The 139,191-nt window shown below is 48.6% G+C and overlaps 9 protein-coding genes and 1 long non-coding RNA gene across 28 annotated transcripts; 6 read left to right on the top strand and 4 right to left on the bottom strand.

Annotated features, from left to right (window-relative positions):
- Positions 1-4,342: 4,342 nt before the first annotated feature.
- LOC117580002 (titin) lies at positions 4,343-8,309 on the top strand. 4 transcript variants are annotated; one of them, XM_034266200.1, is made up of 4 exons: positions 4,343-4,935; positions 5,020-5,598; positions 6,301-6,501; positions 7,006-8,309. In XM_034266200.1, exons 1-4 carry the CDS (start codon positions 4,933-4,935, stop codon positions 8,131-8,133), a joined length of 1,911 nt encoding a protein of 636 aa, XP_034122091.1. In that variant the 5' UTR covers positions 4,343-4,932; the 3' UTR covers positions 8,134-8,309. The 4 variants fall into 4 exon arrangements, with proteins under 4 accessions (XP_034122091.1, XP_034122090.1, XP_034122094.1 ...); XM_034266199.1 differs by having other exon boundaries at positions 4,344-4,935; positions 6,301-7,005; positions 7,345-8,309; XM_034266203.1 differs by having other exon boundaries at positions 4,345-4,935; positions 5,020-6,138; positions 6,334-8,309.
- A 9,046-nt stretch (positions 8,310-17,355) lies between these two features.
- On the top strand, positions 17,356-19,336 carry LOC117579961. Of its 2 annotated transcripts, none has more exons than XM_034266136.1 (2): positions 17,356-17,800; positions 18,940-19,336. In XM_034266136.1, the coding sequence occupies exons 1-2, from the start codon at positions 17,726-17,728 to the stop codon at positions 19,279-19,281; spliced, it is 417 nt and encodes a 138-aa protein (XP_034122027.1). In that variant the 5' UTR covers positions 17,356-17,725; the 3' UTR covers positions 19,282-19,336. The 2 variants fall into 2 exon arrangements, with proteins under 2 accessions (XP_034122027.1, XP_034122025.1); XM_034266134.1 differs by having other exon boundaries at positions 17,364-17,848.
- Positions 19,337-21,962: 2,626 nt separating this feature from the next.
- On the top strand, positions 21,963-27,588 carry LOC117579811. Of its 3 annotated transcripts, none has more exons than XM_034265900.1 (4): positions 21,963-22,365; positions 22,434-22,594; positions 22,672-23,101; positions 23,156-27,588. In XM_034265900.1, exon 4 carries the CDS (start codon positions 23,459-23,461, stop codon positions 27,413-27,415), a length of 3,957 nt encoding a protein of 1,318 aa, XP_034121791.1. In that variant the 5' UTR covers positions 21,963-22,365; positions 22,434-22,594; positions 22,672-23,101; positions 23,156-23,458; the 3' UTR covers positions 27,416-27,588. The 3 variants fall into 3 exon arrangements, with proteins under 3 accessions (XP_034121791.1, XP_034121790.1, XP_034121792.1); XM_034265901.1 differs by having other exon boundaries at positions 21,964-22,594; positions 23,156-24,281; positions 24,333-27,588; XM_034265899.1 differs by having other exon boundaries at positions 21,963-22,594; positions 22,667-23,101.
- LOC117579812 (probable leucine--tRNA ligase, mitochondrial) lies at positions 27,556-30,592 on the bottom strand. Its single transcript, XM_034265902.1, has 4 exons — positions 30,428-30,592; positions 28,570-30,367; positions 28,267-28,505; positions 27,556-28,195 (listed from the first exon to the last, which is right to left on the bottom strand). The coding sequence occupies exons 1-4, from the start codon at positions 30,515-30,517 to the stop codon at positions 27,707-27,709; spliced, it is 2,616 nt and encodes an 871-aa protein (XP_034121793.1). The 5' UTR covers positions 30,518-30,592; the 3' UTR covers positions 27,556-27,706.
- Positions 28,627-48,860, top strand: LOC117579810 (dynein heavy chain, cytoplasmic). Of its 9 annotated transcripts, none has more exons than XM_034265890.1 (15): positions 30,815-31,155; positions 31,880-32,454; positions 32,513-33,347; positions 33,409-34,012; positions 34,068-34,173; positions 34,544-34,582; positions 34,801-34,956; positions 35,018-39,073; positions 39,165-39,191; positions 39,258-40,410; positions 40,980-43,088; positions 43,299-43,494; positions 44,767-44,884; positions 44,941-48,545; positions 48,605-48,854. In XM_034265890.1, exons 1-15 carry the CDS (start codon positions 30,912-30,914, stop codon positions 48,768-48,770), a joined length of 13,989 nt encoding a protein of 4,662 aa, XP_034121781.1. In that variant the 5' UTR covers positions 30,815-30,911; the 3' UTR covers positions 48,771-48,854. The 9 variants fall into 9 exon arrangements, with proteins under 9 accessions (XP_034121789.1, XP_034121781.1, XP_034121780.1 ...); XM_034265889.1 differs by lacking the exon at positions 43,299-43,494 and adding an exon at positions 44,077-44,275 and having other exon boundaries at positions 30,816-31,155; XM_034265892.1 differs by lacking the exon at positions 39,165-39,191 and having other exon boundaries at positions 30,816-31,155.
- Positions 48,861-48,889: 29 nt separating this feature from the next.
- LOC117579813 (uncharacterized oxidoreductase YjmC) lies at positions 48,890-50,404 on the top strand. Of its 2 annotated transcripts, XM_034265903.1 has the most exons (2): positions 48,890-50,086; positions 50,125-50,404. In XM_034265903.1, exons 1-2 carry the CDS (start codon positions 48,922-48,924, stop codon positions 50,349-50,351), a joined length of 1,392 nt encoding a protein of 463 aa, XP_034121794.1. In that variant the 5' UTR covers positions 48,890-48,921; the 3' UTR covers positions 50,352-50,404. The 2 variants fall into 2 exon arrangements, with proteins under 2 accessions (XP_034121794.1, XP_034121795.1); XM_034265904.1 differs by having other exon boundaries at positions 48,890-50,238.
- A 1,406-nt stretch (positions 50,405-51,810) lies between these two features.
- LOC117579820 lies at positions 51,811-52,604 on the bottom strand. The gene is made up of 3 exons (XR_004573520.1): positions 52,463-52,604; positions 52,101-52,377; positions 51,811-52,024 (listed from the first exon to the last, which is right to left on the bottom strand). It is a non-coding gene; the product is annotated as an uncharacterized LOC117579820 (long non-coding RNA).
- On the top strand, positions 52,444-54,736 carry LOC117579818 (platelet glycoprotein V). Of its 2 annotated transcripts, XM_034265911.1 has the most exons (7): positions 52,444-53,053; positions 53,112-53,255; positions 53,306-53,616; positions 53,677-53,825; positions 53,884-54,143; positions 54,216-54,498; positions 54,562-54,736. In XM_034265911.1, the coding sequence occupies exons 1-7, from the start codon at positions 52,464-52,466 to the stop codon at positions 54,643-54,645; spliced, it is 1,821 nt and encodes a 606-aa protein (XP_034121802.1). In that variant the 5' UTR covers positions 52,444-52,463; the 3' UTR covers positions 54,646-54,736. The 2 variants fall into 2 exon arrangements, with proteins under 2 accessions (XP_034121802.1, XP_034121801.1); XM_034265910.1 differs by having other exon boundaries at positions 54,216-54,736.
- Positions 54,737-61,146: 6,410 nt separating this feature from the next.
- LOC117579054 (mucin-5AC) lies at positions 61,147-104,781 on the bottom strand. 3 transcript variants are annotated; one of them, XM_034264753.1, is made up of 8 exons: positions 104,764-104,781; positions 104,247-104,490; positions 92,840-92,982; positions 90,253-92,773; positions 64,771-67,886; positions 64,294-64,689; positions 62,933-63,160; positions 61,147-61,567 (listed from the first exon to the last, which is right to left on the bottom strand). In XM_034264753.1, exons 4-8 carry the CDS (start codon positions 92,768-92,770, stop codon positions 61,436-61,438), a joined length of 6,390 nt encoding a protein of 2,129 aa, XP_034120644.1. In that variant the 5' UTR covers positions 92,771-92,773; positions 92,840-92,982; positions 104,247-104,490; positions 104,764-104,781; the 3' UTR covers positions 61,147-61,435. The 3 variants fall into 3 exon arrangements, with proteins under 3 accessions (XP_034120644.1, XP_034120646.1, XP_034120645.1); XM_034264755.1 differs by lacking the exons at positions 90,253-92,773; positions 92,840-92,982; positions 104,247-104,490; positions 104,764-104,781 and adding an exon at positions 82,595-82,619 and having other exon boundaries at positions 64,771-67,650; XM_034264754.1 differs by lacking the exons at positions 90,253-92,773; positions 92,840-92,982; positions 104,247-104,490; positions 104,764-104,781 and adding an exon at positions 76,702-76,718 and having other exon boundaries at positions 64,771-67,862.
- LOC117579065 (uncharacterized N-acetyltransferase DDB_G0290199) lies at positions 99,426-100,063 on the bottom strand. The gene has a single exon (XM_034264771.1). It carries the CDS (start codon positions 100,001-100,003, stop codon positions 99,578-99,580), a length of 426 nt encoding a protein of 141 aa, XP_034120662.1. The 5' UTR covers positions 100,004-100,063; the 3' UTR covers positions 99,426-99,577.
- Positions 104,782-139,191: the final 34,410 nt, after the last annotated feature.

Below are 139,191 nucleotides of genomic sequence, written 5' to 3' on the forward strand. Positions count from 1 at the left end.
TTGCTGTTCCAGCTATTGTTAAGGATTTGTTCAATGCCTTTGGATTTTTTACTTATTGTCTTCGGCTGCCACTAGCTACCAGCTACCAGCTACCAGATACAAAGCCCAACCGAAAGCAGCGAGAGACCAAAGTGGATGGGCCAAAAGCCTGGGATATAGACAGGATGGATGGACAGGACAGCAGGCAAACAATTGCTGTTTGTATCCTGGTTAGCTTTGCCCCGAGATGCTCACTCTCTCCACCGATCCTCCCGCTCTACTCCCACTCAACTCTACTGTACTGTACTGTCGTTTGTGGCTGCTTTGGCTGCTGTACAAATTAGTTTCTAATACCTTCAAGTCAAACAGTGGGGCACCCGGGGCAGTCGGGAGACCTTTGCCGTCAGGGCAAACAGACAGCCAAATAAACAGAGAGAGATTCTCTCTCTCGCTCTGCCTCAGCCTTTGGTCTTGAGGCTTGGGTTAGGAGGCTTGCTGGGTGCCTTTGGGTTAGCATTTGTGCTTGAGGGGCCAGGGTTACAGGCCAGGCCAATCAGGCATAAGTTTGCCAAATCACTTGAGCGTGTTTATGAAATAACGTTGACTCTCTGTCTATATATACAGCGACTACACAGGGTGTTTTGTGTACTCCACCATGTGGCTTTGCCCCACTGTTCTCTGGCTCCCTTGTTTTGTTGGGGGATTCGCCTAATTGCAAAACCCATCCGTTGTCGATTGATTTGCTGGCAGTAAATTGTATTTTAAATAGTTTTCGCTTAGTTTCATTGACTTCAAAGCAGATAGCAGATAGCAGATGCTTGCTGGCCAGCCACAGATTACATAATGATGCCAACGAGTAGTTCTGGACTGCTGAAACTTGCCCCAGACACCAACCGCAAGACCATGTGGCGGAGTTTAATGAGCTAACTGGATCTGGATTCTAGGGTTGCTCCTTGCTCCTTGCTCCTCCTCTCCCCTCCTGCGTTTATCTTTGGCCAAAAAGTTTTAAAATTAATTTTTAATTGTTTATGAAGCCAAAAGTTCAGCAAAAGAAAAATCAGGAAAACTGCTGAAAAGAGCAGAAAAGTGCAGGAAAAATAAAAACAATTCCTGAAGTGCTAAAAGATAATAAAGATACTTTCGCCTCGTCTCGTCTCGTCTCGTTTCGTTTCGTTCCTTTGTTTGTTCAGAGAGTTGTTGTTCTTGTGCTGTTGCTGATGAGATGCTGAAAATTCAACGATTTTCATAAGGTTAATGAGAGGAAATCAGCTGCATAAATGATACATGAGCTATTCAGCAGGATATGCTCCTGTTTGTTGGTTCTCGATTTAGAGTTTATTTAAGTGAAGATTTCGGGGTAAATCTGTGAATATTTGTGACATTTCTAGAACCTCTTCCTCTGTAGAACTTTCTGCACAGCTTTTACCCGATCTCTGCGCATATTTACCTCATCAAATACCAACATTTAGCGACAGCTGCTGCTGCCCGTGCGATCTCAGAGACCTTCGCGCTTCGAACTCTGCATCTGTCGATGGGCAGCAGCTGTGAATGCAAATTTCGAGATGTATTCAGAGATTCGCACAACAAACAACAATAATCGGGCCACAAAGTGTAGCATTGATAACGATCGAGCATAACCGTAAACTGGGCAGAAACTCGTGAATATTACGACGGTACAGCGGCAGTGGCAGGGAGGGGGAAGTTGGGAACATTTGCATAACACTGGGCCAAAAGAGTTGACGGACGCGGCGCGATGTCAGCATTAAAAGCGAGTGGAGGGGGCCACAGAGAGGGGAGCACGGAGAGCAGTGGCAATGCTTTATGAAAGAAAATTATGCAAATTGCTAATAAATTATAGTGAGCAAGCGAACGACATGTAAAATAATAACCAGCGGACAGAGGCAGAGTGACGGAGCCGTAGCTGGAGATGGTGGAGTTGGTCGCGAATTGAATTACAAATGTAAACACAATGCCACGGGACAGCGGCACAGACCCCATAGTGCTGACAGGATGGGCACTCGCACTCGCACTCGCACTCGCACTCTCTCTCTCTCTCTCTCTCTCACTCCTTGCAGAATCATTAAAATAATAAAGCGCTGTGTGCTTTCAAGACAACGCCAACGACGATGTGGACGAGGACGATGACAACGACAAGGACATTAACTGGCAAGCGGATAATGGCGAAACTTTTTGACATTTATTGTGTTTGTGTCGAATGTTTATTTATGATAGCACGCGGACAGGGACAGGGAGGAGAATTACAGGACAGAGTGTGCCGTTTCCATATTTACATTACAATGATCAAGAGCATAACTAACGGACGGAGGGCAGGACGCATCATGCCACAGATCCCACAATTCAGTAAACCATATAACACATACACAGAGAGAACACCCACTCCCCTCGCCGCTCCTCTCTCGCATCAAATGTGCTTGTTTGCGTATGCGAATGCGTATTAAATTAATGATACTTTCTAGTTCATAAAATTCGTTATGCGAGGAGGAGCACTGATTCCGTCCGCACTGTTCCATACAAGTTTTGGGGTTTATGCCTGTGCTGTTCGTATGAATGTCAACATCAGAACACAAATCAAATAATCACATAAATGAGAGCACAACACACAACAGAACAGAACATAACAGAAAGGAGAACATACGAGCGAGCCGGAGCATACCGAGTGTGTCTATTGAATTGTAACAAATTGATTGTCATGAAACATCGTTTATATATATTATAATGTGTCATAGGATGTTCATGCTTCGGTTACTTTATTCCCCCCCCCCCTCCCCATTCCTGCATCCTCCAAAAATATTCGCATACTCATCTCTCTCTCTCTCGATGGTGGCCTGCCTGCCATGATTTCACAAGTGGCGATGTGAATGATTGCGATAAAGATGGAGCTGGTTCTCAGCTGGTTCTTCGGAATGAGCCTGTTTATGGTTGGGGGACACCTCTCCTTATGATGGCACGATAGTTCGGTCGGTGCTGGTTCCCCTGCCAGCGCTCGCTTTCCTTCTCGCAATATTTATGGTTGTTTACAGCAGATTGCACACTCCATTTGTTTTGTTTTGCACTTACTGCCACTTGACACACATTCGTGGGGCACGCAAAACCTTAAGATGAGTTCTTGACTCTTGAAGCAGACAGACAAAACTTACCCAATTTTGTCCTTTAATTAGTCGTTGCGCCAAAAGTGAAAGTGCTGCTGGATCCTCTCCCAAGAACATCATATGCATGATTTGTTGAAAGTTTTAACTGCGACTTGCTCTCCATGCTCCTCCTCCTCCTGCTGCTTGCTCCACTCTTTTTTGCTTGAAGAAACAAGCTGCTTGTTTTGCCAAGTTTATGAATTTCATAGCCAAAGTTTTCCGGCAGCGCATTACATGCGCACAACTTGTAAGCTGTTGTTGTTTTCTGCTCTCCCCATGCCGCTGCGGCGGCGGCTGCTGCTGCTGCTGCTGCTGCTCCTTGTGCAGCATATTTTCGCAGAAATCTTTGATATCTTTGCTGCTTGGCAGGGTTAACAGGATACACTTTATTACCCAACCCAAGCAGCAAGCTCCGCTCTGCTCTGGATCTTGTTTTATTTGGCAATTAGCTGAATTAGTTAAGAAAAGGACGCCGCTTCACCGCTTAGAGATGATTCGATGAGGTAGTGATGTGAGATCAGCTATCGAGTGCATGCAGATTTGGCGATGGAGCAACATCGTTACATATGTCAACGATGTTTTTTGTTCAATCAAAATTGCCTTGAATTGAATAATTTGGTGAACCAACCAAGAAACCACACAAATTTATCAACATTCTTTATTTTATTTCCATTTCTAATATATGTTTTAAAATAAATCCCAGTGCAAACATCGCTTATTGCCTGCTCTAATTTCTAGGATATCGATATCTGTAGCAATGAGCCTATGTGCACCTGCCATACGATATTTCGATGCCATCTCTCGAGTCGTGCTTTCCTCGCGATCGATGCCTTTGTTATCGATGTGTGCTATTGTAATTTGCCATTTCACCATTTTGTGTAAATCAAGTTTCCTTATTTTCAATCAGAATTGATATTAGCAATTAAATATCAGTGCAGTTAGGAGCACGTGCTAGCCGCAAACGAGCGAATGACGCGTCGCGACCTTTTCCCAGCCAACCGTTTTGAAGGCAGTTCGTTGAACTGTTTGTTCTCTGCGGCAGTACGCAAATTACCGATAGCCATGTGCGCGCAGCTATTAATAACAAATACTACGTACATGTGTATGTATATGCGGCTTATGCGAGTGTGTATGTGTATGGAACGACGCCAAATACTTGCCGCTGTCATTTAAATGTTCGAATCTTATTATTATTATTATTATTTTTGCATTAGATCTTGTTAAGAGTGTGACCGATGCTCGCACTTGACCGTGAAACATTCGACGAAGCAACGAACGACAAAAGGCAACAAAAACCAAAACAATGTGAACGAAAATGAAAGCGAAACGTGGAGTCGAATTGATTGTGGAGTTCCATTTAGTTCCGCACTGGGCAATCATCGTATCATATCGTGTGCCCAAGCAGCTGAACCGGCTTCCAGCTGATGCTGAGGTGGAGTCCAAGACGAGACGCAGAGGCTGTAACGGCGGAGGGAGGCACTTGAGGGCTGGGGCTTGAGTGGCGCATGTTAAAGCTTGGGCTTGCAAATCCCAAGCTCTCCTCTGGCGGGGAGCTCTGTGGCTTTTGTTACCGTTTTGCTGGTATCGGTGCTGTCATTTGGATTCGGATTCCGATTGGGTTTCCGTTTGCTGTTTGCTGGCAAACAAAGTGCCGGTCATTGTTTGGATTTGTGCTGGCGCCGCGACGCTCTGCGCCGCACGGCAAACATTAGAGCGTATAAATATGCCGACAAATTGCGACTATTAATCATTCGACCCATAGATTCCACCGACAAAACAATTAGCTTGGAGATCTATACCCAAAATGGTGAATATCGCAGCCACAGGACCACCTGCCATCCATCAGGATTACATCCAACCATTTCCCTTTCCATTTCCCCACTCATTGCAGAAACTTTTCATAGCGTGCATCTTCATTGCCGCAGCGACGGCTGCAGTGATTCCTGTCGAACAAGCCAGGCACCGTCGCGACGTCTCCGAGATCGTGAACGAGTACGTCCCGCCAGCAGAGGAAGTTGCCCTCGATGCCCCCCTCGGGGACATCGCCCACGACTCAGCTCTCGTGGGAGAAGATGGATACCGCTACAAGACCGTCCGACGACTAAAACTGCGTCATCGTCGTGATGTGTCCGAGATTGCCAACGATTACCTGCCCCCATCTGAAGAAGTTGTCACCGAGGCCCCTCTGGAGGAAGCTCCCGTCGAGGAAGCAAGCCAGGATTCTGCTGTTCTTGCCGCCGATGGATACCAATACAAGACTGTCCGTCGCCTTAAGTACCGTCAACGTCGTGATGTCTCTGAGATCGCCAACGAATACCTTCCCCCTTCTGAGGAGGTTGCCACCGAGGCCGCCATTGAGGAAGCTCCCGTCGAAGAGGCCAGCCAGGATTCTGCTGTTCTTGCCGCCGATGGATACCAATACAAGACTGTCCGTCGCCTTAAGTACCGCCAGCGTCGTGATGTGTCCGAGATCGCCAACGATTACCTGCCCCCTTCCGAGGAGGTTGTTGCTGATGAGGCTCCCGTTGAGGAAGTTCCCGTAGAAGAGGCCAGCCAGGACTCTGCTGTTCTCGCCGATGATGGATACCAATACAAGACTGTGCGCCGCCTCAAGTACCGTCAGCGTCGTGATGTGTCCGAGATCGCCAACGAATACCTTCCCCCTTCTGAGGAGGTTGTCACAGAGGCCGCCATTGAGGAAGCTCCCGTCGAGGAAGCCAGCCAGGATTCTGCTGTTCTCGCTGCCGATGGATACCAATACAAGACTGTGCGTCGCCTGAAGTACCGCCAGCGTCGTGATGTGTCCGAGATCGCCAACGATTACCTGCCCCCTTCCGAGGAGGTTGCTGCTGAGGCACCCGTTGAGGAAGTTCCCGTAGAAGAGGCCAGCCAGGACTCTGCTGTTCTCGCCGATGATGGATACCAGTACAAGACTGTGCGCCGCCTCAAGTACCGTCAGCGTCGTGATGTGTCCGAGATCGCCAACGATTACCTGCCCCCTCCGGAGGGCGTCGTGGCGGGGGAGACCGTAGATGACGGTGGCCGCGGAGACGCCAGCAAGGAAGCTGCTGATCTCGCCGCCGATGGAGACCACTAGAAGACTGTGGAGCGCCGCAAGTACCGCCAGCGTCGTGATGAGCCNAAGTACCGCCAGCGTCGTGATGTCTCCGAGATCGCCAACGATTACCTGCCCCCTTCCGAGGAGGTTGCCACCGAGGCCGCCATTGAGGAAGCTCCCGTCGAAGAGGCCAGCCAGGATTCTGCTGTTCTTGCCGCCGATGGATACCAATACAAGACTGTCCGTCGCCTTAAGTACCGCCAGCGTCGTGATGTGTCCGAGATCGCCAACGATTACCTGCCCCCTTCCGAGGAGGTTGCCACCGAGGCCGCCATTGAGGAAGCTCCCGTCGAAGAGGCCAGCCAGGATTCTGCTGTTCTTGCCGCCGATGGATACCAATACAAGACTGTCCGTCGCCTTAAGTACCGCCAGCGTCGTGATGTGTCCGAGATCGCCAACGATTACCTGCCCCCTTCCGAGGAGGTTGCTGCTGAGGCACCCGTTGAGGAAGTTCCCGTAGAAGAGGCCAGCCAGGACTCTGCTGTTCTCGCCGATGATGGATACCAATACAAGACTGTGCGCCGCCTCAAGTACCGTCAGCGTCGTGATGTGTCCGAGATCGCCAACGAATACCTTCCCCCTTCTGAGGAGGTTGTCACAGAGGCCGCCATTGAGGAAGCTCCCGTCGAGGAAGCCAGCCAGGATTCTGCTGTTCTCGCTGCCGATGGATACCAATACAAGACTGTGCGTCGCCTGAAGTACCGCCAGCGTCGTGATGTGTCCGAGATCGCCAACGATTACCTGCCCCCTTCCGAGGAGGTTGTTGCTGATGAGGCTCCCGTTGAGGAAGTTCCCGTAGAAGAGGCCAGCCAGGACTCTGCTGTTCTCGCCGATGATGGATACCAGTACAAGACTGTGCGCCGCCTCAAGTACCGTCAGCGTCGTGATGTCTCTGAGATCGCCAACGATTACCTGCCCCCTTCCGAGGAGGTTGCCACCGAGGCCGCCATTGAGGAAGCTCCCGTCGAAGAGGCCAGCCAGGATTCTGCTGTTCTTGCCGCCGATGGATACCAATACAAGACTGTCCGCCGCCTGAAGTACCGTCAACGTCGTGATGTGTCCGAGATCGCCAACGATTACCTGCCCCCATCCGAGGAGGTTGTCACCGAGGCCGCCATTGAGGAAGCTCCCGTCGAAGAGGCCAGCCAGGATTCTGCTGTTCTTGCCGCCGATGGATACCAATACAAGACTGTCCGTCGCCTTAAGTACCGCCAGCGTCGTGATGTGTCCGAGATCGCCAACGATTACCTGCCCCCTTCCGAGGAGGTTGCTGCTGAGGCACCCGTTGAGGAAGTTCCCGTAGAAGAGGCCAGCCAGGATTCTGCTGTTCTTGCCGCCGATGGATACCAATACAAGACTGTCCGTCGCCTTAAGTACCGCCAGCGTCGTGATGTGTCCGAGATCGCCAACGATTACCTGCCCCCTTCCGAGGAGGTTGCTGCTGAGGCACCCGTTGAGGAAGTTCCCGTAGAAGAGGCCAGCCAGGACTCTGCTGTTCTCGCCGATGATGGATACCAGTACAAGACTGTGCGCCGCCTCAAGTACCGTCAGCGTCGTGATGTCTCTGAGATCGCCAACGATTACCTGCCCCCTTCTGAGGAGGTTGTCACCGAGGCCCCCGTTGAGGCTGTTCCTGTTGAGGAATCCAGCCAGGATTCCGCTGTTCTCGCTGCCGATGGATACCAATACAAGACTGTGCGTCGCCTGAAGTACCGCCAGCGTCGTGATGTCTCTGAGATTTCGAACGACTACCTGCCCGCAGCTGAGGAGGTTGTCGATGAGGCTCCCGTTGAGGAGGTTGCCCAGGACTCTGCTGTTCTCGGCGATGCTGGCTACCAGTACAAGACTGTGCGACGCCTGAAGCTGCGCCACCGTCGTGCCCTGTAAGCTCCTTTAAGAAATGTACCTGCGGCTCGTTCACGACTCGAATCATTCACCCATTGTCCCCCTCCGCCCCACCAAGAACCACCCACTATTAGGCTTTAAGTCAGAAGGACTTCTGTTTGCTATTGTTTAACGATTGAAATCAACGAAATAAATCCAACGAAAATTGTTATAATATAGAGAAATGTACATACATGTGTGTGTGTCAGTTGTGGCCCTTTCCACCTGTCGCGGAGCTGCGGTGGCAGCCACGAGTGGGTGGCCGGCAGTGCTGGGGACTCGATTCCATAAATTGTATACCTTTTCGCTTAGTTATGACAGCAACAGTTAAGCCCATGGCTCAGCGCACAAGAACGCAATTATCCAAAAACGACGCCAGCAACAGCGAGCAGCGAGCGCACAGTGTCCGGAATGAAAGAAGGGTGAAGGGTCAGCAAGCACACAGGTCCTGGTCCTGGTCCTGTTTCTGCCACCTTGTTCGTTCGGTCGCAACTTCAACGTGCTCTAACAAATACTTTAAGCTATGCTTTTGAAGATGTTAATCTCATGTCAAGTCCACTTTACACACAACGTTGAGGGCTTGCCTTTGCCGCGTCCTGGCCCTAGCACTGGCCGTGGGTGGCGAGTCCCTGGACAAAGTCACCCTTTGATTTGTGTGTGTGTGTGCGGAGTGTTGGCAGGAGGGCCAGCAAAAAAAGTTGTTAAGTTAAAAGGCATTTGAACCGCAACGCCGAGGAGGATTTCGGTCAGCGCTCCTTTTTGGGGATCTAACAACTTCCTTTGCACGCGCCTCCAAACGATACCAAAACGATAGAGGTGGGTCGGGCAAGAGAAGGAACTCTCGGGCAGCCCCAACTAATAATAATTTATCGATCCCCTAGCCAAAGTAGTCACATACGTGGGTTGCCCTATGATTTATGGCAGCCAGCAGGGCAGGGACTTCCCTCTCTGTGTGTGTGTGGGCCGTGCCCATGCTGGGGTTCTGGCTTAGGCCTGGCCTGGCCTGGCCTGGCCAGAGGAGGAAACTACGCTATCCAAGGTGCCAGACAGGCGGCCAGCGCAGTGCCAAATTGGTTTAATGTGTGGTTAGACAACTTATTTAACGTTTTCAAGTGGTTAGCCCCGCAGATGTGGCTGCGGATATGTGTGGATTGGTGGATTGTTGGGACTGTTGTTTATGTGGAGCAGGGACAACGGCCGTACCCAAGCCATCTCAGTTAGCGATTTGGGCACTCAGGTGGGCACAGCACTCATCGCCCGAAGGGGGAATCCGACAACAAGGCAACATTCGTTTTGTTGCGCTTTGTTTGGCCACATAAATCATGCAACGCCGTTATTTACTCGTTTACTCAAGAGCCGAGTCGAGTCGAGTCGAGGCGAACTGGTTATGTACGTACCTACGTATGGTATGGCCTCCTACACTATCTCTATCTCTCTACAAGTAGGGCCCCAGGCCCCTGAAGCAACCGTCCCCATACGCTGATGCATCATCCACTTTTGGGCACGAATCATGGAGAGTTTATAAGGGTAAAAGTAGGAGCAGGAGAAGGTGCGTACACTTGGGGGAAAAAGTGATTGAAATGTAACAAAGAAATAGATAAAAGTTAACATTTAGATGGGCATAAAATTTAAATATTACTTAGACTTTGGTTGGGAACAACTTCCAGTTCAATTTTCAATGTTTCAATGCGCCTTTTGGTCTATTGTTTGCCTTTGAAATTCCCGCTTTGGGCAGCTGAGAATTCAACAAAAAATTGAGAGTCTTGGTCCAAAGTCTTCTGGTTTTCTGTGTGTTGAATTAATATTTAGAACCCAACCAAATTTCATATTTTTAATGCAATTTATCATACAAATACTTTATATTTTCAACAGATTTACAACCCGAAATAATCAGAGGGCGAAGGAGGGAGACATTCATAAATCAGTTGAAACCATTTCGGGTAAGTACGTCATCAAATGTGCAAAATGATGACACCATTAAAACAATTATCTACGCCAAGTTATACGATCCGATAGCTTGAGACAAGGACTTCTTCACCCTTGTGAAAAACTAAACTACTTCTCGAGGGGGGGAAAATCGCATAAAAATTTTATGAATTATTTGAAATATTTTCAATTACCGAGAAGGGAACTAGAGACCAACCAACCAGACAATAAATAGATTTATGGTCTGGCCAGGGCATCAGCAGGACATTCCCGAGTCGAAGTAATGAAAGTGAAATTATGGCCAATGCCATGACCCACAAGAGCCAGTGGCAGTGCCTCAAATTCAAGGCTTGATTAAAATTAAAAAGGTTCCTTTCCCCCCAGTCGCATGCTTGGCCATAATTTATCATTTAATGTTGGGTCATTATCGGCGGCGGTTTGGAGTGTGCGACTGAACATTCTGTTGATCCAATTGTGGCGCCAAATCAATTCCTGTCGCTGATTAGCTCTGTCCCCATTCTCGTACCCTGCTGCACATGCAAATAAAATGAGTCCGGAACCAGGACAAGATTTGGAGATACCCATGCATAGTCCCATTATGACATAAGCCAGGGACATGTCGTTCTGTCTGTCTGTCTGCTGTGTATGGGGTAAACATGGTGCTGCAACTTTATGACCACAATATAATTTATTCAATGCCATTTGGCCACGAAGGCGGAGATGGAGATGGAGGCGTGTGGCACAAGACAAGCAATTGACATTTTTGTGACTTTTGAAAACTATAAAATGTGCAGCTCCGAACATGGCAAATGGCGAAAGGCACAAGCACAAGCACAAGCACTAGCAAAAGACTCGCCCATAGACGGGGCCAGGCCAAGGCGAAAGCATAATGATGACGGACATAAAGACCACACAACAGACAGCTATGCGAGTATATGTATAAAGATATACTCGTAGAGAGACTCGGGGCACTGAGCTGGGCATAAAAATGTCTCGCACATATAGTTGTTGTTGGCTGAACAAAATAATAAAGTTGCTCTTGATTATGTGTGTCGCTCTGTTGGGTGTCCGTTGCCCCGTCACTCCGTGCCCCCCGTTCTCCTACCCAAAAGAAGTCCGGGTAAATACTCGTAGTCCAACAACTAAACTAAAATTGTCAGCGCGTCATGTGTGGCAGGACTTACAGCACATTACACGTCCTGTCCACCCACGAGAATATGATGGTCGCCAGTGCTGGACAGGACAGGACAGGACCTTTGCCATTTGTCCAGCTCGTCAGAGCAGACACACAGAGCCACACACAGTTGAAGCAACAAGAGAGAGAGAGCGAGCGAACTCTAGGGCCGTATGCCGGATATCCTTTTTGACATGTCATTAAATTTTATATACACAATAATTTTTCACAATTTGCTTTATGACCATTTTAAGAGCCTTCCTCCCGCCACAAGTTGAATATTCTAGTACCGAGAGAAACGAGTAACGCCAAAGGCTAAGACAAACAAAAGGCAACACAGAGACAGACAGACAGACAGACACATCACAAATAAGGTTCGAGTGTGGAAAATACCTCAAGTTTCGAGTTAAAATAATGATGGATGGACGATGGACAGAGGGCAGCGGCAGCGGCAGCAACATTCTTGTTGAGTTGACATATTCAATCATTTTCAGGGGTTTACTTTTGCAGCTAAACTGTGGGGCGTACCCATAAATGAAGTTTTATTGCAGGGGAAGGATTAAGACTTCATTTAGCATTCCGTCAGGAACGAGACTTTATATAGAAAAGCAATCAAGATTATTACCATCAACTCTACTGCCGAGTGCCTGACCGGATTGGTAGTAACTTGAAGATATGTACCGGCAGTCATTTTGGGAATTAAATATCACTCGACAACTGACTCCTGGTTTTGTGTGTGTTTGTTTTAAGCAAAAGGACACCCAAAATACCATCAATTTGCCCACCTGTCATTCGTCGTGCCACACTCCACACCACACCACAACTGTCCTGTTCTGTCCTGTCCGCTGTATCGTATGATTATTTGCAATCATCTTTTGAGGCAAGTCCAAACACATCAAACCGCAAAATGATTATGGCACCCAAAACCTGCCGATGCTCTTGGGTTTCTGGAGCAAAAGGGAGGCAAACCGATGGAGCACTTGACTTTTACTATATCATTTTACGGTCATTAAGTATTATTTTGTAAATCGAACGAAACATTCGCCCCGTTTCCGCTTGTATCTGTATCTGAGACTCCACCTAAGCCTTTGTTTGCCTGCCTGCCTGCCTGCGTGCGTGTGTGTCCGGCCTTGCTAAATTGCTGAAAATTATACGTTTTATTATGATACTCCTTGGACACACGGGTCAAGTGGCTTTAGTTGGACTTATGGCCAAAACCAAAACGAATCGAAACAAATTGAAGCAAAACGAAGGCTCCGGTTACAAGTGCCAGGCAATCAGAATGCAAAACGAACTTGAAAAGGATTCTCCGGGGTAGGATGCCAGAAGTCAGTCAATGATTTTGGGGCAGGGTAGGAGCTCCCCTAGCTGCAGTTGCTGCTTCAGCCATATGTGTGTCTGTAGTAGTTGTGTCAACCAAGTCACAGTCACAGTCTCTCGCTCTCTGTGTGTAAGGGAACTCTTCTTACAAAACATTCGCTCAAGTTTATTCAAACAAACTTAGATAACACATGGAGCAGAGGTGCAGAGTGGTGAGGAGCAGAGTGTGGAGTGTGGAGTGCGGAGTGTGGAGACCCACTCGAAGACATCCTGATCTAGGTGGGGAGCAGCGCAGAGACAAAGGAGCTGCCAATCAGTCAGGCGGAATAAGCATCGCCGCACGAGTGTCCCAAAAAGCTGAGCGCACAACCAGAACTCCCCACAGCCGGCAGCCTCCGTCTCTCGCCCTCTCTCTTCCAATTACAATGTCTTTTGTTCTAATATATTTGCGGGGGGCATGCAGAGAAGGAAGACCGAAGCTAGACCCTAGCTAAACGCTTACTTTCTCTCTCATTTTTGTTGGTCGTCTTTGTCGTTTTTTTGGCCATTTTGTGTGTCTGTCTGTCTGCTGCTACGTTGGCTCGGATTAAATGTATGAACGAGGAGGAGCAGTTCAAAACCATGATTACACTTCAATCTATTTTCTCCTGTCTTACAGTCTCCATTTTGTTTTATGTCTCTTTGTGTGTGCTAGTGTGTGTGGGGATTCGGCTGAGAAAAATGCGTTTCAAAGGCGTATAAAATGTTGAGACAGGAAAGGGAAAGGAAAGAGGTCGAGTATTGGATATAAACCATTGAATTTAATCAAAAAGGATTTAGGTCTTTTGTGCGTTTGTGTGTGTGTGTGTGTGTGTCTCCTTGTGTGGGTTACTTCGGCTTGACCTTGCGCCTTGAAAAATCGCGCACTCTGCCACGTGCCACCTAAGCAGCAAACCACCGAAACACCCAACGAAAGCTGCCACATGAAACGTACGAAAGTGGTCATAAAGCGTGGAAGTATCTAGTGGTACGAGTAGTAGTAGTAAAAGTAAGTTTTAGATGTGCTAAAATGTGGGGAAACGTTCCAGCGCTATTATTATTATTTAAATAAGAGAAAAAAGGTAGAAATACATCACATCCAAGGGAATTTCGAACGGAAAGCCCAAGAGGTTGAATTGCCAGCGGAAATGGACTTGTATTTTGTGGCTAATTTCCTTCCTGGCGCTCGCTTTTATCCTCCCCAGGCGGCTGCTGCCTTTCACCTTCACTTTCACTCGAAGTCCCCCAGACAGACAGGACACGCATTCTCAGTCGCCTGCGGTGCCCAGTCGCCATCTTAAGTGCAGCTCAAAAAGGCAGACATTTCCAGCAAATGTACAGGCAAAATGCATAATTAAGTTATTAGCACGAAACGAGCAACGAAAACATTGAAAGCTAACAGAATTATCTAAGCAGGGGGAGAGAGAGAGCTGTGGGTTGGACACTGCCACACTCCAGTGCAGAGTCAACCAACCAGCGGCAAGTGCTGAACCATCTGCAGGTCTGGCCAACCACCAGAAGGCAAAGGAACAGGCAGCAGCCACAGGCAGATTCAGATTCAGATCCAGATCCAGATCCAGAGCTTCAGAGTTGAGTTCTGTGGACTGAGGGCAGTGCGTGCAGCAGCAACAACAAATTCGTTAGTCGTTTGTCCACACCTTTCCTGCTTGGCGACCCCCGGGCCGACTCTCGTCGTCATCGTTGGCAAAAGTTGTGGAATTATATTTCCTATGGGCGGCAACCAAAGTCCGCCCCTTCGAGCACACACACACACATACACAGAGGGGAAGGGGAAGATTGCTCAGACGCTGTAATTTGTAATCATGCTGAGTGCAGCGGCGTCCCAGCCAAAAAGGGGGTTGCATGGTCAGGAGACTCCAGCACAGAGGCCTGATGCTGATGCTACGAACGGATACGGGATCCAGCAAGTGGTTGTTGACTGCCGGATGCTTAGGACCGAGGTCTTAGCTGTTATTACGCTCATGTGTCACTTTTACAGGGCCGCAAACCAAATGCGTGTGTGTGTGTCTGCAGGTTGGCTGTCTCTCTATCTCTACGACTCAAACATATATTATTCAGCATCTGGTGGTGCACGTCCTGCTGCTGCTCAATCCTGGTTTTCCTGTGAAACTGTTGCCTTTGCTTTGGCTTTTTTGTGACGTCTGCAGACATTTTGCCAAGTTAATCTCCGGTTTGTTTTCCTGATAATGGCCATGTCAACGGTACATTCTGATGCTCTCTCTTTCTCTTTCCCTTGTGTCTGTCTCTGTCTGTCTGCCTGTCTGTCTGTCTGTATTCATATTTGCATGCATGTACAGTATGTATTTATGTATGTATTTATGTATTTGCAGTTGTAGTTGTCTGTGGGCTTCCCCTTTTTTCAACTGTCTGTGTTTTTGATGGACTCTCTGTGTTGGCTGTGTGGCTGGCTCTCGCTTTTCATATTTACCCTCAGTCAGTGGACTGCACAGAGACAAGTGAGAGCGAGAGTTTAAGTGGGTAATCTCCGCCAGAATGAGTTACGACTACCAAAATACCCTTTGGCAAAGATTTGACTGCTAGTAAATGGATTAGTGTAATCAAGAGCAAGACATTTTGGGTACCTTTTGGAGATTTAGTTGATAGAAATGTGGAATAGCATCTGGGGTAGCGGCGACCCATATTTCAGTTGAATCCTCTCCGAGCTCTCCCCTTTTCGGCATGTCCAACATACCCCTAAATCACGTTACGTGTACTGCACAGGCCTCAAAATGGTGTTGTGTCCCAGACACGCCCACAAGTTTTAACACAGTCACGCCCCCAAATTAATCAAGCGTCTGCTGCAATTTTGGACCAACTGTCACCGGAATGGCACTGGGATGAGGTCTCCGGTCCCCGGTGGCTGGTGGCTGGTACGCCGGTCTCTACGCTCTCTCTGGCGTATGCGTGGGCGAATCCTTGCTGCGGTTCAATCTGCTACTGCAGCAATTGCATCAGAATCCGGCCGCCACCTGATGATGAGGTTGACGGGTCCAGAACTGCCACTTGTTCCACTGCCAAGGCTGCTGCTGTGTGTGTGTGCTCCCCTTTATGGGTGTCACGAGCGTACCTGGTGGCTCGGTGACTGCCTGATTTTGACAAGCTCAATTAGGGCAGCCAGCACTCTAAACGGATTGGAATCGGGATTGGGTAATGGCGATGGATGTGTTCTGTGTGTGTGTGTGTGCGTGTGCTGCATCCACGTTGTTATTCGAATGGTTTTGGCAATAATGGAGAAAAGAAAGCGTTTAAATTAATTGCAATTTTAAGCAGATTGAAAGTTGTTAAACAGCGAACCAACTTACAACTTACAGCAAAGTGAACGTTAATACCCAACGCAACCCAATGGAGATGCATGCCACATGCATTCACCCATTGCCACATCCCCACTTTGGCTTCTGTTGCACGCACACACACTGCACTTAAGATGATAATCATGTTTACGTGGCGCAAGTTAAATTGCTAACGTAATGGACTAACAGCAGGTGAGGCGGAGTCCTGCCTCGAGCAGGAGCCTGCTGCCTGCTGCCTGGAAACTGAAGCTGCTGCTGCTGCTGGAGCATCTCCTCATGCGTGCCTGGCTGTCAGCGGCACATTTCGGCTGCTTCCAAGTTGGCCAACGAGAATGGCAGAAGGAAAAAAAGCGAACCATTTGTTTGGACGTGAGATGAGGAGGGAATGAATGAATGGAGAAGGAGCAAGACCAGGGAGAGAGTGGGTTGAATTGGATTGAGTTTGGAGTACGGTGAGGGAGAGGCTACTGTGTGGTGTGCGCTTCATTGGACAACTGAATATGCAAATTGAATTGAGCGTATTATCGACGGGGGGGCGGTGGACAGGCGGAGGAACAAGTGCTCCCGAGTCCGGACAGGGGCGGACAATGCAGGTAAGCAGCCTCCAGTTTGCCCATCAACATAATCGCTCAAGCCAAGGGCTTTGCACGGGGATTGCCATGACGATGGCAATGGCGATGCTCTCTATCTGATGATGCTGCTGCTGTTGCTGATGCTTCTGCTTCTGCTTCTGCTTCTACTGATGGTGCCCAGTGGGCCAAGATGGCGTCAAATGGTGCACAAAATTAAAATTTTAATGGCCAGCAGCTGATGCTTGTTTTGGCTTGCCAGCAGCGGTAGCAGCGATTGCAGATTGGTGGATCTGAACAAAGGCGAAAAGCAAAGCTGTTTAAGCCAAGACCTTTCGATTCCGGTCCTCAAAGGCCAGAAGTCGCTGTAAATTGTTGTGATCTTCCTTGATGGTGGTTCGTTCTACAAGAAATTGAAAGAAAATAATTAGATTAATAGTTTTAAACTTGCAAACAGTGACAATTACCGCGAATCCAGAGCTGCTTAGAGTTCCAGGAAGTATTCCAGGAAGCCGAGTACATCGCCTAAATTCTTTTGAAATCTTGGAGTATAGTCTCCAATACTCCCAGGAAGTGTATCTCAAAGAGCTAACAATGGAATTATCTCTCTGCTTGTTAAAGCTTCCACCAGTGGAGCTTTCAGCGGGTTCTAAACGATCAAAAATCATGTCATACTTTCAGTCTGTCCGCATAAAACAGAACCGATAAAAAGCTTTTCCACAAACTCGTCAAGGGTTTCTCAGTCTTTGTTCTCCATTCAGCGCTGTGCTCTCGCGATTGTGTTTGACTAAATAAAAGAGAGAAAAGAAAGAAAGAGGGAGAGAGGGAAAGAGAGCGAGAGAGAGTATAAGTATATGACTGATTGACGCACGTAAACAAATTGTCTGTCCGTCAAGTGGGAGAGGCGGCGGCACCACACATTGAGAGGGCCGCCGCGCATTCAACGCCGAGCCCTGGGCCAGAGAGGCCGCGGAAAAGCCCCCAAAAGACCCCAAAACAACAGCACTCGAAAAATATAACAAAAGGCGCGACGAACAAACACACCAACAAAAAGAAAGGAAAATAAAACCAAAATTGTGGAACAAAAAAAAGAGTTTGAACAAATTAGCGCTATGTAAAAGCTCTCGGTAAACGAACCAAAAATTTGACAAGTGTCGCCAGTGGTCGGTTGGTTCGCCACCGTCGCTTCACTATTAAATATTTAACGGGATCACAACGGCAGCTGCTGCCCCGCCGGCCGCTGGCCACCAGCCAACGACGCCGCTGCCCACAACGAGATGACGTCGCCAATTAGTACGGCGGTGCAGCGTCGCCGGCAGCTGCTGCACAGCGTTGAAAGTTTGCGCGGTCGTGTACGTCAAGTGCTAAAATGTGTTATTAATTTGCATATTGAGTTTTTGGTAATTGAACACACCCTCTGTTCCCTGTTCCTTTCCCTAACCCTTGCCTGCTGCTTTGTGTCCCCTCTCGGATCATTCCTTGACCCCACACACACACACAGCCGAACAAGTGTTGTAATCCACTCGACCACAGAGTGACACTTGTTTGCATTTACATTTGCTGCTGCCGAAAGTTAGCGGGACAAGCCAGCTGTAAATGTTACCCCTACCTCGCGCTCTCGCTCTCTTTGACTGCATTCCGTTCCACTTTCGTTATCTCTCTCTCTCACACCTCTCTGGCTTTATGATTTCCATCTGTTTAACACTTGAGTGCATAATAATAGGTGCAGAAGTGCACGGCGGAAGCAATAATTCAGTGCGGTGCATCAAGTGACATTATCAAATCGACAGAATAAAATTATGAAATTTAATTTGAGCTAGTCATGAGCAGGTGTAGCTATTGTTTTTACCGGAACTGTTTTATTTCTCACACCCGCTGTTAGCTAGCGTAACATTCCAGATAGCCGTCCGCTGTTAACAGTTGCGACACAGTTTTGGCATCTGTTAATGCAATTATAGCCCCACTATTGGGAACGAAATGTTAGAGTGTCTGGTTGTTCGAATGAGGAAGGGGATTGTGTAGGCGGTGGGGGGTAGAAGGGGTCACTGTGATTACTTGGACCGCTAATTAGAGAAAGCCGGTAGGGCCATTGGGCTAACATGCGGATGGAGGGGCTCGAGAGTGCGCCTCCCTAACATGCATCGAACATGAGCTTAGTTTCCCGGGTTCAGAGACTTTGCTAATTGGGTTCTAATAGACCCGACATTCACGAGGCGAGGCGAGGCCCCTGAAAAGATTTTGTAGCTGAAATCCGAGCCGCAGAAACAGACTGATTGAGGGGGGGACACTGCCCAGGTATTGCTATCAATGCCCGTAACGCCGTCGTAGTTACTGCCAGTTTCATCGGACACCACTGCACCACGAGTGTTAGCTTCCACCCCATCCCTACCCCAGCCCTTCACGTTCACACATTTGCTCAGGCAAATCGAGCAAAATAAGCGTTTTTGCAGGTAATCTAATTTCTAGTCACACTCTCGAATCTCGAATCCAGGTGCTCGAATCCGATGTGGCCGCTTTGCTGGACGAGGTGAGGGCCCTCAACGATGACCACGAGGAGATGCAACGCTTGGATAGGCTAATCGAGACGCTGCGCGACTACAGCGGTCCCACGATATGCCACGAATGGCCATATCCTTTGATATTCAAAGGCACAATCGACGAGGCACACGTAGCACAAATACTCAATGGAGGAGGCAGCGAGCTGGAAGTGCCAACCAGCTACCCAAAGGAGTACAACATTCAGCTGGAGTCCAACACAGAGCACAGCAAACGTTCGAGGTTTCTGCGATTTCCGAGAAGAACAAGCAGCAGAAGACTGCAGTCAGCTGATTGAAACTGTAATCAAAGTGAACAAAATATGATTAAATACGACACTTTAAGCCACATACCTATATAGTTTCTGTACAAAATCGTTTGCATTAGTGTGTCACTGGTATGTTGGGTGACTGTTTCCGAATGTTTCAATTACTGCGGTCGTCTGGGTTGACAGCATTTCGATATTAGCATCACCGCAGCAACATAGTGCACAGTGCATTGATGATATTTGCTTTTGCGGTGGCGGCATGCATTCAATTGATTACGATTACTCTGACACATTCAAAGGAGTAGGAGTTTTTGGGTGGGGGGAAGTCTCCAACGAAACTAATGTGTGTGTGCCCAGTGCCTGTGTGCTTGATTTTCTCACACTTCCTTTTGTGTTGGTTTATTCTTGAGCAACTTTGGTTCTTTGTTCCATCTGCCACACTTTAATGTTTTATCAAAGTTTTTCCTTTGCCCTGCCACCGTGTTGCACTTGCAGCATTGTTGTCCGCTTGTCCTGCTGCAATGGATGTAAACTTAACCCAGGAGCCTGGTTAGCGCTATTTACCGTTGCAGCTCTCCCTCTCGCTCACTCTTTGTGGTTGTTGCCGCTGCTGTTGACATCCTTGTTGGCCATTAATTTTGCAGGCTTTTGCGTGAGGCGAATGTCCATGTGCCCGACGCTGCTCTAGATAACGAGTGCAGAGAGCGGATGGACGAGACGTGGCAGCCGACTGGGGAAGAGAACCACGATAGCGTTTTCAACCTTTGCTCTTTGTCTTTCCTTTGTCTGCGCTCTCTCCTTCAACCTTTAGCAACATTTTCACTTTCGCTTTCCGACTCTTGCTCTCTCGCCCCTCCCCCGGGTGTTGTTCGTGGGCTCATTATCTCGATTGTTGTTGTTGCTATAGTATATATGGCACATATATACTTTTTAATAATTACAGTGCGCTGCTGCAATTGTCCCTGACCACACACTGAATGGGCTGGATCAGAGCAGGGGACGAGTCACTGGACAGAGTTGATAAATTGCCCGCACAGTGGAAGAGTGCAGAAGAATGTCGCCGTCAGCTCAAGGTAAGTGCAACAAAAGGTGGAGGGCAGATCGCAAGTTACATTTTACGTGGAGTTAAAGTCTTTAAAGGGAGCTGTAATCTTCTCCTTTTTGCTGTCCCTACCTTGCAGTTGACGCACCACAAACAGAGTTCACACCTACACTTAATATCTGTGCATGTGTGAGTGCCATCATTAGCTTTTGGCGCACTCTGTCGAAGTGCTCTTTGCCCCCCGTTTTGTTCCATTGTTGTTGTTGCCTTGGTTTGGTTGGCCCACCCGACGTGCGATGGGCAATTTAATCAGTCTGGCAGCGCGCAGAAAAGCTGATAATACCGTTATGAATAATTTACACACGCACACGCACACACACCCATTCACCCACACAATCATACATTAAGACTGAAACGCGCTTTATTATTGTTAATTTGTTTCTGCTGTTGTTGTCTTTTCTGCTGGGTTTATTTATAATTAATAAAGTAGAAAGAGCAGCAGCAGCAGCAAAGAGCAAAAGAACAACAGCAAATAAGTGAATTAATCATTTTGACCCTAGTGGTAGCTACCAGTAGCTAGGGAATTTACACGTAACAAAATGGGTGGGTGAAGAAGCAGAAGGCTGCCTAAAATAAAGTATAAATTTGTCAAATCTCCAAAGATATTCAAACACTTGTTGCACAACACGTAGGAAAGTTCATTGAACGCAGAGACAGGACTAATGGCAGCAATCAGGCGCAGTCTCGCACCAGCACCAGCAACAGCAACAGCAACTGCTCTTGCACCTGCCCTGCCTGCCAATCAACGGCTTAGTTATTGTCCTGTCTGGCAGGCAGAAGCGGCCCCAAAGGAGCCTCGACAGCTTTCTTTCCTCCTCATAAATGCCAACGCACGCACACTCCCGGGGCTTCGATTTGTTGTTGTTGCTGTCGCAGTGGCAGTGGCACCGGCACTGGCAGTGGCATCAATTAAATTCGAATTGTTGTGCAGTGTCTTCGATGGATCTATCAGGCAATGTTCGTGCCTCCACCTTTGCCTTTGCTCCCAGGCTGTGGACTTGGCTAATTGTTTAGGTGTGTGGCGGAGCAGAGCACAGCACAGAGCACAGCACAGAGCAGCGCAATCCTCCTGCAATCGCTGCAGGGCCATCGTCGCGTCTGTACGTCTCCTCAATGTGCCTGTGGTTGTCGCTTAACTTTTGCATATTTCGCACGGGTGGTGAGACGGGCGGGGGGCAGAGAGAGAGCAACCAAAAACCACTCACTTGGCTGGCACGTGAAGCCATTACGATGGCAGGCAATTATGTGCGTGTTCCCTCTGCTGCTTTCTGGATAGTCGGGCGGCGGCAGCGGTGAGCTGGCGGTGCGCTGGCGGGACTTACGCAAATCACAAGCAACAAAAACAACAACAACAATGAAAAGCCACGAAATGGGTTTTTAATGCAAACGACTTTTCCCTTCAAAAGTTGCACACGGGGCACGGCCAAGGTGAATGCACAGAACACTACAAAAAAGCACCACCGATCAGCAGTGTGGTGAGAAAGTGTGTGCACATCATCACCATTTCGCTTGTTCTTTGATGTAAAATGAAGATTGTAATAAAAAAAACCTAACAGATGACATGTGTAGCTGATAATAACTGATTTTCGGCAACAAAATCATTGATGTAATCATTATTCGATGTGCTAATAAAGTTTCACGTGGAATTAACCAAACTGGCTGATCGTGTGCACGCACTGGCCATCAACTGATGCTATCATCTCCGAAAAAGAAGCGAAAATACAGCACAAATTGAAGCGAATGCCTGCATTTGATGCCACTGCATTGCGATGGCCGTTCATTTGAAGGATATGCAATGGACTCTAGTAATTGCGGTGTACCGCCTGCAGCCCAGTAAATCCAATGTTTTGGTATGTTTAGAAGCAGCAGCAACAAGCCAAGCCCAAACCCAAGCCCCATATTCACATACTGTGTATGCGGATTTGGATGTCTGTCTGTCTGTCTGTCTGTCTAGCTGTCAGTCGTCCTGGTGATGTGGTAGTAGGACGCCTTTGCCGTGGGGCCCCAACCAGGTACTGGGTACTGCATATTGCCTCCAAAAGAGCTTTAAATAAACAAACTAATAACAGAAATCACGAAGCAATAGGCAATAGGCAATAACTGAATGTGAAATGCGGAGCAGAGGAGGAACTGTGTGTGTGTATGTGTGTGTGTGTGTGTTTGTGTGTGCGTGTGTGTGGAATAAGGACAACGAGGCGACGCGACGCGACGCTAAGCGACTGTCTCCTGACTGCACCATAGGTAGGTCTATGGCAACCGCGCCAATATGTATATGTATAACCCGAATAAACAAACTAATAAAACATGAACCAGAGCAGACCCAGGACGAGGGCTTAGGCTTTAGCACCACACAGACCAAAAGCAGACCAAAGCCAGACCAGAACCGTTGCCAGTGCCCGTGCCAGTGGCAGTGCCAGCGCCCGAGACCGAAAAACATTCGATGAGGAAAAGACTGAACTGACTACAAAAATCATCCAAAATTGAACCAAACAAATTTTTGGGCGGAAGAGAGAAAAACCACGAGCCGAGTGGATAGTAGAGGCAGCCACTGCAACGGAACCAGAGCGCGCGACTCAAGTGGAAAGTGGAGCGAACAAAAGCGGAAGAGGAGCAGCGGCAATAACTGTAACTGTAGCTGTAACTGTAACTGTAACTGTAGCTGTAACTGTATCTGTGTAATCCATAATCCAACGTCCAGCCAGCAAATTAGATAACCGAAACCAGGTGCATCTCCCTCCTCCTTTTTGGGTGAGTAAATTGGAAACATGGGTCCATGGCATCCACTGAATGATTTCTCTGCAGTCCACGCCCCATACTCCCGTATTATGCAACGCTAGGAAGCGCAGGCTCTGGATAGGCAGGAGGAGAAAATTGGGAAAGAATTTCGAAACCATGTCGGAAGCACTTGCGGAATCGCTCGCTCGGATAGAACTATTATGAAACTCGAAGGTGGAAGTCGCACGCACGGCAACGGCCCAGGGTCTGGTGCAGGGGCAGGGGCAGGGACAGGCGCTGGTGCAGGTGCAAGGGCAAGGGCAAGGGCAGCCAAGGACAACAACGGCGACGGCGGCGGCAACACATGCCAGGCGTCGCACGCTGATCTCCATGGCCAAATGCCACAGCAGGCAGTACTCAACACTCAATGAAGAGTCGCCCGAGTCGCCGTCACCATCGCCAGTGCCAGTGCCAGCACCCGTCCCAGTTGCAGCTCCCGTCCCGTCGCCACAACAACAACAACAACAACAGAACTACTTACCTCAAACATCTTTGCTGAAAATCGAACCGTTCGTTCCTAGTTTTAATCAACGACTTCGCCGGCGTCCTATTGGTCGCTCCCATAGCACCCTAAGCCACAATGTCATCGCACAGAAGCGTCATCCAGTGCCCTCCACAGCGGCCGCAGCAGCAGCCCAATACCAACAGCAGCAGCAACAGCAGCAAGCGGAGCTTCAGGTGGGGCAAGCCCAGCAGCAGCGGCTGAAGCGCAACTATGGCACCGCCTCTCAGCTACGTAATCAGCAGCGGAATCTGCATCGTGGCATGCCCATCACACGTCAACGCTCCAAGTCCACCTCCTCCTCGGCAGCCTCGAACAACTGTCGCCCCCAAACGGCTGCTGTGACGCCCAACACGCTGGTCGGGAGCACGGGCGGCACGCTGGTGAGCGGAGCCATTGTCACGCCACAGCCGAATGGCATTTGTCGCATCCAGCGGCTGGCCAAGGAGCGCGAGGAGCTGCCCGATCGCATCAACTACGATCGGCGTGGCCTCACTGCCATTCCCATCTTCGAGCAGGAGCCCAATCTGCGGCTGCTCTCGCTGCAGCATAATCTGATCAACACTTTTCACATACCCAAGGAGCTGCCACCACCACCGCCAGTGCCTGCTGCGGCTCCTCCTCCAGCAGCAATGACCACGCCAAGGGATGGTATGTATCCTTCTACGAAGGAGAATCTCTTTCAAGCTCTTATACCCTCAGAGTACAACTGCAATGGGAACGCAAAGGAGAGCTCCGATCTGGGCGGACACATGCGACGCTCTGGCCTGCGGGGTGGACATCAGCAGCAGCAGCAGCAGCAGCAGCAGCCGCGCTTGACGCGTGCCATGACCAATGCCGGAGCAAATCATCTGTCGCCCAAGGCCGGCGGTAGTCCGGGCAGTCCGCTGACCACCCAGGCGCTGGCAATCAACGGTGGAGGAGCGGCCGGTCGCTCGAAGCTGCCCAAGCGTGGCTACAACTATGGGCAGGCGCAGCTGGAGCCGCCGCCTGCGCTGCGAATGCGCTATGGCATGGAGAAGTCCAAGAGCTTCATGTCCAGCAGTCTGCAGGCGATGAAGCACCAGCAGCAGCTGATGCAGCGGAGGGCCAAGCTGAAGGCCACAGGCGGAGCTTTGGCTGGGAGCATACTGCAGAGCTGCGACGAGAGCAGCGCCCTGAACGGCAGCACTCTGTCGCTGTGCGGCGGACTGGGCGAGGAGGAGGAGCCCAGTGTGGTATCCAGCTGCCCGCTCGAGCAGCTGAGCATCAAGAACAAGCAACTGAGTCTGAGTGCCAGCTATGGGAGCATCTTCCAGCAGCTGGTCTTCCTCGATCTGTACGACAATCAGATCGAACGGATAGCCAATCTGGATGGCCTGCCAGTGCTCTCGGTGCTGCTGCTGGGCAAGAACCGCATCACGGACATCGGTGGACTGGCCTCGCTGAAGGACTCGCTCCGCGTGCTCGATCTGCACGGCAACAAGCTGACGACGCTGGGCAGCCGCATCAACTGTTTGCAGCAGCTCAAGTCCCTCAATCTCGCGGGGAATCAGATACGGCAGATCAACCAGCAGGACTTTCTGGGCCTGCGCTGCCTGCGGGAGCTCAACCTCAAGCGGAACAAGCTGCGGCGCATCAATGGCTTTCAGCATTTGGTGGCACTGGAGCGCCTGTGGCTGTGCCACAACGAACTGCACAAAGTGGACGACATGGCGAGCATTGCACGCGCCTCGCGACTGCTCGAGGTGACCATCGAGAACAATCCCGTGTCGCTGGCTGGAGATTGTGTGTCTTTCCTGGTGTCGTATCTGCCTCTGCTGCAGTCCCTCAGCCAGATGCCCATCACGGAGCAGGTGAGACGCGCGGCGCTCGCCTGGCGACAGCACAAGGAGCAGGCGCAGTCCACGCACGGCAGCTCGGAGGCGTACCACAGCATTCGCCGGGAGGAGGTGATCTCGAATGCGCGCACCAACTGGGAGCTGCTGCGTTCCCAGCAGACAATGGGCCGACCCAAGAGCCGCCTCACCAGCGAGCTGGCCAAGATCAACGAGTCCAACGAGGGCACTGCCAACGAGGAGCCCGAAACAGAGTCCGAACAGCCCAAGGAGCAGCTGCTGGATGAGCTGCAGGCGCTGACCAAGCTGCCGCCCATCTCCAAGAAACTGCCAGAGGAGGAGGGCGTCTCATCGGAGGCCTCCAGCCTGGGGCCGAATGTGGATTCGTGCTCCAGCTGCTACAGCAGCGACAACGAGGAGGGAGGAGGAGCCAGCAGCAGCAGCAGAAATAAACCCCCAACAACGCCGCAAATGAATATCGATGAGAATTGCAACAGGGTGCTGGAAGGAGCAGTCGATTCACCTGTGCCACCGCCACAAGACGCAGCAAAGACAGCGACGCCATCGCCTTCGCCGCCAGCTCTTACTCTAACGCCACCCGCCGCTCCTGGCACGCCTGTGCCTTGCTCGACGCCCACTCCGTCGCTGCCGTCAGCAGCGACCACAGCCACGCTGCCAGTGCCCACGGGCAGCACAGGGAACGCCAGCGGCAGTCGTCCGGCCAGCAGTAGGCAGCGTCCGAGGCATGCGCCCATCACGCAGCTGGGACTGCAAATCAATCGCGGGGGAGGATCCTCTAAGCGGTACATGGCTGGGAGCTTGGTGAGAGCTCAGACCGTGAGCAGCAGCACCAGCAACAGCAGCAGCTCCAACAGCACGGGACGCGGGAGGGCCACGCCCAATGCGCTGTCTGTAGTCCCCTCGCAGAGCAAGGCAGCGACGGCGGGGACAAGCGGCAGTGCTGGGCAATCCTCAGTCGCAGCAACAACAAGCGGAGCAACGGCAGCAGCGGGAGGAGCAGGAGGAGGAACGGCAGCCACACCTGCAGCAGCCATCACCGTATCGAAGCCGAGTGCAGCGGAGCGAGAGCGGGAGCAGGGCGGCGATTACCTAATCGAGATTTGCGGCCGCTACCTGAACATCTATGGCCAGGGAGCGCTGCGTTTCATCGACAAGCAGTGGAATCCGGCCAAGGCCAACGATGTGCACACGCTCAACTTTAGCTACATCAACTTCAACAGCATTGTGTCCATTCTGGGCAGGATCAAGCTTCGTTTCCCCCACGCCGAGCACTTTGTCTTCCGCGAAACGAACATCTGCTGCCTCGGCCAGCTGAATGGACTGGCGGAGCTGCAGGGCCTGGGCAGTCTGCTCCTCGATGCGGAGGGCAATGGCATCACGGCGAAGGTGTCCTGGAGAGCGTACGCCATCTACAGGCTCTCCCACTGGGGTCTGAAGCAGCTGAACGGGCAGGAGGTGACCGAGGCAGAGGTAGAAGCCGCGAATGCCATGTATGCCGGACTCTCGGATCTCGTGCTCTGGTCCATGCCCGAGGTGATGCTGCAGCCGCTGCTGGCACGCCTCCGCCTGGATGAAACGTGCACGGCCAGCAAGCTGTCGCCCAAGGAGTGGCTCCTGCGGCCAGACAATAAATCCCTGCGTCTCGTTGTGGGCAAGGAAGCGTTGCAGTGGAAAAAGAATGCTGCAACTGCCCCTGCCGCCAGTGCCCCGCCAACAGCCGCAACAGCGACTGAGAGTGGAGCCAATGCTCTGACGTGCAGTGCCAGGGATCGGGGCAGGCAGCACTTTGCCCTTCTGCTGGAGAACACCTGCAATGCGGTGGAGAAGCTGCACAAGCTGGAGACGCTCTGGCCGAGCATGCTCATCGATATTGTGCGCAATACGCTGCTGGACTACGCGCAGTTGGACGTTTATCTGCGTAATCTCATGTGTGAGCTGATGAAGTGAGGCAAGACAGGTCGGGGCTTGAGTGGAGTTTTGTAGACTTGCAGGCTTTTAGTTTAGACTTCCTATGATTCCTAGGCGGCATTTACATTCGACCAATCCCATTCGTGTAAGGCATACAGGCAGGCAGGAGGCAATATCTACATACAACTAGTCCAATTTTTTATAAATATTTAACATAAACATAAACATTAAGCATGATTAAAGGAGTAACCCAATCTAGAGGAAATGCAGCCAGTTCCAGCTTCCACGTAAACTTTACCACTTAACCATCTAATAATGAACCAATCTAGTCTAGGGATCCGCCAGAACCTTATCGGCAGCGCTGCTGCTTGCTGGCTTCTCCTTCTTTTGCACCTTGTCCACATAAATGTTGAGTATGGCCTCGATGCCTGGATACAGCACAAAGTTGGTGGTGCGAATCTTCTTGTCGATGAGGTACGACGTCACCGAGTCCGTGTTGAATGCTATGTCCAGGGCATCGCTGTGCGTCACCTTGTCCAGGAGTGTGCGCTGCACCTTGATCACACAATTCTCAAAGCCATTGACCTTGATGCTGAGGTCCAGGTTGTAGGCGGCATCAATGTCCGGCCAGCGCTGTGACAGCACATCCTCTGACCACTGCAGCTCCGGGCTGGCATCGTTTAGGCGTCCCTTCACGGCCACAAACTTTGACCACAGTTCGGAGGCAAAGTGCGGCGCCATGGGGGCCAGCATAATGATTTGGGCAGCCAGAGCGCGCTCAAACTGTCTGCCATGGCGCTGAATGTGCTTTGGTGTGCGCTGGGAGAGTGCGAGAACAACGTGGGAAGAGATTAGCTGGAGGACAGACTGGAGAGTGGCCTACCGCTCACCCTTATCGAATTGGTTAATCCTTGCATCTTGGAGATGGCAACGCTCAACTGATGCGCATGTCGGTAGTTGAATGTGGCGCCCTTTACATAAAAGTTGCGTGCATCAAAGAGCTTGGCATCCTCCGCAAGAAACTGCTCACTATTCACTTCCACATCGCTGGGTGCTTCCTCGCGTGCTGCCTGGAACTCCTGCAGCGTCAGCCAGAGTCGCTTCTGCCAGTTGAGTATGCCAGGAAAGGCTACAAGGAAAGGAAACACAATTAAAGTTGGCCAAAACATCTTCCAGCAATCCCTGAGACCTACTTGCACTCGACCAATTGCGATGCGAGGTGGGTGCCACATCTGCGAGGATGATCAGGCGTGTGGTGTCCGTGCCGTACTCGTCAAACATGTCGCTGGGCTCCACGCCATTCTGCTTGGACTTGGACATCTTCTCCCAGGTAATAACAACTGGCTCCTGGGTCTGCTTGAGCAGCGCCTGGTTCTTCTTGGCATTCACAACCTCCACCTCGTCCTCGCGCACGTAACGACCGCTGCCCTTGACGCGAAACGAGCGGCCCATGACCATGCCTTGGACCAGCAGGCGGGAGAAGGGTTCGCTGGTGGGCGAGAGGCCGCACTTGTTCAGGAAATGATTCATGAAACGCGCATAATAGAGATGCAGCACGGCATGCTCCTTGCCGCCGATGTACAGGTCCACGGGCATGAACTGACTAGCGAGGCTGGGATCGAAGATGCGCTCTGAGTTGTTGGCGTCCAGATAGCGCAGATAGTACCAGGAACTGTCCACGAATGTGTCCATGGTGTCGGTCTCGCGTTTCGCTTGCGAATCCCCGCACTTGGGGCACTCGCAGAGCAGTGAATCCGGCGATTCCCGCTTGGGCAGCGTCACTGGCAGCTGTTCCTCGGGCACGGGCACAGCGCCGCACTTTGGGCAGTGCACAATTGGAATGGGTGTGCCCCAGTAGCGCTGTCGTGAGATGAGCCAATCCTGCAGCTTGGAGGACACCCGATAGCCGCCTGCATTCAGTCGTGTGGCTGCCTGGAGCACCTCCTTCCGCAACAGCTCCCAGCTGCCGGGATTGAGGCGAGTCTCCTCCGTGCCAGATGCACAAATGGCCAGTCCAAAGGTGTCCCACAGCTCCCTGTCCTCGCTGCGAAAGCTGGGAGCAGCCAGATAAACATCACAGTCTGGTGGAAACGCAGCCTCGTCGCTGAAGACCACGGGAATGGTGGTGCCAGCAAAGGGATTCTCCACACTGAGGCCGCCGCCGCCTGCCGCCGTCGACAGCTTGGAGAGATAATGCTTGCTGCGGAGCACGAGAAAGGCATTCGGATCCTTGAGATGCTCCGGATTGGCGGTCCACACCCTCAGCAGGTTGGAGGCGGAGGTGAGGAGCGTGAAGGCGTAGCCATTGCACTCTCCTATCCAGTGGCGTTGCAGATTGATGATGTCCCGCCAGTCGCGCAACGTGGGATCGTCGAGGCCGTCCAGCAGCTGCTTGGCATACGCTGTGGTGCGAATGAACCATTGCTTCAGCAGTTTCTTCTCCACCTTGGCACCCGATCGCCAGGAGCAGCCATTGGCATCCACCTGCTCGTCGGCCAGCACCGTTTGGTCCACGGGATCCCAGTTGACCAGCGCCTCGTTCTGGTAGGCCAGTCCGTGCTTGTGCAGCATCAGGAAGAGCTGCTGCGTCCACCTGTAGTACTGTGGACTGCACGTGGACAGCTCGTGGGTCCAGTCAAAAGAGCAGCCCAGCCGCAGCAGCTGCTGCTTCATTTGTGCAATGTTTTGCTCTGTCCACGCGGCTGGCTCCACTCCCCGCTGGTTGGCCGCATTCTCGGCAGGCAGGCCAAAGGAGTCCCAGCCAATGGGCTGGAACACATTCTTGCCGCACATTCGCTGGAAACGGGCCACCGCATCGGCGATTGTGTAGACCCGCACGTGGCCCATGTGCAGATTGCCCGAGGGATAGGGGAACATGGAGAGAACGTAGAACTTGTCTGCCGGCTGCTTGGCATCAAAGTGTCCACCACTGATCTGTCCCCGCCAGTGGCTCTCTATGCGATGCTTCACATCGCTGCTCAGCTCCAAATACTGCAATGAAAAGATAAGTTTTAGGTTGTTGCTTTCCTCGGTTTACTTGATGTCTTTTACCTCGTTGCCGGTGCAGCTGTGTGTTAAAAAACGCTTCCAACAGCTCCAGTGGAGGCCGCGAAAGGGTCGCGATTGTCGTAGTGCCTGCATTATGTATGTTTTAATTGATTAAATTACTCATTTGTGCGGCTGCTGCACGTATTGAATAACAAAATCAAAAACCCGATCTTGAGCACAACAGCTGTTTTAAGACCTGACCTTGCCACTTCGCTCAACGAAACAACATAATGGTAGTAACATTTTTGGCGGTACTAACTCTAGCGATACGGCATCACTGCGCCCAGCGTTGTGTTCGTAATTTGTGTGAAAACATGGTAGCCCTTTGCTTTTAGCACATTATTTCAACAGTCTGGCAGCGCTACGACGCCATTTCTTTAGAAAAAAGTGCACAGCACACGTAATTTTCACTGGGCGAGGCAGACGTGAAAAAATCTTATTGTGCACATTAAATCGTGAATTTTTGTTTTAAAAACCATTGGTGAACATGGGTGATTCCCTGGAGAACCCCGATACATCGGTGGACCCCGGCGTGAATGTATCAATAGCCAACTACGATGCATTTGCAAATTATCTGCGGAAGGCAGTGACCATCTTGCTGCCCGATGACGAAGTGGTGCCGCAATCTCTGAATAAAGCCCTGGACGATCCAATCAACCAGGAGACTATCAGAAAGTTCCTCTCGGATCCCCAAGTGCAGGCCCTGTATGTGCAGCGGAACTGCATTAAAGGTGAGAACACATTTTCTTGCAACGTTTGCAAAAGGGGGGAGTGCCAATGCAAAAGAATTGCACAAAATGGCGTTCCCTCTGCCAGGAGAAAGTCTATAAATTACATGTAAAGTAGTCCGATCAGAAGCCCACGCCTAAGATTATATTCCCTAAAACCATAATGAGTCACTCTTTTTGTTAAACAAAGTCTGCAAAGATTTTGTTATAAATCAATGCAAGTTTTTGTTGTTGTTTAGCTTTTTTCCAAAACTTGTTCATGCGCATGACGTCAGCGCACATCGTGACTCACGACTAAAACATCGATAGCAAATGTGCTAAAAAATCCAGCTGACAGCGCTGCCACTTGTGGCATGTGTATTGCCGGCCGGCTTTCGTTTGTTTACAAACAAATGAGCAACAAGTTTGTTTGCGGAAGCAACGAACGCGAAGCGGAGTCGAGCGACCTTGGGGCTCATTCCATTGACTTGCGGCATTGAGCGTTGTCATTGACATTGGCATCGGGGCCAACAAATGTGGGAGCAAGGTCCAGCCTTGGCTGTACGAATTTTGAAGGTTTTTCCCTTGGCCGCTGAACGTTTTGAAGGAGACGCCTTGGTAATGAAATGATGTCAGTGCCACGCCATTGAGCCTCACGGCCAGATAGGCGACGAGGCCGTGAAATGTGGGTGAATGAAACATTGCGATAGCAGCCACACGAATGATTGTTTTTCTTTGATTCTTGCAGAGGACGACAGCGAACAGCCCGCGGAGGGGGAGGAGGAGAAGGAGCAGGTGGCGTACCAAATCAGCAATGACGTACACTTCACCAACAGCCGCATGGCCTCGCTGGCATGCATCAAGCGCGGCGTTGTGGTGGAGGCGGACAAGTCGATTCACTCCCAGCTGCGGCTAATCAACTTCTCCGATGGCTCCCCGTACGAGACGCTGCACGCGTTCATCAGCAAGTCCCTGGCCCCCTACTTCAAGTCGTATGTCAAGGAGTCGGGCCGTGCTGACCGCGATGGCGACAAGATGGCCCCGTCGGTGGAAAAGAAGCTGGCGGAGCTGGAGATGGGACTGCTGCACTTGCAGCAGAACATTGACATCCCAGAGATTACCCTGACGGCACATCCGACCGTCAACTCAGTAATCCGCAAGTGCGCGGATGATGGGCGCAAGGCCAAGGTGGTGGACTTTGGCGACAAGGTGGAGGACTCTTCGTTTCTCAATCAGCTGCAGAACGGCGTCAATCGCTGGATCACCGAAATCAAGAAGGTCACCAAGCTGAATCGTGATCCCGGCTCGGGCACTGCGCTGCAGGTGAGCAATATGAATTATGGAAAGCGAATTTAAGATGTCTAACCATGAATCTTTCTAGGAAATCTCTTTCTGGCTGAATTTGGAGCGTGCCCTCTATCGCATCCAAGAGAAGGGCGAGTCCCCGGAGGTGGCTCTGACTTTGGACATCCTGAAGCATGGCAAGCGCTTCCATGCCACTGTTTCGTTCGATACGGACACGGAGCTGAAGCAGGCGCTGGCCACTGTGGCCGACTACAATCCGCTGATGAAGGATTTCCCCATCAACGATCTGCTGTCTGCCACAGAGCTGGAGAAGATACGGCCGGCTGTGCAGCAGATCTTCTCGCATCTGCGAAAGGTGCGCAACACCAAGTATCCCATTCAGCGTTGCCTCAAGCTGATCGAGGCCATTTCGCGGGATCTGTCGCAGCAGCTGCTCAAGGTGCTGGGCACCCGGCGGCTCATGCACATTCCCTTCGACGAGTTCGAGCGCGTGATGAACCAGTGCTTCGAGATCTTTAGCTGCTGGGACGACGAGTACGACAAGTTGCAGGGTCTGCTCCGCGACATTGTCAAGAAGAAGCGGGATGAGCACCTCAAGATGGTGTGGCGCGTTTCGCCAGCCCATAAGAAGCTGCAGACCCGCATGGAGCACATGCGCAAGTTCCGGCGCCAGCACGAACAGCTGCGCACCGTCATACTGCGCGTCCTGCGACCCACCAAGCAGGCTGTTGGCGATGATGGCAGCACCGTGGAGACCAAGCAGCCCTACAGCCTGGATGCCGCCGATGCCAATGCCATCGAGGAGGTGAATCTGGCCTACGAAAATGTCAAGGAAGTGGACTGCTTGGACATAACCAAGGAGGGCTCAGAGGCTTGGGAGGCAGCAGTGAAGCGCTACGAGGAGAAAATTGGTAATTAGAATTTTGATTTCTTTGCTCGAAAATGACTGAATTGAATTCCTTTTGCTCACAGACCGTGTGGAGACTCGCATCACGGCTCATTTGCGCGATCAACTGGGAACGGCTAAGAATGCCAACGAGATGTTCCGCATCTTCTCGCGCTTCAATGCGCTTTTTGTGCGCCCGCACATTCGTGGCGCCATCAGGGAGTACCAGACGCAGCTGATACAGCGTGTCAAGGATGACATCGAGGCACTGCACGAGAAGTTCAAGGTGCAATATCCGCAGAGCAAGAGCTGTCGTTTGTCCTCTGTGCGAGATCTGCCCCCGGTGGCGGGCTCCATAATTTGGGCACGTCAGATCGACAATCAGCTGACGATGTACTTGAAGCGCGTGGAAGATGTACTGGGCAAGGGCTGGGAGACGCACATTGAGGGTCAGCGACTGAAGGAGGATGGCGTTAGCTTCCGCGCCAAGCTCTCCACCGTTGAAGTGTTCAACGAGTGGGCTCGCAAGGTGCAGGAGCGCAACTTTGGCAGCACTGGTCGCATTTTCACAATTGAATCGACGCGCTCTCGCACTGGGCGTGGCAATGTTCTACGGCTAAGGGTTAACTTTTTGCCAGAGATAATCACGCTGGCCAAGGAGGTGCGGAATATTAAGAATCTGGGATTCAGGTAATCAAATTTGCGCTTGATTTGTCTCGTATTTTAATGCCATTCCCTTCCACAGAGTACCGCTGACCATTGTTAATAAGGCGCATCAGGCAAACCAGATTTATCCGTATGCTATATCGCTGATTGAGAGTGTTCGCACCTACGAACGCACCCTGGAGAAGGTAAGCTGCCGTTGACTGTCTACTAATTCCCTGCGAAGGGCTGTAATCAAACGAATCACAGGTGCAGCATCAGTAGAATAATTTGATAACAGCCAGCCCTGTCTCTCAATACACCCTTCAAACTGCCACAATCACAACCACACACACGATGTCAACGTGTTGGAGTCACCCACCCACTGGCTCCACATTGTTCTCTTTGCATTGCTTTGTGCAGCTTGAATTTTGCTACCCAACCATCACTAGACACCAAACACTAGACACTAGTACACATAGACCCACCACCACGAGAGTCCATCACTCACTTTGTCTCTCTCTCTCTCTATATTTTGAACTCTGTACCGAACCTACAACAACCATTTCTTTCATGCAGCTTAATAATAGGAGTCTAGCACAAAATTCCGTATTCAAGGTAGTGTTGTTGCGTTGTTGTAACCCCCCCAACCTCCACCCTCACCCACACCCAGCCTTAAAAACGTTTGTTAATTCCCCAGAAAATATTCCCTGTACCTGCAACCAACATTTAATTTGTCCAGTTTAAATTTTATTCAATTCCCGCATGAAATTTAAGAATCTTTTTGTATGCCTCACATTAGAATGCCTAATCTAATTTAAGCCGCTTCCATATAGATCGAAGATCGTGCTAGCATTGTGCCGCTGGTGGCTGGACTGCGCAAGGATGTCTTGAACTTGGTCTCCGAGGGCATTGGACTCGTTTGGGAATCGTACAAGCTGGATCCTTACGTTCTGCGTCTCTCGGAATGCGTTACGCAATTCCAGGAGAAGGTAAACGCAAAAGCGAAATATAAATGTGAATTTGTACTCAAGATTTTCTCCCATTTGATAGGTCGATGACTTGTTGGTTGTTGAGGAGCAACTGGATGTGGATGTACGCTCGCTGGAGACATGTCCCTATAGTGCGGCTACCTTTGTGGAGATTCTATCAAAGATTCAGCACGCTGTCGATGACCTTTCGCTGCGTCAGTATTCCAATTTGAGCGTTTGGGTAACGCGTCTGGATGAGGAGGTGGAGAAGAAGTTGGCACTGCGACTGCAGGCGGGCATTCAGGCTTGGACCGAGGCCCTGACTGGCAACAAGAAGGAGGTGGACACCTCCATGGACACTGATGCCCCCACCCAGCCCACACACAAGCTCGGCGGAGAGCCGCAGATCCAGAATGCTGTGCACGAGATTCGCATCACCAATCAGCAGATGTATCTGTATCCCTCGATTGAAGAGGCACGCTTCCAGATCATGCAGCAGTTCTTCGCCTGGCAGGCCATTGTCACCTCGCAGATGCGCCTCCAGAGCACCCGCTACCAGGTGGGTCTGGAGAAACCCGTCTCGCAGACGTATCGCAATCTTCTGACAAAGCTGCCCGAGGGCAAGATCCTGGACAGTGCTTATGGAGCCATCAACAGCAAGGTGGGCGAAGTGCGCAACTATGTGGACGAGTGGCTGCGCTATCAGAGCCTATGGGATCTGCAGGCAGACATGCTGTACGGCCGCCTGGGCGAGGATGTTAACTTGTGGATAAAGTGCCTCAACGACATCAAGCAGTCGCGCACAACCTTCGACACTTCAGACACTCGTCGCGCCTATGGCCCGATCATCATTGATTACGCCAAAGTGCAGGCAAAGGTCACGCTGAAGTATGATTCGTGGCACAAGGAGGCTTTGGGCAAGTTTGGCACGCTGCTCGGCACCGAGATGACCAGCTTCCACGGCAAGGTGTCCAAGTCGCGCACTGACCTCGAGATGCAGAGCATTGAGGCGGCCAGCACCTCGGATGCTGTCAGCTTCATCACTTACGTGCAGTCGCTGAAGAAGGACATGATATCGTGGGACAAGCAGGTGGAGGTGTTCAGGGAGGCGCAGCGCATACTCGAGCGCCAGCGTTTCCAGTTCCCCAACAACTGGCTGCACGTGGACAACATCGAGGGCGAGTGGTCGGCCTTCAATGAGATCATCAAGCGCAAGGACACGGCCATCCAGACGCAGGTGGCGAGCCTGCAGGCCAAGATTGTGGCCGAGGACAAGGCCGTGGAGACGCGTACCGTCGATTTCCTTAACGATTGGGAGAAGACAAAGCCCACGGGCGGCAAGATCCGACCGGACGATGCTCTGCAGCAGCTGCAAATCTTCGAAAGCAAATACTCGCGCCTCAAGGAGGAGCGCGACAATGTGGCCAAGGCCAAGGAGGCGCTGGAGCTGCAGGAGTCGGCGGTGCCCAACAACAGTGCCGAGCGCATGAACGTGGCCCTAGAGGAGCTGCAGGATCTGCGCGGCGTATGGGGAGAGCTGTCGAAGGTGTGGACGCAGATTGACGAAACGCGCGAGAAGCCCTGGCTGTCGGTGCAGCCACGCAAGCTGCGCCAGCAGCTCGAGGCCATGATGGCACAGCTGAAGGAGCTGCCTGCCCGCCTGCGCATGTACGAGTCGTACGAGTATGTGAAGAAGCTCATCCAAAGCTACATCAAGGTAAACATGTTGATTGTGGAGCTAAAGTCGGACGCCCTCAAGGAGCGCCACTGGAAGCAACTGACCAAGCAGCTGCGCGTCAACTGGGTCATCTCTGACCTTACACTGGGACAGGTGTGGGATGTCAATCTGCAGAAGAACGAGGGCATTGTTAAGGACATTATACTGGTGGCCCAGGGCGAGATGGCGCTGGAGGAGTTCCTGAAGCAGGTGCGCGAGTCGTGGCAGAACTACGAGCTGGATCTGATCAACTACCAGAACAAGTGCCGCATCATCCGCGGCTGGGATGATCTCTTCAACAAGGTCAAGGAGCACATCAACTCGGTGGCCGCCATGAAGCTGTCGCCCTACTACAAGGTCTTCGAGGAGGAGGCCCTCACCTGGGAGGAGAAGCTGAACCGCATCAACGCCCTTTTCGACGTGTGGATCGATGTCCAGCGTCGTTGGGTGTACCTCGAGGGCATCTTCTCGGGCAGTGCTGACATCAAGACGCTGCTCCCCGTGGAGACTTCGCGTTTCCAGAGCATCAGCTCCGAGTTCCTCGGTCTGATGAAGAAGGTCACAAAGTCACCGAAAGTCATGGATGTGCTGAACATTCCTGCCGTGCAACGTTCGCTGGAGCGTCTGGCCGATCTGCTGGGAAAGATTCAAAAGGCGCTCGGCGAGTATTTGGAGCGGGAGCGTACATCCTTCCCTCGATTCTACTTTGTGGGCGACGAGGATCTGCTGGAGATTATCGGCAACAGCAAGAACATTGCCCGCCTCCAGAAGCACTTCAAGAAGATGTTCGCCGGCGTTGCTGCCATTCTCCTGAACGAGGAGAGCAACGTCATTCTGGGCATATCGTCGCGAGAGGGCGAGGAGGTGCACTTCATTAATCCCGTGTCCACCGTGGAGCATCCCAAGATCAACGAGTGGCTGTCGCTGGTGGAGAAGCAGATGCGCTTCACTCTCGCCTCCCTCTTGGCCCAGGCCGTACAGGACATTAAGCAGTTCCGCGATGGCAAAATCGATCCCCAGGCCTATATGGAATGGTGCGACAAATACCAGGCCCAGATTGTGGTTCTCGCTGCTCAGATCTTGTGGTCCGAGGATGTTGAGGCGGCTCTGCAGCAGGCCTCAGAGACGAACAATGCCAAGCCCATGCAGCGAGTCCTCGGCAACGTGGAGAACACCCTGAATGTCCTGGCCGACTCTGTGCTGCAGGAGCAGCCGCCACTGCGCCGACGCAAGCTGGAGCATCTCATCAATGAGTTCGTGCACAAGCGCACGGTCACCAGGCGCCTCATCACCAACGGCGTGACGTCGCCCAAGTCCTTCCAGTGGCTGTGCGAGATGCGCTTCTACTTCGATCCCCGCCAGACGGAGGTGCTGCAGCAGCTGACCATCCACATGGCCAATGCGCGCTTCTTCTATGGCTTTGAGTATCTGGGAGTGCAGGATCGCCTGGTGCAGACACCGCTCACGGATCGCTGCTATCTGACAATGACACAAGCCTTGGAGTCGCGCCTCGGAGGCTCTCCCTTCGGACCCGCTGGCACGGGCAAAACGGAATCGGTTAAGGCGCTGGGCAACCAGCTCGGCCGCTTCGTGCTGGTCTTCAACTGCGACGAGACGTTCGACTTCCAGGCAATGGGCCGCATCTTCGTGGGCCTGTGCCAGGTGGGCGCCTGGGGCTGCTTCGACGAGTTCAATCGCTTGGAGGAGCGGATGCTGTCTGCCTGCTCGCAGCAGATTCAGACCATTCAGGAGGCGCTCAAGTACGACATGGACAGCAACAAGGAGAGCATCACCGTGGAGCTGGTGGGCAAACAGGTGCGCGTGTCCGCCGACATGGCCATCTTCATCACAATGAATCCGGGCTATGCCGGCCGCTCCAATCTGCCGGACAATCTGAAGAAGCTCTTCCGATCGCTGGCCATGACCACACCCGATCGCCAGCTCATCGCCGAGGTGATGCTCTTCTCGCAGGGCTTCCGCACTGCCGAAAAGCTCGCTTGCAAGATCGTTCCGTTCTTCAAGCTCTGCGACGAGCAGCTCTCCAACCAGAGCCACTACGACTTCGGTCTGCGTGCCCTCAAGTCGGTGCTGATCTCCGCGGGCAACGTGAAGCGCGATCGCATCATGAAGATCAAGGAGCAGATGCGCCAGCGCGGCGACGAGAACATCGACGAGGCCTCTGTGGCCGAGAATCTACCCGAGCAGGAGATTCTCATTCAGTCGGTGTGCGAGACGATGGTGCCCAAGCTGGTGGCCGAGGATATTCCGCTGCTCTTCTCGCTGCTCAGCGACGTCTTCCCCAATGTGGGCTACACACGGGCAGAGATGAAGGGCCTTAAGGAGGAGATACGCAAGGTGTGCCAGGAGGACTATCTGGTCTGTGGCGAGGGAGACGAACAGGGCGCTGCCTGGATGGAAAAGGTGAGCAACAGTTGGGGGATTGGGCAAAGAGGGTTTCTATAGAATAATTATTCGATTCACACACAAACAAACATGCTTACTAAATCTTCAGGGACTCGGCTCCACGTGGGTGGACAAAGTAACTAAGATAACCCCAAACTCTTCTCAATCTGCTCCTGTGCTAATATTCATCATCTTTTCTCAGGTTCTGCAACTCTACCAAATCTCCAATCTCAACCACGGCCTGATGATGGTGGGACCTTCGGGCTCCGGTAAGTCAACTGCCTGGAGAACTCTCCTCAAGGCCCTGGAACGCTTCGAGGGCGTTGAGGGAGTGGCCCACGTGATTGATCCCAAGGCCATCTCCAAGGAGGCGCTCTACGGCGTTCTCGATCCCAACACTCGCGAGTGGACCGACGGACTCTTCACTCACATTCTCCGCAAGATCATTGACAATGTGCGCGGCGAGATCAACAAGCGTCAGTGGATCATCTTTGACGGCGACGTCGATCCCGAATGGGTGGAGAATCTCAACTCCGTGCTGGACGACAACAAGCTGCTGACCCTGCCCAATGGTGAGCGTCTCTCACTGCCTCCCAATGTGCGTGTGATGTTCGAGGTGCAGGATTTGAAGTTTGCCACGCTGGCCACTGTTTCGCGTTGCGGCATGGTTTGGTTCTCGGAGGATGTGCTCTCCACGGAGATGATATTCGAGAACTATTTGTCGCGGCTGCGCAGCATTCCCCTGGAGGATGGCGACGAGGACTTTGTGGGCGTAATGAAGCCAGCCAAGGACAAGGAGGAGGAGGTCTCCCCCTCGCTGCAGGTGCAACGCGACATTGCACTGCTGCTGCAGCCATTCTTCTCTGCCGATGGCATTGTAGTGCGCACCCTGGAGTACGCCATGGACCAGGAGCACATTATGGATTTCACCCGTCTGCGTGCCCTCAGCTCGCTCTTCTCCATGCTCAACCAGGCGGCCCGCAACGTGCTCAACTTCAATGCCCAGCATCCGGACTTCCCCTGCTCCCCTGACCAGCTGGAGCAGTACATACCCAAGGCCTTGGTGTACTGTGTCCTCTGGTCCTTTGCCGGTGATGCCAAGCTCAAGGTGCGCATCGATTTGGGCGACTTTGTGCGCAGCGTGACCACCGTTCCGCTGCCAGGTGCCGCTGGTGCGCCCATCATTGACTTTGAAGTGAGCATGAGTGGCGAATGGGTGCCGTGGAGCAACAAGGTGCCCGTAATCGAGGTGGAGACACACAAGGTAGCCTCTCCGGACATTGTGGTGCCAACTCTGGACACCGTACGTCACGAGTCGCTGCTGTACACGTGGCTGGCGGAGCATAAACCATTGGGTAAGTGGAATTCTTCAATAACTTAAACGATGAACTGCAGATTAGGAAATATTTTAACGTAAAGTCGAACTGACTTGTGTTCCTCTTGATAAGCCCCATAACAGATGCTACGGTCGATTTTTAGCAACTACTCGTAATACCTAACGAAAACAATACTATAAAAGTACTCAAAAATAACGAAAAAGAGGGTCAAATAGGCTCAACTAAGACAACTATTTTCATAAATTTTGATAAATGTGAATATGATTAGATAATTAAGATGGTTGTATGCTGCTTCGAACATTCTTTTCATTGACATTTAATTTTGTGGTCTCAGTGGACTTTGTCAGATAAATGACACACAAAATGAGTTCCAATTTGGTCCAATTTGACCCAAGGAAAGGATAGAGGTTAAGGATAAAGGTTTTCTACACTCACATCCGAACAGAGTAAAAAACTATAATTACGGATGGTTTAATATGTTCTTATTTCACTTAAGGCATCAGTTTTTAGCTAAGTGATCGTGATCGCGTATGGAATCTTGTTCTTTAAACAATGTTTTCTCATGTTTAACCTCCTCCCTTTTGCAGTGCTCTGCGGTCCACCTGGATCTGGCAAGACAATGACTCTATTCTCGGCACTGCGTGCCCTGCCCGACATGGAGGTGGTGGGCCTCAATTTCTCATCGGCCACCACACCGGAGCTGCTGCTGAAGACATTCGATCATTACTGCGAGTACCGCAAGACACCCAATGGCGTGGTGCTGTCTCCTGTGCAGATTGGCAAGTGGCTGGTACTCTTCTGTGACGAGATCAATCTGCCGGACATGGACAGCTATGGCACACAGCGAGTCATCTCGTTCCTGCGCCAACTGGTGGAGCACAGGGGCTTCTATAGGGCCAGTGACCAGGCCTGGGTGTCGCTGGAGCGCATCCAATTTGTGGGCGCCTGTAATCCGCCCACGGATCCGGGCCGTAAGCCGCTCTCCCATCGCTTCCTGCGGCACGTGCCCATCATCTATGTGGACTACCCGGGAGAGACGTCGCTCAAGCAGATTTACGGCACCTTCTCACGTGCCATGCTGCGGTTGATGCCCGCCCTGCGCGGATACGCTGAGCCGCTTACCAATGCCATGGTTGAGTTCTATCTGGCCTCCCAGGATCGCTTCACTCAGGACATGCAGCCCCATTACGTCTACTCGCCCCGTGAGATGACACGTTGGGTGCGAGGCATCTGTGAGGCCATTCGCCCGCTGGACTCGCTGCCAGTGGAGGGTCTGGTGCGGCTGTGGGCCCACGAGGCACTGCGTCTCTTCCAGGATCGTCTGGTGGATGACCCAGAGCGTCGCTGGACCAACGAGAACATTGACATTGTCGGCCACAAGCACTTCCCCGGCATTAACCAGGAGGAGGCGCTGCAGCGCCCGATTCTGTACAGCAATTGGCTGTCCAAGGACTACATGCCGGTGAACCGCGAGGAGCTGCGCGACTATGTGCGCGCCCGCCTCAAGGTTTTCTACGAGGAGGAGCTGGATGTGCCGCTGGTGCTGTTCGACGAAGTGCTGGACCATGTGCTCCGCATCGATCGAATCTTCCGCCAGCCGCAGGGCCATCTGCTGCTCATTGGCGTCTCTGGCGCCGGCAAGACGACACTCTCCCGCTTCGTTGCCTGGATGAACGGCCTGTCTATATTCCAGATTAAGGTCCACAATAAGTACACGAGCGAGGACTTTGACGAGGATCTTCGCTGTGTGCTGCGCCGCTCGGGCTGCAAGGACGAGAAGATTGCCTTCATTCTGGACGAGTCGAACGTGCTGGACTCTGGATTCCTGGAGCGCATGAACACGCTGCTGGCCAACGGCGAGGTTCCCGGTCTCTTCGAGGGCGACGAATACACCACGTTGATGACGCAGTGCAAGGAGGGCGCCCAGCGCGAGGGCCTCATGCTGGACTCTAGCGACGAGCTGTACAAGTGGTTCACACAGCAGGTGATGCGCAATCTGCACGTTGTCTTCACCATGAACCCATCGACTGATGGCCTCAAGGATCGTGCTGCCACCTCGCCAGCACTGTTCAATCGTTGTGTCCTGAATTGGTTCGGTGACTGGTCGGACTCGGCCCTGTTCCAAGTGGGCAAGGAGTTCACTACGCGAGTGGATTTGGAGCGTCCCAACTGGCATGCGCCCGACTTCTTCCCCTCCGTGTGCCCGCTCGTGCCGGCCAATCCCACTCATCGAGATGCGGTAATCAATTCGTGTGTCTATGTCCATCAAACGCTGCATCAGGCCAACGCTCGTCTGGCCAAGCGTGGAGGCCGGACCATGGCGGTCACTCCGCGCCACTATCTCGACTTTATCCATCACTTTGTTAAGCTGTACAATGAGAAGCGCAGCGACCTCGAGGAGCAGCAGCTCCATCTGAATGTGGGTCTCAACAAGATCGCCGAGACTGTGGAGCAGGTGGAGGAGATGCAAAAGTCTCTCGCAGTCAAGAAGCAGGAGCTGCAGGCCAAGAACGAGGCAGCCAATGCCAAGCTTAAGCAGATGTTCCAGGATCAGCAGGAGGCCGAAAAGAAGAAGATTCAGTCGCAGGAGATCCAAATACGCCTCGCCGATCAAACGATCAAGATTGAGGAGAAGCGCAAATACGTGATGGCCGATCTGGCACAGGTGGAACCCGCTGTGATTGATGCTCAAGCAGGTATGTTTTTCGGGCCACACAAAATCTCTGTTCGCGTATTTGTGGGCGGGACGAACCCTAAGTTAGATCTAAGATTATGTCTCTACCCTTGTGGATATTTATTATGATTTAATTCTTGTCGTGTATTCAATTCTGACCCTCACCAAACTGCAATCTGCACACAATCTGATCCGATATTCCACCAACCCACCATCCATTATGTTCCCACAGCCGTTAGCTCTATTAAAAAGAAACATCTGGCCGAGGTCCGGTCGATGGCCAATCCGCCGGCTGTGGTGAAGCTGGCCCTGGAATCGGTCTGCGAGCTGCTCAATGAGAGTGCCACCGATTGGAAGGCCATACGCGGCATCCTCGTGAAAGATAGTTTCATCTCCTCGATCGTTAACTTGGAGACTGACAAGATCACGTACGCAACTCTCTTTCTCTCTCTCTTTACCACACCTCACACCGCACACCAAAACACATCAGACCTTGCCATCTCTCATCTCATTCATTGTCTCAACCCTGTGGCGTCTGTTTACTAATTGGCCAGCAAAACCAATAATAGTCAAACAATCATATAATTTTCACATTCATAACTACAAAATATACCTCAACCACAAACACACACTTACACACACACACCAAAGCATACGCAATGCACAGGCCAAAGCCTTTACTCAACTTAAACCCTAAACCCCATAACCACCATCCTCCTTCTGGAAGTGCTCTGTCTCTCTGAAACATCTCCCCAATGTGTATAGCTGCTGTGTATAATCCAAGTTCTGTCCTCTCTCATTTGTGTTTGTGTGTGTTTAAAACTCCCCAGAAATGGGAAATAATTAGGATAGACTCTTGTGGCTTCTGTTAACCGAATCCTACATGAAAAGGGGGTTTGTTCGGTTCGGTTTTTATTAGTAATTAACTATAGACTGTAGCCTAATCTTACGAATAGTATAACCCTTTTGGATAAGTGTTAATTAATCCATCGAATCAATCAATCAATCAGCTGTCAAATCGATACGCAAGCAACAGCTCGTTGAGGTGCGAACCATGGCCAATCCACCGTCGGTGGTTAAATTGGCACTCGAATCGATCTGCCTGCTGCTGGGCGAGAATGCGACCGATTGGAAGTCAATCCGTGCCGTGATAATGCGTGAAAATTTCATTAATTCAATTGTATCTAACTTCGGTACCGAGAACATAACGTAAGCATGAACAAAAATTCAATTATTTACCCAAACAAACAACCAACAACAAACAACAACAACAACAACACACATTTTGTTCTCGAGATACTCGAGTGTATTTATTTATTTAGTTCTTTTTTGTCTTTGTTCAAGTTTTGTGCTTTAGTTCCTCCTTTGAGCGTAGAAAAATTGAATTGGATTTTCATTTGAGTTTTGATTTTTGATTTATCCTTTTCCAATTGTGCGAGCTGTAATGTATATAAATATTTATCCCACTTTAACTTTCACTTTTAACCTCCAACCCCCAAACCTTGACTTGAATTTACTTATCTATCGGTTTATTGGCTTTAGTTATTATTTTTTTTCCGTTGGTTTTGGTCAAATTTATCGTTGATTCCCATAGAAAACTTACTGCTTTGCTTGCTTCAAATCATTCAAATAACTCCCCCAAATGCCTCTTTGCCTGCTGGAAATACTAATCCATAATCTTTATAATCAACCCAATCAAGCGATGATGTGCGTGAGAAGATGAAGTCCAAGTATCTAAGCAATCCCGACTACAACTTTGAGAAGGTGAATCGTGCCAGTATGGCCTGCGGTCCCATGGTTAAATGGGCAATTGCTCAGGTAAGATCTATATAAGAGTTATACCTCATCTCGTTAATCACATCTGTATTATACAGATCGAATACGCTGACATGTTGAAGCGTGTGGAGCCTTTGCGCGAGGAGCTGCGCTCCCTGGAGGAGCAGGCCGATGTGAATCTGGCCAGTGCCAAGGAGACCAAGGATCTGGTGGAGCAACTCGAGCGCAGCATTGCTGCCTACAAGGAGGAGTATGCACAGCTGATCTCACAAGCGCAGGCCATCAAAACGGATCTGGAGAATGTGCAGGCCAAGGTGGATCGTTCGATTGCGCTGCTCAAGAGTCTCAACATTGAGCGTGAGCGCTGGGAGTCGACCAGCGAGACATTCAAGAGCCAAATGTCCACCATTGTGGGCGACGTGCTTCTATCTGCGGCCTTCATTGCCTACGGCGGCTACTTCGACCAGCATTATCGGTTGAATCTGTTCACCACCTGGTCGCAGCACCTGCAGTCGGCCAGCATTCAGTATCGCGCGGACATGGCGCGCACCGAGTATCTGTCGAATCCGGACGAGCGGCTGCGCTGGCAGGCGAATGCTCTGCCCACTGACGACCTCTGCACGGAGAATGCCATCATGCTGAAGCGCTTCAACCGCTACCCACTGATCATCGATCCCTCGGGGCAGGCCACCACCTTCCTGCTCAACGAGTATGCGGGCAAGAAGATTACAAAGACCTCCTTCCTGGACGACTCGTTCCGCAAGAACCTGGAGTCGGCTCTGCGTTTCGGCAACCCCCTGCTGGTGCAGGATGTGGAGAACTACGATCCGATCTTGAACCCCGTGCTGAATCGCGAGCTTCGTCGCACTGGCGGCCGCGTGCTGATCACTCTCGGCGACCAGGACATTGATTTGTCGCCTTCGTTTGTCATCTTCCTGTCGACGCGTGATCCCACCGTGGAGTTCCCGCCCGACATCTGCTCGAGGGTGACGTTCGTGAACTTCACTGTGACGCGCAGCTCCCTGCAGTCGCAGTGCCTTAACCAGGTGCTCAAGGCGGAACGTCCGGACATTGATGAGAAGCGTTCCGATCTGCTCAAGCTGCAGGGCGAGTTCCGGCTGCGTTTGCGCCAGCTGGAGAAGAGTCTGCTGCAGGCACTCAACGACGCCAAGGGCAAGATTCTCGACGACGATTCGGTGATCACCACGCTGGAGACACTCAAGAAGGAGGCCTACGACATCAACCAGAAGGTGGATGAAACGGACAAGGTTATTGCCGAGATTGAGACAGTGTCGCAGCAGTATCTGCCGCTGTCCGTGGCCTGCAGCAACATTTACTTCACCATGGACAGCCTCAACCAGGTGCACTTCCTCTACCAGTACTCGCTGAAGATGTTCCTCGACATCTTCTCCACGGTGCTGTACAACAATCCACGACTCGAGGGCCGCGTCGATCACTCCGAGCGTCTGGGCATCGTGACCAAGGACCTGTTCCAGGTGTGCTACGAGCGCGTTGCTCGCGGCATGATCCACAACGATCGCCTCACCTTCGCCCTGCTCATGTGCAAGATCCATCTGAAGAGCACGTCAGAGTCCAACCTGGATGCCGAGTTCAACTTCTTCCTGCGCAGCCGCGAGGGTCTGCTGGCCAATCCCACTCCCGTGGAGGGACTCAGCGGAGAGCAGATAGAGGGCGTCAATCGCCTGGCCACGCGCCTTCCCATCTTCCGCAAGCTGCTCGAGAAGGTGAAATCAATCCCAGAACTGGGTGCCTGGCTGCAGCAGAGTTCCCCCGAGCAGGTGGTGCCCCAGCTGTGGGACGAATCAAAGGCTCTCAGTCCAGTGGCCAGTTCTGTGCATCAGTTGCTGCTCATCCAGGCCTTCCGACCGGATCGCGTCATTGCCGCCGCCCACAATGTGGTGAACACTGTCCTCGGCGAGGACTTTATGCCCAACGCCGAGCAGGAGCTGGACTTTACGGCCGTCGTGGAGAAGCAGCTGAACTGCAATACGCCCGCCCTGCTGTGCTCGGTGCCCGGCTTCGATGCCTCCGGCCGTGTGGATGACTTGGCCGCGGAGCAGAACAAGCAAATATCCAGCATTGCCATTGGCTCTGCCGAGGGCTTCAATCAGGCGGAGCGTGCCATTAACATGGCCTGCAAGACCGGTCGCTGGGTTCTGCTCAAGAACGTGCACCTGGCGCCCCAGTGGCTGGTGCAGCTGGAGAAGAAGATGCACTCGCTGCAGCCTCACTCGGGCTTCCGTCTCTTCCTCACCATGGAGATCAACCCGAAGGTGCCCGTCAACCTGCTGCGTGCCGGACGTATCTTTGTGTTTGAGCCGCCACCGGGCATCCGGGCCAATCTGCTGCGCACCTTTTCCACAGTGCCGGCGGCACGCATGATGAAAACGCCCAGCGAGCGGGCCAGACTCTACTTCCTGCTGGCCTGGTTCCACGCCATCGTGCAGGAGCGTCTGCGCTACGTGCCCCTCGGCTGGGCCAAGAAGTACGAGTTCAACGAGTCGGATCTGCGCGTGGCCTGCGACACCCTGGACACCTGGATCGACACCACGGCCATGGGCCGCACCAATCTGCCCCCAGAGAAGGTGCCGTGGGATGCGCTCGTCACGCTGCTCTCCCAGTCCATCTATGGCGGCAAGATCGACAACGACTTTGACCAGCGTCTGCTGCAGTCCTTCCTCAAGAAACTCTTTACCGCCCGCAGCTTCGAGGCTGACTTTGCCCTGGTGGCGAATGTGGACGGAGCTTCGGGAGGATTGCGCCACATCACCATGCCGGACGGCACACGTCGCGACCACTTCCTGAAATGGATTGAGAACCTAACGGATCGTCAGACGCCCTCCTGGCTGGGCCTGCCCAACAATGCCGAGAAGGTGCTGCTGACCACTCGCGGCACGGATCTGGTGAGCAAGCTGCTGAAGATGCAGCAACTGGAGGACGATGACGAGCTGGCGTACAGCGTGGAGGAGCAGTCTGCAGAGAATGCTCTGGCTGTGGCTCGCAGCGAGGATGGTCGCCCGTCTTGGATGAAGGCGCTGCACAACTCGGCCACCGCCTGGCTGGAGCTGCTGCCCAAGAGTCTGCAGGTGCTCAAGCGCACAGTGGAGAACATCAAGGATCCGCTGTATCGCTACTTCGAGCGCGAGGTGACCAGCGGCGCACGGCTGCTGCAGACGGTGATCCTTGACCTGCAGGACGTCGTGCTAATCTGTCAGGGTGAGAAGAAGCAGACGAACCATCATCGTTCCATGCTCTCGGAGCTGGTGCGCGGCATCATACCCAAGGGCTGGAAGCGCTACACAGTTCCTGCCGGCTGCACCGTCATTCAGTGGATCACGGACTTTAGCAATCGCGTGCAGCAGCTGCAGAAGGTGTCACAGCTGGTTTCGCAGGCGGGCGCCAAGGAGCTGCAAGGCTTCCCCGTATGGCTGGGCGGCCTCCTCAATCCCGAGGCGTACATCACGGCCACCAGGCAGTGTGTGGCGCAGGCCAACAGCTGGTCGCTGGAGGAGCTGGCGCTGGAGGTGACCATCACCGATGCAGGCCTCAAGACCGACCAGAAGGACTGCTGCTTCGGCGTGACCGGACTCAAGCTACAGGGCGCCCAATGCAAAAACAACGAGTTGCTTCTGGCCTCTACCATCATGATGGATCTACCAGTGACCATCCTTAAGTGGGTCAAGTGAGTATACGAATTGGTAAACTTCATTTAGCATAGACTAAAATATGATTTTCCATCAGGATATCGTCGGAGCCACGCATCAGCAAGCTCACGTTGCCTGTCTATCTGAACTCGACTCGCACAGAGCTGCTCTTCACCGTGGACTTGGCTGTGGCCGCTGGACAGGATTCGCACAGCTTCTACGAGCGTGGCGTGGCCGTTCTCACGTCCACCGCCTTGAACTAAATATCGCATCTAATACTCGTTATGCTACCCCAATATTTACTTAAACTACAACAAAATAATCAACATTATAGAATATCCAGCAAACGATTACGTCTCCCCTTAGTACTCGTAAAATTCTATATCCAATACATACATAAAATCAACAAAAACAATGTTCTGGCTGCGCCGGTCAGCACAATTGCTGGGACAACGACAACAACGAAGGCGCATGAGTGCGTTCCGCATGCCGATGATGTATCCCAAGTTGGATGATTACTCTCTGGTGCATTTGGAGGAGGTGCGTCGCTTTGTTCGGGACTGCTTGAAGCGGATTGGCGTGCCCGAATCGAAGCTGCGCTGCGTCAGCGAATTCCTAGTGGCCGCCGACTATCGGGGCATATATGGCAGCGGCCTCAACCAGCTCGATCTCTACCTGAACGACCTGCACCATCGTCGCGCCGATATGGACGCTGAGCCAGAGATCATCCGTGAGACCATGGCCAGTGCTCATGTGAATGGTAACGGTGCCCTGGGCGTCATTGTGGGCAAATTCTGCATGGACCTGGCTGTGGAGAAGGCGAAAAAATCTGGCGTCGGCTTTGTGGTGGCCAATCAGTCGAATCACTTTGGAATTGCCAGCTGGTACGCTCTACAGGCGCTCGACCACGGCTATGCGGGACTAGTTATGTCCAATGGGGCTCCGATGATGGTGCCGCCGCGCTCGAAGGTGTCCAGCATTGGGGCCAACTGCCTGGCCTTTGGCGTCAGGGGACGGGACTCGTATTTTATGCTAGACATGGCCGCCAGTATGAAGGACATTGGCTCCATTGAATGGGCCGTCACCAAAAACGAATATATTCCGCACAGCTGGGCGGCGGATGAGAGTGGCTATTCCACGAGCTTTCCCACGCTGGCCATGCGTAACCCGCGCCTAGCCTCTGCTGGTGCACACAAGGGCTACTGCCTGGCCGCCATGATTGATCTGCTGTGCGGGGTTCTATCTGGAGCCAACTTCTCCACGCAGATTCCATCCTGGAGGTCGAATGCAAGTGGCAAATGCCCCAACCTGGGCCACATCTTTTTCGCAATCGATCCGGACTTTTTTACCCCTGACTTTATGGAGCGACTCGATGACTTCAACGAGTGCATCCAGAACAGCTGCCCTGTCAACGTGGCGAACCCTGTCCAACTGCCAGGGGAGCTGGAGATGCGCCACATGCACCTTGTGGAGAAGTTGGGTGCTTTGCCATACCACAAAGGCCTGTTGCGAAAGTACAAGGCCATTGCGAAACAGTTCAGCGTCAAGCCCATTCGGTTGTTTCAAAAGGACGATGAGCTGATACCGGGACACTAGGCGATGAATTTTGATCTCTTAGGAGAATGAAAGGACAAATAATCCGTATGAGGGAGTGGCATCGTGAAGGACTCTACTGTGGCTGCATCTGTTGTATTTTTCGTAAAAGGACGCCAACTGCAGCGGCATCTGTTGGCTTTTTCGAGAAAGGACTTTTACTTCAGCGTCATCTATATGTTGTTTTTGGCCAAAAGGACTTTTCATACTGGGAACAGTGTTCTTTTTTTCGAGAAAGGACTATGTACTAGCACCATCTGTTGTAGTTTTAAAAAGGGAAATTTTGTCACTGGTAGTAGAATACACACATTAATCTAATTAAATATAGAACTAGCACCTAGCTTATTTTATTATAATAAAATTAACTCAAAAACACGATTTATTTTGTTTACCATAAAAACCGTGGCATACTTTCAGGGTGACCAATTAAAATGGCTTAAAAATGGTTGATCCTTGTGGTCCTTGAGGTCCTTCGTGGTGTCAAACGTTTCACGAGACTCTTCCGCTCACACGGACATGCATCACGTCCTGGTCGGATGTGAAATGACCATACTATAAAAATTATATCCTTAGTCCTTGATGTCCTTGATGCCAAAATGATGCAGAAGGATCAGGATAGTCGTCCTGATTACGAAAACGTGCCGCACGTCCTGATCGGGCAACAAATGGCCAAGATGTAGAACAATTACATTTTGAGATTTAAAAAAACCAGTTTCAGAGCAGCCAGCTCTTGATAGGATGAAGAAACATAAAACCAGCTACCTACTGCTGATTTATGTTCGCCTAGTACTTGGTCCGAAAATTGCCAATTGATCGATGCAATTTCAACAGTTGTGGAAGACAAAAACCAGTGGCGCCCCCTCGATCATGACGGCCACGGCCGGAACTAAAATATAGTAGTTCTAGAATTGCCCGCTAACGGTTGGGGCGCCACTGTGCTCGTTGTTTGATTTTTTGGTTGAAATTGCTTGGCTTGAGTGGCAATTTTCGGACCGAGTACTAGGCGAACATAAATCAGCAGCAGGTAGCTGGTTTTATGTTTCCTCATCCTATCAAGAGCTGGCTGCTCTGAAACTGGGCGGTTTTTTTTAAATCTCAAGTCACTACAAATTGTTGTCTTTTAAGGATGCCCGTTTGCAATATCCTGGCCACTCGTTGACCGATCAGGACATGCCATACAGGAATGCCATACCATTCGTAATCAGGACAAAAATCCTGATCGTTTTCAATCCAATTGGGATCAAGGACATCAAGGACTAAGGATATAATTTTTATATTATGGCCATTTCACATCCGACCAGGACGTGATGCATGTCCTTGTGAGCGGAAGAGTCTCGTGAATCGTTTGAATCCACGAAGGACCTCAAGGACCACAAGGATCAACCATTTTTAAGCAACTTTAATTGATCACCCTAAAAGTATGCCACACTATATTTGTTTTGCATCAAGACCCCCAAAAGAATAGTGAGATTTTATTTAATACGCCACCCCCAAAAGTATGCCGTGGTTTTTAAATACATATTTCTATCTTTATTTAATACCATTTCTTTTCCTGTCAGAACTTGCCTTTTTACACATACATTTTTAATTATATTTTTTAAGGGTAGTTCGATGTGTACTTCAGATCAGCGGGGATACAGGAGTCCTGTGTACATCGTCCTTGATGTCCCCCTCGCCTGGGTGAGATGTTCATGAATGTTGGCCGATATGCATAAAAGTATGAACGGGAATTGCAGACATTAAAATGGGAGATAAAATGAGATTCAGGGTCTATTAACACACACTTACCATGGCCTGGCCCTGCTGGCCAATGATTTCTCCAGAATAAATTCGTAAAAATTGTCAATCGATCAAAAGAGATTCCCCAAGTCGCCGAATGGTTGGGTCTTCGTTGGAGAAACTTGCTTTAGTCGCCTTTAATTATCTGCAAGAGAAAAATCATGTCATTAATGGAAACCCGCAGGACTAGCAAAACGCAATCACAATCAATCACACACAACCAGTGAATGAGAGGCAACAATCCCCGACGATAATCTTCTCTGCGAATGCATCAGCTGGCATTTGCATTCTGGCGGCTGATTCCAGATGCCTCCAGTGATGGGTGGGTTCCGCGCTCAAACATGGATAATTGCTTCACGCTGAGACTTTCGGTTTCTTGCCGGCTCGGGGATTGTCGGGTCCGCCGTAATATTCTATCCGGTGCAGCTTCAGCGACCGTAAGATACGCTGCAGCTCAGTGGCCCCCCATGCGGGGTTCTGGACTACTTAAGGTAATTGCTGTGAATGGAAATTATCGTAAATTATTCAAATTACGAGCGAAATGGACTATAAATAGGGCTGGCAATCGGTGCACTCGACTCACAATGTTGCGAGAAACCGCGAACGCCATGTCGCTGGCAGTCCTGGAAGTATCATCCTGGAGCATCATCCTGTTGCTGTGCACGGCTGGAGTGCGGTCCGGTCAGCCGCAGGGCAGGGATCTGCCCACCCAGAGCCTCGATGAGTTCCGGCAGCGGTACTTGCTGCCGCTGATCTCCTCGGACACTCGGAACTGCACGCTGAATGCCTGCGAGTCGCTGGGCATTGTCTCCCAGCTCCTGATGCTCATCAACTCGATGCCGAATGGCACACAGTCTGCGGCCAGAGACCAGCAGCCGTCCAAGCCGAAGAAGGAAGTCCATGGTGGCAATGGCGATGCCAGCAGCGACGAGGTGAACGCCATGACGCACCTGGCAAACTTTGACCTGGTGAAGCGGGTGCGTCAGATCGAGAGTCGTCTGCGATCCGTGGAGCAGCCCATCTGGCATCTGTCCAGCGGCAGCCAGATCGAGTGGAATCACTGCACCTCCGGCGTGTGTCGCTGCAATCCGGACACCAAGAGTTTCACCTGCTGGAACACGAACCTCAAGTCGGTGCCGGTCACCCAGGTTATTCCCATGAATATGGTGTCCATGTAAGTAGCATTTTGAATGATTGGAGATTCAGATAAATAAAGACCCTTTGCTCACCAGTGATCTCTCTCGTAATATTCTCTCCACGCTGCACAAGGACACCTTCCGTGGGTTGACGCTGCTGAAGGAGTTGGACATCTCGAACAATGTGCTCGACTTTTTACCCTTTGACTTGTTTCAGGATCTGGATAGCCTGCTGCATCTGTAAGTGCATCTCTGCGGCCATTCCCGATCTCTATCTCTCCCTCTTCTAGTCGCATTCAGAACAACCAACTGGAGGACATTGATCCGCGCACCTTTTGGAAGCTGCGCAACCTGAACATTCTCGACCTGAGCAAGAACGCGATTGGTTTGCTGCCCGAAACGATCTTCTTCCACGCCCAACGACTCACTGTGATCAACATGTGCGGCAATCAAATAAAGAACTTTCCCCCCAATCTGCTGCGCGACCAACTGGAGCTCGAGGAGCTGGACATGTCACGCAACAAGATCGAAAAGCTTGGCTCCGGCAGTGTGCGCTCCTTGAACAAGTTGAAAACCCTCGACTTTGGCTGGAATCAAATCGGTGAACCCAATCAGAGTTTACCCATTAGCCCATTGTCTAATGTTATTTGTGCATCCACAGCCAGGATAGACGACGATTTCTTTGCGGGCTTGACGAGCCTGCGCATTCTGATGCTGCACAACAATCGCATCTCATCGATTTCGGCCACTATCTTCAATAATCTCGTCAATCTGGTGACCTTGGATCTAACAATGAACCGGATAAGTCATGTAACGAGTTTTCTTACCCCTCTTGGAGCAAAGAATCAATCCTAAGCTGTTTACATAGATCGATGGTCAGGCATTTGTGGGACTGAAACATCTGAATGAGCTGCTCCTCGGCCAGAACTCAATGTCCAGCATCCCGGCAGACCTCTTCCTGCATGTCAGCGCCCTCACCCGGCTGACGCTCTTCTCCAACAATCTGACCACCCTGGAGGAGGATGATTTCCAGGGACTCAGCAGCCTGAAGATTCTCATGCTGAACAACAATGTTCTCAAGTACTTTGATGCCAGGGCCTTTGAGCCGCTCACCCAGCTGGAAAAGCTGTGAGTTTTCCTCCATTTCCTGATGCACGCATCGAAAGTTTAACGCAAATCCTTTCCTCCCTCTTCCGCCAGTCGAATTGATTCCAATAAGCTGATGTTCCTGCCCACCGGGTCGCTGCATGGACTGGACAAGCTGGTGGCCGTCAAGTTGGACAAGAATCCGTGGCACTGCGACTGTCGTGCCCTCTACCTGGCCCGCTGGATACGCGAATTCGTGCTGAAGCTCTGGGACGGACAGCAGCCCATGTGTCGCGGCCCCGGCGACTTGGGTGGCCATGAGGTGGGCCTGCTGCGCTACGATGATCTGTGCGATGGCCAGTGGGCCAGCATGTTGTCCCTGTCGCCACGTCTGCCGGTCCGCAAGCATCGCATCTCCACTCCGATGAACTATACTGACTATTTCAATCTGTACTTGAAGCACATCTACAACAAGACCACCGACGAGGAGCTCAAAGAGGCAGAGATAACCAGTGTGGCCATCAAAAAGGTGCATCACGATTGATCGAGGACTTACAACTAGTTACTCAATGTTAAAGTTTATGCTAGAAAATGTGTTCGAGTTGCACAATAGAGGCAGGCCCTTTCGGATCCCACTCAGACGAGACTTCCTACGAACTTCCTGTGTGCCACAAAATGATTTCCGCTTGAAGTTTGCGACTGACAATTATGCCATTTGTGCCATTGCTTTTGCCATTTAGTATTCATTTGCAACCTCATGGGCAAACAAACCATCCTTAGGCTGCCCGTCTCCTAGCCGCTATCTCCAACAGGAACTCCTTGTCCTGGGCCTGGCACAAATTACGGCCCTGTCTCGGTCTCGGTCTCGGTACCGGTCTCGGTCTCGCGTGCCGCTTTTTACCGCTGTCTGCGTTTGCGACAAGCTTTTTACCTAACCAATTTATTGCTTCCGCCCCAGGTCCAGCTCCAGACTGCCAGCCAGCCTGCAATCTCTCCCTCCGCCAAGTCCAACTGGGAGTGCTGCTCCTCTGCCTGCCACGTAGTAGTTTTCGTTGGCAATATTGCATTCCGCTTTTATAGTTGTTCCTACCTATTCCTCCCTGTTTTTTTTTTTTTTTGGTTGCCGCTGTCCTTGCCATTTCCATGTGTTGACATTGCCATGCTCCATTCACTTTCCCCACTTTTCCCCGACACTGGCTGCTGGCTGCTGGCTGCTTCCTGTTGTCAGTTTTGGGTTCTCCTCCTACTCCCACTCCCACTCCCACTGGCACTCCCACTGGCACTCCTGGCTGCTGCTGCTGATTCTGCTCCTGCCCGATAGTGTGGCTGTCATCGTTGTCGGCTCCCATCCGTGGCAATGAATGACCATCCCCAAACCCAAACCCAGAGGGGAAAGTGGTGTACTCTACGGTGTAGTCATCGGGTGTAGACTGCAAATGCATTTTATAGAAAATTTGCAAGGCAAATATTAAAAATTGAATGCCGCCATTTCGGCTCAGAGTCTGTTGTTGTTTCTGCCCCATCGGCTGTTTTCCCTGCCACTGCTGTTGTTGTTTGTGCGATGTCTGGGAACCGGCGCTGATTGCCTCAAAGTGGTTGCGGCTCTGCTCTGCCTTTGCGGCACACGGCGGGCAAAAAGTGTCAACCCTTTTCCATTCCATTCCATACAATATGTAATCATATTTTTCTTTATACGCTACGCACGCCTCACCGTTAAATACACAGAGGGAACGATGGGGGGGGATGGAGCATTTTTTGGTAGTGTGAACGGGAATCCAGCTATCAGCCACATCTGTCCCTGCCCCCAACCCACGGATACGTTGCTGCCTAAAGCGGAAGTAAAAGGATTTGAATTGCCTTTTGCCAGCAACATAACAAAACATCCCAAAGCGCACCCCTAATGTATGCAAATTCCCTCAAGTTTAAAGTCTTTCGCCAGCTAAGCAAACAACTTAGCAGCAGCAGCAGCAGCAGCGTCTCGCTGTAGGCCAGAAACAAGCAAATGTGCGAGAGGGAGGGTCAGCATCTTAATTGAATGCCAATAATGAAGGCCGAGCAAGTACGAAGTGCTTTAGGTATGTAGTTTATACCATGGTGACACATATTAAAGTAAATTTTAGCTGCATTTTTATGGTGATTTTTGTCATCTAAACACGTTTGTTATACCGAAATTGATTTCTAATTTGACATGAACTTTCCACTCTGTCTCTACATATTCAAGTCTTACTCCACATCCACATCTACTTGGCTTTCTCTACATACTATTTGTACCTTTTCCGTGCTGCTTTTTTCCGCTAAGCTTTCGAATTCACCTCGTTGCAGCTTTCCCCTTTTATCCGCTGCATGCTGAAATGGCGCTGTTGTCACCCACTCCTCACTCGCAAGAGCACTCATAACTGCGTTCAAGTTGCTCTTTAACTCTGCCGAGTGCTTTCTCACTGCTCAAGCGCGCTCTTTGCTCAGCAGAATTCTCTTAGGCGCACACCCGAAGACGCTTGACACACTGAACTCGGTCGGAAGTTGGAGTTTCGGGACAGAAAACGGCAACGACGTTCACCGGCATCTGCTGCCGTGCCTTGTGCCTCGTGTCTCTCATGTCTCTCTGGATGCCTTTGCCACCCACACTGCCACATGCTGCAAGTTGGTCAAAATTGTGATTTATTTGAAATTTTTAATAATTCGGCATTGGGTTTTATTGTGTGTGCCTGAGTTAAATTGTTTGAATGAGCAGGCCACGCAAATTAATGCAAATTTCATGCAGCTCGCACGCAGCCCGCACCCTTACAATCGCACTTGTGCCACAGGATACCGAATGGAGTGGCAGAGTGGCAGAGTGGATTCCGTTCCGTGCCTGACCTAAGGCAATGCCAAGGCAGCCGCACCAAAATTTGACTATGGCAAATTCACTTAGACGTTGGCCTGGCCTTTCCACGCGGTGCCCAAACTTTCTGCCACATTCTCCTCTCCTTTTTTGTTCCCCTTTTGTTCTCCTTTTTTTTAATCTTTCCTTTGGTTTTCATACATATTTAGCACATGCTGCATAAGGAGTGGCCACTGAGGGGGGTTTGTGTTTGCTTGCCACTTTGGGGCACAGGCTACAACGCATAAAGATGCGACTTGGCTGTAAGTGTGTTTATGTATATGTGTGGAAGGACGGACGGACGGACGGACGGACGGACGAGTGCGGGTGTGTGGCTGGTTTTTGCGGCTATGCTCGCGTCCACTGCGGACTCTGGCTGCCTGACTTTTGCCGCTGCCTGGCTCTGGCTCTGGCTAGCTCTGGCAAAATGCGGCGTACACTTAATTCGGTTTATGCTCGAACGTGTCGCACATTATTCTTATGAGCACTCCTTCGCTCTCTCTCTCTCTCTCTCTGTCTCTCTCTCTTTTGCTACGATGTGTGAAATATGCTGAATGTGTGTGCACAGCAATTTTGATTAGACACAAGCACAGAGGAGCCACCCACACACACACACACACACACACACACTCGCAATTGACACCAAGGACGCGAAACAATTAAAATTTTGCATTCTTTTCATTCGTTCTTGTTGTTGCTGCTGTACAACAATCTGTTTGATTTGCACTAAACGCGGAATAATGAAAATTATGGAAATGAAATGCCTGCCCATTGACCTCAATGAGCAGCCAACTGCAGAGGATACCGAAAAAGAGGAGCCGGAGAAGGGACAAAAACAGTGGCAGCTGGGTGGCAGAGACTGGGGAAACCCACCCCCAAATCAGTGATGCAGAGTCCAAGATCTCAAAAGGAAACCGACTCCAAGCTGCTTAAGTAAACGAAAATTATGCTAACGAAAAGCTCTTCAAAATGATATCATAACTATTTAGAGCTGGCATCAATTATTTTGAAACAAATTCCCGGGCTATACAGAATCACTTACCCACAGAAAGATACTCATACTCTCTCTCTCTCTCTCTCTCTCTCTCTCTTCCGATGCCCGTTTCGGTGTCCTCAAACTGCCGGTTTGCTCATAATTTTAACGAGCCATTTTCGTGTGAAAAGTGTGTCGCCATTTGCCTTGCCCACAGAGCCAGCCAAGTGGCCAACTGAAGTGGAACTTTTAATTTCAATTTTTTATTACTTCAAATCTGTTTGCCAGCGACCGTTGCTGCAGCCTGGAGTCGCCTCGAGTCAACCTGTGGTGTCACCTGTTTTTCCATTGTTTCCGCTCTCCGCTCTCCGCTCCTCTTTCTGGGGTTTTTTGTTTTTTTTTGGGGGGTGTTCGCTTGCAGCAAGTTTTGCGGCATTTTAAATACGGAAATGAAAATGCTTTTTCGGTTAGTTTTTCCACGCTGAGTTCGGTGCTCGGTGACGGTGTTTTCCGAGATGGCTTCTTTGGCTTTGGTAAGCCACTCGCCTGCATTTATTGGCCAGGCGACACATTTTTATTGCCCAGTTGTAGTTTTTGGCCCGGGGGCTGCGCACATGCCGCACTTGTGCTGTCAGTCGGTCGCTCTCCACCGCTCACCGCTCACCGCTGAGTTCTCCCTCTTTCCCTGGCAGGCAGCATCTTGTCAGTTTTGTGGATTTCCCCTTGCGGTGGCGGCGGTTGGCGGAAAAGTTTGTGTGCACTCGCACTCGGCGCTTGGGGTCTAATCACATTGCCAGGAATCAGGCAGCAGGCGGCAGACGCCAACCTTCTCAGTACGTGATGCATTTTTTACAAGGCGCTCGCAGACACACGCTGCCCCCCCCTCAGATAGTTCAACTTCGACTTTGGCTCGACTGCGCTCACAATTTGACTTTTGATGTGGGTATCTCCAGCCCACTCTCTCCCCGTGTTTGTGTGTGGGTTGACTGGGCTGATGCGCCCTCGAGCACCATGGGTGAAATGCAAAAGTTTCGCTGCGAAAATTGCTCGGCTTGCCTCAAGTTTTCCAATAATATTGATACTTGTGTGGGCTCCCATTTTAACTTGATATCGAAAACTATCGAGAGCGAGTGCCGCAGGGCGCGGCTCACTGGTTATTAAACACTTAATGGACCAAGGCCAAAGCGTCGAACAATAATATTGAATATTTATTCAGCCGGGACATAAACCAGGGCAGCCACGCAAAAACATTCCATCAGTGAAACTATTTTGCAAAGGGGGTTGTGACTCACTCTCTCTCTCTGCCTGCCTGCCCCATGGTGCGGTGCATGCCGCACATTCGGCATGTCAGAATTTGTGGATATTCCTGTTTAAATACCGTAATGAAGTCTGCTTATACAATATAATGTACCGTGTTTGTGCTACGTGCCTTGGTTATGTTATTGCACGCCGATCCCTACTTCCGCTTGCCAACAATGCCCCCCCGTGCCACATGCCACATGCCTCATGCCACAGGGACGTGGGCAAGGGGGGAAACTGTTTGTGGTGGCTGCAGGGAGACATCTTTTGCCTCCCCTACCTTGACTCTTGTTTTTATTTGCGTCGGCAAATCTTAAGCTTGTTTAACTGCTCGTTAGTGTTAGTCAGCGACTAGCTAGTCGCATCCTCGGCTGACATTTCCCAGGCACCAGGCACCAGCTCCAGCGTGACACCCTATTGTTATAACACGTTCACGACCTAGTCAACGTCTCCAGCGCTGGGGTTCTCTCAGTACTCGCAGTCTGTGTTTGGCAAGCATCGAAGTATACACCGAAAGTAGTGCCATCAGTAGACTCCACACAGAGCGAGAGAGAGAGAGAGGGAGAGGGGTAGTCCTGGTGTGTGTGCCAAGGTGCATGCTAAGTACCGACCTCCAAGTCTTAGCTGAAGCTCCTTCCTCATCCTGCTGGCAGTGGGTAACGTAAAGGTAACTGCTGACTGCCTGACTGGTAAATGTTTGTCCAGCATAATTGCGCTCAGCATGCAGTTGCCTCTGCCTCTGCCTTTCTGCTACAATATTTTTCCTCTCGTTTGTTGCCTTTGCCAGGGCTTTTTTCAATTTTCCCTATTCCTTGCTGTCGCTGCCTGTGCAAGCAACCCTGGTGGCAGGCAGGCTTGGGCCAGCTTTAAAGGCTTTGGAACTTGTTTACGTGGCGTATTAGTATAATTTACAACGGAAGCCGCCATCAAAAGCTTTGAGGCGCCGCAGGCAAGTCGTTGAATTATTTTCACATTGCCGCAACCAAAACTAATTTCAAAACTGTTCGAAGTCCTGCTCCTTCTACAGGTCTACATGTGTGTGTGTGCCACAAAGAAAACAAAAGGACACAGTGCCAGAAGGTACAACACTATCATCATACAAAACTGAATCTCGCGCTAGGCACTACCAAAGAAACCATAAACCAATAAACAGCCAACAGCCAATGGAGAACTCTTTGGGGTAGACCCAAAGCTATGTGAAATCCATAAGTAAAATGCTGCCCGGGTTTAGATATAGAAACCACAATTATATGGCAATTGCTTTAAACCAAACAGGAAGAGCCCTAACTCCTGGGCAAACACAACACACACTCCACTCCACTCCAAATCCTACTCGGACTCGGACTCTGACTCTGACTCGTATTTATTTGTGTGTTTTGCCCATTACAATTGTCGCAGCAATTGCTGGCTATAACAATTACCGTTTCGTGTTTAACCATAATAATCTGCTCAGTTCTCAGTGTTTGTGTAATTAAAGCAACAACAACAACAACAACAACAATAAAGCCAAGAACCCAAACCTAGAGCCAGGGCCAGGGCCACCACTCTTGCCCACCAGAGAGTTTTTATTGTTGACCAAATAAGAGTTCTGGGGATTTAAAATGGTTTAATCAACTCGTTCATATATATGCAGTGTGTATTTTATATTCCGCAAATATTTACGGCTGGGCAGGAGGCTCTGTGATTTAGCAGCTCTCCTTTCCAAAAACCGTAGACGTAGACGTGCGTGCGTGCGCCGTGCGCGATTTCTCCTTGGCACATAAATCTTTGCTTTGGGGCAAATTTAAAAATAATACAGCGCCACAAGATTTATATGTGGCAGGCCGAAGACTGCCGGAGACCTGGGGCCAGGTGAAAGCAATGGGCAGCCAGCCAGCTGGGGAATCTCGATTATTATTATGCAATTTCAAGTGTTTAATTAATGTATTCTATTTTATTGCATTGTATTTAGGATATTGGTATTGGTGATGGTGTGGATGTGTGCATGTAGATATACATATATGCATAGGTTTATAGATATTATTATAGATGTAAATTGTTGCTCACTTAAATGATAATTGCGAAATTGCTTGCTTGGTTAATAGCGCATAAATACATTATTAAATGCATAACCAATTGTGTTTCACTTGTAGTTATTGTTTGTTATCTGTTATTGTTATCTGTTTATCCATCACTCGTCCGTCCGTCGGTCGGTCTCCTGTGCTAGCTGCGTGCCAGCATCCCATTGATCATGATGTTGGCCAGGGCATTCCTTCGCTTGCGCCACGCCCCCATGCCTTGGGCATGGTACTGCAGCTGTGTGTACCACTGCTTGGTCCTCACACCATCCTCGGCCTGCTCGAAACAAAAAACAAAACAAAAAAGAGAGAGTGTAAATCCGTTAGGCGTATTTTTGATTGACTGGGCGCCGGAGAGCACGCTCTGGCTCCTCCCCCCCCCTTCGTGGTTGTCATTTTGACAGCCGCTCCACCTCGGTGTTGAGTAGTGTGTAGAGCATGTGTGTGTGTGTGTGTGTGTGTGCTTTCTGTCTGTCAGCTGTTCAGTTGGCCGGAACTAAACGTTTCAATTTATGCGCCAACGGGCCTACGTCAAGCCTTGGAGCATCTCCTGTTTCCCGTATCCTGTATCCTTGCCCTTTCACGCACACATTTTGTTGCGCTTCTGTGCGTTCCATTCTTTATATATAACGTATTTCAATAAATGTCATTCATTTTGGCAGCCGCTCTGCTCTCTACGTGCGCCGCCTGAGCGCGCTTGAAAGGGCCGCCCGCGGGGCCAGGCTACAGCTACAGCAGCAGCCAAAGAACTCAGGACTCACGGACAAGGGACACGGATCTCAGGACTGGGGCTTAGCCCCGTTTGAATCACGAACATTTGCATGTCTAAAATCTTGTTGGCTGGCTGGCTGTGGGCTGTGGCCTCCTACAACCATTGGACAAGAAGATATTCGAAATGGATTTTTGCATACGCTTCTTGTGCTTTTGTCTGTTATTGAAATTACTTTGCTTTTACTAAACAGCAGCAGCAGCAGGAGGACACAAAGCAGGTAAACTCTTCATTGTATGGGCCACAGCTTCGTTCCTCTCCACGCAGATAAGAAAATCAGCATCAGAATTTGTTCTGTTCGAAGGTAAAAGGTTACACGGGTGTGCGTGTGTGCGAATGAGTTTTCTGTGAGTGATTTTTATTACATTCCCGCAGGAGCGAACGAGCCATTTCGCCCTAGCTTGGAGCTCTGCTTTTGGCTGGCTATATTTCCATATTGTTTGTCGGTTAATCGTTCTGTTGCTGCTCTATTAACCACAGAGACCAGGAGACTGGAGCATTTTTGCCACCACTCGAATCGGATATTCCGGGCCGAAATCCAATACTAAGCTGGCAAACGGCAGAACGAAACTAACGAAGCCCAAACATTGGCGTTGTGCAGTCAAAAGGCAAACGCTTACTAATTCAAAAGCCAACTCAACTGGCAGAGGCACACGGACACGGACACGGACACGGACAAGGACACGGACGAGAGAGAAACACAGACTAAAACGGAGCAACACAGAGTACAGACCAATCCGGGCCATCTATCTATCTATCTATCTATCTATCCATGGCCAGTTGAAGTGGAAAACAAAGAGCCGGCAACGGGACCGGCACTAGTAGTCGTGTACTAGATATGGGCAGGCAGACAGGAACTATCCTACTACTCACTTTGAATATGAATGTGTCCTTCGATGAAATTTCCTGCACTTCGAAATAATCATCCCAATCCGCTTCGCTGCACACCACACATCTGTCCAGATACAGAGGCTCACGGATCAGCGTGTAGCGTCCACATTTCTCCTTCACCAGCAGCAGCGAGGCCTCCCGTATGCCCGTGTGCTTCGGGAAATTCAGTTTATCCGACATGGCCTTCTCCGCCCTATAATTGGCACTTGGCTGTTGTTGTTTTTTTTTTTTCGCAGTAGTAGTTGTAGTTGTCATCGAAGAGGGAAAAGGCATCCCAGCAGCAGCAGCAGCAGCAGCAACAATGAAAAAGAAATACAAAAAAATTGAATCAAAAAATACAAAGCAAAAAAAAATATACAGAAAATTGTGTAAAGCGAAACTAAACAAAATTACAGCTGAAATATCAGTGGGAGTGGGAGACGGGCAAGTAGAGTTTTGCTCTCCCCAGATAAGCGGCTGGCAAAGCGCACAAAGCGTGTCAAGCCCAAGCAACTGCCGCAGGAAGCAGTGGAAGTGGCAGCAGCAGCAGCAGCCAGGAATCTCAAATCAGACAAAAAAAATGAGGGAAACAAAATATGGAACGAAACGAAATGTTGACCGTTGTAGAATTGAGCAATTGTCGGAGGCGCAGCGGGGATAAAAGCTGGCCAGAAATTTAGAGCAGGACACAGACAGACACAGAAAAAAAACTCAACAAAACATGTGACATACGCACTGCGTCCATGTCGATTACGTCCCTAGATCTCCCATTGGGGAAGCACACAGGAAGCCCAGCCGGATGCTGCTGGTGTCACCTCTCCTCCTACGGCTCATACTTCGCCCACTCTCTGTCTGATTTGTTCTGGTGTTAAAATGCTTTTGTTTTTAGGCAGAACTGGCAGAAACGCCATCAAAGAGAGAGAGAGAGAGATTGTTGCTGGGATAAGCACTTTTCATTAGAAGCGAAAAACGAATGAGAGAAAACGAAAACGAGAGCTCGAGGAAGCTGCCGGCTAGGCTTGGCTGCGGTTTCGGTTCAATGGGTGTGCCGGGCGGCTCCTGCGTCGGCTTCAGCACTGATTTGTTGAAATCTTTTATCGCACGGAAAAGTGTTGCCATGGCAGGCAGCTCCGACAGCTCTCCCTTCGATTTGATATTGCACGAAAAATGGGAATGGGAATGGAAATGGGAATGTGCAAGTGCCGCTCGCTAATTGCCCCGCCAGCTCCTTCATGTCAAATGCCAGGCGGGCGGCAGCTGCTCGCCTCTTGTCGCCTGTCAAACGTGACCCGCAGAAGGGGAACAAGAAAAAACAGCCCCACGATGGCAGGGTGGCGCTAATCAAAAGCTTCTGTGGGACGCACCTTGCCATTGGTCACGAGCAGAGCATTGACCGGCGTCAGCTTGATGGTGCGCGCCTTCTTCCAGTTGCTGTCCGTTGGCTGTGTGTAGAGCAGCTTGCCCTCCATGGCGAAGCGCACCTCATCGTGATTCCACTCGAGCACATCGATGGCCATTTTGCGCAGCTTGATGTTTATCATATCAATTTCGCAGGAGGCACGCCGGTTGGGGCTGGAGGAGCTGATGCGGCGCCAGAGCTTGGTGGGCACATCCTTGGCCTCCTGGTTGATGTGGTTCAGGTGCAGCTCAATTTTCTCCTGGGCCTGCTTCAGCAGCTCACGTCCGTCGATTTGCGAGGGCGTCACCTTGTAGAGACGCGCCAGCAGCAGGGGATACTTGGTCACGCGCTGGACGGGCACCTGTTGGACGAGGGATTGAGAATCGATTAGGGTTTTGGTCATTTGGCCATTTGGCCATGAATACAAAGAGCGAGCACTCACCATCAGAAACGAGTTGAGGTTCATGCGCCGCAGCACGGCATTCTCCATCTGCGAGACCTTCAGGAAGATGCGCAACAATTCCTTTTCCTTCTCGAGATTGGCCAGAAGCAGGCTAGCGCCCGCTTGCCGCACACAGTAACTCTCGAAGGCGTGCAACATCTGCGTAAAGTCCAGAAAGATGCGTCCAATGTTAACCGTGAGCAGATCATCGTCTCCCTGCTCCAGGGACATGTCCAGAGCATCGCGCATACGCTCCGCCAGCGTTTGGTTGTTCTCGAGCAGATCTTCCGTGTTGAGGAAGATTGCGGAGAGCTGCTCCTGGGTGAGCAGGCCGGCCACCAGCATTGGGTGGCAGAATTCCTCGAGTATGATCTGCAGGTCGCGGCCGTACTTCTCCTCCGTCTCCACAATCTCCGTGATGATCTCCTTGCGCTCCACCCGCTTCTTGCCGCACTTGCGGCACACGAGCGGCGCATAGAGCACTCCCGACTCGCCCACCTGCATCTCCACCGCTCCGTCGCAGTCCTCGCAAAGATGCAACACGGTGGGCGTGGCCTGGTACTTGCTGCGCGAGGACTTGCTCGTCTCTGAACCCACACCCGAGTCCTGCCGCTCCACATCGCTGCCACACTTGCCTCCGCCCCCACAGATGAAGCTTTGCGGTGGCGGCGACAACGAGTTCATGTTGCTCTGTCCACTGTCCCGATCCTCGACACGCTTCTCCAGCTCGCCGAGCGTGTCCGTGGCCTCCTCCTCGATGATCTTCGGATTGTTGCTGTAGTCGAAGCTCTCCTCGCGCGCCAGCCCCCGCTCCTTGGCGTCCACCAGGTACGAGAGAATGTCGTACTTGGAGGCGCCCTCGAAGATGGAGCGGGCTGCCTTCTTTTCCAGCTCGGCATCGTTCAGGGGCGGTGCGGAGAGCGGCAGTGGCGGTGGCTTCTCGTTGATCTCCTCGTAAATGGGATCGCCATTGAGTCGAATGGACTCGTAGTGATGTTCCGACTCCTCCACCTCTGTCTCTGTGTGCGTTGAGTGTTCGATCTCGGCCAGCGTGGCATCCACGAGCAGCTGATAGAACTTGGCGCGTGTCGCGGCATCCAGCTCGGGTTCAGCCTCCACTTCGGGTGGTTGCGGCTCCTCCTCGATTATCCCGGAAGCTGTCAGCACGCTGGAGCAGCTCTGATAGCAGTCAGAATCATTGCCGCCGGCAAAGTCAAACAGCTCGTAATTGTGCGCGGAGGCGAAGCTGTTGGCTGAGCCAATGCTGCCCCGATTGGAGAGGCGATCCTCCTCTTTGGTTGTCCGCTCCACGCGTATCCGCTGCAGCGAGGCGCTGATCAGGCGACTCATGTCGTCGTGGTCTTTGGTGCCGCTCATGTCGATGGCCTGGCGTGCCTGCTGCAGCCGCTGCAGCGAGTTCTCAATCAGCTCGGCCACCGTCTCCGTTTCGAGGCCCTCGGCCACCTGCCCCAGCATTGGATCCTGCAGCAACTTGGCGATAAAGCTGCCCTCCTTCGGACTGCTCCTGGGCACAATTGTTGTCACGGCATCCTGCATCTTCTTGGTGCGTCCGGCGGTGTCGCTGGCACTTCCAGAGCGCAGTCCGCACACATGCGGCACGAGGTTGCGCTTCACTGCCTCCACCGGATTCCGCAGGATCTTCAGCAGCTCCGTCTCGTGCTGCACCAAGGGACTGGCCGTCGGACTCGAGCTATCGCTGGCCGATGCCAGCGGCGGTGGCGTAGCTGGCGTTGAACTAATTGCCGGCGGCGTATTAATAGGCGTCGTGCTGGTGCCCGCACCCGTGCCCCTCTCTCTGTCGTAGTCGAGTCGGATGAGCGTGCGTCCCCGGCCGCTGGAGCTGCCGCTGCTGGACGTGGAGCTGCTCGACGTGGAGGAGATGCACGACACGGAACGCTGCAGGTTGATCTCGCTGCTGCGTATGGGGATGATGGCAATGCCCAGACCTGTGCCCGTTCCCCCCAGCATCTGCTGGGTGCGCAGCGTGTTGAGGTGATTCAGCTGCTGCTCCTCCTCCTCGGCGCTGCTCACATTGATGCACACACCGCCCGTGCTGACCGCCTGGCTGTTGCTGTTGCTGTTGACCACCACCGAGGACTGGTACAGCGGCTGTGCCGCATCGGCGCTCAGGTTCATCGTGGAGTAGCAATCATCGCCGCTAATCAGTATCGATGTCTTCTTGGGTGTTGCCTCCTCCTCCGCGGAGAGTTGCAGCCTGGTGCTGGGCCTGCGACGCAGCTGCACACCCAAATCCGTATCATCGTCCTCGCTGTGGGAGATTTTCAAGCGATGCACTTCATGGGCTCCCTCTCCGCTCTGCTGGTAGGGCGCCACACGCACCACAGTCCGCTGCTGCTGCTGCTGGCGTGGCTGTGCCGGAGTCGATGTCGGAATTGGAGTCAAAGTCAAAGTCAAAGTCTCAGCCTTAGCCTTAGCCTGAGAGTCAGACGGAGTCGCGGCTGACTTATTGATTCCTTGTGGCGGCAGCTCTAATCCTTTTGCGGTCTCCGCCAGTGGCCCCTTGGGTGGCGGCGGTGGTGGCGGCTCTGTTGGACGCCTTTGAAATAAATCTCTCGAGTCGCTGCGGTTGCTTTTTGTGCGCAGCGCCATTGTGTCCTTAAAATTTAAAATGACATTCTGTGGCCCACTCACTGAGGACACGGAGCAGCGAGGCAGCGGCGGCGTCGTCTTCGAAATGGAGCTGAAGCTTGAGCTGGAGTTCCTGACGGCGGCGGGGGGAGCGACGGTGGCGGCTGTGATGGGCGCGGCCGACAAATGCCGTTCGCTGTGCGCCCGTCTGATGGGATTTCGCGATTGTGTCGTTTGTGCTGCACGCTTTTGACTTGCCGCAGGCCTGGCCGTATCCTTCTGCCTTGCCACCTTCTTCTCCCCTTCGTTCTTGTCCTCCTCCAACCCATGGCCATTAATGTCGTTGTCGTTGTCGTTGTTGGTGTGGATGCTGCTGCTGCTGCTGCTGCTGTGGCTCTTGTCGTTGCTCTCATCCTTGTCGTTGTGCTCGTCATCATCGTCATAATCGCGATTTGCTGCTGTCGTCTTTTGGGTTGCCATTGCTGTTGCCGCTGTCGTGGCTGTGCCTGCAAAGGAGTAGATGGTGAGACTGGTGAGTGGCGTGTCGCAGCTAGCAAAATGTTGCTGTTTGTAAAGTAAATCTAAGACAGGACCAGAGACGGAGCCAGAGAGACCGGCCTGATCATGGTAGCAATAGCAGCAGACCCCGCCCACACCCCAGGCTGCGTGCCATGCCCATCAGTGCTGCCCTTTCCAGCTGTCTTTTGGCTGTCTTTTGGCTGTCTTTTGGCTACAGCTAGAATTTATGTTCCCTGGCGTTTTGTTGGTTAAATATTTATGCATAATTGGGGCCATTCCATTCCACCTATCGAATCGAATGTTTAGCTATTTATTCATCCAGCACTTGCCACTAAATCGTTTCACTTCGATGCAGATTTATGTGCCAGCCCCACCGAAAAATGGCACTATCCATGCCCCTTCCTCTCTTCTGGTGGCATGCCCCACGTTGACAGCCACTTAAAGATGTGCTTTAGCCCCCGCCGCTCCGATAAGGTGTTTTTGTTTTGTTTTGTTTTGTTTTGTTTTGCTGTGGCAACTCCTTTGGTTGCTGCTTGTGGCCACCAATTGCTGCCTCTGCCTCTGCCAACAGCCATCCCCCATCCCTCCCCTCTCTCAGCTGACAATATGTACGTATCTTTATTTATGGTAAATTGGGTGATTTACGTTGCGGCCGATAAGCTTTGCTTTTCAGCGGGTGCCGCCCGCGCGGCTCCTTGTCTTTGGCATTTGAATTGCCAGCCAAGCTCGAGTCCTTGACTGGAACTGAGACTGGAGACCCTGGCACAAGTCAGCGGCGCTTGTAAATGGGCTTTTATTTTCGTTAGCCCGGGTTAAGACGTGCCACAAGCACGAGGCACGGGGACAAGGGCGAGGATGTGGCTGTAGCCTGTGTCTCAGTCTCAGTCTCAGTCTCTGTCTCAGTGTGGCAAACAATTTGTGTTGGAATTAAGATAATAGATTAGAGTTAAATGTTCTTTGGAGGCGGCTGCGAAAAGGGTTTACTGCTGTCGCTGAAATTTGAGTGCCGCTGCCGCTGCCGACGTCAGCGTCAGGGTCGAGCCCAGAGATAGGATTTTTTGGACTCGCACAGGGACACAGAGTACGGAGTACTGTCCTTGAAGCGCCCCTATCCTCATCATTATCATCAGGCATCAGGCAGCCTTTTAATGAGTGTGAAAAGTGAGCTGGTTTTATGGGTTGCGGCCACCTTTTGCGTTTTATGTTAACGAGTGTCATCAACGTGGAGCGATTCGAGCTCCTGCTCACTCAGTGCACTCTGAACCCCATTGCGACTCGAATGTCTACCGCCCACAAAATGGCACATCATCATCAGCAGCAGCAGCAGCAGCAGCAGCAGCAGCAACACGAAGAGCGGAAGGAAGCCAAAAAGACAGCAACAGCAGGAGCTGTAGCAGCTGCTTAGCCAACAATGAAATGAATTAATTGCTAGAGCCACTTGAATTTCAATCGACAACACTTCGATTTGCTAATCGCATTAGCTGCCTGCCGAAACAGTATGCAAAACAGCGACAAATGGAGCAACAACAGGAAGACGAGGAGTAGAAAGATGGATACCCTTGCCGTGTGCATTGTTGCTATGGCAAGGTGCACAGATTTGCGGGTTTTAATGAACTGAATGAAGAGTTGCTCCCCCAAAAGACTGTGCAAACGGAATCTCAGTAGAATCTACTTCTGTTCTCCTTCTCTGTCAGTGTAGCCTTCTCTCTCTCTGTCTCTCTCTGTGGGCTAAAAAGGTAACTCGGCTTTCATCTACAACACAAACACCCTTTTTGGTCCCCTTTTTTGCAGCGCTATTCCTGCCGTTGGTTGCTCTCTTTCTCTGCGATTTCCACTTAATGAGATTTTTGTTGAGACTTACATTGGCATTGTCGCTGCTGGAAGAATAGTTGCTACCTCTCCACCCACCCACCCACCCTCTCTCTCTCTCTCTCTCTCTCTCTCTATCTTTATCCATCTCTCCCACTATTGTAATTGGCTGTCGACTTGTCTCTTTGTGCAAAAATATTTAATTAACGCCTTTTGTAGTTGTACCCGCCCGCTTATCGTCGTAATCCTGTTTTGTGCCAACAAATGAAACCTGAAATTTGACAACAGGCGGAGCGAGCGGCGAGCGGCGAGCGGCGGGCGGCCTTCCTTTACTTATCTAATTGTCTCGCTTGCCCAGATATCGAGCAAATCCCAAATAAAAACAAACAAATTTACATCAAGTGAAAATGTTGCTGGGAAAAACAAAAGCCAAAAGCAAATACTATCCCTCTATCTATAGTTTGAAGGGGCAGAAAGCTTCGCACAAAGATGTGCTAAATATTTTTAAGAGAAAAACTTATCGAACAAAGAAAACAACAGCCACAACAGCCACACAGCAGAAATAGCTTGCTGTTTGAACAACGTTGAACATGTAATTGCGGAGCAGAGGCAGGCATTAGACTTGCTTCCTGCTGTGGCAGCTTTCAATCAGGAATCTTGTTTAAAATGTGAAATCAATGCAAAGGCAAGATGTAAGTAAAATGGAAATAAAGATGAAAGTGCAGGCGCTGGCTGAGAGGTGCTGTATGTATGTCCTGTTGTATCCCTGCAGGATGCCATTGCTGGCCAAATGCGGCTTTGGTCATTTGAGAAGAAAAAGTAATTAAAAGTGTAACTTGTCGGGATTAGTAAAAACATTTTAATTTAGTTGCGATCCAAAGGAGGAGCAGGAGCACCACCAGCAGCACAAATTGGGAGTAAAAGCAGGAGCCCATGCTCTGCTGTTGTCGTTGTGCAGAGGGTTACACGAAGTGGCAGCAAAGTCAAACTGAAATGGGTCAATAAATCCGAGCTTAATTTTATTGCTCCTGCTAGCCATCGCTTTTCCCTGTCTGTCTGTCTTTCTGTCTGTCTGTCTGTCTGTGCATCTGTGCTCTCCTCCTTTGAGCTATTCTGCTGAGCGAGACGAAGAAATATAAATCGCAATGGTAAACAAATCAAAATAAATGAGTAACAAAAGCAGGGAGCCATGAAGGAGGAGCAGCACACCGACCCGACCCACACCCAGCAATGTGCTGACAAGCTGACAAACTGACTCCAGACTCCATTCGGCAGCAGCAGCAGACTCTGCGCAACGCAAAGGGCAAAGCGAAGAAGCAAAATAAAGAAAGCAGCGGCTGAGCAGGGATTGAGATACGTAAAAGTATCCAGGATTCAGATACAGATGCAGATACAGATTGGAATTGCGATTCGCTTGGGGGGTGTCTGCACCTACCCGACCCTCGACCACCGACTGGCTGCTTACATTGTGTACATTCTGGCTCATTTCAATAAAGGAGCCAAGAAACATTTTTACAAGCAGGACATGTCAGAAAGCAGTTTGCTCCAGAGTTTGATGGAAACTCCCAGAGGGTGGCTCGGGGTGTGGTACCAACAAACAAAAAAACATATAAATTCGCATTAGAAATGCACGAGTTGATTTCGAGTTTTCATTTTGGCTGTGAAATAAGCAAACAATGCCCAGTGCTCTTGCCCCACAGTTGCAACAACTGCCAAACAAGTGCAACGTAAGGTGGCTGCAACAAAAGAATCAGCAGCAGCAGCAGCAGCAGCAGCAGCAGCTTTTTATGCTGTTTGTGTTGCTGTTGTGGCACGTTCCGCTAGCCTGCGCAACATTAATTTCCTTGTCTTGGGTTCTGCTGCTGCTGCTGGTCTTGGGCCTGGGTCCCTTGGCTCCTTTGTCTTCCCCAGATTTTTCCTGCTCCTCCTGCTGCTGCTGCTGCTGCTTCTGTGCCTTCCCTTTTCTCTTCTCCTTGGCAATGTTTTTCTTCATTTTTCGTACAGCTTTTCCATCTTTTTAAATGCGCGTAAACTACTTACAGGCGCATCCGCCGACTCCTACTGCCTCTCTCTCTCTCTCTCTCTCTCTCTCTCTGCTCTGATACAGCTCTGATATTCTATAGATATATTTGTGTGGAGTGCCCGGCAGTCCGGACAGCGTGAACAAAAACAAACTGCCGGCAAACATATTGCAAAAAGTGCAAACAGCGGGCATAAGATGCGTTGAAAATCCTTTATCAGTGAAATTATTTGCACAAGGACAACAGCAGGTGGGGGGGAGGAGGAATTGCTTGCTCTTCAGCAAACAGCGAAGGCAAAATGAAAACGAAATGAAAATGACTCTGGCCAAAAAGGGCGCGTACTGGCACAGAAACTGGCCAAAAACAAACCGATTCCCCCAGTTGGCCCCTGTGCCCTGTCCCTGTCCCTGTCTCTGTCCCCCCACTGTACTTGCTGGCTTGCTTGCCAAATGTGTTGGAAAATTTCTCGCTAAAAAAGAATCTCCGTTGGGGTCTCTCTCTCTCTCTCTCCCACCATCCATTCCCATTCCCATTCCGTGCGCGCGGAGAAGTATGCTACACTTTTCTTTAATGCCAGAGTCTCGGCGCTTTTATGTCATAAAAATTGAGCAAAAGCGAAGAGAAGTACGTACGCCATCAGCACGGAGAACTCTTTTATGGCCAAGCGTTTTAGAGGCGTGGCATACACCAAAGCTACCAGCTTCAGGTCGTGCTCCGACTGCCAGCACCAGCTTCAGCTCCCCTCACTCCTTGCACCTGATGCACTGTGCACTGTGCACTGTGCACTGTGCACTGTGAGCGCAGACAAAGCGCTGCATTATTTAAAGGAACCCAACCGTGGAGAGCGACAGCGAGCGGAGTTCCTGGCCTGAGTAGGGGCAACGCGGCAAAATGCAATTAAAGCGCCGCTTTGGAGCATTCTCGCACAACCTTTCAAAAATCTACTTGCCAAGTTTTTCCATGCATTGCGAGGACACAACACAACGAACAACAACAACAACAGAATTCCGCTTTCTACACCCGCACACCCACACATACAGAGACAACTGGCAGACAAGTTCTAGAAAATACTAAAAATACTTAATTTAGCTGAAAATGTCGCTGGCTTTTGTTTTTTCAGTGCAATGCTGCCCTCCCCTTCCCACTCTCACTCCAGGCAGGCACGTGCCCCAGTCAAAATACTCTGACATGTGTGTGTGTGTGTGTGGCTTTGGCATTAGAAACGCTTATGACAAACGGATATTAAGTTCAGCAGTCACGTAGCTCAGGTAAAATTCTTTTACGATAATTTTTGCTAAAAAAAACCCACACACACACACACAAGACAAAAACGGAAAAAGCCAGAAACAGGAGCAGGAGGATGCCATTTGGCAGGAAGGCAAAAGTGCAAAATGCAAGCCAAGTGTTCGCACTGCAGGAAATAAAGGGGAAATAAAACATTTTTTTTGTTTGGGCAACCAGGAAACTCCAGGAATCACTCCAGTGGATTGGGGGGGGAGGGAAGCTTCTTCATTACGCACATTTAAATTTAAAGGCAGAACGGGAATTTGCTCGAGAGATTTCAGCACAAAAACGATTTTTGAGGGCCAACAGTTCAGAAAGGAAATGCAGGAAAAGGGAGAAACTTTTCAGTGTTGCCATATTGAAGGTGGGCAAAGTGCAGCAGGGAGAAGCCAGTTAAGATTGTGCCTCACTTTGAGGGAATGCAGTCTCAGTTCTTCAGTTACAAAAGCTTCCTTGGATCTGGCACTTGTGCGCGTTTCAAACTGCTAAATTAGCAGCGACGGAGCGTTAGAGTTGTGTAAGCAAACCTTAATGTCGATTTAACTAATTAAATTCGAAGCACAATTTACTCGCTTGCACCGGCAGCTGCCCCTGCCCGTGCTCCTGCTCCTGCTCCTGACAAACGTTTATCGTTTTTCCAGTTTCGTGTTCATTTGCAATTTGTGGAGCAACAAGAGCAGCAACAACACTTAAAGTAGCTCCTAAACGTTGCACATCCTCTATCCTCGTGACTCGTAGTCCTGCTCCTCTCTGACTCTTGCTGCAGCAGTTAACAATTAAGTTAACAGTTTCTGGTCTGTATTCTGCTCGAGTGTGTTGCTGTTGGTCTGGACTTAGCCCGAAACCAGCCCCCCCAGCTGGAGCTATTCTGTTCCGCAGAACTTTCACACCTTGTTGGCTGCACGGAACTGCTGGTACTCCTGCTCATCCCCGTGCTTAATAAATTCTTACAACAAATAAATATTATTTAATTAATTTTGCAGCTTCACCTCTGAAGGGGGGGGCAGGCAGCACAACGAGTGGCCAAATCCAATGGCAGTTTCAGAGTTTGAGAGTTTTCCTCCCTGCAACTGCAGTTTGCTGCTCGGTTTTTGCACTGTTTTGCGGTTGAGTCCGGCTCGCCTCTCGCCCTCTCGCATGTCTCCCCTAACCAGTCCCCATTGGGGTTTTCTGGTTTGGGCTCTTCGGCCATGCGATTTGGCACTAAGGTGCCGCTCCAACCAGCTCCTGCTAGAGGGGGGCCTGGCCTGGCCTGGCCTGGCATGTGTGCGGTTGCCTCTCGTTGCACGTTAACTTTATTATGACTATTTCGGTGTGTCTGTGTGTTTAAGCTGGCCTGGCTAACACGCTTATGGCTGGCAGTACTCAAGCTCCCCCTCCAACTCACAATCTCTCTCGCATTTATTAAATAAGAGTTGATGTTGCTTTTAAAGTTCTTTGACCACTGCTCCCCCACTCGCAGCCCTGCCCACAAATTGCCAGCAATTAGATGGCTTTAATGAAAAGAAGCCAGAGAGGGGGGACAGGGGCTGGGCCTGGGACTGGCACACGGAAAAAGTTGTGCTTGTTGTTGCTCCTTGAATGGCCAGCAATTATTTAATGGTCCTCTAATAGCCAACATCCGAACGGGGCCATAACAACAGGCCAGTCAGTCGAGCGACGTTAACTTAACATTAGCCGTGGGTGGAGAGCTGCCACCACGACTGGGAGATGCTCTATGAAGCCTGCTGGTTGCTGCCTTCCATGTGCCGCCACAAAAATCAAGAGAAAATCCTCTAAAAGCCATGCCTCCAAAAGGGATCCACCAAACTTGTGTGTGTGCCGAGAAATTTAGCAACAAAAAAAAGTGCAAAGGTCAGCGACGAGTTGGCTTCCAGTCCAACAGTTAGGGTATATTTTGGGGGATTCCACACTTTGGTGTATCAAAGTACACAATAAAAAAGCACACAAATTATTAGTAAACGCCCCCCACGGTGGTCGCCCACTCCCACTCTGACTCTATGAACCACACCCCAAGCCTACACTTTCAGTACGCCCTGGAGGGGAGTGCTTCCTCCCTCCCTGCTATCGCTCCTCCTCCCTTCTCTAATTGCCGAGTGCCATAAAAATGCGTTTGTTGTTTGTCTCCGCCTTGGAGACTACTTCCCGACTCCTACTCCCACTCCCCCCCCCCCTGCCCGGCAATATGCTTTGTTTGCTTTATGTGGCTCTTCCCTTCCCTCTGCTGCTGCCCTGTCTGTTTATACTTTTTAATTTCTTGGGGGCAACAATAACGCGTGGCAAATGCATAAATTCGCGTCAATTAATAAGAAATTGTGGAGCGTGGCAAAAAGGCAAAGGCAAAGGCAAAGGCAAAGTCGGAAAATAAAAGCGCAAGGCACAGATTATTGCACGTGTGTGTGGCAGTGGGGCAGGGGAATGGTTGGAGAACCACTCCGAATCGGTCTGCGTACTTCCCCTTAATTGCACACTAAAGAGCCAGCGACTGGCAGCGACTGGCAGGCTCCCATCCTGCCACACGGCAAGTGGTGTGGTGTGTGTGTGTGTGTGTGCTGCGGTGTCCTGCTCCGTGGCTAAATTACGATGCATTTAATTGCTCGGATTTGGTGCACAGATTTATGTCCGCGCCACTAAGTGGCCTGCTTAAGGCTTAAATGGCCCCGACGACGTGAGGCAGCGAGCGCCAAGGACACACCACCACGACCATATCGCCAGGATATGAGCCATGTGGCCATGTGGCCATGTGCCCCTACCCCGAGCACCTGTCTACGTGCCTGAGTCGCGAGGGTCTCCGGGTATCGGGTCTCGGGTCTCTGCTCTTAACCCACTCCTGGCTGATGTCATGAAAACTTTTGTATTCCCAAGTCCTGGCTTAAGTGTTTTATTCAAGTTATTCAAATCGAGCAGCAAAAACTAATCCCATCTTTAGTTTGCTCTCTCCACACAGTTCATCCATCAAATGGCAATCTTTAAAGTTTTCAAACACTTTTCAGTGCATCCATAAAAAGGAGACTAAAAGTGCTGCCAGTGGAGTGAATGCTGGCTGCCAGTGGGTTAATTGTCAGAGCAGAGAGGTGCTGGCTGGCGGGGGGTTAAGTGTCGCGGCCCCCCAGCTCTAATTGAAGAAGGAAGAAGCGCAACGAGCATAATTTTAATTTAATCATTTCCCTGCCACACACACACGCTGCTGGCACGCTGCTGTAAAATCAGTTTAGGAATGTAAATTGATTTTGCGGTCTAATATGCAATTTACTAACCGCCAGCCAGGCGGCAGGCCAGACGGTTGTCCGGCGCAAGGGGAATTTACGTACAAGGTGTGTCCGCCCGTACGCTGTGGGGAGAACCATTGGCTTATTCACCACGCGCGGAGAGACAAGCGTCGGAAAGGGATGGCAGCAGAACTCATTGCTGTGGCTCTCCCTTAAACATTCTTAAACAATTCAAGAGGTTGGCTATTGCCATACAAAAATGGTTAAACTATGAGAAGAAGATGCGGGCCGAAAATAAACAGAAATTACAGAAGGAAAAATAAACGAAAAGTAGGAAAAAACTCTGGCCGCAGCAAGTAAATGAAAATAAAAATAAAAATAAAATGTTCAAGCAGAAAAGCTGCTCGAAAGCAAAGACCCAAAGGAAGAGCCTGCTAAGAGGTGTGTGTGTGTGTGTGTGGTGCGCACAGCTCAAGGACCTCCTCCTCCTCCTGCTGCTGCCTTGTCGCATTACGCATGAGGAATTTTTGCTTTTTAAATTCTTTAAGTAATGCAAATTAAATTTAAATAGCAAATAGGCGAGAGGCAAACAAAATGGCAGCAGAGCAGCAAACACGGACCTGAGTCTCTGAGTCCCGGGCCCAAACCGTATCCCGGGTCCAGTTCTTGGGCAACGAAACAAATTTCAAAGACAAATAAGCGCCGAAAACAGCAGCAATTAATTTGCTGCTTCCCCGCTTCGTGTGAGGTGCGGGGCAGGGACTTTGGCGGCAAGACAATTGCTCGAGCAGCGGGCAGGACAGGGCTGGACAGGGCATTGCGTGGAAAGTTTCTTTCTGTGAGCACCGCAGCAACTTTTCGGCGCAGTTAGCAAACCGCATGGCTAGCTGTGAAACAGCGGCAACGAGCAAGTGGCAGTGGCAGTGGCAGAGCCACAACAGCTACAAGCAACTTAAGGCCCAGGCCCAACAATTTCAAGTTGTTTCCATAAGCAAACAAACGCACCCACACGGGGCAACTACAACTAAAGGGAGAAGCAGCAGCAGGAGCTGAAGCCAAAGGACCAGTAAGACAACTACAAAACTGGAACCCAAGACACGGGACACAGAGACAGCGAAGAGAAAGATTCTGATGCTGGCTGCTGGCTGCTGGCTGCTGGCTGCTGACTGCGGGTGTGGCAGCCAGCAGAAGCGCTTCCCTTTGCTTGGCTGCCGCTTACATTTCACACATTTCCCGATGCCTGCCTGTCCTCCGTCTTGCATGCGGTTTAAATTCAAATTTGTTGGCAACAAACAGACAATTAATTTCGCATATACCATGGGCATGTGCTGAAGGCGCTTTTTGTTTTGTCCTGCGACAAACGACGAAGGCAGGCGCACTCATCCCAGTATTCTCATTCTTCTTCTGGCTCTACGTTTTGCTGTCTGCGGCCTGGAGGCATAATGGGCATCTAAGTGCCGGCACAGCCAGACAGACAGCACTCTCCCCCCTTGGCATATGTGCTGCCATGTCTCAAGGTCCACGCCCACTTTTATTAGCTCCATTTTTGTGCCCTAGTCTCTGGGTTTCCCCTGGCCACATTCTGGTTTCTGCATTTGAATTTTAAATGTTATTTCTTCTTTTAAATTGATCAGCAGCTGCCAGGGAGTGGGAGCTGCCTGCTAAGCGTCCTGCTAATTTATTCATGGCAAATAATTGTTTGTTAAAAGGGCGCAAGAATGTAGCAACCCAACGCCCAGCCCCCACGTAAATGGTTTCCCTAATCTGCATATGCTGTTCCAAGGAAATTGAAATTGCTTCACGAGAATCCCGGAATTAGTGTCCTTAATGTTGTGTGTGTGTGTGTGTGTGTGTGTTCGAAGGAGACACTGGGGGACAGAGCGTCGATTCCCCGAAGGACACACTGGTGGCCAGTGCATAGGCGGTTCCCCGGAGCACCTAATTGGATTTGTACTTGAGGCTGTGCCGCATTTATCACAGCTGTTTGCACTGGCTGCCCTGGACTGGGGAAGCTCTTTCTGCATTTTCATTGCCAAGTACATAACTTAAAGCCAAATGCTGCAAGTTCTAATCCTGCTCTGCACTGATCCTGTGCTTTGTCCGCGTTCAATTCCAGCGCAAACAGACCTAAGGACATGTCAAGCGCAGCACACGAGCAAACAAACAAACAAACAAACAAACAAACAAACAAACACACCCGCTGTGTGGATGCTGCGGATGGAGGTACGGAGGTGTCGCGTTGGTCGTGTCGGAGTCATAGACAATGATTAAACGCCGCTCATCATTCATATGCAAGACATGAGCAAAGTGGGGATTCAGCTTCAGCTCCTACTGCTACTCCTCCCTGTTTCTGTAATGTAGTGCCATAATCCTTGGCGCAATTTTTGTGTGCACACAAAACCGTACCCCAGCAATATGTCGTAATATCCGTCCGCTGCCACGACCATTTGTATGGCCTACGCACCAGGATGTGGCCATGGTCATGGCCAAAAGGACATATGAGCTAACTGACAGCAATCTTCCCGTTTGCTCAGTCGTTTTTGGGGTAGGAGTAGGACACGAGCCACGAGGCACGAGGCACGAGGCTGTAACAGTTGAAAGTACTAAGCGTGGCTATGATTTAGCGCTTTATTATTTGCCAGGTCCCAGACCCTGTCTCGCTCTCTCGCTCTCTCTCTCTCTTTTACAGCTTTTTCCAACCTGGCCAAGAAGTTGCCACGACGTGACCGTGTGCCCTCCTTGCTTTCGGCGTGTACACATAACATTCTCTGACGCCGCTTTGCAGCCACTTCATCAATTATTCTTAAGCATAAAATATTTGTCACTTTTACTAAATTTATTGTGACAAGGCTCCTGCACACCTATCACGCACACACACACACACACAGTACAGCTGAAAGGACACTTTATAAAGAGCTCTGCATATGAATCACGTGCGTAATGGCAAAAGGAAAGCAAACTGTAGCCAGGACTGACTCTTGGTTTGCTGCTGCTTTTGTTGCCCACATTTTGTTGTGCACACCCTACACAGGAAGAGGAATAATGAGAGCAAAAGGCAGTGGCAATGGCCAGTAAATGAACCTCGGAATCCATTGTACTAGCTGGCTTTTCATTCACCGTCAGAAGAACCTAGCAAAGAACTTTCAATCGGAAATTAATACGATTTTGCTGCAGCATTTGAAGCTCCCATTAGGCAGCGCCCAAAGAGCACCAATCAAATCGCAAGCTATAGCTCTTATTCCCCCAATTTCTGCCCACTAAGTTCCTCTTCAGGGTATAACCGACTTCGTTAGGCCTACTCCATCTGTGCCGTCCAAACTTTTCTTAGCTGTACTTTCATTTCCAGGTTTGTTTTGCTGCCACTTCCGCCCACGTTTTGTAAGCCATATATTTGAACGTGCTGCGTATTTGCCGCGGCCTTTATTTATGCCGTAGAGGGAGAGGCAGAGTGTCCTGCTGCCATTCTTTGATTCGTAACCGACACCCACCTACTCGTGTGTGTGTGTATTTGGGAGTGTGTGTGCCCCCACTCGAAGCGCATTGAATTGAAAGTGCTGGCGACGGAAGTCGGTGTCAAGTGTCGCGGAAGCTTTCTGGCACTTCATCAACTTTGAAGTGAACGTCCGCCCCCAGGAGCCGCCCAGCCTGTCCAACCGGCGGAATGGCAACCACAAATCAGATAAGCGCGCACGCGATTAATATTTTCTCTCTCTCTCTCTCTTTTGTAGGCCCGAGAATCAAAGTGACTTTTGCTTGAAGTTGCCGACAACATTTTCTGTAATTTTCGTCAGACTGAAAGGCGGCCAGCGAGCGGTGTGGGCGTGGGTGTGGGCCGTGCCACCGCAAGTCAAAGAGGGGTCAAAAGCAGCGGCACAAAAAAATAAAACCCATTTGAGATCCACGCGGAAAATGGGCGCAGCGCAGTGTAAACTGTTGACATTTCAGCCTCTGCCAGTCTACATGACACCACACGGGAGATGGGGAAGGGAAGGGCAGGTGCTACTGCTACTGCTGTTGCAAGTGAAGTGTGCTCTAAACAGCCATGCAGGATGCTCTCACACCCCCAACCGTCCCTCCTTTCGCCTGCCACTCCCTGGTCGTGTGTTTGCTAAACACCTACACAAAGGCAGGGCATCCCCTGTCCCCAGCCCCAGCTCGTGTAGAGCTTGACAAATATTTCTGAGCCCCGTGGAAAGCGAGCATCTAAATGAGAATCACAATGGGACCAAGCGGGAGTTGTGGGCTGAGGGATCGACATTGGAGTCTGGCTCTCGCTCTGACTTTTGGGCACACACACAAATGGGAAGCGGGCGGGGAAGAGGGATTTGGGAGAGGGCAGAAACAGGAACTCGAGACAGAACACGGGACAGCAGGTAGCCGGGAAACCCGGCCGCAATCAGGTGCCAACATGCAGGTGAAATGCAAATAATTTTTGTTTTATCTGTAACGCGGGGCCGGCCAGGTTGGTTTCCTATCCCTTTTTTTGCTCGTTCCTTTCCGTTTTTTCCCATTTGTTGGGGAACGACAGAGAGAGAAAGAGAGAGAGAGAGAGAGACGCAGGCACACACTAGAGAACTAGCTAAACAGGCAATAGCGAGACAAGTGCCTGGAAATGGAACAAAATGTTGCGAAAAATAGAAAGAGGGAAAGTCACTCGCACTCGCTGTGAAATGTTTTTGGAAGATTGTTTGTGAAGGCACAAAAAAGAAAAAAATCGATTAATAGAAGCAGATATTTTCCACAGAAAGAGTTTTCCAACAAAAAGTAATGCCATATTTTGTGGGTCACAGCAGCAGAAGCCAAAAGAATCAACTACATAAAGCCACATGGCAAATATTTAATAATTCTTGATGTAGTTGCAGCGCCTTGTGCCAGTTTTATCTGGAGACAAATGGAGACACCAAAACCCAGGAAAAAGTCAAAAGCACACCTGATTGTTCAACTCCCTTTGCCTACAGCTGTGCATACAATCATTTATGGTATTTGGCAGATCCGAATCATACAAATTCTGCAAATATTTACTTTACTTTCGTTGTCAGAATGGCACAACTCTGCCCGTCTAATGGCCTACAATTTCCACTCCGAAGAATACATTTGAAAAGTTTTAGACACTACTCCAGAGAGTTATATTTTTCATTAGCCTATCCCGTGCGTACTCTTTGCTGAATGTTGCACCTAGACACAGCTGCTCCCTGCTGCAGCAAGGAGCCACTCCTGGCAAATAGTTGACATTGAGTGGGTGAGATGAATGTGGCACAATGCAATCTGTCAAAGGAATTGATTTGATTTGAATTGGCATGGAATGGAATGCCTGTTACAGGCTTTTGGCCTCCTCCTCCACTTTGTCTCCTACTTGTTCCTTGCTCCCCTTGCCCCACTGAGTGCAGGCTAAGCTCGTGCTTTTGTGCATGCCCCTCCATTGCTCTCCATTTTAGTTCATTTCTTTCTGGCTCTCACTCTCTTTTTCTCTGTGGCTGTTGCATATTTTTCTGCGGATAACTGTGTGAAAGGCAAGGCAAATGAAAATTCATTTTCTTCGCTGTCTCTGCCGCTCCTGCCACTCCCACTTTCATAACTTTTTCGCTTGTTCGCACGCAATACACAAAAAAGAGAACAAACAAAAGGGGAAGAGAGCCTGACTGGGCTTTTGTGGTTGTCTGTCCTGCTCTAGCTCTCCCCCACTCTCTCTCTCCCTGTGTGTGTGTGTGTGTTGCTGGGCTTCATGTGTAGCATGCAGCATGCAGCATCCACATCCGCAGTGAGTCCCTGTGCCACAACCTCGGCCTCAGTCAGTCAGCCAGTCAGCCATCTCGTGGAGACTTTTATGCCGGGAAACTAGTTGCATTTTTATAAACGCACTGCCGCACTTTTTGTACCCTCGCTCCCCCTTCCTCTCTCCGCCTGGTTGCTTGTCTGTCGCGGTAATATTTACTGACGCCATCGCTGCTGCTGGCCCATCTGGCGCCCCTCTGGAGTGCCCTGTCAAGTGCACTTCTCGGCGTCATGGCTATTTTGGTTCGCACAAACAAAAAAAAGAGGAGAAAAGTGGGAGTGGGAGTGGGAGTGTGGAGCCACTCTTTTGCCACCGACTGAGCCGATTGACTGAGCCGATTCCACTAAATATTTAGCTTGCAGCTACGTCAGATTGTAACCCCAACGCAACGCTGCCGGAATTTCAATATGAGTTGCACAAAAATAAATTACAAAATATACGAAAAATATATAAATATATATATTATGTGCGTACATGCAACAGTTTATAATACCACAAAGAGAGAAGGGGTGGGGGGTGGCAGGGGCCTCCGCTTCGAGTCACGTAACATTTCAAAGTGTAGTTAATTGATTTTTCAGCACAATGCCAAGCGCAGCAGCAGCAGCAGCAGCAGCAGACCCATCCGTGTGCAGCAGCAGTGCCACCCCACAACATTTGACGAGGCAAGTTGACAGGTTGCAGCAAGGGGGCAGCTTTGTATGCAACACAAAAATTGCTTCACTTGTTTGTTCGCTTTTTACATAAATGCCATAAATTGCGTGTTGTTGTCAGTTGATTTTTTGTGCGGGTCTACGGGGTAGTTGCCACAGTGGCACAGTTGCCGCAGTGCCGCAGTGCTGCAGCGAGTGCGAAAAGTGTCACCAGAGGAGCAGGAGGGAAGGACTCGAAGCGAGGCGCGATAAATAAACAAAAATTGTGTTTGCTCCTATGAATATGAATAAATATTTGTCGCAGCTGCAACTTGCAACAGGAGCAGGCAGCAGGCAGCAGCATGTGGCAGCAAAAATGAAAGTGTCAACATTTGGGCCAGGCCTTTGGACTAGCTAACTGATTGCTTGACTGACTGACTGACTGACTGACTGACTGACTGATGTCGTTGGCAACAGAAGTTGCAACTGCGAAGAGTATTCCGAGACTTTTTTTGGGCAAATTGCTGCAACAAAATGTCGCCGACGTGCGCTGTGTGCCAGAAGTTAGTTGTTATTTGCAGCTGATTGATTGACTGACTGATTGATTGACAGACTGACTGAATGACTTTCTGAGGCACAGACAGCTCCGCCAATGCCATGAGCAATGCTTCCGATAATAATTACAGTAATGACAGCCTGGAAAATTACCCCGAAAAATAAAGCGAAAATTTTCCATCGATGGCAGGGCAGAGCACCGAGGACGTACTTTCCCCATTCAAATTTCATTTGATTGGCAAATTAAAGCACAACAAAATCGAAAACTATTTGCACCTACAACTATTTGCACTCTCCGGTCGAAAAGTTTCCTGCCAAGTCGGCCAAAGAAATAAGTTAAGAGTCTGGTCTGTGGTCAGGGGTCTGCCTGCCGTTGGCCTGGTCAACAATTTTCTCACAATAAGGCTGGCCTAGGGGTCGCTTCCTGTGACCCCCACACGTAGCAGGAGCAGGGGAACGGTGCCCCATAGAGAGCCAATCAATAGGAAAAATAAACCGCAGAGAGCTGCAGAGAGAGAGAGAGAGTGAGGAGGAAAAGAGCCAAGGAAATACAAGTAATATGCAAGCATTTTATACACTTCGACGACTGCTCAGACAGAGCAGTGTTGAGGGGTAAGGACTGGACATGGGTCTGGAATGGAGCTCTTGTTCCGAGTATTTTATAATTTTCAATGCTGAAACAGATACACCAGCAGGAGGCAGTCGTGGAGATGCCACAGCACCAGCTCTGAGCCACTCACGTGCCGCATGCTTTGATTTGTTTCGTTACGTTTCATTACAACAATCATGGTAGCAGCTCTCTCTCTCTCTCCCTCATCATCTGAGTGCATCTTTCCCTGTCTTTACGAGTGGCATTTCATGTTCCAGAGGAAAAAGATACACAGGCAGACAGATGGACAGCTAGACCGACGGACCGACGGACCGTACAACGTTGCGGTTTTTGATGATTTGCCTTTGTCGTAGAATAAAATTCTCAAGAGATGTTGGCCAAAAATTTTCATTTTCATTTTGTTTTAAAAACCACAAAAAAAAAGAAAAGGCAACTTTTGTGTGCAACTTGAACTTGCACATCCACTTGCCACATGCCACATGCCACATCCATATCATCGTCCAGCCAGAGGTAACAAAACAAAACGAACAATGGGTGGAAGGGAGCAAGGAACAGGAAACAGTAGCTGGGGAAAAGCTCCCTTCTGGTAATCGGAAAATTGCAACCTGACCATCGACCATCGACCATTGACCATTGAGTATTGTTCGGGAGGTTGTCTGCTGCCTCAGGAGTCGTAGTGCATGCATCATGCACTTTTATTATTATGCCAAATATTTTGTTACCTCAGGGACACATCCCCATGATGGATTTTCCCTTAGCTTACGCCCTCGCCTGACATGCACTGTGAGAAATCGATAGTGACACTCGATATTTTAACACCAACGAGAGGGAGAGAGGGAGAGAGCGGTAGAGAGCGGGAGAGTGCGGCCCCATCAGTGGAAAGATAGACATAGAGAGCATTCTCAGTGGCAGTTCATTTGTCTTTTCCTGTCTATGTCTTGCTTCGGAAACTTTGTGGCTTTGCACTTGTGCCACACACACACGCACACACACATACGGGATACACGTTGCGAGGGGAAAATTTAATTTATTTTACAACTAAATCGATTGCAGACACAACATCAGCATTAGCCATGGCCACGGCCAGAGGAGCCACAGTCAGCAGGCCACACACACACGACAGACTGAGCCAGAGACTGAGGCTGAGAGCTCTCCTCCCCACCGCATAGACAATTGCCTCCTCCCCAGAGATCTCTTCTCTTCTCCTGTTCGAGCTGCAGTCACAAACTTTGGCTCCGGTTATGGCTTTGGCTAATTTCTTATTTAAGTTCGAATCGAGCGGGCATTCCGCAAATCCGTTTCGCTTAGCCAAAAACTTTTTCTAAATTTAGAATGCGGCTGAAAGTTTGAGCGCAGAGAGATTGCAGTTGTGCCGTGTGCCGTGTGGGAGGTGCAATTATTTGAATCGATTAAAGGAGAAGCAGAGAACCATAAATGTTTAAGCGAGACTAATGGTAAAGGTAAATTCGTAGCACAGAACGATAATTGGAAGACTTTTCACTGTCGTGGATTTTAAATTGAATACAAATAGATCAACTTTCTTTTATTCCTTCTTTCTTTTGCTAAATCATGAGTTCATCGAACGCTGCCTTTATCTACATATCTCCGCCCTTTTAACTTGCCATCTCGTTCTGTCTTTCATGCATCTTATGTATGAGAGTCACTCGCTCAGAGAGCGCACGCTTTGGTTTACGCTCGCGTTTTCTTCGAGGGTCTGCTCACGAGTTTGCCATGCAGCGATGGATGTGATCGCCGCGAGTCTCGCAATTCGTAAGAACATCAAAAGCCACCCTCGCACACGCTTTAGCTTTGGCATCACTCTCTGTTCTTTGCACTCTCACCCTCTCTCAATTTCTTTATTACTGTACCTGCAAGCAGAGAGTCGGAATCTAGCTGATCGGTGAAGGAGACGTTGTCTGCATACTTTGTTTTCCTATTTCCTCTTTGTCAACATATTTCCTAAACTCTTTTAATATTTCTGTGTGCAACTTTTTGCACTTCAATTCAATTACTTTACTGTTCAATATCAATTTCAGTTGCACTACCACATAATGTTGAGGCCTTTTTGGCTTATTGTTTTTTGGCCAAAAAAGGATTCGATGGGACTATATTTGTTTTGTTTTCTTCTATTTTGGGTTTTTGTTGAATGCCAAGGGGATGAAAGTGAAATGTCGCATGCATGCCACACAGACACCAATGCCTATACTCCCACACACAGACAAAATCCCACACTCTACGATTCTTCTTGTTGTTTGTTTCTCCCTTTCCTTTCCTTTTTTCTGCTCTTCTTCACTGATTTTGTTGTTATTTTTGTAATGCAAAAAGCGCATCAGGCATTTGTATGCATTAGCTAGCAAAACGAACATTTTATGACCAACAGCGAGCGAGAAAGGAGAGAGAGGGAGAGCAATATGGAATGAGTGGCTTAGAGAGGGAGAGCGAGCGAGGGATAGTGGCTGGGGAATGGCTTTGGCACAAATATGCATGTCGGCACATTCTTGCATAGAATTGCACTTAAATGCAGAAAATGGCACACAGCATAAGCGCCGTACTTCACAGGGATGGGGGATGCAGAGAGGGACAGGGACAGGGACGGATGAAAACAAGAACCAAGAAATTGTGGCCAGAACTGGACAGGAACAGAGCAAGCGAGACAGCGAACCAAAGTAGTGGCCGGATAGTTGCGAGAGAGAGGGAGAGAGGGCAGTTCTAGGGCCATCCCAAAGTACGTCATGAAAATCAGGAAACAGGATATATTAAGTTTGAGGAATGGACGACACTGGACACATACACACACACACACACACACAGATAAATACGCATACAAATGCAGCACTACTGCTGTTGTCGCAACAATAAAATAGCCGCAGCAGCAGCAGGACAGGGGGGAGTAGGGGGCGGGACAACAAGAGCCGTAAAAACTGCCCCATGGCCCTGCACCCCGAGGAGAGCCTGCGACACTTTTTATTGCCACACATAAAACAGGAACAGCAGCAGTGGCAGTGGGGCAGCACGGAGCAATGGCTGCCGTCGTCTCTATGTGGCAGGCAAAAGTTTGCTGTGTGGCACTGGCACTGGGCTCCTTTTTCAATTGCCTGCCACAATTTCTATTAGTGTAAATATGCAAAGTACATGAAGACATGAGGCTCAACCTCCGCTGAGCATGGGGAATATAAAATGCAAAAACTGTAACAATGTTGCGCTGCCTGCCACGAAATGTTGCTGCCTCTGCTACAGAATAGAGATGGTTGCCACTTTGCGTCGCAGTCTGAGTCTCTCTCTCTCTCTCTCTCTCTGGTATTGGCATATTTAGAATTTCTCGTACAATTGCTGGTCATATTTAAAAATCTCATTTGAAAGCGGCAAACGCTTTTCTCGTTCACACTTCATTTGAGAACAGCCAAAAGGAATGGACCGGCAGACCAGAGAGGGAGAGAGAGACAGAGCTTGTTGAAGTGAGGGAGAGGGAGAGGGAGAGAGAGAGCTCGCTGTGTGAGAGTGAGAAAGGAATTTAAAGCAGACGCCATTAAATGAATGGAGAGACGTTTGAAAACAGAGAAGAAACATTAGTGAAGCAAATTGCAATGGGCAATGAACGAGAGCGCAGAGAGCCAAAGGAGGAAGGAAAGCGAAAATTGTACTGAATGGACCAAAGAGCAGGGCTAGCAGAAAGAGACAGCGAGCGAGCGAGCGAGCAGATAGAGTGGGAGTTTGGAGTAAGAGCGAGAGAGGGCAATAAATGCTAATGACTTAATATCCCCATACCTCCAGCTACTGGATAGATATTCCTTTGAAATACTACTGTGTCGGCCAGCAACGTGTTAATTGGAAATGTTTCACTCGCTTTTCCTTGCGCTTTCTCGTTGAACCACCCCCCTCCACCCGCGCTCTGCCACCCGACCCGCTTGGCGTAAATTCATGCTAAATTATTTCACGATTTGCACAATTTAATGTTGCCGTGCTGCAATTTATTATTAATTTCTGCAAAGTGAAAGAGCAGGGTGGGGACTATCATTGATTACGGCCTGATTAGAATTTATAACGTTTTAAATGCGAGAAATGCGCATAGAAATATGAATAATATTCACGCTTTGAAAATAATTCCAGAAATTATCAAACATTAAAGCCACAAAGAACAACCACAAAATGATAAAAAAAAAGGTCGCAGAATTTGCAATTATTTAATGGCATAAAAATAAGCAAAAAGGCTTTCCATTCCCCCCGAGATCTACTCCTAAATCCCTCCTGGCATATCCATTTCAGCGTGTTCCAAATTTAAATCAAGAAATTGTTGTCTGCCATTACAAATTCCAAATAATTTCAACTTTTCAACACATCTAATGGCCAATCCCAATGCCAATCGCAATCCGAACTGCGAATCGAAACCATTTTCAGCCTTTTCCGAGACTCATTCAACTGTCTATGGCTGGGGGCTGGCTGGATGTCTCTTGCGCACTTTCCGCTTATCAAAGACAAATATGAAATATTAATAATCCACCAAAAAGCGAGACCCAGGCCGGGCCATGACTCAAAAGTGGAATACCCAGGGACCCGGGGGATCCGCCTGCCACGGGGGCGTTGTGGCATTAAAAATGCAAATTTCACCGTCGACCAGACCGGCCAGACTCTATCACTTTAATGCCTTTCACTGTGATTTGGCCCGGTGTCTCTCGCTCTCCACATCTGTGCCTAACCTGGCGACCCACTCTCTGCAAAAGCTTTGGCTGTGGCTGTGGCTGTGGCTGTGGCAGACGGTGAATGCAACACGTGCGCTATAAATCATTACGGTACGGAGAATGCGCCGACTGGGCTCTGGGTGGGTTGGTGGGGCCTGCAACGGCAACTTACGCTAAGCGCCCAAAGCGAACCAATTTCAAAAATCAAATCAAAAATAGTTTGCCAACTTCCAAGTGCTTAAACCCCTGGTGGCCAGAGCCAGAGCCAAAGCCAAAGCCGGAGCACTCACTGTCGCCCCGACAAACAATGCAACAAATTGCAGGCAGGCAGGCGGCAGGCGGCAGGCGAAAGCCACGCAAAGGAGGAACTTTGTAATTGTCTTCGCGAAGAGACACGTGGGCGCCACGAGCATGTCACCTTTATGACGCTCCCAATGGGGCACCACCACCATTCCTGCGGCTGCCCCCAGCAGCTGTAGCTCTAATAGACAGCCATAAGCCAAAGTCTTGGCAATTGTGGTGGGTACGAGTGTCTCCACTCGTAAGAATTGGCATTGAGCACATTCTGGAATGTGCAGTCTTTGCTATTCTTTTTGGAGGAGGAAGGAAAATTAATCACCCTGATCACACATCTTTCTTTCTTTCTTTATCCTTTAATCGAACAGAGAATGCCCTCCTGGACCCGCCACGTTTTTCTCTGTAACTTTTTCCCTACTTCAAAATTTAATTGAATGAAAAGTTTCACTCGCTCTCTGTCTGCCTGCCTGCCTGCCTGCCTGCCTGTGTGTCGCCTGTTAATTTGCTTTGAATGAAGTCGAACATGTGCGACACGCCCCCCAGTACTTGTCCCTGCAAAAGGGGTAAAAGTGGCAGCCTCTCCTCTCCTCTCCCCATGCATATGGGAAGTACATAGTTTTGGTGCCATATCGCTGTGGGTCTTTGCAGCCATTTGTGGGTGCAAATGTCACGTTGACTCTGCCTCCTAGTCGCCAGTCGCCAGTCGTGTAGTCCTCGTTCTGTTTGCCGCGTAGCTACGTGCCGTGGGTGGCATGCCACCTTTTGGATGGATATGTGTGGAAAGCTTTCAGGTTTCAGTCGCTTAAAGCGGCACAGAGGAATAAGGTAAGAGGCAAGAGTTCAAAGTAGATGACTGTCAGACTGTGCGTCAATAGGGTCTGCTCTGAGCGAGAGACTGGGGGTTCATTCTGATGCTTGATTATGGTGTTAACCCCTCCGTGAACTTGCAGCAGGTGTGACCCCATCGTTCCCCATTCAAATGTCACCATTTCAATTGGCTCCGGCTGTGGCACAACCATTTTCACTTCCCACTCGCACTCGCGCTCCCATTTTCATTCTCCCCCTGGGCGGTGGAGGCGTTACATTTGTTTAATGCATAAAGTGTCGTCGTCAACTTTGCGTATACGTAATATGCATGCCATGTGCAGTGCCGTGCCGTGCGGTTGATGAGCAATTAGCAAACAATTGCTGCATTTTCACTCAAAAATAAACACTGTCCACCCACGAATGGAATGACAGACTAGCAAAAAGAATAGACACAGCCGTGTGGCAGGAGTTGGGGCTTTACCCTTTCGTATGAGTTTGCTTATGTGGCACGGAAAAACTGCTTGCCTGGCGCTACTCCTTTTGCCTCATAATTAAAAGCCAACAAAAGGCCAAGAGAGCTAAGCTCTCCTCTCCCCCCTGCCAAAGGGCAACCAGTGGACAGTTTGAATGGTTTGGTTCTAGCTTCTAGTTTCTATATACGGTCTATGGTCTGCGGTACTTACCGTCTGGCAAAACGCTGACAACATTTGCAGTGACATGCGGGAAGCGCGAGCCCAAGTGGCATGCTGCTGCTGGAGCTGGATCCTCTTCATCCTCCTGCGCTGGCAATAATAATTTTGGCTGCATTTCAGTTGCTGGTTCGCTGCTCCTGCTGCTGTTGCTGTTGCTGTCGCTCTTGTCAAATATTTGATGCCCGGACAGCTGAGGCAGCAGCAGCACATCTTCATAATGCAAACTATCCGGCTTAATGTGCAACGCTGTTGCTGTTGCTGTTGCTGTTGCTGTTGGTTCAGCGGAAGTTGTAAAGTTATGCTCATCATCAACGTCAGCCGCAAATGTCTCCTGCTGTGCCGCTGCTGATGCTGCCACTGCCGCTGCTCTTCCTACAGCAGCTGTTGCTGCCGCTGCTGCATTTCTCTTGCGATTGTAGTACTCATAGTTTGTCCTTGTTGTTGTCCTTGTTGTTGTTGTTGTTGTTGCTTCATCAGCAGCAGATCCAGAACCAGATCCAGCAGTGACTGTGGCAACAAAGGCATGGCTGGCATCGCTGCTGTCATCAGTTGTCGGCGGCGTATCCGTTGTCGTGGCTATGATTTTATCCTCGACCATAAATTGCACTTTTTTGCGTGAACTCGTCGTGGATGTGGATGTGGATGTTGGCGTCATCGTCACCCCATTCGCTCCTGGTATCGTGGACGTGGGTGTTGATGTCGCCGTTGCTGCTGCTGCTGCTGCTGCAGCTGTGTTCGTGGGCGTGGCAGCTGTCGCCTTCGTTGGCGTCGGAATGTAGAACTGTGACTTGCCCGAAGGCGTCAGCAGTGGCGCCGTCGACAGACCACCTTCGGGCAGCAGGATGACGCCAGCTGGCGGCACCTCCAGTGTCGATGGACGCCGCTTCAGTATAGACTTGATGGCCGGCATTGTGGGCGTCACAGTGAGCAGTGTAAAGGGCGAGGAGCCATCATGGCCATCATCATCATCATCATCATCATTCTCATCATCATCTTCTGCATCATTCTCAGCGTCCGTGGGTGGCGCCTTTGAGGGAGTTACTACAGGCATTGTGGCAGTTGCAGGCACTTCCTGGTGGTGGTTGCCTGTCGACTCATCCGCCTTTTTATTGCGTGGCGGACGTCGTGGCCCCACTACAGGGGGAGCAGAAGCCAGCGGTTCCACCGAGGACCCGGAGGAGGCGATAATGATCCGCTCATAGCTGTCACTCGAATCGGATGGATCGATTGGCTTCTCCTTGCCCAGGCTAATCCTTTGGCCAGCTATGGCCGTCACATTGCTGCCGTAGAACTTCTTGCGCTTTCCCTGCTTCTCCCGCTGTCGCTCCAGCTCATCGTCGTGCAGCTGGGCATCGGCCACATCGAAGTCATCCGCATAGACCGAGGACTTGCCCGAGGACTGCTGCTTCTGCTTCCCATTTTCAATTGAGATCAGGTCGTAGGGATTGACGTTGCAGCGTAGAATGGAGCGGCGACTGCTGCCAGTGCTGGAGGCTCTGGCGGTGAGGCCGCTGCCCCGCAGCAGTGCATCGTTGTCCTCCATCAGCCAGCAGTCGGCGGGCTCTGGCGCCGCAGAGGTTACTGCTGCTGCTGCTGGAGGGGCAGCAGTCGAAGTTCCCTTTGACGGTGGCAGCGGTGCCCTGGTCCGGGTGCGACCCCTCGTCGTTGATATTGTGGCCGCTTCGCGGCTACGTGACTTGCCCTCCTTGCTGGGGGAGTCCTTGCTGCTGCTGGCACTCGTTGGCTCTGGCGAGAGAAGTCGCGTGCGTCGCATCAGGTCATAGGGATCCTTCTGTGGATCCAGAATGGAGGGACGTGATTTCTTTGTGGCACTAACCACACGCATTGTGGCAGCCATCGGTCGGCTGCTCCTGCCGCCGCTGCTGCTGCTGCTGACAGCTGGCAGTCTGACAGTGCCCCCGCCCGTGGAGCCACCGATGGTGGCCAGGGGCAGGCGTGAACCTTTGCACTTCTTGCACACGCTCGCCTTCTTCACGTCACGTTTCGTTCCGTTCAGATACTCGGCGCACGAACAGATCACCACGGCCAGGGCGCCCCTCAGGGGGGAGTCGCCGCCTCCACCATCCGTGGCAAAGATGGCCGCCGCATGGGCATGATGATGATGCTGATGCTGATGCTGATGATGATAGCCGTAGGAGGGACGCGCGGGTATGCCCCGCACAGTGCCATAGATCCAGGGCTCGGCATACTTCATGGAGCGCGACAGCGCGCTGGGCAGGAACTCGGCGGCAACGGGCGGTGGCAGCTGGTACGCAGCCAAATGGTGTCCATGGTGGCCATGATGCTGTGGCAAGTGCTGGGCCAACTGCTGTTGTTGCAACTGTTGTTGTTGTTGTTGCTGCTGGTGCTGGTGCTGCAAGTGCAGCTGCAGCTGCTGCATGGCCTGCATGCCGCTGACAGTGCCTAGAGAGGCGTCTCCACCGCTGTGCGGGCTGCTGCCGAGTGTCTTGAGCCTCTGACTCCACGATTTCTTGGATTTGTCATACATGAGCTGCAAGAAGGAAATACTCCAACAGTTAAGGGACTCCACGAAGAGTGATTCTCAGTGCGGACTTACCTCTCAGTGTTGGTGGTGGTCGTTCCCGCTGCCGTTGCGCACATAATATCCAATTTAAATGAATGCCTTTGATGCACTTTGACCCTTCCTGTTGCTCCACGACTTCTCTGTTGATCCTGATCCTTTGTTGCTCATGGAAAAAACTAAAAGATAAAACAGCAAAAATTATTAAAGCGCAACCGTCCAGCGGGAAATCCGTTTAGAAAAGTTTTATTATTGAAAAAGTTCAAAATGCGATTATGTGTGTGTGTGTGTGTGTGTGTGTGTGTGTGTGTGTGTGTGTGTGTGTGTGTGTGTGTGTGGAGAGGGTGGGCGGCTGTGGGCTCCATTGTTTGCCTCTCACTTTCAGCTGGAGAGCAGAGCAGCTGCCGATGAAAAAGAGTTGATGGAATTTTTCGGGCGGATTAAACCCATGAAACCCCCCATTCAAAATTGATTAAAACTTGTGCTTATTTTTCAGGTTTTGTGTCTTAATTAAATAATCTCCGGGCAACACTTTAGCTAATTGTAGGGCTTGTCCCGCTTGTTCAATCTGCTGCAAATACTTCAAACAACCAAGACAAAAAAGGACTCTGATTTTGGGAAAGTTCTCCGCTTTTCACTGGCTTTCACTTGAGTAGAGAATGGAGTGGAGTGGAGACTGTGTATGAAGAGATTGCTGGCCAACAACACCTACACTCTATGCACACTGACAGGCCAAAGTGTGCGCTCGCTGGTTGCTTGCCAACTTTGTTTTCATTTGTAGCCCAGAGTGAATTTGTTGTCATCATCATCGTCTCGTGACCACTTTTTACAATCAACGGACTCGCGCGGCTCGGATGTTGTTGTTGCTGAATGGATTTGTGTGTTGGCCATGGCTTGACGTTGCGGATATTAATCAAAATGCACTCCCACGCGGCCAAAAAAAGAAAAACCAAACTAGAGACCGAGCGGTGGCCAGCGGTGGCCAGAGGTGTTGGCATACTTTGGACTTGGCTTAGCCTTGGCAACGCCAGAGTTTAGTTTTCCTTTTGTTATTTGTTGTTGTTGTTGCAGTTTTCTTGAGGTGCCCCGCTTGAAAAATGTTGATAAATGTTGACAATTTTTCCGGCAACCACTCGTGATAAATCTAATTTTTCTCTTTCTCTGAAGCTCTGCTAGCTCTGGCAGCTCCGAGTTCTGCTTTCTAGGATCGTCTGTGCTCGGGTCCACTCCTCAACATCAACATCAACCTCCCACTCCCACTTCCAGCTGCCACATTTTGTATTGCGTTCTTTCTCCAGTTAGTTGCATTGTTGTCACCTTTCAGTTGTTGAGTTGGCTGCTTGTTGCCACCTTCAGTTCTTCTTGTTGCCAAGCTGTCGCTGCTGTGCCAGTTATTGTTGCTGTGTTGTGACTGTTGCTCTCTTGCAGTTTTGATTACAGTTCCTTCTCCGTGTTGCTGCTGTCTTTGTGTAGGTGTGAAGTAGAATTAAAAACGTGTCATTTTTTGCTTTATCGCCCTGACGCGGCGATGGTGGTGGACCCATAGCCCTGCCACAGCAGGGAGAAGGCAGAAGGTAGTGAAATTTAAGCCACTTTTGGCCGTTGCACTGCACTGCTGGCCTGACTGATATGCTGGCTAGAAGATGGTTTGTTGGGTCCATTGTCCCTTGCTTTCCTTTCTGTGCAGGCTTCAGCTTTCACAGCTTTTCACATTTCTCCAACCTTCGCTGATGGATGTTTGGTTTTTATATTTATTATACACCAAAAGTCAATCAATCTGCTAGCCTTGGGGTTAAATTATCAGTTTATGCGGAATAATCGGTTCGCTTGATGCATATTCTAAGTCATTTCCATTATTCAAGCCTTAAACTGATGCACATAAATCTGTCAATTAAAATATATTTTACAGCTGGAAGTGCATATAGAGAATTTGTTGTCCTTTGGCGAAAAACTTTCCTAACATTTCCCAGCATCAAGTTTCTTGCTTTGACTTGAGGCAAAGTTCATTCTGTAGTTCCTTCACCTCCACTGCAGATCGATTTTCACACTATTATTTATGACATATTTTGGCCATCTTGTGCATACAATTTCAGGCATAGTTTCAGACTTCAGACTCTGCTGCATATTTTTCGTGTAACTGGAGGCAGCTTTTACCTTTTATTTGAAACATATTTGAGCCCATACAAAGGCCACCTTTTTGCCCCTCACCTTACTCATGTTACAGACATCTTTCTGCAATATTTGTACTCTTATTTCAGACATCTTTTCACTCCTGTTGAAGGCCTTCTTTGTACTCTTTGGCCACGTTTATCTCTTGTTCGAGTTCAACCTGTGGGCGCTGTCAATTCATTATTCATTTGGTTTATGCAAAAATCAAAGTGAAGCGGATTCAAAACTGTAATTAAGCATTTTGAATGTCTCCTTCCAGCCTGTGCCTATGTCCCTCTATCTATCTATCCATCATTTTCTTTCTAGCTTCATCATTTTTCACGCCCAATTGGCCGCAACTCCAGGAGAGAGTTCTCTCTGGTACATGCCCGTTCTGGCTCTTCTCTGTGCGGGTTTTTCGCTGCATTTGCTCCAAATGCAATTTGTCATTATAAATTTACGTCAGTTTAGGCAAAGGCCAAGGCGGCACAGGGCAGGGACACCCAAAAGAGGAGGCAGGAACTTGCACAAAAGTTTTCACAGAGAAAATCGCAGGAAGAAGGGAAACCCAGTGCATTTTTCAATATATTTTCCGGTTCTCTCTCACGCGCGCTCTCTCCTTCGTTGCACAAAAGTTCATCCCTTTTTCTTTGGTTCATTTCCTTTTTTTTTTGGTATTGTCTTGGCCCACCCACACGAAAACTTGCAATCGCCACAGATTGATGGTCATATGAAAAAGTAGTTAACGCCAAATCGAAATCGAAAACGAAAACGAAAACGAAAACGAAACTGTAACTGAAGTTCCTCCAGCCAGCAGATGGAGAGCTGAGAGCTGAGAGCTAATTAAGTGGCTGAGGGGGTTAAAGTTTAATATAAATTCAAGTAATCATTTGCAAATTTACAGACAAACATTTAAAATGCAATTACAGACGAGAGTGGCAGCAGTTGAATGCCACTGAGCGAGAGCGTGAGGTGGGAGAGAGACAAGGAGGGAATCAAATTGAGATACAAAGAGTTAACTGAAGAGCTGGCTGCTGGCACAGAATCTTCTTGATGATGTCCAGCATATGGCGGCACTGTGCTCACTGGATTGAGCTCAGGCCATAAGCGGCTTAGCGGCCACAGGCTGCAGGCTGCAGCTCCTCCTGCCAGGTGTAACTCTGGCAACGCAGCAGCAGACAGCAAACATCAGACAGCATCAAGTATCCGCTCTGCTGTGCAGCTTCAAATTAACAATTTCATTTAGCTGCTTGCCGGCAACTTAATTTATTCAACTGATGACGTGAGGCAGTGAGGCAGGCAGGCACCAAAAACAAGAACAAGAACGGGCAAAATTGCCCAAGTAAATGAGGGACAGGCATCAGTGCAGGCGAGAGAGAGAGAGAGAGAGAGTAAAGCAGCTGCCGACGACATAATCACCGCTTTGAAGCGCCAAATTTACGCGCTTGCCAACGCTCGACTAAGCGCGGCTCAAGCTGAGGTGGCGAGAAACTTGGCTAAAGAAATGGCAAAGAAGAAACAGTTTCTGGGCACTGAGAGAAATGTCTGCGAGGTTAGCCATGAACAAACACTAAATAGTCTCCCATTTGTGCCCAGTGCATAATCCCAGACACGGCAATCTGCACACGGCAGGCAGCTTTATACCAAGCAGGAAGAGCAGCAGCAGCCTTAGCCTCAGTCTCAGACAACAGGAGGAGCAGTAGGAGCAGTAGGAGCAGTAGGAGGAGTTGCAGCAACAACAGGGAGCTGCTCTAAGTCCTCGCTGACGGCGACGTGTGCAACTTTGACGCTTCCTGCACTGCACCCAAAAAAGGGACTCCAAAGGAGTCCAAAGGAGGACCCGAAGGAGACGAAGATGAAGTGCCTGACTGCTGACTGGCAGTCTGGCAGACGAGACGTGCCAGCAGGCACTCTATTTATATTGAATTAAATTTATTGAAAAACCTAATGAGGTTCTGTTTTTGTCTGCTCTGGCCTGCTGCTGCTGCTGCTGCCATCAATTGCAGCCTCCTTTTGGCCACAATGCTGCACGTGAAGGCAAACAGTTAACGGATTTATGTTTAGACAAATTAATTGATGTGACGGAGAAATTGCGAGACAGAAATGAGCAAAATAGTTGAGTAAATTATGGCTCAAAGTTAATGTGGCAACTTTTTGGGGCGGCATTAAAGTAATTTGCTGAAATGTTCTCTGTCGGGCAGGGGGGCAGGGGGGCAGTGGGGCACAGATGACAACAAAACTAATTGAATTTGCTACTTGGTGAAATGTGAAATGTTAACAAGTTTTGTGTTGCATTTGCGGGCTGTAGGCTGAAGGAAACTTTTGCCAGCTACACAAACAAATTGACAAACACACACACACACACACACACACACACATTAAAGTGCAATGACAGTTACAGGCGACACAAGGAAGACTCTGGCAGCCAGCAGCCATTCAATTTGCGCAATTAACCAGACCAAGACTCCTCCGGTGTCTGCGAGCTGTGCAGTTGCAACTTTGCTAAACTAATTAAAATGCATATTCTTCTCCGCCCACTCACTTTGCGCCCTCTGTCGCTCTCTCTCTCTCTCTCTCTCTCTCTCTCTGTCTTTGTCTGTTGCTGCAACATAAATGCGAAAACTTTCGCTTAGTCGCCAAGTAACCAGGCAGCAACAATGCAACTTTGCCGGCAAATGGGATAGGTAAACAAATGGGGAGGCAACTCCAAGTTGCCAGCCAGCCAGCCAGCCACATGCACGTTCTGAAACTACAGCGAGCGAGTGGGCAGGGAGAGATGACTGTACAGCAGACACGTTGATGACAGTTTTGGTCCAGGGTCCGTGGTCCGTCGTCCCTCTTGCAATTTGTATAACATGCTGGGGCAGTGGCTGCCACTGTGAAGCACTCCCCTCTGCAGCTCCTACTGCTCCTTGGCATTTTGTTAAAGCAAAACTTTTTGTAAACTCATTAGGGCAGTTGGCCAAGCAGTTGCTCTGCTCTGGTCTAACCAAACACCGGCCAGCAGCAACAGCAACAAGCAGGGGGGACAACTTTTTGAAAGAAAACAGCCAACCAGTGACAGGGAGCAGGCAGGCAAGCCCATTCTCCCCCCAGACCAGAATAAACAAAGGCAGAGAGTGGAGTGCGAGAGGTGATGCCCAAGATAAACAGGCGGCAACTTCTTATGCAGCCACGGTGCGCAACCCCCTCCCCTCCCCACACCACACCATTTCCTTACTGTCGCTTTTCATGCGGCTAAACATGCCCCATGGTGCAGTTGGAATTTTATTTATTGCATTAACTCGAGCAGTTGGCTGTGCCCCTCCTCTGTGGGTGTACCCTGTGCCATAATAAACATAATGAAAATGATGCACATAATGAAGCCCACTAATCGACTCGACAAGCAGACTCGGCAGAGACGTCGTCTTGGAAGTGGCAGCTTGCTCTGCTTAAAGTTTACATTTAAATTTGCTGCTTGCAGCAGGAAGTTTGAACGATTAAATGAGTGTGTCCTTGCAGTATATTCGTAAATAAATCAATTTTATAGAAAATTAACATATGGCAGTGGCTGCTCTCGCTCCGACTGAATTCCTTTGGCAAGCAAAATTGATTGTGTGGAAAATTTAATGTGTTTGTTCGTGCGACATTTTTCATAGCATACTTTTGAGTGTTGGCAAATTGCAGCAAACACGCACAACCCAAACATAATTGCATGGAATATGAATATATACATATGCATATGTATCTCCCCGCTCATCCCATGTGGCATGTACACATGTAAGGCTGTAATAACACATATACATTTTAATTGTTAACACTCACATTCACTTTGACACAGTGCCCAGAGGCAGAGAGAGGTTGAGGTTTTTGTTTGAACATTGCACAACTCATTCCAATATTAAAATTGACTTACTGGCCGCATTATGTGCGCCATTTATTTATAGCGAGTGTGTGTGCGTGTGTGTGTGTGTGTGTGTGTGTGTGGAAAGGGAACTCCTCCATTTATTAATATTATTTTGAGTGAAAATAATTATGTTCGGTGTTAAGTTAAGTGTAAAGCACTTTGTGCAAAATGATTTTCCAATTAAACTGCAGCCGATGCTATGCTGGCTGCTGGCTGCTGCTGCTGCTGCTGCTGCTGGAACGATCATTAATCGAACCCAGCTCTGGCATTATGCAGCTAAAAATATATACAACAAAATGTCTACCAGTTCAATGTGCTCTCAAAAGAGAAAATTACACACACGCTCATGAATTCCTAATGGATTTGCGGCCAAAAGGCGGGAGGCAAGCAACAAAATATGATTTGTCCTGACACATGTCAAGGCGCTACAAACAAAAACACATAGACGACACACACAGAGAACTCAATTAGTTGTTGCCACAAATTGCCCTCAGTTGCGATTACGAAAAATACCTATTATTTGCATGTATTGTTTGAGAAAATGTATTGAAATGTTTGGGTAAATATTAAGCTTAAAGTGTGATTTAAATATAGATTAATGCAGTGCCCGCCACTTAAACTATGTTTTTTGGTTACGCGCAGGTCAGGGCCTCTGTTTGACAGAAGCTGGAAGTTTCCTGTGGCTTTGCTGGTTCCTCCTGTCTGCCGCTCCTCCCGTTGCTCTTCTCACAGCTGACAGCTCACAGCTCCGTGCTCTCCATCTTGGGATTGGCATTTTTGATGCCCAAAAAGTGCAGCTTGCGCAGGCGACGTATCTGATGCTTCAGCTTGTGCCGAAACACAATCTGATTGTTGACCGTCTTCAGCTCGTCCACGCTGCAGGCCTTCAGATTCCGCACCGTCTTGTTCAGCAGTGTGTCCGTGATGCAATACTTGGCCTTGGACAGTCGCATGTACTCCACATTGCGACGTGCCAGCTGCTGGCGATACAGATACAAATGGTAGCCCACATTTGCGGGCTGTTGCTGGTACTGATGGCGATGCTGCTGCTGCTGTTGTTGTGCCTCCTGCTGCTGCTGCTGCTTGGACTCCCTCTGCTGTGGTCGTGTGGCGATGCTGTCCATGCTGCTGTCTTCATTGATTAGTTTCTGGTAGCGGCGTGGCATTTTCGATTTGTAGCTAATACTCGAGCGTAAAGATTCCTTTTGAATGTTACTTCTTCAACGTTCTCAGATCGTTTGATGTCCTGTCCAGCACTCGCTCTACTTTTTATACAACTCAGCAACTGAACACTTCTTTCTACCTGATGCCTAATGCATTTTTTGCACCTTTACTTTCCGCCTCAACCCATACCTGTGGCACTACCTGTGTGGCACTTTTGACTTATGCCCCTGCCAGCAGCCGCAATAAAAAACATTCATTCTTAATCTGGCAACCGAGCCATAAACTTTTCATATTTTGCAAACATTTTTGCAAACATTTTCATTCTTAATCCGTTGCACTAATCCGCCCGCTCGCCGCCACGCACAGCTCATTTAGAAATGCAACAAAAAATACATGCAACAACATGCCAGAGAGTGTGTCCGGAGTGCTCTGGGTTCGCGTGCAAAAAGATTAGAGTGACATTACACAACGTAATTTCCCAAGCAGCTGAAAACGCGCAGAGTCTCTGCTGGACAGGAGCAAGCATGAATCCTGGCAAACAAAAAGGGTGAACCGTGCGTGCGGCCAAGGGAGGAGGATTAGGCGGCCCAGTCGAAAAGCAGCTGCCTCTCGCCTTCCAGGATTCATTAATGATCTCCTCCCAAGAGAGCATTCCCAACCCCCATAGTAATACGTTATTAAGTTCGTTTTTTGCCATTTTTTGCCCCCGCCAAACTAATCTTCCTAATCCTAATCTCCCTCGTTCCTCTTTCCTCTGGCAGTGAAATGACTTTCATAACTGCCTCTCAAAAAGTGCATTTCCTGGGCTGGAAGTGGAAGTGTCGCATTTCTTTGGCATAAACCAAGGCATCATGTCAAATTGCTGATCAAATAAAACAAAGTTCGAGCCACTTTTTGCCCGGGTTCAAATAAAAAAACAGGAGGCCAGAGGAGGGCAAAAAGAAAAGTAATCAAAGCGACAGAGTGAAAAGGGGAAGGAGAGAGAGAGAGAGAGAGGGCAAGGGCCAGTTGAAGGCGAAGAAAGTGATAGACCTCTTGGAAAAATTATGGCAAACTTTTCCTTTTATTTTACGCGTTTTTTTTTTTTTTTTTTTTATGTTAAGAAACTTTTGCCTCAGCTTGAATGTTGAAATAAGCAATTTTCGCGATGAAACTATAGAACACACACACACACACACACACACAGCGGAGGGGCACAAAAACATACAAAAAAGATTGAAAAGTAATTGCATTCAGGAGCTTGTTGTAGTTAAAAACCTATGGCCATAGTGCACAAGAATCTAGGCAATGACACGGGAAGAGGGCCGGGCCGGGCCAGGAGCAGCGGCGAAGAGCGAATAAAAAAATGATGATAGTGCTGCCTGCTGAGAAAATATTGAAAATGTAGAGAATCCCAACTGTTGTTGTCGGTCTCCACTCCACTGCACTCCACTGCACTCCTTTCCTGCACCAGGGTCTGGGTCTTCGGTCCACGTTCATTCGATGGTAATTCTAGCAAACCGGGAGGGGAGCTAGCTGCCACTCCACTCCACGCTTCCACTACTCGAAATAAAAGTAAGTTACATTGAAAATGAAATGCAATCAGCTTGAGCTCCTTGGCTCTATTCCGGTATCTGTTAGATACGTTTGCATTTGTATCTGTATCTGCAACGGCAACGGCAACGGCAACGGCAACTGCTGCTGAAGCTCCTACCTTCATTTGCATTTCACATTTGCATTATTAACGAAAGGTGTGAACATTTTAGCCATGTAATTGACACAACAAGGCTCCCAGCATCGATTCCCTAGAGAATCCCTGGCACTGGTCCTCAAAATATGATTGGCAAACACACTCCACAAATGTACACTTTTCGGCCTTAATGGTTTATTTTTGCAAGCAAATTTGCTTGCTTTTTGCTCTCCTCTCTGTCTTTCAATATGCATAGACTGGAAGCAGTTTTCCGAGTGCAAATTTTGCTCGTAATTGAAACATTTTTAAGGTGCACATTCCCCCAGCTTCAATTGGCATTTCAAATTGTGGCATATTCATGAGGTATGCAAGTGCTTGTCATTTAGCCCAACGCTCGACCCTGTCGGCTCCCACTGAGGGTGGGAAGATTGCTACTAATGCAGCTTTGACACTTATCGCCTAATCAAAATGTCATAAATCTGCACGCAAGTTCGGGGAAGTTTGATTTGACAGCTTCACTCCCGTCCGTCAGTCCTCCCAGTGAGATGTCGCACCATATCTGAAGCGTTAATTTGCTCGTCCAACGGGAGACAACATAAACCCAGAGACTGGCTGAGGCTTTGAAGCTTAAGTTTGGGGGGGGGGGGATTAATCAAATGAAATGACAATTAAAGTGCCATTCAAAGACGTGGAGGAATGCTTTAAAATGCAAGACACGGCGTCACAGAAGCGAAAAATGCATTCCGAAACGGGTGGCACAACGGAAGGAAGGAAGAAAATGTGGTGTGCGGTGGGTGCTTTAGCTGTGGCAATTAATTAAGGCAAAACCTCAGCGACATCTCGCCTCAAAAGTATGCAACACACGAACCGCAAAGGCAATGAAATATTGCAATCACTAAAAGAATGAAAAGCCAGAGACGAGAGACGAGTGACGAGAGGGAACCAGAGAGATTGCAGTTGGAACTTGCTTCTTTGGCTTGCTTTTTTGGGTGGCTCCTCTTCCTACACCGTTTCCGTTTCCGTTCCGCTTCTGTCTCACTCCCTCTTTTGCTTTTGCTTTGGCATCTCGGTTGACTGGTTGACGCCCGCTTGCCAAAATTAGTTTCTGTGTCAAAAGTTTGAAATGAGCAAGCTCTCTCCTTCCTCTCCCCCCCCCCCCCCCCCCCCCCCCCCTGCAGCTCCAGCCAAGAGAAAAACTACTTCAAGAGCACAGCTCTTGCCCCCACAGAAAGTGTCAGAAAGAGAGCGAGGGAGAGGTATGGACGGAAAGGAGGACAAACTTTGGCACAGGCGCTGATGTAGTTAAGAATTGGCAGCAAATGCTGCTTAATTTCAAAAGAAACTTTACGTATTTGTCATGCGGCGCACATTCATTGCGGTGTTCATTTGAGCGCTCATTCAGCGAGGAGTCGCCTCGGAACCACGGACCCGAACCACGGAAGCCAATGACGTTGACAAACGTTGCCTTGGTCACTTTTTTTTTTTTCTTGGCCCACAACAAAAAGAAGACAAGCAAACAGCGAAGAAGATGGTTCCGAGATGCTACTGCATTCGTGGCACTCCGTTAATAATTCATCAGAATATCACTAGGAGGGAATGCCCGACCACTGGAATGATGATGGTGTTGGCTCTCTCGGTGTGGGATTTGCGTTAATTTGCGGTCGCTGTATAGTAACCGCACTCTTCGAGAATTTCTTGGCCACTTGTGCGCCTCATTTCCTGTGGCCGACTACCATTTGACTTGCAGTTTCCGTTTCCGTTTCAATGACGCTTTGATTGGCCTTGCGGTATCCGCTCCACTGTGACCCCTAACCCCTGTCCATACCCCTGTCCAGCCATACGCCAGAGTGTTGCCTATTAAGCGATAATTATTATGTGGCCAGAGAGCCACTTCTGCGCTGACCGCATCGCAAACTTTGGAGGTTCTTCCGCACCACTCAAACGACTGAGAGCTGCCATGGTTACAACTTTGACTTGAGACTCAAGACTGGAGAAAGTAAAAGGAGATGGGAGGACCTTGTTATGCACTGCAAGTGTATTGATCGAAAGATTGCATTTGCACATATTTTTTAAAGAGATTTCAACATTTTTATTGTATTTTCTCCTACTCCACTTTGACTCTGTTTAGCGGAAGATATAAATATTTTATGCAAATTACAAACTACATGCCAAAAAGATACGCAAATGTGGAAATCACATTAAACTGATAACATCTGATAAAAATAAACTCGGTTAATACGTGATTTAATTGGGTCTACGGAAAGCACACTTGAGACGGGGCAAAAAGTCATCAAAACAAAGCAATAAAAGGGCACTTTTCTGCTTGGTTTCGTTTCATGTCTTAGCCCACAGAATATAACCTCAAGCCATATTAAGATAATCTAATTGCTTTCCGAATTCCAGACCATAATCCCACTACAACTTTAGTTTTTCTTAGCCACTGATTTGATATTTTGCAGATTCCCAAGCCTCATTCGAAAGTCAGAAAGTCCCGTTCATACGAGCAAACCCTCCACCGAGAAAATTATGCATGCAAAAACGTGTCGAGCTTTTATATTACTTTGTCTTTATCTTACCTTCTTAATCGCTGACCCGAACCTTCTCTCAGGCAGCTTTTGTTCTCTCTCTTGAATCGATGCGCTTGCGGTTGGTGCTCTCTTTATTGATTGCGTTGCCGATCTCTCACTAAATCTGCCTGGCTTGCGCTTGCAATTGTTGCTGTACCTGCGTTCAATGGCCTGTTACTGGTTTTGCAGTTACTTTTGCTATCTCTCTTTTGGTAGAGTGCTGCTGCCGTTGATTTGCTGTTGCTTTTTTTGACTGCAAGTAAACATAAATAAATTGTTATCTTATTAGTGCTGTTGAGTGCTTTTCCTCTCTCCCACACATATCCACCAACTCCCCACCATCTCTACTGAAAGTCGATATTTGAATTTTTGGCGTTATTTAGTGCACATTGAAAATGCAATCTTTACATTTAATTTGGCCGCTGAAAGTTGCACGCAATTAAGCAGCAGCCGATGCACATGCCACGCACAACGCCAGCAGAAAAACAGAAGTGAATGCAGCTTCGGACCCCGCAGCGTTACATACCCTTTAAAAGACATATTTTCTATCAAAGCTCAATGGACTATTAACGCGATCTTGCCGATACCGATTTACGATTCGTACTGTAGAAGCCGAAAACACAATTGATTACTCTCTGGCAGAATGCACCACCATTTGCTTCGGTAGTTTTCAGTAATTGCGCAGCAGCGAAGCTGAGAGAGTAGATCAATAGCTCTCTCAGTGTGTGATTTTGCGTACAGTGAGCTTAGTGCAGTGAGGAGCTTCAAAACTGTAAAGCCACTCTCTTGTCAAAGTCATAACACTCTTCTCATAGGGTACAATAAGTACCAACCAAAATGGATTTATTTTATTTATATTTGCATTTGAATTTGCTCTTGTTTCATTTGTTGTATTTGTTGCTGTGTAGATAAACAAACATGATGCTGATGCTACGAGCAAGCGGGTGCAAGAGGGGAACATCTGCTCTGCGCTGTGCTGCGCTTCGTGTTTATCGGCTCAATCGGGCGGGGGGAAACGGTAAACTGAGAAATGGTGCAGAGGTATGCGAAATCAGAGTGGGTGAGAGAGAGGGAGAGGAAAGGGACAGCAACAGTGCGCGACTTCATTATCAACGTGCTGCGGGTGCGTGGGTGTAAGCGATGGGGAGGGGGAATGGGTGAAGCGTTGATTTCTTTGGCCAAAAACATTTCCGGACCGGGCCCCCTCACTCTTTCTCTATCTGCTCTCGAGATGCATTCGTGTGTGAAAATGATTTTAAAATTGGCGCTGAATTGTGCAAAGACAATCAAAAGGCATTTCGGCATGTCCATAATGATGTTCATTCTGGCGATGATGATGATGATAATGCCGGAAAACAAAGCAAAATGCAAAAGGAGCGAACGGTGAAGAGCGAAACGAGGCAGGCAGCAACGGGCAAAGTGAAATTTTGACAGCTTTTAATTGTGCAGCGGTGCGAGTGAAAAGCAACAGAGAATACAGTGAAACCAAAAATTAAGAGAAACATTTGGTTCTCTTTCCTTAAAGGGAGGGATTTGGAGCTGCAATTGGAATGATTCTTTCAGACTCCCTTAAGTGATAGTCTATCAATCTCGTAGGCATAAGTTTCTTTTATGATTATTGTTTCGCCCCAAGGCAGCTTTCACCGTAGACATTATCTATATGCGGCACTTGTCTATATGATAATATTTAACTAACTTTGGCCACAGTCCCAGTGCAATTATCAAAACGCATCACGCGTCAGGGCCAGGCAGCCGCCAGGTAGGGCGATAAGCAAAGGTAAGTGCAGGCGCAGGCATAGGCAGGGAGGGGCAGTGGCAGAGCGCACCTGGCGACTGTCAGTTTAACGCCTCAACGAGCAAAGTGAAGGCAAAATTGCATTTCGCCTTGGAGGCCGCAGCCGCAATTAACGCGGCATCATTTCTATCCCAACTTGATGATATTTCAACTTGGGGTTTGGGTCTTCAGCCTGAGGCTGGGGGCCGGGACCGGGCCTGAGCGAATCATCATTAATAGACCAAAGTGAGAGTTTTCTAGCGATGCTGTTGCTGCTGCTGCTGCTGCTGCTGCTGCTGCTGCTACTGCCTAATGGCAAAATGAGTGCGCACTTTATGCCACCGCGCCGCATCAGTGGCAGAGAGCGACGAAAGGGAGCACAGCCTCAACCAAGACGGATGAGGAGACGACGACGATGGGAATCAGAGCCATCATCAAGGCCTTTCAGCTATTTATAACACTCTTTTCTCACACACACACACTGACGACTGTCAGCAATCATTCAGCGGGGTTTAATTAAAAATTTGTGAAGCCTTATGCAAATGTTCCTCCTCCTTCCAGCGCCATAGCCATAGCCATAGCCACATCCCAGACGCGTTTCATTCATCCTCTCTCTCTCTCTCTCTCTCTCTCTATGTCTGTCTCTGTCTCTCGCCCTCTCTCTGTTCTTTGCTACAATTGCACTAAAAAGTTAACGAAGCATAAATCTCTGTGCCTTGGCTCCCTCTCTGATAAGCTACAATCAAATGCAATCAAACTAAATTCAATTTAATGGCCCAAGTCAGCATCAGAAACTAAGGAGCAGCCGCCAAAGCCATGCTTCGCTCTGTTCTGTTCGGTTCTGCTGTGCCTCTGCTCTGCTCAGGATCTCAATTCAAGTGAAGTGAGCTGGAAAGGAGCGACGGCGGCGGCGGCGGTGGTGGTGGTTCCAAGGAGTGCCAAGGAGCGCTAGCAGCTGCGACTAAATACAAATTACAATCTCAAACTCGGGCTCAATCTCAATCTCAGCCTCAATCTCGGCCCGCAATCTCGGTCTCAATCTGCAGTTCAAGGTGGGTGCAACGGCTGCCCAAATATTGTTCGAAATTGATTAGATACGCTGCAAGTCGAAGTGGATGGCGAAACAAAAAGAATCGTTGACAGGGAAATCTCTCATGAGCGAACTCTACACGCTTCAATGGAACTTAATCCAAGATAGTTTTAAAGTCGAGTTTCACAGACCAGAAAGTAGTTCCAAAACTGAAATCCATGCAGTATTATGGGAATAATTCCCTGCTTTAATTGTAAGGATATTTTATCAAGGGGAATTTAGCTTTGCACAGAACTAAGGCAAACAAAAGTTTGTCCTTTTCAGCGACCCCTCACTGTACCCCCAAAGTTTACGAATGAAAACGGATCAAATCTCTGCGCAAAAATCGCACAAAAATCACGCAAAATCTAAGCAGCTAGCTGCACGGCTCGTCGACTGGGGTCGGGCGGGTGACTTACTCAAGGATGTAAGCATAATCCATGCCTTTCAGTTAGCTTTATAAATATTTATAAACGACAGATTCTGGTCCGGGAGTTATGCATGAAGGGATACCCAATGTTGGGTGTGTTCTGTGCTCCCTACCCTCACCTTCCAGCTCCTACGCTGAGTGGGAGATGCGTTGAAAGCGGCAGAGTCGCGATTCACGGCACTGTACTGCTTGTTGCACTGAGTTTTGGTGCCCTCCCAGAGTTCCCTCTGAGTTGCCTTCTCTTTGCTGACAATTCAAGCGTTACGAAAACGTTTGCACACTCTCCCTTTCGCTTTATCTGTGTGTGTGTGTGTGTGTGTGTTTTTTTTTTCTCGCGGCAGGTTCCGTAGCTGCAGTGAACTCTTCTTCTCTTTACCCAACCTCTTCTATTGACAGCACCAATTGCACGCCTTTCCCCCTTTCCTACTTCGACTCAAGCTCCAATGCACTCTGCTGCCTTGCCCTCTCCGACTCTTGTCGCTCAGTTGCACTTCTAATCTGGACAGCGCTTCCTGTACCTTTAATGCTTCACCCGTCTCGTCTGTCTCTCTCTCTACGAAGCAACGCTTCTCCCCTTTTCCATCTTCCCACTCTCATCCCGTTTTTATTGGCTTCGACGGCGGCGTCGACAGGCATCGACCGCAGTGCTGAGCCGACGCTGCCTACGCCGCTCTGTCGCCGCCAGACGTTTTGTCTGTTTGATCTGCCTCCACCCCTTCACTCGCTAGAGTGCTAGAGAGCCAGCTTGCTGCTGTTTCTTTTTTCTATTTGCCTGCCTTTCGCCTTTGCCTTGCACTCCCACACACACACACTGACAGTTTGCCCGAATTTCTGTGAATATGTTTGTGTGTCTGCCTGCCTGCCTGTCTGAGTGAGTGTTTGCTTAACATTGTTCGATATTTGCTTCCGCGGTTGCCCTTTCTCGCTCTCTCAGTCTGGTCTGGCTGTCTTCTTGTGTTAGCCCGTCCCTTGGCTCTCCCTACATCTCTAGCCCTACTGCCCCCCCTTCTTGACTTCTGTTCATTTCTTGACTTCTTCTGGATGTTTATCTTCAATGATTTGCGATTTTCCGGCAATTTACGCAAAAATATGTGACGAAATTTCAGAGCTGCGCTGTTCTCTTATCCCTCCGCCCCCTGCTACACAGTGTCTACTGAGCTGCAACAGTTTTGTGCTCTCTTTTTGGGAGGGTAATGCTGTTTCTACAAGATGTTTGTAACGCAAAGAGGGCAGAATGATATTGCTATTATCTATCGAAATCCCTCTGTAAGAGTGTCTGAACTTCCGATGCCGTATCCCTGAATTCTTTCTTATTTTTATTACATTTTAAAATATCTATCTTTCCTCTCTGCCTCTCCCTCAGGCTCATCCACTTCCCCTATTAGCCATTTCCTGCACCCTCCTCGCTCTTTATGCGTGCCGCCGCGCGTGATGTCAGAGCCCCAAAATTTGCAGAGGAAATTAGCGTGCAAAAATGTTGATGGCAAATATTTGCTGTCGCAATGGGAGGGGGTGTGGGGCTGGAAAGGAAGCGGGTAACAGCATCTCCCACGCTTTTCAATTTGTTTAACGAATTTTTTTCGGTTAGAGTAGATTGTCTCTGCGCCATTTGGCGTTGCAGTTAATTGAAACCGAAAGGTGAAAGGAAGCTTGAGCGGAAACCATTCGGATTTCAGGATGGGTTGGTTGGCGGGCGCATCACCGCGATAACAATAAAATACTTCACTGCCTGATTTATCGACCCAAAAGGGCAGCCACGACTCGAATTGGTGGCCCAAACAAAGTGTTCAATTTGCGCTAATGCGGAACGGGAAAGCGGGTGATGAAAAATTATAGAAAAATCAATTTGTTAACAGTAAAAAATGTAAAGAAAAAGCCATAGAAAATTCAATACCTTTGAGTTAAATTTAGTGCACTTCAAGCCAATAAAATGTATTTTTGGTTCGCAAATAAGAACAAAACTCGGCACTTTACAAATTTCACTCCTTTAAAAGGCGGCTTTCAATAATAAACAAAGATATTTGTTATTTACTCTGCTCGAAAAGTCGAGAAATGCTTTGTAAATATGCAAAAATGCGTACAAACAAATTGTGAAATGAAATGGCCCCAAGAAACATCATAATATTCATTACGATGATGGCAATGATTGTTCCATTGTCGACACACAATGTAATGATCTTGTGATGATTTGTTAATTAAAACAAAACATTAAACATTAGGCGGCCACAAGGCGTTAGGGAAAAACCAGCATCAAAATGTAACCAAATGAAGCACAAGAAAAAGAAAAACAAAATACAAAACGTTTTTCTTGACAGACTTTAATGCCTGCCGGGGGAGAGCCACCAAGTGGACATCCACTGACCGATAAAGACATGACGATGCTACCAGCTTGTGTTACACATTTCTGAAACTTACTGTCACTGGCATTACACGGGGAAAAAGTAGTTGAAAATGTACCTTATTAGGAGTATTGAAAGAGGTATTATTATTTCTACTAATACTCTACCTATGATAAGTAGATTTTAATATCAGCAAAATATCTGAAAACTATCTATAATAATTCTTAATAAATGAAACCCAATTTTTCCCTGAGTGTAGCACAGTCTCAGTCAGCAGCAGACACGGAGTTGTGCCACCGCCATCATAGTGTTGCCTCTAACTGTGGCAGCGATAACAACTTTCGTGCGTGGCCAAAAGTAGACTGGGGCCAACACGCGTACAGAGGGGAGCGGATATGTCTCTGGATTAGACTAGTTCCCCCCGCTACAAAGTACTGGGAACACGTTTCGTTGTGGCGACAAGGTTTTTTTTTCTCTCTCTCCACACAGTTGATGAACTCCGTTGAGGCTTTTGGCTGCGTCTACCCCCCTAACCACTCACTCCACTCTCCTTTACATGTCTGCCACCTCCGCCTCCTTCACTGTTACCCGTCCGCTTGAGCTCTTGCTGTCACCGTTTCTGCCTTCGGGCCAACGCATTTTTCATTAACACGCCAGCGCAAAAGTAGTTGATCCGCTTTTGGCCGTTACACTTTTGTACGCAAGTGTGTATGAGCCATAAGATACATCTGATATTTTACATTGTATCCGTATCTGGCAGATATACGGGCGGGCGGGCATGCAATAACAGCAGAAAACCCAAAAAAAAGATACAACCAGACCTTGTGCCACTTTTACGATCTGTGTCCGAGAATATGAAGCAACAAGCAGCAAGGGAGAGGGAGAAGTAGAAGGTGGATTTGGGGCTGGGGAGACGACAACGGACTCGGCAAATTGATTAACGCTAATCGACGCCATTTTGTGAGCAAAATATTCATAAGGGGATGCAGCTACGGCAGGAGGAGGCGGCGGTTGAGGAGCAGCTACAGCTGTAGGCGGTGCGGCGGCGGTGCAGTGAGAGCTTTTAGCGGTCGGTCACTGTGCAGCGTTTTAGCTTGCCTGAGCCGGCTTTTAGCTGCCTGTTTTTGTTGCTTTTTATTGATTGTTTTTTTGGCCAAGTTATGATGTTGTTGTTTTTGGTGGTAGTTGACGTCGTTCATTGGCTTTCGGCAATCAATGAGACGGGACCGGGGATGGGGTGTGGTAATGGAGCAAGCGGCTTGTTGGACTTGTCGAACAACTGTAAATTGCAGCGGCAGCGGCACAACAACCAGTCCCAAAAAATCTCGTTTGCCTAATAGCCGAGTTCAAGTTGAATGCCTCTCAATCTCTCAATCTATCAATTGTGAGGCATCAGCATCAGCATCATCATCAGCTTCAACATCAGGCGGCAGTCAGACGGCGGCAGGCGTCATCGGGCATCATGATCGTTGATTTTTAATTAACAACCAAATAAATTAGCAGCGTCTTAAAAATGACAACAACAAAAAAGCTCAGACCCAACAAAACGTGAACAATGCAGTCGAGCCAGCCAAAAATATCTGAAGAACACAGCAGGGCGGCAGCCCATGGGCAACGATAAAGTACTGTAACTTACGGTTTAAAGGTGAACAACGGGTTTAGCAACAATCACTGGATAACAGAACCCAAAGACGGTTTTGTAAATAAATGTTTGATTTTTGATCAAATTTAAACAGTTTGTAGCGTGTGTTTTGCCTTAAAAGTTATTAGAATTAAGTTTATTTTTGGACATCACAAATTATCTTAACTGTTGATCTTTATTTCAATGAGCTTTTACTGCTCTCACGTAATACTCGCAGACGCTCTCGCCATTTGCAAATTGCATGCCATTGCTCTCTCAGTAATTGCTTCTTTGCTTCCCCCTTTTAATCGCGCTCTCAGCAACAACAACAGCGTTAATGCTGAGACAGACTCTCGCTCTCCCGCTCTCATTAAAGGAATGGCAAACGGAACGGGACTCTACTGCTTTGCCTTGCGTAGTTTTTGTCTTTTCTTACATTCTGCCTTTTGCTGTGGATTGCGACTGCAGTTACCCAGTTATTCTCTACAATTTCAATGTTCCATTTCCTTAGGGTAAATAATACCATTACAAATTAGCCAAAATACCGCAATTAAAGAATTAATCAAATGTTTTCTAATCTTTGGATATACAATTTATGTATTCGATTTAAAGCTTTTTTTTTTCTTAGTATAAACAAAAACTGGCTCTTCCAGTTGCCGAGTTGTGTTATCATGCCGTAATTAATCTTTAGATATATGTCGCGCATTCCCCATTAAAATCATACAATTTAAAACCAGAATAAATCTCTTCAGCTTTAATTCACATAAATGTTTTTCGGCTACCGAAAAAAAAGAAACACTTAAATCCGCAGCACAAAAGTGAGAGAACATTCAAGCTCAACAACAACAAAACGAAGAAAGAGAAGCAGCAGCAAAGTTCATGAACTCGAAGAAAAGAGAGGGAGCAAAAATTGCTCACACACACAGAGGAGAGGGAGGTAAGAGCAAGGCGCCCTGGCAATGGCGGCGTCAATTACATGGCAATGGCAATGCTGATGAAGATGTAGGGAGGAGGCGGGGAGGCAGATGGGTGCAAGAGATGGACCATGGCTACGGCTACTTAGAAGCGTAGCCGGACAGGCACGGGGGCTTAACTTTTAACTGCATGGACCAAAAGTCGACATCGATGTCGATGCGGTGGCCCACTCGAGGCGCCAGACCAGACCAGAGGCCTCCGACACAGAGAGAGAGAGAGAGAGAACAAGTAATTAAAACGAAGCAAAAGTCCGAGTTGGAGACGTGGAACCCAGAAGAAAATGGGAAAAACCCAACACTGAAATCCCAGCAGCAAGCAGCTCTCGGACATTGCTCATTTCGTCGTTTCGTAATTAATTAGTCTTAAAAGTTAAATAGCCCAAATGATTTTGGACAGGCTACAAAGAGCGAGCGCTCGCTGGCTAATAGAAAACGTCAGGAATGCCAACGAAGAGCGAGAACAGAGAGTGCTGCTGCTGCAACAACAACTGGGAATTCTCTCGGCAAATGAAGATAAGATACGTTCTTTGACAGGGGGCCGACGCGAGACTGCAGAAAGCAGCAGGAGGAGGAAGAGGAGCAGCGAGAAGCAAAAGAGAAGAAGTATAAAAAAAAGAGCCAGTTGAACTGTCAGTTTGTGTATCCATTGAAAATTGCTGGAAGAATTTATCTAATGCACAGCGTGTGCTTGCAGCAAGCTCTCTCTCTCTCTCTCTGCACACACACTACTATGCCATATATTGATTGAGACAGAATTTATTGGCCGAGCCAGCTACATACAGTCAATGTCTGACTTTTTGACATTAAAAATGTTGTGCATATGTATCTATGCATCTACAGCTCTTACAATATGTATCTTTCATAGAAAGTACATGAAAAGCTGCACGTTTGAGATATGGGATACTCGTTCCTTGGCGCTCGCTCTTCCTTCCTCGTTAGTACTCTCGCTCTGTCCCCTTTTTGGCATATGTATTTAAATATTTTGTTGCGAGCATATTTCCACACACACACACACACACGACACACACAAATTGGCAAAAATCAACTCACAAAATGCTAACACAGCCCTTGCTCCACCCACCTCAATGGCATATCAATTTCATTTGGCTTTTCATACCCAATATTCCCGCATATATTTTGCCAATTTATTTTACACTTTTGGCCGGGGTTTCCTGCTGCCTGCTGGCTGCACACTTAAAGTGCACCTGCAATCCACAAAAAAACAATTCAAATAGAGTAGAAAACCCCCGAAAAACTTTACGTTCAGTGTGTATCCAAAGTGTGGAGCCATTAACTTGTCCAACAAGCTAGCAATCGATTCAAAGTTCATGAGGAAATTCCGCTCTCTCTCTCTCTTGCTACCTCCCTGTTGGAGCACGATTATGGATCCATTGGCCGCTTTTAACGCATTTTCCTGTGGAGCCCAACTTGGTCAAGTGGCGTGGGCGGCAGCGTCCTGCCCTCCACCACATGCAAATTGCAACTGATTCAACATTCAAGTGGCCCCCAGGCAACTTTCAGAATTTTGCAGGGAGAGATGAGAGAAGAAAAATTGCTGCTGCAGAGGCAAGCTGTTGCTTTTGGCCTGGCCTGCATAATTTATGGCCAAGTCTAGACCAAAGTGACAGCCAGCCCAATCTCTAATTGTTCCCAAAAACACAGAGAGAGAGAGAGCGGGAGAGCGGGAAAGACAGTTTTGGATGATTTCTGCTGGCATTTCACATTTTTCATATTTTTGTAAAAACATTTCCCCCCCTCTGCCTCGTGTGTGCTGGCTGCAAATATTTGGCCAAGACAAATTGCAGTAAACAATTTGGCAACAACATTTTCAAGCGGTTGCTCTGCAGCATTAGTGTAGGTCCTTGGTCCTTGGTCCTTGCATCCTCCCAGTGCTGCAATTACGGGTAGTGGCAGTGCCCCAAGTTTCTGGTTCAGGAGAAATTTAAAAGTTTATGATAAAATTATCAACTTAATTGCTGCCAGGGGTAGAGCTCAGCGGCCCCTCCCCTCAAGTGCCCCCAAGGAGACATTCAAACAGTGTGGACTCTAACCATATGAGGATCGCTCCTCTCTCTCTCTCTCTTTCGTTTCTTTGTGCTCTGTGGATGCCGCAATCGACTCTTAAATGTTAGCAAACTTTTGAACTGGTTTCCTTTCAAGCGAAAGCAAAAGTTGTTGTCGCTGCATTTGCATGACGACAGCGTCTCCTGGCCAAATGCTTTCAAATTGGGTTAACGACACTTCAAGCCGAAAGGCGAATAACTGCTGCACTTTCCACAGCAGCCAGCATAGAAAGTGAAACGGCAACTGCAACAAACACCAACCACACACACAACACCAGCCACAACAATTACAGCCAAGATTCGCTTTGGTTTCGTTTCCATTTTGGCCAAAAGAAAGTGTAGATAAAGTGGGTCTTTGCTGGCAGCAGATCTCCATGGATCCCTGTCAATTAGAGTTGTAAAATGTTACCATTTGGTAATGGTTCAGCATCATTACGTATGCAAGATTTATAGACAGATCGTTTAGATGGATTGGCTTGGGTTATGCAAACTCGATTGCCAGACACGAATGAATGGATATTTCGAATGAGGAATGAGGAAGATCTCTGGCTGCCATTTGGCGAGCAAAGATTGATGGCAAAATGCCATAGAAATCAATTCAGATATGGTTGAAAGGAATGAGCATTTAGAGCGTGGTTTTAAAGTCTTTGAAATCTGTTGCAGTGGCAGCTGGTAGACAGGAAACTCTGCTCTAGTCTGGCCAGAAAATGAACTTAAATTATTGCATCTCTACCTTAATCTCTGAGAACAATTTCTTTAGCTCATTAAAGTCACAGCTTTTGGCTCAACTTATTTCTATTTCAATTCCTGGCATTTTCCTGCCTGCCTAACAATTTGCCAAGTCGCTGGATATGCCGCACTTTGTGCGCTAATTTGAGGCATTAGCAATTAACATTTTGCCTTGTGCCAGACAGTTTTTGGCTCTAGCTCTTCTCTCTCTCTCGCTTTGTGTCTTAAAAGTTGCATAACTAAGCGGCAAAACGTAGCAAACGGAATTCAAATGGAAAGCTGCATTGAGATGAGGAGCCATAAAGCACTCGGCAGACTTTGCTCCACAGAACACGGCACACAAATCATGGCAAAATGGAAATCAAATGAACTCCACAGCCAGCCGCAAGATTGCAACTTACTAGAAGTCAAGGAACCCATAAGCGTTGACAATGTGCTGCACACACACACTGACACACACACACACACACATACTGTAAGAGCGTTGCAAGAGGCAAGAAGAGAAGCTCAAAAGCCAGCGACATGCTAATTATGGTTATATTTATGTAGAAAGCAAACAGCACAGCGCCCCGGAACTGTCTTCCACTTCAATGTCTCTGTCTCTATCTCTCTGCTTCATGTGCAGCGATGTGGCATAGACTCCAGTTGCAGTTTGCCGTTGCTTTTGCCTCGGTTCACGACTTTGACAAGAACGCGGCCATCATAGGCCATTATCATGCGCCTCATCAGGCAGCAGGCAGCAGGCAGCGCCAGCATCGTCTCCATCTAACGCCAAAGTCATTAAACTCGCGTAGAGTTGACTCACTCCAGCCAGACTTGAAGCTTCCATCCTCCGTTCGCTGGCCCCCAAACCATCGACTAACGACTAATTTGCGCATATGACAGACAGGGCGACATGCGAGTCGTTCTATGGGCCATGGCCCTTGCCTCTGTCCCTCTTGCAATGTCAAACATTGGCAGCATCGCCGGCTCTGTCTCTGGGATCGCTATGTGCCGATGCTTCCCAGCTCTGGCTCCTCCTCAGCCTTTCAGCCACTTTGAGCGGCCATAAACGCTCTCGAGTAGGCCCATCAGAGCCATCAGTGGACGCGGCCATTGGACATTTATGGGCTTTAGATGATAAGAAATGTGCAATCGCTGCAGGGCCACAAGAACACAAATGCCAAAAGGGAACAGAATGACGCCACAAACAACACAAAGGAAGCCAAAGCAAAAAACTCAAAATGAAAACGTTAAAAATTGCACTTAAAAGTTGGCCCCTCGGGGGCGCAACAAACGAGGCGTTTGGCCAAACAAATCGCCCAATTTGTTGTTCAATTCTCCATTTCCATTTCCATTTTTCATATTAATAATATATGCACTCCCCCAACAGCCAACAGCACTAACAATGCGGCACGCAATGCGGGGCAGGCGGAGCGGTGAAAATTGTTAAATCATTTAGGCAAAGGCAGGAAGAACGGGGAGGGCTAAGACTAAGACTACCTTAGGGACAGGACAGCAGCGGCAACTTGCTTAATTGCTGGCTGCAAAACCATCACGTGTCCAGGGTGCAAGTTGTAGGCGGTGCCAAAGAATACATGGAAATTAAAGGTGAAGCAGCGGCAGCAAAGGAAGGAACCCTGAGGCAAAAATAAGGAGTACAAGGGGCTGAACGTTTGGCCACTAAATAGGTTGAGGAAAGTGGCACCCAGCAGCCAGAAACTCATAGACTCTGGCTTCTCACTCTCTAATATCTCTTACTCTTATGCACATATTCCTTCTATCATCACATCCAACATTAAGCAACGTTCAATGGCAGCCAATTTTCATTCCTTAAAGGCTTTTTCACAACAAACAAAGCAGCAAACGGCAAACCCAAATCCACTCTCCATTCAGTTTACTCTTCAGACCAAACAGTTGAGCTTAAAGCGCACAACGGACATTTGGCATTAGGCTGGTTATTGTGTTGGGGGTTCAACAAGGGCCTACAACGCAGCGGACAGGTGTCTGGAACTGGGGGACTCGGGGACTGCCCGCCTGCCCGCGTTGATGGCGATGCCAATGCACCTTCTGGGCTTAGAGTCTAATTAAACACGACAGTGAAAATGCACTGCCACTGCCACTGCCACTGACACGTGTGGCGGCAACAATGGCAACGCGAATGGGCAACGGCAGGGGGCAGGGAGCTACGCGCACCGAACAATGGCCAGTGTCCAGGCGGATGCAGTGCAGCCGATAGGCCGTTAACGCAGAAACAGCAACAAAAATCTGCTTCTGCTGATTTCCCGTTTGCCAGGCGAGGCGCCTCGTGCCCTCGTGTTTGCACTCTCTCGCTTTTTGCCCCTCCTTTCACGCACGTGATTTATGTTCGTGGGTGCGCATTTTAACGCCAAGGATTCTGGTGCCGGACTGCCTGCAGCCTGCAGCCTGGCACAGCACAAATTCTGATGGCAACTTTATTGAAAATCGCATATTTTATGCTGTCTGCTGTGTGCTGTGTGCTGTCCGGGGCACGGCACTGGCGGCTTGTGCTTGGGCAATTCAATCAGGATATAATTTTATGCGTAACTTAAACACGCAGGATATGTTAATACGGACACGCAGGACATTGGACATGGGCGAAAAATCGTCGCACTTTACGCTCCAAATAACAATTGAAGTTGTGTGTGTGTAAATACCGCTTGGGGGCACATTGGTGTGTGTGTGTGTGTTTGTTTGCGTGATTAATTAATTGTATTTAAAGGATAATTGCCTCTAGCTTTCATTTGATTAAATTTCCATAGTCAGACAGCGACAGACAGCGACAGACAGCGAGACAGCTGCGTGGAGCAGCATAATAAAGCTCAGGTCAATGCGCACGACAGGTGGCTTCCTGGCAACAGATTACCCACGTAACATGCATTTAAAGTTGAACAGCAACAAAATGTTGAAGCGCACGAAAGTAGGCAAAGGCAGTGGAAGGACATTTATTATCCACCATCAATGTCTATGGTTATTTAGCCCATCTACAAGCCCACAAAATGTACACAAAATCTGTCCTACTGTCAAACCATGTACATATTTATCCACCCATAAATCCTATCAAACATGGCTCGTGGCTCATGGCTCATCTCAGTATTATGGCATCAAAATGAAATATGAACAATTAATAAACGCTTCTTGTTGTTGTGGGGTTTTAACTACATTTTTAGTAATTGATTAATTGCATTCACACCGTGTGCCGGCACGGGATATTCCATCAATTGCTGGCCACAATTGTAGCACAAGTTTTTTCGCTGCTGTCGGACTTTCTCTTCTGAATAATATTCAGTTTTGCCACACATTAATGTGTGCGCTAATAAGCGCAAATGAAATGCTGTTGCTATTTCTGTTACGTGACTTGCTTTGGCGTGTGATGCTTTAATTATGGCCATATTTTTTTTTGCCTATGACCACAAGATAGATTTGTTCGTTAGCACGCCGAGAAGTTGACGTGTCAACTGTCTGGCTAACGTGGCACCCCACCACTGCCCCTTCCTGTTGCCATTTCCCCTGTTCCTGCATAATCGATGGCCAACTTTTATTTTTTGCTTCGCCTCCTTCGCTGGCCAACACGCACAAGAAGGAGAGCGGGCCCAAACTTGTGTGAAACAAAATACGTAAATCTCTTTAGTTGGCTAATAATTATGACATTAAGCGGCGATGTGGCTTGAATTTTAATTGGCATTCCGCTGACTTTTGTGTATTTGTTATGGCAGCTTAATCGTTGTTCTCTCCCCCTCTCTCTCTCTCTCTCTCTCTGTTTATGTCTCTGCTTCTGCTGTTCCTGCTGCTATTTTTATGTTTATTAATAAATAATTTACAAATTGTTTTTCGAGAAGAGCGGCGGGCGGCGGGCGGCGCTTGTCTGTGGCTAATTGGTTTGGTGGCCATTTATTGTGATTCTCACAGTTTTACATGCGACTTAAAAGTGTCTTGGAATTTATCTAAAATTTAAATATTTATACACAAAGTGTAAGCCATCTTTGGTCAAAAGATAAGCCCAAATGGCAGCTCCAATTTCTGTTAAATTTCTCATGCCTTGACCCAAAACCGCGGGCGTTGCATAAGTTCGGTAATTCGGTAATTCGGTAATTCGTAACTCCCCATTAACCAACTCTCAGCGGACATGTAAATTAAGGTTAACACTAATTCACATTTCGATTTGCACTTTTCAAGTGCCGTAACGCCCATAAAAATGACGATATGACATTGTTCAACTATTGGAGACAATGCCACAAAAACAAAGAAAAAACTGTAAGCCAAAAGGCACAAAGTTGAAGCCTAAAATGTGTTCACTCCTTCCCTGGCATAACCCCACTCCACACTCTCCAAGCACATCACAGCTCGACTTTTTTTATGACCACACGAAAATTAAATTAAAACTCTTTTTCCTGTTGGCCCCTTCTTTCTGTCTGCGTCTTAGATAAGCGATTCGCTGTGTGTTGCCCTTCACACGCACTTGACCACAGCATACAAAAAGTGCGAGGAAGAAGGGGTAACTGCTGAAGACGAAGCTTTAGATACACTTTCCCATCTATGTGAGCGCTGAAATATGTGCCAAAACTTCAAATTTCTTTAAAGCAAACTCGAAAAATCAAGATAAAGGGCATCGGGCAATACCAATTCGAAAAGCAACAAACTAAATTGGTAACAACATCATTTGGCATTTCCGTGCGATTGTCTGTCTGTTCGCTGCTGCTGATAGCCATCTAAGCCAAAATGTTGCAATGCCAGCAGCAGCTACAGCAGCAGGAGGAAGAGGAGCAACAGCAGCATTAACAACATTAACATTAACATTAACAACAAAAGCAACAATCAACCATGGCAAGCAACATACACAATGACAACAACTGAATAAAGTTATTAGCGCATTTATCCGCGGCAACGGACGTGGCACACTCTACCAATCCTCCCAACCCCAACCGCGTCTCATCCAACAACAACAATTGTGAATGCAATTTCCATTTTAATTACCTTCCAAAGGCAGCAGCAGCGGCAGGCTAGAGGCAGACGCTCGGCAGACATTTGGCCGTGCTCGTGGTGGTGGTGGTGGCGCATGCGTCGTGATGCATAGTAACAACAACAGTAGCAGCGGCAGCCACAGTCCAACAACAGTCCACAGTAGCTGGCTCAACAATGGCAGAAACAACAACAGCAAAAAACTGCAAAATTAGTCACACATTTCGTGCATCGTTTAAAATACAACTGCACTTGACGAGGGGCGAAAGGAAACTTTGTTTACTACAAAATGCAGCATCCACAACATCCACAAAATTTAGACTTGCAATCTAATTTTAGTCTCCCATTTACCAACAACTCTTGTAGCCACCCTCGCTTGTACGTGTGTACGTGCAATCCGCACTACAACTTGTCGTCCGTCGTGATATTAAAAATTCGAATTAAAATTCGACTTTGCTTTTGCTTTCGTTGTCGTTTTTTTTCTGTTTTTTTTGTTTTTGTTTTGCTTATCCTCTACTTTTTTTGTTGTTGTTGTGGCTTCCCCTCTCGTTATGGTTGCTGTTGTTGCTGTTGCCATTATTATTACTGGGAGACACTTGTCGTTTCCCTACCTTTTGCTCTGCTTCTCTTTCGCTCACGTGCTGCTGCTCTAACTCAGGCACTGCTTTAACCCTGCTTTTGCTCACTTTTTCTGTGCATTTTCTGCATAAATATTTCAACACTTTCGCTTTTGTTTTATGTCAGACACACACACACACACACACACACACAAACGGATAAAATTGTTTTAATTATTCCCAACGTGAGTGCTGAGCGACCTCTTCAGCGTCCCTCCTGCACAATGTAGTTGCTGTGCATTTTAATTGCATTTTTATTTAATTTTTGCCCCTCGATTTTCTGCATCTAATTTGTCGTCATCTTTTGCATTGTCTCTCATTCGCATTGTTGTAAATTTTGTAATATTTTTGTGCAATTTTCGCACTCACGAATTCCCACGCACATTTTTGCAGATATTGTTGCTATTTTTTGTTTACCTTTTATTTTTTTTATTTTTTCGTTTGTTTGCGTAATTATTAAAAGAGCACAAGCACACAGGCAACAGCAGCAGAAAATCAAAACAAATAATAAACATAATTTCGTCATTGTCATTGCAGTTGTATTTGTATTTGCAGTACAGTTACTCGTAGAGGTTTCTGTAGAAGATTTTCTGTTGTGCCTTTTGTCAGAATTAATTCATGCAAATTATAACAGTTCACTGAACGACTGAGTGTGGCAGCGAGAAGTTGCATAATTTGCAGAGAGATACTCGCATTACATCATTAGCATTTGAGGGTAGAATAGAATATAATAACCGATTATTGCATGTGGAATGGAGCGCAAGAATTGTGTGGGGAAATCAGCAGAAAGAGGAATACAGCTGGGAAAATAATTGCAGACAATACAGAGGAAGTGAGAGAGAGAGTAATGAATGTGACTAGCCAAAACTGCAATTTGTATAATTACTAGATATAATATGGGGTCCAAAGCCATATTTTACTGCCATTCTCTGACAAAAAAAAAAACCCCTAAAAATACCTAACTACCTGTACCTTCCTTTATCAGATAGGTAGATATCTTTACGGACCACACGCTCATCCGCTCTGCTTCGATTCAACCTTCCCTGCCAGTCAAACCTCCTATCGCTATGCGGCTTCCGTTGCGTCTGCGCAATTCTACGAGTGGTGACCCAATTTCGAATTGAGTTCCAAATCCATTCATTGTTTGCCTGTTGGCCGATTGTGTCTGCTAATTTATAGGCGCCAGACTCCATACAGTGGGCGGTAGCGCTTTCAATTTACATACAAAGATTTTTACCGATTCGTACATAATATGTACGTTTGTTGTGTGTTTGGCTTCTTGGTCCGCCGACTTCTTTTTTTGCACTACGCTGATCTCTAAGCGGCTTATATTTACATTTTGGCAATTATCGAAACGTTTAGTTTGCCATTTGAGATCCGCTTAAAAGTCGGTCTGGAGCCGGCGATGAAAGATCAATCGGGGCACAAATAAAGCAAACAATTTCATGATTAATATTGACGGACAACTGACACCCACAACAATGTCCGAATTACACAACAATATGCAAACACACCATAATGTAATTAATAAGAGATCAAATAACAACAGCAGAAAGAAACCACAGCAGAAGCGAGAAAAAAAGGCCAGTGGCTGGCTATACAATAAATTAATTAAAGCGATATCAAAAAGGGGGGAATGGACTGGCAGAATCATCAGCGAAATACCGCGAATGTTCTCTGCCTTCCCTCGCGCTAGCATATTTCTTGCTGCCCACACGCCTCTCGCTCTCTTTTTCCAATGCTCGGCAAGTAACAGTAACAAATAATTAGCTTGTAAACTAAAAGTCATCATTAATAATGATTACCGCTGGGGATCTTTTGGGTTATAGAGTTTAGCGATGGACCTGTGCCACATTTCGTGCGTGATTCGTGCTTGCACATGAAAGCGTCGAACACTTTCGGGTTTCTGCATGCCTTCGTGCTTTGGCACGCTCACATCTCTATATAATGTGCTCTCTCCGCAACAGAACCAAAGTTCTGCCTCTTCTCTTCCTATTCTTCTGCTCAACGCTCTTCTGTTTTGTTCTTGTTGTGAGTGAGTGTGTGTGGGGGTGCCTGGCAGATGCCGGCATAAACGTCAACATAATTAAGTGAGCGACTTCTTCTGCTGTTTTACCTCCTCCTCCATCATTCTTCTACTGTTGCTGCTCTTTCTTCTCCGCCACCCTATCCCTTTTTCATCAGTCATTGACTTTTTCTACGCTGCTGCGATTTATTTCGCATTAACGTTAAATATTGCTTCCTAATTAACCGCAGCCACCGGGTGGGGGTGCGGGAAGGGCAGAGGAACTTCTCTAAACGAGGCGCTATAACAACGACCGATACTGTATATGGGGCGGGCGGAGTGTCTATGTATTGGCTGGCTGCTCTGCCCACACGACCATCATCATCATGATGATGATAATTTGGATGATGGTACGACAGGATGATGATGCGTCAATTCTGCGGCTGCTAATTAGTAGCCCGGAGGCGAAAAAAAACAGCCACGGCCCCCCGCTTGGTATTTACAGTTACTGTCAAAAGTTTTCGACTGTGGAATTTTCGGCACATGGATGGCCCCCCATAGAATCTAGAATTGGAAGTGGAACTGTAACTCCACTCTTCTAACTGCGATTTGGCGTGACGCATTACCGTTAAAAGTGATTTTTGGGATTTGTTACAGTTACAGTTACATTTTCGTGCATGGGTTTTTGTGTGTAGGTTCTGTGGTCATCAGCAACAGCAGGTGGGAGGGGGTTCTGTCTCTGTCTCTCTCTCTCTCTCTGTTTCTCTTTCCTGGTATCTACAGAGCAACTCTGATTAGCGACTAATGAGTGCGAATGGGATTGCGGTTAATTTACTTTTTAATGGAGGGCGTACGCCGAATTAATGGAACGGGGTTACAGTCAGGGTTCGTTAATTAGGTTCAATTTCATTTAATATTTATAGCAACATACACCAATTTAAATAAGTTTCCTGCAGTTTTCAATGCATTTCTCCATAAATATCCCTACTGAATCAGTATTAAAGCAACGTAAAATCTTTACTCTTTCACTTTTCCTTTCTTCCTACAAGTGGACAGCTCTTTTGGGGCGCTCCTGTCAAGGCCATAAATGATATCCCACCACACACGGACAATGAATGTGCTCTTAGTGCTCTTTCTTCGAGTGCGATAAAAATTGATATATAATGGATTATCGTTTATTACACGCACGATTACGCCCACCTCCACCTACGGCACTCCAGCAGCGCCGCACACAATGTCCTTGCCAGGGATATTGCATATTGTTTTCTGTCGCTTTCTTCTGCTGTGGCATACATTTTAATGAGCCTCCGCCTCTGCTCCTTCTTTGGCATAATTTTGCATGTGCCACAGGAGGACATTGTGGAGGAGCAGGCGGTGAAGAGGTGAAATGGATCGTGAGGTAAGAGTCCATTCTCCTCATATGGCTGACAAACAAACGAAACGAAACGAAGAGAAGAGAAGGCATAAATAATCGTACAAAGTATTGCAGGCCATAAATATAGCCGCACTGGGAGGGGAGTGGAGCGTGGGGAATGTCGTTGGTTGGTTGGTTTGTGGGTGAAGATGCTGCTCGGCGGCTGCCGCTGCAACGGCGCGCGTCCTCACAGTTCACACAATTTCCCTGCAGCATGAGTCGACAATAAAGAGCCATAATAAAGGCAACATCATGGGGCAGGACAAGAAGAGGAAACATCATGGGGCAGGCAGAAGGACCAGCAGCAACACCAACAATAAACAAGACGCGCAATTTCACCGACTACTGAGAACTTTACGTACTGTGACGTGGCGATGCCACACGTAGAACGTACTCCTACTACTCCTTTTCCTTTTACTTCTTTTCCTTCTCTTGTAGCCTTAACCTGCACTCCTCCTACACTGAGCGAAAATTGGGACCCATCGCTAATGGGGCATATGCGTAATGGGAGGGGGAGACGCGCACTTATTAAAACTTAAAGAGGCGTGGCCCCCGACTCATTAGCAACGGAATGGAATGGACTTGCTTACCAGGAAATGCGGCGCCGGCAGAGGGGAAATTGCCTCCGGCAGTGCGTGCTGCAATCGTTTTGTTCCACTTTTTGCGTCTGCAAGGAAGAGTGAAAGAGAGGGAAAGAATTGTCGGTGAGTTTGGTTTGTTTATATGCTGAAAATTGTGATTTGGCGTAGGAATTTACATACTAAATGGTATATTTAGGGGTGACTTCGTACATATATCTGATTGGCATTATAAGGCAGGAAATATTATTTAATTTTTCTAAGCCCCTTTTATCTTAGTTTTCTCTTAGTTTCATTCTCTTTGCTTAATTTTGCAAATGTCCCTTTTAATGTTAAAAAAAATCCCCTTGAGAGAGCAATTGCCCATCGTGGATCGAGCTATCTCTTCGGTCCGCCAAACTGTTCGACCGCTTGAAGAGAGCGCGCTTTTCGCGCTCTTCGCTGCTTCGCTTTCGGCTGACAAGCAGTGCAGCAAACAGCAAACCGATTTAAGCGTTCATTGAACATAATACAAGTTCTGTTCTTACAACATTTTCCCACAAACATCTAATAAAATTTATAATTCTTGATGATCTCTCTCTCTCTCTTTCTCCCTGCACATTAAAAACACTCCATGCGATTTCCTGTGTGTGGAATTTCTGTAGATAATTTCCATGTGCAATAAGATTTCCCCTGCTATTGATAATTACGGTTCTTTTGCAAAGGGATGGGGGAATTTTGTGGTTTCTTTCAGTGTTCGCTGTGCCCTTGCCTGCCTGGTCTGCCGTGTTATTATTGTTGCTGTTGCTTTTGCTCTTTGGGGGCCTGCCCCTTGTTGCTTTCATTTATATTACCCAGGAACCTCTGCCACCAGACCAGTGCCCCTCATTCAACCACTCTACTGCCAAAACCCTACCCACCCCTCGCTTGGCTGTTGGCCTTCTTTCGGGCCGCTTTCATTCATGTGCCTGCCTGCCTCTGCCTCTGACTCTGCCTGCCGCATGCTGCGCACTCATTTACCCCTTTACCAAAACGTTCAACTTGCCCCTCAGCCAGCCCACGCTTGCCTCATTTTTGCATATCATTTGAGCGCATCTCCGACCAAATTTTCTAGGAGGTTCCTCCTGCTCTTCCTACCGCGCCACTCCGACCCCTTAAGTGCATTACAATGAACTACGTTGGTACACACCCCGACCGTGCCCCGTCGTGACTCGTAAATAAGTTTTATTGTGTGTGTGTGTGTGTGTGTGTGTGAGAGAGACGCCAACGCCTCCAAAAACTAGCCCCACCCCCACCAGGTCCACGTTGCAAGTTATCGCTTCCTTTTGTCTTTTTTTTTCGGGGTATTTCCCCTATTTTCCTGGTCTTTTTTTTTGTTGTATTTTGGTTGATAATTTAGCCAAACGGAGTGAGCGCGCTGCTTGCTCGCCAACGAAGTTGTCTAAATTGTTGGCATACATACTGCTTGCTGCTGCATGCCACTGTTGCTGCCACTGCCGCTGGGTCCCAGGCAAATGACTACAAGAGTGCAGGCTTAGCAGGAGGACCTGCCGCCGCTCCTTGGGCTCTCCGCTGAATTATGGCATTCCCCAATATGGAGGATAGTAGCTGCAGTCCAGTCCTCCCCCAAGTTCTTCCCCCTCTGCTGTTGCATAGTTAAGACCAAATGGTCGCAATTGTTGCGCGTTTTATTGTTTTGGGAATAAGTGCGGATTTATAGAAATCTTTCCTTTATTTTTTTTTGTGTGTTGCCTCTGTCCGTCTCTAAGCTGGCCCCCCCGGGGGGATATTCCGCGTTGGTTTTGTTTTTTTGATGGTGCAACATTATTTTAAGTGCAACGCTCAGCAAAAGTTTTCACGGTGGACTGAGAGAGGGAGAAAGGCAGCGGAGGAGCAAACGAGAAGGTACACCCAAGTACCACCCATTGACAGGCACATGACGTGAACTCAATTACGGAATGACTCCCACAGAATGGGGCAGAAGGCATCAGGCATCAGGCATGAGGCATGAGGCATGAGGCAGCCGAAGAGACCGAAGAGGAGTCCACAAATTACAAATGCCGCTTTGCATGTAAATGTGCAGCATCAGAATTAATATACACAACTGCAAAACGAGGCACACAGTGGCAGGAAGTGCAAGAAGGGACGGGGCAAGGGACACGGAGAGAGATGGGAAATGGAGCAGAGAATGTGGCAGAGTAAGAGCCAGAGACAGGCGCAATAATAACAATGAAAATGCACAGAATGCACAGCGCCTTATATAAACGACAACAAATTGCCCATTTGCCACAGCAGACGGTGATGATCAGAAGAGTGGCGAGAGAGGGGGAGCAAGCAGGCCACTAGGAGAAGCAGCAGAAGAGAGGGAGCAAGCAGTCGGGAAAGCAAGCAGTAGAGGTGCAGAGGAAGCAGTGCACACAGAGTGCAAACCAAAGACATGGAAGGACATTAATTGGCTGCCATGTCATTCTGTTTATGCTCTTCGGACGAGCACCATAACGAGGAGGCCCTGGCCCCTGCTCCCGTTACCGTGCCACCATCCTGTCAGCGGCAGACCAACCATTTAGATCTAGCAACATTAGCTGACACGTGGAGGCGTCCGGCCAGAAGGATATAATTTTGAATGGAATATTGATTAATCAGGGCAGGGCAGAGTGCATAAGCATAAGTGAGTGGAGTGTGTCCTAGGAGCAGCAGCAAGAGGTGATAAAAGTAAAATCAAATAATGATTCTGGGCCATGACAAGCTACAAAATGAATGACATTTCACTCACTCTCACTCTTTGACCCTGTTTGTCCCCGTCCCGCCACCCACTCTCAATTCGATAATTGCTTTGCCATCAATCAAAACTCAATGAATGCTCAGGAGAATGCTGCTCATCCTTGTCCATTTGCCTGGCTGGCCCTGACCCGAAAGACGAGCTTAATAATCCACTGGAAAGTGGATCTAACCGTAGGGTAGGAATTGGGGATGCGCCATGTCACATGTCTGGACAGAAAATAAGCATTCGGTCCAGAACAGAGAAAAAGTCAAGAGCTTCACGTACGAGGTGTATGGTTTTGGGTGCTGGGTTTTGGGGGTTGTTCTCCACTGGCTGGCTCTACCTCTAGACAGGCGTATTATTAACGCTGGTGCTTCTGGCTGCTGCTTGTGGCAGTTGCCACTTACGTGTTTGGCTGCCACAAAACTCCGCTGCTGCTGCCATCAGTGACTTCTTGGCCAAGCGCTGCTGCTATCATGTTCAAGTGCCTGGCCCCAAAACAAAAAAAAAGCAGACAGCAGACAGAAAACCGAAAACCAAAAGCAAAGCAAGAAAAGCGAGTGGCACAAAATGCATAGGGCTTCTGCTGCTGCTGCTGCTGCTGCTGCTGCTGCTGCTGTTGCATTTCCACTTGAGCTCGTTCTGCTGCTCGGGTCTGGTGTGTGTGGTGTCACATTCGTCGCCGCCAGTCAGTCAGTCAGTCAGTCAGTCAGCGCGTCTCACAGTCACCGTCACAGGCAGTGACAAGCAGCAGAGTCAGAGTCAGAGTTAGAGTCACATTCAGTGGCAAAGCTCTCGGATGTTGCAATTCTTGTGGTCGTTTTTTGTGGCAGCACGATGCAGTCTCATTTGTGCCCCACACTGTCGTATTGAATTCAATGCAACTGCAACTGCAACTGCAACAACACCTTGAGGTGTTCATTTTCATGCCACATTCAGAAAAATGCGCTTAATTATGCGTCCGTCGGCTCTTGCATAGTTTTTGGAGGCCACAAGACGTCTCTTTTGTGCAACTGGAGCGTGCAGCAGCCACAACGCTTTAAAAGCAAAAATATTGTATGGAAAAGTTGTATGAAAAATGCCAACAGCATCATCATCATCATCGATGATGATAACTCGCAAGAGTTATGGCCGCAGACAGTCGAAAAATGCAGCAAAAAAAATCGAATTTCCAGGGAACGGACGGAATATGAATAAATACTTTATTGAATATTTTTTCTGCTGCTGCTGCTGCTGCTGGTGCTGGTAAACCAAAGACCACAACTGACAGGAAACCATTTAAAACTGACCTCAAATGACAACGACAGCGACAGGCAGAGGAGCCCCAGAGCTGCCCCTAGCGTATGCAGGAGTCAGGGCTCCCCCATGTGAATCCAGGAGCCACGGAGCCAGAAAGCCCTGGAACAGCAGCATACAAAATGCATTGCCAATGGGCATAAAAAACTGCAAAAACCCCTAGATGGACAGTGGCAAAGAAACGAACCAAAAATGGGTAGCGGCAGCTAGCCCTGGCCACAAACAAATTGCCAGCAATTTGAGTACAGACCGAGCCAAACTGAAGCCCCAACAAAAGGCGACAAAAGCTACAGGCACACAGGCACAGGACTTTCGCGGATTGTTTGGCATGAATCATCATGTGCAGCGGCGGAAGGGAACAAAAAACCCCCCCACCATAGACTTAACAAGAAAATGTTGATGGAATTAAATGAAATGTAGAATACAATTCCAACATTTTCGCTATTGATTTATATGTACGTGTTGGCCCTGCAAATGCAAATTGCATGGCTCCCAGCCATGAGATGCCACAATCCAAGGCCCTGAAGCTGCAGCTGAGAAAGGAACCCCCCACCGATGGGTAACGTATAAGCTCTGGTTAACGGACACCTACTGGCACGGCAGATCTCCAGATGCCTGAGAGATCATAGCTGCTAGCTGCTAGCTGCAACGATTTATAATTTGCATAAGCTTTGATCTATTAGGAAATCTTCCGTTTGATGAGCCAAGTATTATTCCTCCATTAACGATCATTGATTGGCTGAGCTTCCGGCATAAACTGTGGCATTTAGAAGGTTCGTTCTACATGGGTTTACAATTTACAATTCTTTTCCTGCTTTGTTGTTGCTTCTTCTAAGAGTTATGCTGTAGCAGCAATTATCCTCCCTTTGGGTGTTCGCCTGCGGCTGCTTTTACTGTATTTACAGAGTCAGCTTCTTGAGGCTTTCCCCCTCTGCTCTATGCTTGCTGCTGCAGTCACAAAATGCAATTTTAGCTTTCAATTGCCCGTGGAAACGTGGCAGCAGCATCTCTTTGCTGCCCTGGCTGCCCTGGCTGCCTGCCTGCCGCTTTTTGTTGCACTCCTCTGTTGTGTTTTCTTGGCTTCGTTTTGTTTCCCTCTTTTTGTTGGTCGAGTTTTTTGCGTTTGGGTCATTTTCGTTTGTTGCACTGCATTCGTTTTGCCTTTGCCGCCGCCGCACACAATGGCCACGATAATTTTGCATTACATTAGTAGAGAGGAGGTCTCTCCCCGTGGCACCCCCGTAAGCCCACCCCCCTCCACCTACCCCACTCAACCGTTACTGGAAGCCTGGGATCTGCTCTGTTGTGGCGGACACAAAGGCAAACTGGTTTCAGTTTCTCGCTCCTTTTAGCTCTGGCATTTCCAACAATTGCAACATTGGATATTGTAGTTGCTGTTGCATGTGCAGCTATTTGTGTACCCTTTTTTGGGGCAAGCAGATGAGGTGGGGTATTGTAGATATAACCAAAACGCTTGGCAGGCAGAGATGTTATAAAGGTGTTCCCAAGGGTCTCTGCATGGGATTGCGTCTCTGATGGTCTCGAAAAGTCCTTCGACTCTGCTTATAACTGGAAGAAACTGTCTCAAAGTATTTTCCACCCTTAGGGTATTTGCATATTCGTTTCTTACTTGCATCTTTCTTGTTCCCACTGAAGGTTCAATTCCTCCTCCCACTCTCATCACTTGTAATTTATTATTTTTATAGCCAAGAGACAATATCAATATCGGGAGGAGCACATGGCATTACGGGGGGTAACATATGTGCGGAACGAACCAAAAAGCGTTGCACATTTAGTTTTTGGCTGTCAGCGGAAGCGGGGAACTTGTGAATGCACTTTGAGCCAAGGATGTGGACAACAACAGTTCCCATGTTCAGGAAGAACCCAGAACAGCTGACAGCTTTATTATCAAATTGTCATGAGCCAGACATTTGGCTCAATTTACGTCATGGATCTTTCGGTTGCGCAGCCAGAGAAAGGGTTGGGGTGTTGTAATCGAGAGCGTGAGGGAGTGAAGGCCAGTCCATAAATCACTTTCGCCGCAAGTATCAATCTCTGGGCATGCGGCAAGAGTTGAACTGAAATTGAACCGAAAACTAAAAGAGAGCGGAGCAGCGGCGGCTGGCTGTCTGCTGCAGTGCAAAAGAGAAAGACTCACAAAAGAAAAAGGAAAGGCAAAAACGAAAGAAAAGCAAAATGTCGTCGGATGTCGTCGTGTGACACTGAAATGCGGATACAATAAAAGTTTATTTTGCTAGTGTTTGTGTGTGCGACTGCACTGCTGCCCTTCAGTCCGCTCTCTCTCTCTCCCTCTCTCTTGAACGAAAGCTCCTTCTTTGCTCACTCCCACTGTGCTTTGCTCCCCTGCTTTGCGGTATTCCCGTTCTACGGTACTGCTGCTTTGCGGTACTTCCGCTCAAGGTGTGTGTGTGTGTAGGGTAATGCATTGCCTCTTTGGTTAATCGCTTTCTCGCTCTCTTCTTGTCACTCACAAGGCAGATGGCATGCAAAAAATAAGCGACTATAAGCAGATCATTCTTTCAATCAATGGCTAACCTCATATAACACACACCTTGCCCCTGCTCATTCTATCACCCGTCGTCACGTTCTTCCGCTCCACTGACTCTTCTTCGCTCTCTCCTACTCTTACACCTACTCTTCTCCCACACTCTCACTCCTTTCGCGACGCTGCTCTTCACTTGATTTTGGTTGTTTTTTTTTTGTCATGGCTGGCAACGCCAAAGTGCACCCCATGGAGCAATCACTCGATGCCGAGGCAGCACAGTCAGCAGGGCAACAACAATATTGGTTAGGGGGCAACAAGGATTCCCACAAACACACACACATATACTCGCACGCATAAATGGCAGCTGCTGCTACACAGCTTCCTCCTACACACCCCGCCGCCCGTCGCTTTCCCTTCAGACACATCTATAAAAGTTTATTAAATTTACAAGGAACTTTTATGCAGTTACTTTTTGACATGCTTCCTTGTTCACTTTCTTTTCTTTTCGTTTCATTCACTGGGCTTCTCTTTTCCTTTATTTTCCTTTTTTTCCCAGTCATAAAATTGACAACGACAATGTAAATATGTGTGGAGAGGATATGTGCAGCCCCCCTCTCCCCCTGCACAACCCATGAATTTTGGGCTTGGGTTTCGGTTATCTGATGGTGAGGATTTCAATTTAAATGAACCTACAGATGAGCTTTTTATTCTCCTACACATTCAATAATTTTTGGGCAGGTCATATGCATGGATGGAAAATTACGGTTACCAGCAGCAACATCATGTTGAAAGGCATGCAAAAAAATATGTTGAAACAAAAGAAAAAAGGCTCAACGACATTGAAATACAGCCAACAACTTGTCACATGTCACATTTTGTGGCTGATTTTGAGCGTATTGATGCGGGGGAAGCAGCAGGGAATGGCAGCATAACCAAACAGAGGGAAGCGATGATCTTGTCCCTTTTCGATGCTGTGTATACCCTAACTGAAGTATTGTGACTCATATTAGGACGAGTGTTAAATGTGTTCCTTATCTATCTACCCTTCGTTTGTCCAGATTTAGTTTATCTTTTCTCCTTAACTTTCATCAAATTAAATAATTAACCATTATAAAAGGTATCAAGATGGTCGCAAAACCCTTCTGTTCTTGTGCCCTCACTTTTTTCGTATTCAATAAACGGTATGTATGGAACGGCTGATGAAGCAGGAGATGAAAAGGGAAACGAGACTGAGGCTGAGGCCGTTATCTCGTGTTCGCTCTGCTCTGCCAACGCCACGTCGTGTCGCCGTGCCGTCGTGTCGTTCGTCGTCGCCAGTGAAAGGAAGTTGACCTCTAAAGTTTAATGCATTTAAATAAATCTTAAACCAACAACAGCGCCAGAAAACACATTAAGCGAAACAAAGCTGAAAGCGAAAACAACAAATGCAAACAGAGACACACGGACACAGGAAGAGCGGAGAGAGGGCAGTGGTGGGAAGGGAGCAATGTAAATTTTATAAAAAAATTAAAATTTGTAAACTTTTTTTTTTGTTTAGTCGTCGGCAATTAAATTGAGCGACGCGTGCAGCCTAGCCATACAAATATTTGCCAAAAGCCGGTTGAATGACTCAGAACTGGTTCAAACCGATTCGAGCTGAATCGAAAATGCGAAAAAAACCGACACGAAACTCTGAATGTTTGAGCAGACTGAGAAGGCTGGCTATAAAGCGGTGACTTGCTCTCAAAATTCCGCTATGCATGTTTCGCCCATTCAAAGCTAGTGCAGGGGGGAAAGGGACCTATGTGAAGGAGTAGACAATGGTAATGCTGTCCCGTTTTAGCTCGCTGCACCGCTGCTCCCACAAAGAAAGGAGAGCGCTTAGGCAGAAGAGAGCGCAAGGAAGAGAGTGCGAACTCTCATTATACTAGAAGAGAGCGTGAGAACGGATCAAAAACAGCAACAGTTGATCAAACGGAAAGAGACTGAAAGAGTATCAAAGAAAGAGAATTGGGCATGCACAATTGAGTTCCGGCTGTAAGTGTAAGATAAAAACCTTCTCTTCCATTCCACCCACTATTTCCCCTTGCCCGAAGCAACTGACTGACTGAGTGACTAATCCAATGATTGCTTATGCGCTTATAATTACATTAACCTTATTTCCTGGCTTTACAAATACAATATTGATTGAGTTCTCTCTCTCTCTCTCTCTCTCTGTATGTTTGTATCTCTCTCTTGCTCACGCACCATTTCGAGGCCTAAACTATTTCGAGAGGGAATTGAAAAACTGAAAGTGATTTGCATTACAAAACTCGCACATAGCCTTGCCCCACACAAAACACAACACAACACAACACAAAAACTCCACTCCGACGCCCACTCGCAACAAACACCACACAGAAAACTCGCTCAAATGGAGGCTCATTGATCAAATTTTGTGATTGACAAGTCGATTGTGGGGGTCTCTCGTGCTTGCTGGATTGTATCTATTTGGCACTTTATTGATCTTATTGTCGGATATCTGGCATCCCGTAATTTCATCATTAACGACAATTAGTGCGGAAAGAAAGAGACGGCAAAGCAGTGAGAAGAAGGAGTTGGAGCAAAGTGACGGACAAACATAAATCCATATTGACAGGCGGACAGACAGACGGACAGACAGACAGACACACCGAAAGTACAAAGTATTTCCCTCTCTCTTGCCCACTGTTGTGATTCCTGTGGTTGCTATTGAAAATCATCGCTAATTGTGCGCAAAAATGACAGAATGCCGAGTACGAGCATTAAGCCTTATGCATTGAGACAGGTTCGAACGGTTGGATGTGTACACATTACATTTTTTTACATATTTCCATATGCAGCATCGATTATGAAATATGATATGAAAAATTGTAATTCGAGTCGTTCTGGCAGGTGTTGGCCGTTACTTGATAGCTTTGTTCGCTATTTGAGAGGCGAATTTACGAACTTTTTGCACTTTTTGGCAGCGCAAACGGAAGTGCAAAACGTTTTTATGGCCACACACAAAACTTTGACTCGATAAGCGCTGCTGATATACGAGCATTCGCAAGCGTCTTCCTCTTTACACATGTATCTGTATCTGTGTCTGTATCTGTGTAACTCTGCATCTGGTTGAGCACACCACAAGGTCATCACTTGGCAGCTTGTTTGGCCACAAAAGTTTTCCTTTTCTGCACATTTTGACGTGTAACAGGAAGAGAAGCCTCAAATTGAATTTTAACAATTGCCTCAACATGCTGCTGCCGCTGAAATCTGTTGGCCCACTCGTGCTCTTCCTCTGACAGCCGCTTGAGTGGAATAATTCTTGCTCGGCTCAAGTGGTTTGAAGGCCCTGCCACAGTTTTCACCGTTTTCCTCCGTTATTCTGCACACACATGGCACGTCAGGAGTTTGGAGCTGAGCCTTTGCTTGCGGCATTTAACACCAATTGAATTCCAGGGAAAGCTCTTATTGGCACAGACAATATTCTAGCTGCTTTTTAGAGGTTGAATTGTAGTAACTTTTGGGATGATTTTTTATGCTATTTGAGTTTTTTTTTATCAGGCTGCTAAAGGTTTTCGTTGGAACTTAAGCTTAGTTCTTCAAATTTCCTCACATGTTTCAATGACTTTTCCTTGAAGCTCTTTCTATAGTAATATCTCTATTATTTTAGCTACTGTGGCAATTTCTATGAATTTTCGTTTCTCATTTCTGCTGAATAACCTTTGGCTTAGTGCCTTGCACATTTTTTATTAATTTTTTAATTCATTTTCCATTGTTTGGTTAGCAATTTGTATGTTTACTTGCTTCTTGTTTGCACTTTGTCATTAGTTTTGGCAAATATTCACACACAAAATCGGCGCACAAAGTACACACATTAAAAAAACAAAAGCAAAAGGTTTTTCCACGTTGCTGTTGCTAATTTTTCATACACATATTTGCATAAATTAAAATGTAATTATAATAGTGTTCGATGACAAAAAAAGTGCGTTAAGGACATGATTAATGCTTAATATAAAATAAGCGCAAAAGCCAGAAAGCAGCCCCCAGCCCCCAAAAGATACGATGGGACACGGGACACAATAAACGAAATATTTCGCTTTCTGCAATGCGGGGAAAATACATGAAAAATGCAGAATACATTCACATATAAGAGTATAAATATTTTTACTTCGTCCTTTGTTTGTGTGTCCGTGTGTTTGCATTAATAATTGCTACAAATAAATTAACGAGCTATTACAATAAAAAAATTATGATATATATTCGAAAAAATATGCATAAATTTGTATGGCCGGCGTTTGACATTCGCTTTTTATTTTTCAATATTTAACTTTTAATTGTTGGCAATCAATTTTGATAGAGCAGCAGAGATACCCCACGCCCCAACAATATAAACTTGATCGAACTAAGGAAACAATTTTGGAGTCGACACGAGAATATCCAGTAATAATTTTGAATACATCGAAAAATCTGGCTAGCAAAATTTGAAAATTCTGCCATAATAATTCTCTAAAATTGTGCACTTTTTGTGGAAATATATTTTATACGCCTCCATCTGTCTGCTAAATACGCTCCTTGCAACGGGTATTAATATGCGTCTGGTTGATTTTTCATATGCTGCTGCGCCACAACATCATTTATCAAAAGCCAAAAATATTTTCCATCTGTCAAGCGGCGTACAAAAAATTGTTATTGAGCTGAAATCATTTTTAGAAAGTGAAGTGAAGCCCGAAGTTGGTCTGGGTCTGGTCTCTGCTCTCTGCTCTGCGCACATTTCAGGGGAGTCATCGATTATGACTTTGAACATAAACATATTTTGCATATCTGTACATATCTGTCTGTCTGTGTATCTGTATCTGTATCTGTATCTATTTGGGGCTACTGTGCAAAATGGACAATTCACTGAATTGAAATTTCAAGAACGCTCTCGAAAATGCTCTTAAAAATATTGCCCCCTCTCTGTCACTGATTTGTTTATTTATATTTTTAACATTTTTGCCTGCTTGCTGCTTGCCGTCTTTTTTTTTTTTGCTCAATCATGGCCAATCCATGAAGCGGTCTGGGTAGCTGCTGGTGGAGTATGTTGCCATTGTGCCTGGTCATGGCCCCACGCACAGAGAGACACAAAACAATTTTTACTTTCATTTCTAATTATCATAATGCGAGTATTTCCCCAGAAATATGATCAGTTAGGGAAGGGAATGCCATGCCGCCCCGTGCTGTTTGTAGGAAATTTGTAGCTAAATATTGCATCTTGTAGAGAAAAGTTTCCTAAGGTTTTGGGCTAATATTTTCGTTAACTTTTTTTCATCAACTATTTTCAGGCCAATAAAACTCCCTTGAGGCTTAAAAAAGTGCAAAATTTGATCATAAAAGGAAGATAAAGCTTCCCGGAAGTTTTTCGGCTATAAAACTGCAAAAATCTAAATGAATTATCACTAGAACTTCTAAGCCTTGCTTAAATCTTATTCCCAGCTATATTTCTATACGAAAATGAACTCTAAAAATTCTCTAACTCATTAGCTCAAGCATTTCTTGGGCCTATAACGTGGGTACCTACGTGGGAATACTCGCAGCACCATTTCAAAGAGCGTTAAATGTGTTTTAGTTCTTTAGTTTGACCTCGCAATCTATAGCCTAGAGCTTGGATGGTGGCTGGCTGGCTGGCTGGCTGGAACTGTGCTCGACTTGCATACAGAACATTGAAAGCGACTCTCATTTGGTTGTCTCCCGCTTCCTCCTCTCTAGTGGCATCCACTCCATAGCTTGTTTTATGCGCAAAGTTCAAACTACTTAAGACAATTATTTCCGGCACTTTTATTTTTTCTTTTTCTTTAGCCCATAAAAACTAGCACAGCATTCAGCTCGCTGTTGGTTGTTTTGTGGCCTTAGTTGGTTCTGTTGGTAATTTGCTTGTCTTTTAAACTGAAAACTCGAACTAAATTTCACAGTAAATCGCTCGCTCGCTGTATAATTCCAATTACAAACAATTACCTCCGCAACGTGAACCCAAGTCAAAGTTTGTGTGCTGCCAAAGCGAAATGTGTTGTAGCCCACTAACCTGAAAAACAAGAGAGAAATTGTTTATAGATTGAGTGCAAAGTCAAAAGTTGTTTGTTGTTGTTTAGCACTCGAGTGCGAAAAGTAAGACTGTCGCGGGGTGGTGTTGGGTGAGGTGAGTCATGTGGTTGAATGACACCCAAGTGGAGCAGTCAGCATTTAATGTTAATATATGTATTAATGATTTGCAATCCGTGTCTCTGTGGCATTTCGCAAGACTTTTCTTGTCGCTTGCTGGTGCTGTGTGTGCTGGACATTGGCCAACTTGGGCGACAATTGGCCGCTTTTAATTGCCAAGCAAGCAAGTCTCTCCAATTGCGCTCCCATCCGGCACGGCACCCTAATGTGGCCACTTACACCACATGCCCCACACGCTGCATCGGATTCAAGCCATCCAACTTCTGCTACAGTTGCAGAGAGCTAAAGAGCTATTGGCTATGGCAGTTCATTAACGCTCCACATATGAAAGAAACGGTTACAAGTCCGGACTGAGACTGAGACTGAGACTGAGACTCGGATTCAGAGTCCGATCTCAAAGAAAAAGTTGCTGTGCCAGTTTCGGGTTTGTGCAACAGCAAACAACAAACAGCAGCAAGCAAAAACCACACTGCTGCCGCTGCAGCTGTCTGTCTGTCTGTCTGTCTGTCTGTCTGTCTGCTGGTCGTTTTGCCTGCCCTGGCGTTGGTTTAATTATTTAATTTTGCGCTCATTTGCATGAGGCAAGCCAACCGACTCCCTCTCTCTCTCTCTCTCACTCTCTTGAGGCCTTTCGCAAGCTAGTTGCATCGAAACATGGATAAAATTGTTTGGACCTCTGTGTGCAGTGGAGCGCATTCCCCCGTTTTGCACTCTCTGCCTGTTGGTTACACGATACAGCGCCCGACAGTCCCACACCCACACCCACACCCACACCCAAGAGCGAACTCAGAGCAGAGTGTGGCGGCGGCTGCTGCACGTTTGTCTCCGGGGCACATACAATAAATTCAAGCCAAGAAAAGGCTACAGGGCAAACACTTTAAAAGCGGAAACTGTTTGTGGCCCCTCCAAACACTTAAGTAACTGTAAATTGTGGTTTATTTGCTCGTAAGTGCCACAACAAAAGCAACAACAAAAAAGGGAAATTCAATTGGAAACTTAACTGTATTTATCTGTTTAAAATACACATTTAAAACTACTTAAAGATTATATTTTAAGCCAATACGGGAGAGCCATTCTTAAGTTTATTTATTTATTTAAAAAATTATTAAGTGGAAAAAGATTTAAAACATTTTCTGCTGCAGTTCAATTGAGTTTCTTGCTAGTTGCCTTTTCATGCGAATATTCAACTATTTCCATTAAAAAACACTTGAATCTCATTTAAAGTTGAAAACTCTACAAAAAAAATGAAAAAGAGAAGCAGAAACCCTAACATTATCCCACATTATCCACAGTTTCAATTTGAATCTTTAAAAAATGTTTACCCCCCCCCGCCTGCAACAAATATCAAATTCATTGTGACAACATTTTCAGTAGCCCTGACAGCCGCCCGCCCTGCAGCAGTCCGTCCGCCCCCGCCCCATTCCACTCTGGCAGTCTCTGCGCTGTCCAATATGCAAATTTCCATCCAACAGCAAAGCCAAAACACGAGACTTACAAAAAAGAGAACCCACAAAAAATGTAAAACCCGAAAATAAATTCAAATTTTTGTATGAATCAGTGGAGGAAAGATGCGTGTGTGTGTGTGTGTGTGTGTGTGCTGTGCTGTGCACGTGGGAGAGGAGCGAAAAAAGTGCGTGACTTAGAAAGAGAGACGGAGATGGAA

Source organism: Drosophila guanche, unplaced genomic scaffold (genome assembly GCF_900245975.1).
Source record: "Drosophila guanche unplaced genomic scaffold, DGUA_6, whole genome shotgun sequence".
NCBI classification, from domain to species: Eukaryota; Metazoa; Arthropoda; class Insecta; order Diptera; family Drosophilidae; genus Drosophila; species Drosophila guanche.

Excerpts from the sequence above, each read along its gene's own strand:
- LOC117579811 (XM_034265899.1), top strand. The coding sequence starts at position 23,459 with ATGGCCAAATGCCACAGCAGGCAGTACTCAACACTCAATGAAGAGTCG.
- LOC117579812 (XM_034265902.1), bottom strand. The coding sequence starts at position 30,517 with ATGCAGGCACTACGACAATCGCGACCCTTTCGCGGCCTCCACTGGAGC. Across the intron at positions 30,368-30,427 it reads ACAGCTGCACCGGCAACGAG|TATTTGGAGCTGAGCAGCGA; the intron begins GTAAAAGACATC and ends TTTTCATTGCAG. Across the intron at positions 28,196-28,266 it reads GATTAACCAATTCGATAAGG|CGCACACCAAAGCACATTCA; the intron begins GTGAGCGGTAGG and ends GCACTCTCCCAG.
- LOC117579818 (XM_034265910.1), top strand. The coding sequence starts at position 52,464 with ATGTTGCGAGAAACCGCGAACGCCATGTCGCTGGCAGTCCTGGAAGTA. Across the intron at positions 53,617-53,676 it reads CTTTGGCTGGAATCAAATCG|CCAGGATAGACGACGATTTC; the intron begins GTGAACCCAATC and ends GTGCATCCACAG. Across the intron at positions 54,144-54,215 it reads CTCACCCAGCTGGAAAAGCT|TCGAATTGATTCCAATAAGC; the intron begins GTGAGTTTTCCT and ends CTCTTCCGCCAG.
- LOC117579810 (XM_034265889.1), top strand. The coding sequence starts at position 30,912 with ATGGGTGATTCCCTGGAGAACCCCGATACATCGGTGGACCCCGGCGTG. Across the intron at positions 32,455-32,512 it reads GCTCGGGCACTGCGCTGCAG|GAAATCTCTTTCTGGCTGAA; the intron begins GTGAGCAATATG and ends GAATCTTTCTAG. Across the intron at positions 44,276-44,766 it reads TTCGGTACCGAGAACATAAC|CGATGATGTGCGTGAGAAGA; the intron begins GTAAGCATGAAC and ends AACCCAATCAAG.
- LOC117579813 (XM_034265903.1), top strand. The coding sequence starts at position 48,922 with ATGTTCTGGCTGCGCCGGTCAGCACAATTGCTGGGACAACGACAACAA. Across the intron at positions 50,087-50,124 it reads GTTTCAAAAGGACGATGAGC|GGAGAATGAAAGGACAAATA; the intron begins TGATACCGGGAC and ends TTTGATCTCTTA.
- LOC117579961 (XM_034266134.1), top strand. The coding sequence starts at position 17,726 with ATGACGTCGCCAATTAGTACGGCGGTGCAGCGTCGCCGGCAGCTGCTG. Across the intron at positions 17,849-18,939 it reads ATTTGCATATTGAGTTTTTG|GTGCTCGAATCCGATGTGGC; the intron begins GTAATTGAACAC and ends TCTCGAATCCAG.
- LOC117580002 (XM_034266203.1), top strand. Across the intron at positions 6,139-6,333 it reads ACCTGCCCCCTCCGGAGGGC|GTTGCCACCGAGGCCGCCAT; the intron begins GTCGTGGCGGGG and ends CCTTCCGAGGAG.
- LOC117579065 (XM_034264771.1), bottom strand. The coding sequence starts at position 100,003 with ATGCCACGCCGCTACCAGAAACTAATCAATGAAGACAGCAGCATGGAC.
- LOC117579054 (XM_034264753.1), bottom strand. The coding sequence starts at position 92,770 with ATGTATGACAAATCCAAGAAATCGTGGAGTCAGAGGCTCAAGACACTC. Across the intron at positions 67,887-90,252 it reads TGTCAGCGTTTTGCCAGACG|GCACAGCCACGACAGCGGCA; the intron begins GTAAGTACCGCA and ends ACTCCTTTGCAG. Across the intron at positions 61,568-62,932 it reads AGGACACATTCATATTCAAA|GCCGAGGATGGTGTGAGGAC; the intron begins GTGAGTAGTAGG and ends TGTTTCGAGCAG.